Genomic DNA, 139939 nt, shown 5'->3' with positions numbered 1-139939 from the left:
ACATGGAAGGTGAATGGGGGGGGGGGGGTGTTGATCATATCCTCAAAGAAAGAATCCCTTTTTAGAATCCAACAAGCTAACAGCATCCTTCATAAACTGGACTTGTGCGGCGTTACGGTCCCGCTGTAATAGAACCCATTAAAGACACATTATCCAGTCCAGTGTGTGTATGTGGTCGCCCGGGCTGATGTGGGATGAAATGGGCCGTTCTAATCCTCATTAGCATAGCTAATTTCACATGAGAGAAGCTGATAGCGGGTGTCAAAATCATTTAAAGGTCACCCAAGCAAGCCGCCTCATTTAATACGCACGTGTGGCGGAGCGGAGTGGATGTACCTGTTACGCCGTTTGTTTAACGCCCCGAAAGTCTGCCGTCAGGCGGCGTGTGGCGGAATCAGCGCAGCCACAGGCGCCATCAGTCGACTTTAAACCGGATCAAAGCCACATTAAAGCGGCGGGCTGACGGCGACCTTTACGACCTATTCAACACTGAGCAGAACAATCTGTAGATATGGGGGAAACATTGAAGACACGTATAACGCAGCACAACATCACTCCGAAGCTAAGGCGTATGTGCCTATACATCCATCCATACATCCATCCATCCATACATCCATCCATCCATCCATACACCTGTTACCACCCTCACAGGAGCAGTAACGATGCCTTCAGGGTTCACATTTCTGCCCTGTGCCACATTTGAAAAATACTCCCGAAGAGTTCAGCACGGTTTGGACTTTCTACAACGGCGAGCGTGTCTCAGAGAGCTGGAAACTCACCTGCTCAGCCTCTTCCGGGCGGTGATGCTGGCCACGATGACGCTCTCGGGTCTCGGGGACGCCACCGCCTTGAAAGTCCCCTTCCAAAACTTCTCAAAGAGCAGCTTCTCCTCCAGCTGCGACCCCAGAGACAGAGAGGGGCGGCAGTGGGGAAGCTGAAGCGGACACGGGGGCTGCATCTCCGGACCCGAAACCTTGGGGTTCTCACGCGCTCATGGAGGAGCGCGCACGAGCTGGCTGCCGGCGTGGAGCTGTCCAGGTACTGAAGCGAGACTGCTGCTCCGTGTTCTCTGCTCGCAGCGGCGGGTGAGTGTGGCGGCGCGTCTGTCCACTCCGGAGTCTTGAGCGGGGGGGGGAGGGGGGCACCTCTCCAACTGGAGCTCCTGTATTGTTCTCCCAGATGAGGGCTGGGTGGGGGGTGGTTATTGAGGGGGTGAGGGATTGTGTTACTGCCCTTCTTTCTGCCTCTCCTCTTTTCTCACATCTGCTGCTGTATTGAGCCGGGGTCGGGGGTCGCTCCCTCCCATGCCGCGCCCCCTTCAGCTGCCCGAGACAGGAGGGAGCAGAGCGGGCTGCGGTCCTGATGGGGGGAGGTGGCGAGGATCGGCGCCGGACCTGACTGAACAGGTGTCAGAGGGAGCGAGGAGCGTGTGTGAGGAGCGCGCGAGGAGCCGAGTGGAGAGCTCGGCTGAGAGCCGCTCGTTTTGTGCCTCTGAGTCAGTGACGTCAAAGTGTGTGTGTGTGTGTGTGGGGGGGGGGGGGGGGGGGGGGGGGGGGGGGGTGAAGAGAGGGACACCTTCTCTCTCGCTCTCTCTCGCTCTCTCTCTCTCTCATAGGCTCCTTTCTCATCCTTCCAGTTTTTTACATCTTTTCACCATTTCAGTTCCAACTTTCCCTGTTTTCTGTCATTGTTGTTTAAGGTCGAAGTCGCCAAAAACACGTCAACTTGTTTTATTTCCTCTACCAAAGCTTAACCAGGTGCTGACGTGGCGCCTCCACTCGGCGAGTTATGTTAAACCGGTTAAACCCTTCCCATCGCACCTTGGTCGTTCTTCATCACCCCTCCACGAGGCGCAGCCCTGCTCCGTAGCTGCACCGTCGCCACGGCAGCGGTGACCAATGTGGACGGCTCAGATTTACACGCGCAATAAATGTCAGCGTGCGCCAGACCTGAAATCATCTCCTCCCGCGGCCGCACGTTTATTGACAAATGATGAGATAACGGCTGAAAGCGCCGGGCGAAAATAACGATAGTGCGATGATCGGACAGTAGCCAAGCAGCGGTAAATTACCCTGAAACATTCGGCCGCTTTTGGTGGATGGAAGAACCTTTTGCTTTATTGATTTAATAACACAACATTGCATCTCTCGCTTTGTTTGATTATTGACGTGTTCGTTCCTGAATGCGTCTTCATTTCAGCCGATACTCACATGAGACCATCAGGGTCTTGAAGGAAAGGAGGGAGGATTAGCATAACAACCGTCGGGGCTCGATGTGGAACAGCTCAACGCCCCCCACATCTTCTCTCAGGGTGTTTTTGGGAGCTGCTTCTGAAGCCCAACTTTACAGGATGGTTTGGGATACAATGCGACAAAGGAGAAACACACTGACTCATTTCTTCCGATCTGGAGATGCTTTTCATGTGTCTGTTGCTGTGTTCTCACCTTCTAAAACTGACACAAAAATTCCACTGTTCGAATGAGAACAAAAGAGGTGTGAAGTGTTTGTGATGGCTGCTGGAAAAACCTTACAAACACACCAACAAAGACAACTTGAGTTATCCTCCAATCCTGAAGGTGCTCCCACGATGTGTTTATAACTAGTGTATCAATAACAGGCCTGCATGAGTGAGCTGCATGTGTGAGCTGCATGAGTGAGCTGCATGTGTGAGCTGCATGTGTGAGCTGCATGAGTGAGCTGCATGTGTGAGCTGATGGATGGATGGATGATGGATGGATGATGGATGGATGATGGATGGATGGATGGATGGATGGATGGATGATGGATGGATGATGGATGGATGGATGATGGATGGATGGATGGATGGATGGATGGATGGATGATGGATGGATGATGATGGATGGATGGATGGATGATGGATGGATGATGGATGGATGATGGATGGATGATGGATGGATGGATGGATGGATGGATGGATGATGGATGGATGATGGATGGATGGATGATGGATGATGGATGGATGGATGGATGGATGGATGGATGGTGGATGGATGGATGGATGATGGATGGATGGATGATGGATGGATGGATGCATGGATGGATGGATGGATGGATGATAGATGGATGGATGGATGGATGGTTGATGGATGGATGATGGATGGATGGATGGATGAATGATGGATGGATGGATGATGGATGGATGGATAGATGGATGATGGATGGATGGATGGATGGATGGTTGATGGATGGATGATGGATGGATGATGGATGGATGATGGATGGATGGATGGATGATGGATGGATGAATGATGGATGGATGATGGATGATGGATGGATGGTTGATGGATGGATGATGGATGAATGATGGATGGATGGATGGATGGATGGATGATGGATGGATGAATGGATGATGGATGGATGGATGGATGGATGATGGATGGATGGATGGATGGATGGATGGATGGATGATGGATGGATGATGGATGGATGAATGATGGATGAATGATAGATGATGGATGGATGGATGGATGGATGGATGGATGGATGGATGGGTGGATGGATGGATGGATGGATGGATGGATGGATGGATGGATGGATGGATGGATGGATGGATGGATGCTTCTGCTGACTTCACAGAGGGAGGGAAAGAATTCCAACTACTTGATTAAAACTGGCCAAACATTCCCAAAATGGTGCCTTAAGGCTGCTGGTGAGGACGGAGCTGCACATCTCACGTAGGGAGACGGCGGTTCTTGCTGCCAGCACCGGGCTGGACTGGACTCACTGAAACATAAAGGTACAGAAAAAGACGAGGTAAAACAGACGTGTGGGGTGAATAATGTCCTCCCTGGGATAATAGGCAGACTAGCGCCACACCTGTGCCGGATTAATAACGATGAATAATGATTATTAATGATTATTAATGATGAATAATGATGAATAATGATGAATAATGATGAATAATGATGAATAATGATGAATAATGATGAATAATGCAGACGTTAGCAGATAACAACCCTCTGTCTACAACAACGGCTGCCATCTGACGATAAGTGGCGGCTTCATCACTGAGCTGAGAACAGTGGGGTGACATCAGAGGGCAGAGACGACCACGTGGAATCTGCTCCAGATGTGGTGGGAATATCAAACAGCCGTTTCTGCTGCGAGATGAAGCCGAGGTTCTGGAGGGCCGAGCCCAGGGCGGCCGGGTGGACTTCCTCCCGCCGGGCGTTTTCATAAAGAGCCTCTCTGCTCGCCGCGCGTTCACACAGGACGCTGAGATGGACAAAGATCTGAGCTCCAAATGCTGCCCCCCCCCCTCTCTGCTGCTCCATATTTATCCCTAGTTCCTCCAAAACTATGAGGAAAACAATCCCAGCTTCACTCTATAGGATCTTACAGGTGTCCTGGAGGCACTTATTCATATATTTAGCACAGATTGATGCTATTGCATTAAGGAAAAAGACAAATCTAATCTTTTTGTCCGCTCCGGGCTACTGTAGAAACATGGTGGAGCCACATTCACATTCCCTGGTGGGGGCTGCACGTCCATATTAGCGCAGATATCACACACAAACTATGTTATATGTGTTATTGAATCCACGCAGGACCTTCAGGGTGATCAGATGTGATCAGGTAAATAGACGGAGGACCTATATTCCAGGCTGAACTCTGCCTTTCGCACCTTTCAACAGCTGCGATCAATTCCTGCCCCCCCCCCCCCCCCCATTTACGCAGCAGGCACAAGTGTTATGAAAATACATCAATCACAAGTTTTTCTTCCTTTTCTTCGCAGCTCCTTTTCTTCGCAGCTATTTCGCAATCGTTCATTGGCCGAGTAGAAATGTTCTTTTGTACCAAGTTAAACACATATTGAATTTTGAGGCTTTTGTTCTGCAGTCAACGGCCACTAATGCTAGTCAGAGCGAAGCAGTGGGGAGGGACAACCTTGTGTATCTGCGGTTTTCTAACCCCCCCCCCCGAGGATGCAAACAAGCCGCTCTGTGTGAATCATTAAGCAGATCCCCAAAAGACAAAAGAGGGTCACCTCAGGAGCTGTCATCCTAGAGCGCCACGCTGACGCAAAGCTAATCCAACCATAGGAGTGAGGTTTACACACACACACACACACACACACACACAGACACACATACACACACAACCTCACTTTACTATCTCCCATAGACCCGGGTCCTGACTCTAACCTCGGCAAAATTGCCCAACTTTTTTGTAGAATGAAGCATGAGGACGCCCCCTCACCCACACACACACACACACACCCCACACACACCCACACACACACGCACACACACACACACACGGTCCATTCTATTTGTGTGTGCAGCCTATTTAGCCTGGACAAATATACAATGATGGTCTTCGTAACTTTGTAACCACAGAAGCTCTTCGATTAGAATATTTAGAAGATGGAGATGATTGACAGCCCCAGAAAGGCCTGTGAGCTCTGCTGCTGGTGGGCGCTCGCTCCCGAGGGAAGCGTCTTTGCTACATGACTCTTAATGAAGCTTAGCACGAAATGAAGACGGCATCTTCGGGGCGTCTGCCACTTTCTCTTATTTTCCCTCTGCTTCTATAATCAGCTGCAGCTTTTCCGCCCTTTCAATGAAACCAAGCAGATGTTGTCATTAGCAGAGCGATGTATCCTCGTGCTCCTCCTGAAACGTTAGCGTTTGTGGGCGGGACAGTTAAAAAAGGCCTGAACTCGTGCACAAGCGCTCCGAATTTACAGCCCTCCGAGGGGACGGAGGTCCCTCTTGTGCCATTTTTGTGCGCAGAGCGAGAAAACGATGATGACTTGAATGAACCCACTCAAAAGAATGGGTCCTTCGCCCTGAAGCAGGAGCACACGTGCACGCGTGCGCCCACTCCGACGCACGCTCACTCCGCTCAGTCCTCAACTCATCGCAATGGTGCTCAGAACACACTCGCAGAAGATAGCCCTGCAAATGACTTTGGATTGATTCTTCTTTTATTCCCCCGACTGGATTCATTCATTCATTCATTCATTCATTCATTCATTCATTCATCCGTGTGTTTAATTGGGATTTTCGAGGTTCTGAGAAGCAGGAGAACCCCCCCCCCCCCTTCAGCAGTTGTCCATCTGACTGTGTCCTGATCATCCCGTCACTTCCGGGCGTTAGCGAGGAGCTTCCTGTCACTCTCAGCCAGTTTAAACGCTGCCCACTTGTGATTTAATCCGCTTTCATCCCCAGCGAAGATCAATTAAGCTGTCTGACAGATGCCGATGTTGTGCTCACTAATCACTTCCTGTCTCCCTCCCTGAGGTGGCCGCGCTGCCTCAGTGATCCACTTCCCCCACCAGCATCTGCCATTTCCACTATTCTCCCTGCTCATTAAAACGCGATGGTCCTGCCTCTCATTTAACCGTAAATCTTCACTCCTTTCTTCACAATCGTCTTTTATGCTGTTTTGTTGGGGGGGGGGGGGGGTGATTTTAGACATAAACCTCTTACTTTTGCACTTTCGATGGGGGTTTCTTCAGTGTGGTTTTTGCAGCAGCTGTATAAGGAAGCAAAATATTCTCCATAAACTATTGTGTTCAGAAAAGTGAGGGAGAACCCCGCTGAGCCCCCAGGCAGCGGCGGTTGCCATGGGATAAATGATATGTTGCTGCCCTAAGAAACGCTAATGCCATTGTGACGTGCTGTTTCTTGTAATTAGCTATAAATTGCCTCTTTTTCTCCGAGGATGTGAAAGAATTCGAGTGGTTTTGCCTCTGATGGGTGACGTTGTTGTCGGCGACCTTTGAGATTTGAAGTCAAGACTCAACTTTAAACAGATTCATCCTAAACTACTGAAATATTGCGCTTTAGGAGCCGTTTCCGGCAACAAAAACGGACGCATCTTTTAGCGATTAGCATGCTCTTCTGTCGCTTGGATATTTTTAACAGTGCGAAATATTACTAACACCTCAACAGTACGTTGCACATGCAGGGTGTGGATGTGGATCAGCCGAAACCAGAACATCTCTGAAATGATCCTGGTTGTCAGACAGGGCTGCTCCCCCCCCCCCCCCCCCCCCCCCCCCATCCTGCCTCGCTCATGGTAATTTACATACATAATTGTTGTCTAAAAGCAGAGATGACAACCAGCATGGTGCCTGTTCCTCACTGCTTCCTGTTCCAGCACATCTGCACGTGTGACGTTGTGATGTTTTACTGTGAACTGATTAAATGATTGCGGAAGGTTTTTTCTAAACAGTGTAAAAAAAAGCTGCGTTATTCCAGTGTTCAAGCGTGTTGTTGTTTTATTTCCAGTGTTTCTCGCAGGTTTATTCCATCCGTCTGCTTTGATGTGAAGGAGTCATCCGCCTGAAAGGTGCATTTCTACCCGGCTCACGTGTAGAGGGGCCCGTATCCCGCGGTTTCATCATAAAAGACAGCGGCGCACACATCCAAGCCGGTAATTAGCCTTCGCGGGGAATCATTTTCAGCTATTCATCAAATACCTGTTTATGTTTGTGGTGTGTTTGCCGACTCCGTCTGGCCTGAGGCGGCAGCAGGCAGAGATGATGGAGTCCTTCCTTCAGTTTGCCGGCGTTTTACTGAAACTATGCACAAAACGGCTCCGCTCATTAATCACTGAGCTGAACGCCATCCACAGAAAGTTGAGACACCTTCAGCATCCTGCTGAGAGTCAGACGCTTCCGCCCAATCTGGCACAGCTGAGAATGGCTCAAAGCACATGGAAACATCCAGTTACAACAGCCCGATACCAGCGCGACTGCTGCTTCCCACCCGTTGATGAGAGCGGACCCACTTCCTGTCTGAATAATCCCTCCTCATCTGACTGCTCACATCCAGGCTGACCTGCTCTCTGCCCTTCCACCTCAACATAAATGAGCCCCACCTCCTCATTCGCCGCCTGTTAAGAACAAGCCAGGCGTTCACGGGTAACCTCGCAGCGCTGCTGACTGGATCTGTGAATCCGACTCCGAGGTCGGATCACTTCGCCGAACGCTCTGTAAACGCTGCTGCTGGATCGACTCCCCTCGCTTTAATGCCACCAGTGCCCGCCGGCTCCGCAGCCTTTGCGGTTGACAGCGTTCTCTTGGCGACCTGCCATGAAACTGCTCTAAATTCCGACCGCTTGTCGTTTCCTTTCATATTTACACGGCCACGTTGAGCACGTCTGCCTTCGCACACGCTGATAAAACGGCGATGACACACCCGTGAAAGGCTCGACTTTGAGCCTCTAATTGCGTCTCTGAGGAATCCTCAGGGGCTTCGGTTTCCATTTATCTCCCAGTACTTCCAGTCCAGCTTCTGTCTGTTGGGGAATGCACCTCGCAACCCACAAACTTAATATTCACGCGGACATCTTGCACTTGCTGCATGGAAATAATTGAAACCAGCCTTGGGTTGATGTTTAATTCTGGATCTCGGTGTGCAATTAACACCAGGGGCAGTGGTGCCGTTTCTTCCTGATTGAATAGCTGATACAGTGACTGGATACAGTATTCTGCATATGGGCGCTATATTTATAACACGAGTCTGTAATTGGGACTGCGGCGAGAGGGGAGCAGATAGGAATATTTTCCCATTCCAATCTGTGGAGGAGGATTCATCTTCCTGCCTGAAGGGTCAGGCGGTCGCACCTGAAGTGGAAATTATTGCCAAATTATCAGGAAACATTACTGCACCCTGATTTAATCCTGCAGCAACGCTGAGGAATGGTGATGAGAAGCATTATTGATTATATAAGCAGACAATTCCATTTTACAGCAACCTTTAAATGAAGGTAAACAGTTTGACTGCATTCATTTACTTTAGGGGGGGTGGCAACCAGTCGGTGGGGGTGTGACCTCATTTAGAAATCCCAACTTTTCCTGGTTAAGACCCAACTAATCAATCAATCAAGATTAGAGTGGATTCACAACATTCCTGAGATTCTTCAGCAAATAATTAGTGTTAATATTTACGTTACATGGTCTGAAATCACACACCCAAGTTTGAACTTCTATCTTTGTAAGGACGTCCACAGAAATAACACATTTACCCTCATCTCAACCCAGTTCTGACCTCGACTTCACCCTCAAACAGCCGTGCGAAGTTCTCAAGGGTGGCGGGAGACAGCAAACAGGCTAAAGTGACTCACGTGAGTGACATTAAGGTGCAGGATGGAGAGGCTACATGCTAGCAGAGCGATTACACACAGGAGTCGTACAACAGTATAAAAGTACACCAATGCTAGCAGCAACCATCACAAACTGGAAGAAACTGCAGGAGAGAAAGAAAAGTGCACAAAGTGAGATGTAACCTTTGCAAATGGTCAGTATCAAACTGTTCTACCTGGAAGGGGGTCAGAAACCTGCTCAAATCCAAGCACTTCTGCTGGGAGGGAAATAGTTCGCTCACAAAAGGAAGCCTTCACCTTTTGTGCAGCGGAACTAGACTGAAAAATCTCTCAGTAGCGTCTGAAGGCTGCCGACATGATGGTGGTGGACCACAGGTCATTTTGTAGAATAAGAATGAGCTTCAAATTCAGAAGGGGACAAATGAAGGTTGTTTAATGACCGTATGAGGACGAAAGACGCACGTGTCCTTTTGTGTCCATCTTCATTTGTGTCATTTTCCCTCGGTGTCACTGCTAAAGCTGCACGTTGACTGTCAAAATACGTCTTTTTAAAAAGTAAAAGTCTGCTTTCCCAAAGTTCCACTTACCTCCCTCAGACACGGATCAGCCTCGGCCCACCTCGGTGAGATCAATGAGGCAGAAGATGCTGTGAAGGAGGGAAAAAAGGGAAGATTTCACTTAGAATTTGACTGAGCTTTAAAGCAGTGAAATTGGCAAAGACAACTATTAAAGTGACTGTAGAGGAGTTCCTAAAGAGGAGATAAGCCCGAGACCTCTGCGCCGCGACAGTCAAACCTCAATCGACCCTGCTGGCTGTCTGAGCGACGTCAGGGGGAAACGGGGAGGGGTCGAATCCCTCTGTTATAGTGTTCCTTTGATCTCCGTCATCTCAAAAGCTAAGATTTTAAAGCTTTAATGCAACGGTGGCCACATCCCAGGTGCTGAAGCTTGATCTAGATGAACAAATGCTGTGGTCAAAAGGTCATTTCTGACATCGCCGCCGCGGTCACGTGGGTCCGCGACCACAACGATGAGCAGAAACTCGGTTTATCTTGGCGAAAAGACTAAAATGATCCACAATTGACAGATCTGTCTCAGAACAAAACAGGTTAAAAAAAAAACCAGAGCTTGAGTTACAGAAGGTGCTCTGGTGTGTGGGAGGCTAGTGGCTATATGTTAGCAATCCTGCCAGTTGGCCCCACGTGCATGCACTCACGTGCGCTCAAACGTCTCAGCAGACTCAGCAGACGCTTGAGTGTGTGCAGGATGAGTTCAGGGGTATCCGGGCTGGGCGCGACATCCCAGATTCACCAATCCCAGGTCAGCAGGCAGGAAACAGCTGATGTGAATCGCCTCATCGTCGGGGAGGAGATCTGTGACTCCTTTGATATTATAGGATATAGAAAAAACAGGTTGGCTCCAGAGCTCTCCATGGTTACTTCACTGGCTGATATCAGAGAGCCACAAATAGCTTTAAACCAAGATAATTCTTATTTTGAGCCCAAACCCAGAAAGTAATGATTGCGACATTGTCCCCGGTAACTGCAGCCTCAGGCAGAGAGAAATTTAAAGCCCTTTTAAAGAACCGAGCACCACACAAATGTCATTTATGCGTCTCTTTTCTTTTTCCCCTCCCAGGTAGGCTGCGATAAATCCAAACCTTCTAATCTGGTCTGACAATTTAAATGCTCTTTGCCACCAGTCGGGATAATTCCCTGCGGAGCCAGAAGAACAGTCAGATCGTACTGTTTATCTGTCGGGGCGCTTGGAAAGAATCACCTGGAAAAGCTGCTGCTTCGCATCTACGCGTGTTTGTGATGCGAACAGGCCTCAAACACACCGCAGATCAGACTGCGTGGAGAAGCTAATCCTGTTAGCATGTCTGGAAAGGTGTCTCTGCAGGACTGTAACCTTGTTACAGCCCCCCTGCCCTTTACAAAATTATTCGTTCTCCAGACTTTTGGTTGCCTTCTGGGTCCCATTACGCTCTTTACCAGCAGCACTATCACGTTCCCAGTCTGAGGTATCTAAATGATGCTGAGCAGTAACTGGTCCCACAGCTCACTGCAGCATCACAGGCGGGGGTCTGGGAGGGTCCAGTTCCTGTAAATCCATGACTGTCTTTTATTTTGAAAGTCAGGGACTCTCATGTAGGGCGCTAAAACCAGCCTGAGCAGCGTTCTGTTGCGTCCGAACATTAAATCCAGACTGATCAGACGAGATGAGTCTTCAAACGTCTCGTGACCCCTCTGACCTTCAGCCGCAGTCACGTTCCGGCCCAGTGCTCCTCTGTCCAGCCCAAACGGGGCTCTTTCCCCTCCTTTGATCATAAGTGCATGAATTCCTTCTCTTGTGACTGCCTGACTTGTACTCGTGTCGTCATTTGTTTGATTTTCTGAAGCGTTAAACGTCCAATCCCCGCCGTGCGGACACGTCTGCTCGCGTTACAGCGCGAGGGAGGGTGACGCGTGACAGTCCGGCCTGTCACTTCTGGCACGGACCTTTTGATTCAGCTCACCCAGCAGACCTTGGACTGACAGCTGCAGTCTGTGGCAAGAAAGAGGGAAAGAAGAATCTGGGGTGTGCTAACAGGAAGGCAGCACATTCACTGTGTTTATCTCCTGAATCTTTAAGAAAATGAGAGTTATGTTCAGGGTTTAGTGACGGATTTGGGCAGATATTTGGACAGTTGCATAACGTGGTCCAGGGGGTCTCAGCCTGCTGCTCCAGAGTGTCTTCAGGGCTCCAGGAAGTGACCTTTATGAAGACAAGCGCAGATGAAAAATAGCTGTGTCCTAAGTGGCCACATATTTTGTCACACTCATAAATCTTCATCCAGAACGATGGTGATTCATTTTCAGTACATGTGATGGCTGGATTATCGGCATCTGCCGTGTTCCAACAGGCTCTTTTCTGCCATATTTATAGTGTTTGTGTGCTATCTTACAGCTAAAGTCCCACCAAGGGACAGCTCCGGGGACAGGTGGCGGACGGGCCAACCCAGCACGACCTCCAGGCGCTGGAGGTACAGCCACGCCACTTCAGAGCAGAAACAAAAGATTAGGGTTAGGGTTAGGGTTAGGGTTAGGGTTAGGGTTAGGGTTAGGGTTAGGGTTAGGGTTAGGGTTAGGGTTAGGGTTAGCCCTAACCCTAACCCTAACCCTAGCCTGGAAGCAGCTCAACTAACCGTCTCCGTTTGGTTGCTGCTGCACGAACACACAGAAGCGAGGTGGTGATGCGTTCACTGACCGGGAGCCTCCCCGCCCAGGCTCAGTCTAATAGAGATGGCGTCCGTGCTTTGATCCATCTCTAAACTGGAGGAAACATCCGGAAGCCCGGCCAGGACAGGATGGAAGCTCGCAGCCTTTGATTCCGCGCAGCGATAATAAATTCCTCCCTCGGCCGTGTCACCCTGGACACATCTGGGCTTTTGCGAGGTCGAATTATGCTCGTGATGATTAAAGCCACCGACCACCGCAGAGGAAAGTCAACAGTTATCACTTTTCCCACTAGTGGCTGCTCCCATCGGGATCAATGAGGCTGATTACACATCCATTCATCAGCAGGGCGGGGGTGTCTCCGTCCCCGTGTTGGACGTGCTCGTGCGCTGGACTGGGATTAATCTGGCTGCGAGCGCTGGTGGCGAATGTTGATGACTGGCGGGAACGGTGGAGGACGGCCCGGCAGGAGGAAGCGCACCACGCTCTTCCCAAATGATGACGTTCCATGTTGTCCGCTGCTGGGACGGGCGATCTCTGGGCGTCCATCCGGGCTCGTATTATTTATTTACTGCCTCCTCTCGCTCCCTTGGGCCTCCCCCTGCTCATCTCCTCCTTCCTCCTTCCTCCTCCTCCCTCCTCGATGCTCGGCGGCACCTATCTGCGGATAACTAATGATAATGGACTTTGCTCCCTGATGTGGGAATTCGGCAATCAGCCACGCTGTGTGGCGCGGGCACTGATGGCCTTCATTTTTCCAGACTTGAATGCATCTCAGCGTCATCAACAGAGAAGCGAACGTACACAAATAAGACCAGAGCAGTCGTTAATCTGGAGGCTTCTTCGCCAAATAAACCAGCTTTATTCACTTAATGAATAAAGTCTGATGCAGCCAACCATCACCTCCTGACAGTGGGAGTCTGTCAGAGTCCCAGAGGGCTAAATGGGGGGGTGGGGTGGCAGCTCAGGGCCGCAGCACAAGCTGGTCAAGTTTCCATCTGTTTGAATCCATATTCATACATCCCTCATCTGAAAATACCTCCGAAAATACCTCCGCAGCGTCCTGTGTACTGAGCGCCGCCTCTCCCGACCTTTTCCTTATCCTAACCCTCCCAGGAGGCCGCGGCCGCGTCGCCTGGCTTTCGGGGGCAGTTTCTCCCCTCTTGTCTAATTTGCCAACCCGTTTGGAGAAATAGCACGTTTCAGGATTAGCTCGTGACGCGTTCAGTGGGAATTTTGCCTGGAAGCGCCAGTCTTCCATTACAGGATCTCTGCGTAGACAACTGGGGATGATTCACACGGTCCCACGGGGACGGACCATGGAGCCGCCAGGCTGATATAACTCGTGCAAACACGCGTCTTATGTTTATATGAACTAAAAAGCACCAGAGAGGAGTTCTTGTCACCTTGTTTCAGCATATAAATTACCAGAGTGGACCCAGAGTTCAAACCAAGTTTCCAACATGTTGGAAACTCATTATTTTAATGGTCTTAGAAATGTTTCATACGTTCCTGATTTGTGGTCCTTCGGGGACAATATGATAAAAAAAAAACATGATTAAAAGATCCTCTGGGGACTTCTTTCATAAATAAAGGTTCCATTTCTATTCAGAGCTTCTGTGAACACGAGCAAGAACACGAGCAAGAACATCACCGTTAGCTTTCTGAAACCTTCTCAGCCCTTGTAAATAAACACTTATGTAGCTTTAGCTCGCAGAGGCTACAATCATCTTATGAAGCCACAATAGTGCAGAAATGTGAGTTTGTTTCATCGAAACCAGGAAAATGCCGAGGAGATGCTGGCGTGCAGCATCGTTTGGGAATGTTGGTGTGATTCCACTTTTCCCTCTTGAATAACATCGTGTATTAAATGCAGCCTCCACATCTTTAACAAAAACATCCACCTCTTTCACTGCTTCGTGTGATTAAAACCGAGTTTTGCATATTTATGTCCTTGCTAGCAACGTCTGCTGAACCTTTATCGGGTCGTCTTATCTTCAAATCCCCCCAATGGGACGAATAAATCATCTCAGACTGATGATCAAGCTTTGCGTCAAATGAACGTTCCTGGCCATTAGAAATGAAGCTACGCCGCACATCTGCAATGCCAAACAGCTGCTAATGCTCATTTATCTTTGTTCCACAGACCTGCAGCACGTTCCACTTCCTTCATACAGTCCGTAAAACGTGTGCTTTGATGTCTCACATAAAGGAATTGGATTTTCCTCCTGCCCCCCCCCCCCGTCACGCCACCATGTCAGCGCCCGAGTGCTTGTTTAACAACTGTCTGAGGGAAGTGTTGTGTTTTCCTGCACCAGTAGCTAACTGGGGACAGCAGTTCCAGATGTGCTGCTCCTCTTGCTGCATCATCAAAGAGCTCCACAGCAACAAGCCAGCTGGCCAATCTTGTCTCTGGAGGAGAGAGAGCATCAAAGCCGTCTGTCTGGCTTTAATCTTTTGCTCCGGACGGCCTCGCGCTTGTTCGCACCCGTGTCACCCACCCTCTCCAGCAGGGGCGGGGGGGGGGGGGGGGGGGGGGGGGGGCACGGGTCGAGGTGCCCACTGAACCTTTTTCTTCGGTTGTTCTTTGGTGTTGTTGTGCTTTTGTCTCTTGCGATCAAAGCGGAGACGCGCGGAGCAGCAAAGTACGTCCTAATCCGCCGTCTTCCTGGAGGAGGCCACTGGTGCTTCAGTCATAATAACCGATCTGGCTTATTTCATCTTTTAATATCAGCGAGGGGAGAAGCAGCAGCGCCGCAGGTCCGTTTTTCATCAAACTCACCTTGGTAACAGCGTATTGATCATTTGGTTACACAGAGGCGATAAAAAGTGAACACAAAATAACACACACAGGCAGGCAGCAGCCAGGATGGCGGCGGGGTGGCAGCTGCCACGATGGCGGCAGGGTGGCAGCAGCCAGGATGGCGGCGTGGCAGGCAGCAGCTACGATGGCGGCGGGGTGGCAGCAGCCACGATGGCGGCGGGGTGGCAGCTGCCAGGATGGCGGCGTGGCAGGCAGCAGCTACGATGGCGGCGGGGTGGCAGCAGCCACGATGGCGGCGGGGTGGCAGCTGCCAGGATGGCGGCGTGGCAGGCAGCAGCTACGATGGCGGCGGGGTGGCAGCTGCCAGGATGGCGGCGTGGCAGGCAGCAGCTACGATGGCGGCGGGGTGGCAGCAGCCACGATGGCGGCGGGGTGGCAGCAGCCACGATGGCGGCGGGGTGGCAGCAGCCACGATGGCGGCGGGGTGGCAGCAGCGCAGCGTCTCCCCTGTTGTTTAATGCTTTTGTTTAGGAGGAAACCAATTATGGTCGACAGATTCAATATTTCCAAAAGTCCGAGGGAGCCACTGTAGAGCCGCTCGCTCGCGCCACCGCCGGCGTTCCCAGCGATCAGGATATCAAACGAAGATCATTAGCAACAACGGCGTTCCGGAAGGGAAAAGGAACAAAGCGCCGGGAGTCGTCGCCTGTTTCTCCAGCCCAGCTCACTCTTCATTGACCTGATGCAGCAGCGGCGCCGTGAGGTCGCCGCCATCGTGGCGACGGTGACCCGTCGAACCCTCGAATTAAACGAGCAGAAAAGGCTTAAAGAAGAAGAATCGCTTTTTAAGTTTTGACGTCGCTTTTAACGGGACTTTCTCTTAATTCTTTAGGCCCAGAGATCAAAACAGCATTTACAAGCAAATCAAAGCGCCCTGAACCAGCAAATGTGAGCGGAGCGTTTCCCTGAACATCCCATAGAAACGGCAGTTAAATCTAAAAGGCATCAGTTCTTTTCATAAATGTCGCGTTAACCTTCAGGTTTCTGCTAGCTAGCTGTTAACCCCAGCATCTGGTCCCCGTCCACCCAAGTTTTAGAGCTCAACGCTTGGTTTGGAATAAGGAGGCGGACTCTGGATGTGCATGCGGACACGGTTGTCAGGGCCGCGGGGTGGGGGGGGCCGATTCCTCCTCGGCTGGGGTTAGCTGAGTTTGATGGGGTGTTGAGAGCTTTGAAGAGAGGCAGATAAAACCGTCCTTCGGCATTTATTACATTTTGGCGCTTCTCCCCCACGGCGTCGACCTCAACGACGTTATCGGTCGGGGAAAAGTGGCGGTTCGCCGAGGACGGTCGGGCTCGTGCGGCTCCTCCCCCCGTCTGATCGGGCAAAGTTTGATGAGAACTGGAAGCCACAGGGGGGGCAGACATTTAAAACTGATGAAGCTCTGATGCTCTAACTACCCACCTACACGGGGCTGATATTTAGCGGGGGGGCGGATGGGGGGGGGGGGGGGGGGTTATCGTGGTTATCATTTCAGGCTGATTAAATTCTGGGTACCTGTGGCGCTGACACAATGATGGACGCAGGAACGACAGTGAATTTGTTGTTAAGCGTTTCGCATCTTTTACTCTTGAATCAAACCTCGTCCTTCCTGTCCACTTCTCTGTTGCCCCCCCCCCCCCCCCCCCCCCCCCATCAGCCGGGGTGGGGGGGGGGTCTCCCCGTTCCTCCTGCTTCTCCGCGGCCGTCGTTAGCTGGAGCACCCCCGACGCTCCCGCAGGCGGCTCCTGCCACGCCCGATTATTGCTGCAACGGTTAACACGCTGAGCAACGCGGCCCCCAGGTGCCGCCAGCCCCCACCTCCTCCATCACTGCCCCCCCAGGGAGAGAGGTGCCGCCAGGAAGTGGGTTGACTCCACAAGGTGAGCGCAACTGCCTGTTAGTCTTGCGCTCTTCCCTCTTTCTCTCCTTTATATCTGACCTCTGCCACATCTTCCTCCCTCCTCCCGCCCACGTTTGTCATGACTCAGCAGAAAACCTCCTCCATCCACGTTTGTCATGACTCAGCAGAAAACCTCCTCCCATCTTCCTCCCAGGCCGTGGGCGCCGTTTTTGGGCCCGCGGAATCATCCCAACGGATCTCCCGCTTCTTTTGTTGCTTCTCCGTCAGATAACGGGTCGGCGCCGAAGGCGCGGATGCTAATTTCACATCAATTAATGCAATTCGGGGGGAAAAGTGGATAATTGATGGCTGCGAGAGCAAGGCGGCCCCGATGCTTTCATTTTGGCTGCATCGATCTCGCCATTAATCTTCATCATTGTTGCAGTTCTACTCTGGGAACTTTGGTGTGCTTCTCTGATGTTTTGACTTTCATTCTTTGGGGGAGGAAAAGGAAAATAAATTAATCCCAAATGGGACTCTTGAAGCACAGTAATGCAGTTGGGCGGGAGAATAAATACATGTTTATCGCATCATATTACAAATAATTAAACCAGTTTTATGATGACTGAGAAAATCGGGACTAGAAAAGTCCCAGTTGCCCCACAGATGTGACTGACTTTGCCAACTGGACCTTTTCCATTAGATTTTATGACTTATTGACGGTTTTCAATTAGCTGCTGTCAATGTTTCCAGAGCCTCGGCTGCTTTTGTTCCCTCAGCTTTGATGTTTTGTTTTTCTCACCGTTTTATCTTTCACAATGTCATTGGGAATAAAATATACGAACCTCTGAGGTGGATTCATTTATGACAGTGAAAATTATGTCCCAAAGATTAATTAAATGATGACTGCTGCTGTCTAAAAAACATTGTGTTACAGCTGATTTAGAGAAGAAGAAATTACAGTCCAGCCAAACTTTTTAAATAAATATAGCCAACATCTGCTCTATAACCAGTTCAGTGGTTTACGTGTACCTCTCAGGGGTCACATATTTAGGATTAAAGTGCAGGTATACCAGAGACAAACCAGATGTTTGTTCATTCTTTCCATGAGTAAAGTCACTTCTAACTGTAAATAACATTAAATGTGACGTTCATTTCTCTCCACAGCTCTGCTAGCCACACATTAGCTCATAGCAATCTTTAGCTTAGCTGGTTTACAAGCTCACAGATGTGTGAAATGGGACATGAACAGCGTGCTGGAGCTCTGTGCACGTGTGACATCGCACGTGTGACATCACACAAGCTGCATGAGACACACTGCTTGGATTCCAGCGCGATGATGATCTTGTATATATGCTTATAATGCTTATAATATGCTTATATAATAGATATATATACTTATAATATGTGCTGTATATATGCTTATAACGTTCTAATCTTATTTGTATTATTTATTCTGTTTCTATACTTTGTAAATACAAAACCTAGCCTACAGTTATATTAATCCACGTTGCTGCTACTACAATTCAATTTCCCTCGGGGGAAGAATAAAATACATCTTGAATCTCGAATCTTGAATCTTTAAAAGGGAACGATTGTTGCTGCGTGCTCCTGCACCAGCCCATGAAAGCCTTCGTTAACTGGCCTTGGCTCATAACTGTGCACGACGTAAACTGATCGTTGAAGTCGGCAAACAGCAGCCTGGTCGAACCGCCTCCGCCGGTCTGCAGACAAGCCCCAGCGGAGTCGTCCGATGCTACATCTGCACGCGTTTCTAACGTTTGGATTCTTCCACACCTGTCCAGTGCCTGGTTAATATTCTCCTTTCCAGCTTTTCCCAACAGATAAAAGTTTAAATTGCTTCGGAGTTGTAGATTAGGTGGGAAAACGCTGCTCCGTCCTGGCCTTCAGCCTCCCCTCCGGCCGCTAGCCTCTCTGCTAGCTCGCTATATTGATGACGGACCTGTTGTTTTTAATTTAAAGCTGCTCTCGCTGTGTTTTCTACTGCGCGTCTGCTATTTATTAAGTGAGGGGTCAATGGAAAAGATCGTTAGCGTTGATTTTTTTCCTCACCCCACTGATGATTTACAACAGCAATACGCTCCGTCTGCTCCCGTTCCTGATCAATAGCCAGAACGACCCTGAACGCATCGCTCCCTCTTTGCTAACTGCCATCATAACACACAGGCGCCGCTGGTCCTCATCCTGCCGACATCAGGCACGACCTCTTGGTGTTCCCGTCTTCGACGTTCTCATTAGGACGTCCCAGAAGGGACGTAGAGACAGGAAGGGGGCGGGCCGACGCGTCCAGGCGATGTTGCTCAGCAGCTTGACTCAGAGTGGTGCGCGCGGACCCTGAAGGACAGACGGAACACCTTGGAAGACGAATGGGCCTCCCTGGTGCATTCACTAACTGGGTGATGAATGAATTACAGCTCCTAAATTTAGCCGGGCAGTCTACCTTGAAATCGGGCCGCACCTCCGTCTCCGGAGCGCCGACAGGCTGCATATTGCATCAGAAGCCGCGACCTCTTTGTCTGCATTAAGGGAAAAGAATGACTGATGTGGGGGGGGGGGCACGTCAGACGTAAAGCATTTGTGAGGTTCCACAAGTTCTCTTTGAGAATTGACATCCTGCAGCTTGAAATGTTCTATATCATTTTTCTTCCTGCGTGTCAAGTGCTCTTGTGATTATTGTTTCCATGGCAACCGCCATAGCGTGGACGACTGGTATTTAAATCTGGAGCCTGTTCCATTAAGTTTTATCATGTACTTTATCATACACATGACGCAAAAAAAAAAAAAGGAGCACATTTCCAAACCGTCCCTTTAAAAAGTACTGGATTTTCCCAGAATTCCTGTGTGCCACAGAAGGTTGATTACAGCTGTTGTTTAATCCCAAACCATTTTAGGAGAAGTGGACAGAGGAGAAGGTCCGGCCTCTCTGGAGCGCCTTTTTCACAAGGTTCTGTAACTTTAAAGTCAGATTAGCAGGATTTTTCCCCCCCAGGTAAACAAATTCCCCCTTATCAGGACCTGACAGCAGACACAGAGGCTCACAGAACTCAGAGTAGCTTTTCTCCACCTTTAAACATGTTTGGCTCTGAAACGGGACCAATGGACCCAAACAGCTTCTGTGCACGTCTACTTACCGTGAAAGTCTAAAGCTCAAAGTTTCTGCTTTTTACGAGGTCGTAAGGTATAAAAGGAAAACGGCGAGTTGGTTATGAATCAGCAATGCGTCCCATCATGCTCGGTTGGGTTCCCGCTGTCATCCTCGGACCGGCAGAAGGTTCTGCCGAGCAAGAATGCGATTGAGCACTGCTCGGCAAAGGTATTGGCTCTATTTTCTGTCTGAAAAAGTTGACGTTTCACGCTATGTAGCAGTCGGCTATGACAGACAATGTGGCAGAGGAATGCTAATCTTGGCTTCAGGCAGGCTGCGCATGCTAGCTCTCCTTCCTTTAGGTACTGTCGAAAGTGCCACACTCAATTAGGTCCAACATGTCGGCCCGGGTACTTAGGCTGACATTAAGAAAACAGTTTGTCATCGCTATCAACGCTTCCACGTGGCTCTGACTCACTAGCACCCCCACAGTGCATTGTTGGCGAGCCCAGACCCCCCCCCCCTCCCCCTTCCTCCTGTAGCCCAGAGCGACAGCACCAACAGAGAGGGGATTTATCCAGCTTGCAGCCTCACAGCTCCACTTATGGTGTCTAGAGGACGCACAGCCACAACTGAGGGTGAGTGTGTGTGTGGTGGGGTGGGGGGCACAGGTTCAGTGTGTGATTATATTCTGAAAAAACCCAGCCGATACAAAGGAGCCAGCGCCGCGGCTAATGCTAAAGTCCTGGATGATGGGAGGAGGACAGAGCTGATGCTAATGCTAAAGTCCTGGAGGGTGGGACGAGGACGGAGCTGATGCTAATGCTAAAGTCCTGGAGGGTGGGACGAGGACAGAGCTGATGCTAATGCTAAAGTCCTGGAGGATGGGATGAGGACAGAGCTGATATTACAGAACCTCCTGCTGCAACAAGAGCTGAAAGCATTGTCTCCTGGTTTGACCTCGTTGACCTCAGCGGGCTGGACAGAGAGACACTGTTTGAAGTGCACGGTCGGCAGTTTTCTGAGATCTTTATATGGCCTTCACGGCCGAGACGGGGGACGCCCGTCCAAACACCTCCGTCAACTAGAGCCTGAGTAATTAAATGGCAGCAATTGTGGCTCCATCCTGGACCTGCGGTTCTGGAGGTTCGCACATGATTACATCCTCGCCGGTGGTTTGCTGTCAAAAGTTCCGTCTTTGTTTTGACAAATGGGGGTTTTCAGAGAACCCTGAAAGCGTTTTGCTATTTGTCAGGAAATCAGCGACTGTGTGAAGACAGCGCATGCATCAGAGCCCCTTTAATGGATTTCTATCCTTTTACACCATTATCAGCTCCTCAAAGTTTCACTCATTATTTCCAGCAGCTTTTAAGCAGCAGACGCCCAGAAAGACATGACAGGAAAAGCGTTTCGTTTTGGGGGGGCTTTTCCCTCCCGCCGCCATCGACTTTCTGTCACTTTCAAGTGTTTACTCATCCGGCTGGATGGAGGTTTTACAGGAGGCAGGAAGTCGAGCGTGGGCGGACGGGCCTGAAGGATTCCCGCGATGCTCCGTGAGCGTGAAACCGCCGCAAAGGCGCCGCCTTTTCTGTTTAGTGGCGCTAAAGTCCCTTGTAGTGCGTCTGATAGCTCCTGCCGTCATGGAAACCCCCAAAATCCGTCACCTTTGGATCGTGGCGGTCATCCCAGGGAATGTCGCTCACTCTGCTCCGAGGAAAAGCTGATTTTTCCGGGTGATGAAGCGCTGCCTTCCGACACCAACACGAAGGATGAAGAGGAAATCAATCAATCAAAGCAAGAAGACGAGAATGTCCGAGCGATGTTTGAAGGACGTTGTTGTGCAGGCAGCACACGTCTGCTGCGGGGGGGGCAGCAGACGAGGGGGGGGGGGGGGGGGCAGACGTGTATTTCCTGTATTTTACGCCTTTATTTCCAGATAAATTCCACAGTTCCTCATCTGTGATGGAACAGTTCACGCTAGCAGTTGTTGTAGCAGCACGTTGGGCTAATGATGTGGAGCGGCTACTTGAAATGCATCCTGGGACATTCACCACCTCTGGGGGGGGGGGGGGGGGGGGGGGGGGGTTCTTAATCAATCCTAAAACAAGCAGGAAACCAGTGAAGCCTCTTGTGTCCCAGCTGTGAAAAGAACCCCGGTCCGTTTGTTTCGTGGCGCACTCCGAAGGCGTCGGGTTCCAGGTCCGTTCCTGGTCGGATGTGCACGTTCCCTCCGTGCACGCCGGCGCTTCTGCAGCAAATTGTGCTGACTAACGGTTGCCGGCTGGTCTCCTCTCCCACCTTCTCCAGTATTTTAAATATTTTACTGACTTGACGAGTCGTCATTTCCATCTAAAACACAGAACCCTGCTGCTGCTAGCTATTAGCGGGCTGTTGGCGCTCCTGTTCCACCACTGGCTCTAATTGAGCTGCATTCTCCACACGTATGACACCATGTTCTTCCCTCATTGTTCTTTCATTAGAATCCCCTGCCGTGCCCCCCCCCCGCCCGCCGTCCCTTGTGATCATCTTATCCTAACACAGAACACGCTGCGCTCCGCTGCCGACTGCTGATGATTAGCATCAACCTATGCAGATATTAGGAGTCTCAGGAACAGACGCTTCGACTGTTTTACTTCCTGTTCCATTACGATTACACAGAGCTGCATAACAAGTCGCGCCAGGACTTGATTGTCGCTCTGCAGAAAAGGTTTCCTTCATCTCGACAGGGGAAAAACGGCCTTCCAAACCTCCTCCCTTCTTTTCTGCCTGGCTATTTTCTTTAGAAAATAACAGTGCACGAAGGCTGGTCCAAGTACAGGAAAGGAGCAGTTGGCTTCTTCTTCTTCTTCTTGGTGAAATTATGGTCAGAGTCTCAGGACAATCGGTGCAAATCTCCATCTCAGAAGGGCAATAGGGCACTTCAGGAAGTCTGCTGCTTAGCCTAACCCTGTGTGAGGAGCATAACGTCCATCAGAACTCCCTCTGAGCTCATCTGGTTTAGATTTTTCTAAACCAAACTGCCATTTTCTCCTTCCTGACCTTGTTTAAGGTCGGTTTAAATGTCAAAGGTGGAGCTGAAGCGTTCCTGCGCCACCGGAGGGGCAAATGTGAGGTGTAATATTTTGCTCTGATTCTTAAATGGAACACTCAGTTGTTGGTTGATGGGTTACAATATTCTTAATAAATCATGTTTTGCAACTCATGTAAGACTGCAAAGGATGATGGGATATATTGCTTGGTTAGACAGCATTGCTTCTTTTCACGGTGCATTATGGGATACATTGGGTCCAGATCGGTGAATGAAAACGTAGCAGGACGCCAGGGGATGAACGATGACCCCTGCTGAACCTGCTCGTGATCCGAGGCTTCAGGTCTGAGTCGGCTCAGCTCCCCCAGGAATGAATCCCCGTTTGTTTTTGCATCATCAGCCAATTTAATCGCTTTAATTTCATTTATGGCCACAGTGGTGAGAAGTCTGATGTTCCACGTTCCGTCACGTTCACCCAACATGGCTACATCAGGCTTATCCCAGTCCAAGCGCCCCCTGCTGGTTAGATTTAAGGGGTTATCACACTTTGCATCAATATTTAAGTAAATAATACCTGACATAGATCAAGTTGAATTTCTGATGAATATTTGAGATCGAAAAGACCAAGTCAGCTGCCAAAGGCGAGTTTAATATGTCCCCTTTCATTATTCATTTAAAATCACCACGCACCTTTTGAAGATTTAGCGTTTAAATTAAGCGTTTAGCATAAATGGGGGGTAAACGAGAGCAAACGCTCAGAAATGGAAGTCGTAAATCGGACCTCAGGGCTCCATGGCCACAGCTGACGCTGTGAGGTTGGACCACTGTTCCGGAGGAGCCGCATCGATGAAGAAATGCAATAGAAGAACGCGCCGAGTCCGACGTGCACGTCAGGAGCTGCAGTTATTTTAGGCGAGCGGCTTTTTCCTGCCTGCAGTCGCAGCGCTGCTCAAATCCTGCAAATTCCCTGATTTTCAGGAGGGAAAACTAGGTGAGGCTTTTCTCTCAAGGCACCGCGGTGGACGTCCAGGAGGCCCATCCACGCTTACTCTCTGAATAAATAATCTGTACACAACCCCTGGAGGAGGATTAAAGCAGTCACAACGCTAATCTTTGATGTCGACGGAGCAGAAAGGAGCCCAGATTTTTCCTAAACGACGTGATCCGATCACGTTAGGTAGGAAAGGCGCCGCTGCTTGGGTTAGCCTGACCTGTGCGCCGTCTCTCTGAGGCCGTCGGCATTGGTAGAGACGGGACGATTGGAGTGTTTCCATGTGGGACGCATTGGAAGCAAAGGCAACAGAGGCAGCCGAGAAAGCTGCAGGGGCGTCGCCGTTATCGCTTTTTCTGATAACACAAACGCGCGCGGTGCACAATCCTCCAGCGCTGCTCTGTGATTTTCACTCCCCGCCTGTTTGATCTGCTGCTTTCAAATTGATCCAAGCTAAAATTACCCATGCAGGCCTCCTTAGACAAAAGCAGGCAGATTGATTGGTTCAAACAGAAGGAGCCATCATCACAGGCAGCTTCTGAGGATTTATGGTGATTTCTTCCAAACCATCTTCCCTTCTCTCCTAATTTTAGACTTGCATAGCAACAGATTTACACATTCATCCTAAAGTCCAAAAAGTTATTTGCGCCAAAAAAAAACACCTTTTCTTAGCATCCATGTGGCTAAGAAAAGAAGTGTGATATCACACAATTCACCTCGTGCTGCTTTTTTCCCCGTTCTCAAGCTCATCAAATTAAATGACACGTGAAATGGTCTTTAAAGTGGCATCCTACTCAAATGGCGTCCTATAAGAGGGAGCTGAGTGGATGCCCCTTTTTCTGCTTAATACAGTTCTAACTGTGTGTGTGTGTGTGTGTGTGTGTGTGTGTGTGTGTGTGTGTGTGTGTGTGTGTATTCTCACATTTACATCTATATAGTGCCAAAATTCTCATTCTGCTAGTAAAGTGGGGCCGTTTTACTGGTCCCACAACCTCAAATGACAGCAGGGAATCGTCTCCTTAATCAATACTGTACTTTCACGCGCTGTAACTGTACATCTGCACGGCAGCACGTGCACGAGCCCTCTTCTGTCGGCAGTGCGTGAAGCACAGGTGAGTGCAGGTGTTTGCGGAGAGCGTCGGAGCACTTCCTCCTCATTTTAAACAGGAGATACGACGGTTTGGAGAGCCTGAAGCTGCAGCGTGACCTGTCTCAGGGTCGTACATGGATACCTATGCATCATATCAGTGACTTAATAAGTGTTTTAGGCTCTGATATGATTCAGGATCTGGTGAGATGGTTGCGCAAGCTCGTGCTCAGAAAGATCCCACATCAAACTCAGCAGCTTGATGTGCTTCCACCGTGAGAGGTCTCCTGATTGTATTTCACTCTCCGATGAATCAGACATTCTTCCCTTCGCCATTACTCAAACGGCGGCAGATGGGAAGTGAAGTCATTAGCGGGCGACGCCTCTGAAGCCTGAACTGTACCCTGGCCTGTTTATGTATTCCGAGGCGGGATGTTTCTATAATCGGCCCTAATGGAAACAGATGTCGGGTTCCGCGGGACGTGACGTCTCGGGCGGCGCCGCGCTGCCTGCCAGGCAACTAGCTTCGCCGGAGATCACTTTTTTCATCCGCACGTTTGCTCCAGGAAATCATCTTGCAGGGACGGCGTCAGAAATCACAGTGTGGCGCTCGATGGCGACGGGAGACGTTTTCATTCGTGCGTTCACGTTCAAGAATTGCCTTTGTCGAGAGCTCGGACGCTGCCCCCCCCCAAATTACCCTGGAGCCCGGCGGGGATGCGGAACAATTTCCAGACAAGTGCAAAAACAGTGGGCAAATGTATGGGTGACAGGGAACATCGCCAGGCAGAGCCAGCGTGTTGCCAAGGAAACTGTAATTGGAAGTTGTTTTGTTCTCAGGTCTTATAACGTTAACAGGAGCCGAGGCGTCGCGGCCCCGCAGGTCTTGAGTGTCGTCTGTGGGGCGCGTCCCCGTTCTCCTGCAAATGGAAAAACAGGATCGGCGGCGATGGGAGTCAGAGCAAAGGAGTCACAACTGGCCCACAAGGGCGGCGCCAACGCGACGCCGTCCTTGCCCTGTCCGCGAGGCCTCATTAGCGCCTCCTCCCTGCTCCGAACGAGGCTCCGCCACACGGAAAGAAAGAAGGAAATCAGTGAGCTTTCATCACATCTGTAGTCCCTCCTTTTATAATGTCACCGTGTGTGTGTGTGTGGGGGGGGCTGGCGTGGGCAAACAGGCAGCATTTAGCTAAGCGAGAAAGGTCATAAGGTCACCAGTGTAATCCTCGTCTGTCTCCCTGCTCACTTCATAGTGAAGGAGTGAATGATGCGAGATCATGGCCGTGGGGAACGCCGCCGGCTCCTCGGCGCCACCTCAGCTTCAGGAACAAATCGATGAAAAACAAAGCCGAACGGCAGATCCACGCCGCCGACAACGCCGGCGCCGGCGTCTTTAATCTCCTCCGTTTGTTGGTTTTGATGGACAGATGTGAAATCTGACGGAACACATTCCCGCCGAGCGCAGCCGCGGCCTTGACAGATGTTTGGAGTCATCAGCATAATCGGCGGCGTCATCAAAGTCCGATCTGGGCTTGACAAATCAGATCCGATTGATCTGCGCTCATCAGAACTGCGCGGCCGCGATCGACATGGCAGCCAGAGCTCAGTTTCCAGGATTTGTCTGCCCGGTGTGTTTAAGTTCAGGAAGCCTTCAACGGACAAAGAGGATTTAGTGGAATTAGAGCCAACATCACTGCAAAATTCATAATTATTCTTTTCATTTTGATCCTAAAACTCTGATAACTGGGAGTGGTGGGAACGCTGGAATGATCTGAGCTGATGTGTTTGCGTTGATCTTAAAAACTCCAGAAATTGGATGTTAGTTTGACTTTGTGGTGGTGTAAACAGGTGCACCACTGTGTGGCATTTATGTCAGACAGGTAATCACAGGTAATCCCGGAGCCTCACTCGGCACCAAGCAGCACTGGACATCACCATAGAAACGCAGAGTTCGATGGAAATCCAGGATCGTGTTGGCGTCTGCTGGTCGGAGTTGAGGTAGTTTGGTGTCTTTCTAGTTAGTAAGTAGTTCTAGTAAGTTGGTCTCAATTACCCTCCTAATGAACCCACTTCCTCGTCCCTTCTGCACCAGAACATCTGGCTTCTGCTGACTCACCTCCAGCGGATTATAGACGCCGTTCAGACTGAAAAATGAACCTTTCCAGCGCTGCCTCGTTGCTCTGCTTTGGGTTCCAGCAGAAAAAAAAAAAAGGTCAAAAATAAAATTAAAGACACAAACATTTAATTCAATCAAAATTGTCTGAGAAAGAAACTCAGACAAGATTTCAGGAATAATTACAGATTCTTTAAGCCATTAATGTGCAATTTGGGGGTCGTTTTCTTTGCTAACATACGGAAAGCAAACAAGCAGATCTCTGGGTGTTTATTAGTGGAAACCATCCTTGCAGTCACATTGTTACTGGCACAGGGAGGAGAGAGGAGCACCTTCCATATGCTTCCCTGTCCCCCACTTGTTAAGATCTGTCTTTTCAAGGATAGGAGCTTCGGCCGCGGTGCTTGAGCTCCGCCGGTGCAGAAATTGCACCATAAACCCATTCTGAACAGGCATTTACCACAGACAGCTCTGTTCATCAAGGCGGCTCCTGCTAGCATTTCATTTTATCACATGGAAACGCACGAAAACACACAGGAAGCTGCGCTCGAAGGCAAGTTGTTCATTTGTCGTCTGATTTGAGTTGATCGGGCCGCTGAGGGAAGGCTGACGAGGACAGATTTATTTTGAAATACAGTGAATTGGTGCAGCGTTTGTGCAAATACAACACACATACAACAGTAAAAAGGATTTATTAATAAATGTAAAAAGGTCATATGGTGCTATGCTTATCAAAGCTAATTTGTTGATGCTAACAGACCTTGCACAATTTTAATGGAATTAGACTTTAATTAGGAGTCGAGCCGAGGTTAAAGGGACATAAAAGTGTGGAAACCGCGTCCCCATGAGTCAGGATTCTTCTGCTTGGCTGTTGGAGTCGAGCTATCTCAGCCCTGGAACCCAAAAAAAGAGCCGCGATAACGCTGCATCCTTTAAATCTGCCGGAAGAGCTGAGCATGCTAAACATAGCGACGCCTGTACGAGGGACCATCCGCTCTTACAAATTCTCTTTGAAACAGCGGAAGGGTTGAGAGAGTGAGACAAGAAAGAAAGAATTTAATTTAGAAGTTTACCCGACACTGATAAGTGGGACAGTGGCTTAAATACGGCATACGGGGGCTAATTCCCGACACAAAAACAGGACTTCACTTTTCTCGGGAACGTTATTTCAAACGGCTGCGTGTTCCTGGATGATGGTGGCAGAGATGCCAAAGCCTGTTCTGTGACCCGGGGTCAAATATCAGGAGTCAGACGGGGAGCTTTTACTGGAAATGAATTCCTCTCCCTGGGCAGATCTGGAGGAATGTGATAAGGAAGAGCCACACATGCTCGAACATCCACAAGAGCTGAAGAGCTGGCGGGGTCGGTGAGGAGAAAGACCCCCTGCACAGGCCACCAGGACCAGGGGCGCCTGGTCCCCTACACGATGACCACCTGACAGCGATGCAGGCGTGACCACGCGGTGGAGAAATGGTTCTGGTTCAGGAGGGAGAACCAGAGGAGCTCGGGGATTTGATGGTTCTGGTTCAGGAGGGAGAACCAGGGGAGCTCGGGGATTTGATGGTTCTGGTTCAGGAGGGAGAACCAGGGGAGCTCGGGGATTTGATGGTTCTGGTTCAGGAGGGAGAACCAGGGGAGCTCGGGGATTTGATGGTTCTGGTTCAGGAGGGAGAACCAGGGGAGCTCGAGGATTTGATGGTTCTGGTTCAGGAGGGAGAACCAGGGGAGCTCGGGGATTTGATGGTTCTGGTTCAGGAGGGAGAACCAGGGGAGCTCGGGGATTTGATGGTTCTGGTTCAGGAGGGAGAACCAGGGGAGCTCGGGGATTTGATGGTTCTGGTTCAGGAGGGAGAACCAGGGGAGCTCGGGGATTTGATGGTTCTGGTTCAGGAGGGAGAACCAGGGGAGCTCAGGGATTTGATGGTTCTGGTTCAGGAGGGAGAAACAGGGGAGCTCTGGGATTTGAAATCAAGCAACAACCGGCGAGGACGACAGCTCTCCAGAGACTCACCAGTCTTCCTGACCAACGGACGAAGCCATAATTTTGTGCTGCAGCTGGTCGGCAAAGTTTCCCGATCGGCGCTCCGGCTCCATCCCGGCGCTATTCGGCATTCATGTTAAACAGCTGCCTGCAGGGTGGGGGTTGAGAGGGATGGAACGGCCCCCAAGAGCCACCGATGAATCCAAGGATGAGGGCAGCTGCGTGGCTAAGACACTCAGATATTGTGGAAAAGGACGGGAACGACAAACGGGAATACTCTCAGGAGTTGAGTACTCCGGATGCTGCTGGCTCCTCCAGCTTCCCCTTCCCAAGATGCACTGAGGAATTGGATCAAGGTCCGGCTGTTCTAATAAATTCTGAAATAGTAAAGGAGTTTGTCACTTTCAAGATTCTCCAGACAACCATCAATCACAGCTGGCACTCGGGGGGGGGGGAGAGAGGAATCACCGCCGCCACTTGTCAGGCTGTGTCACTGAGGCGCACAAAAGGTGAATAAGCCATCCTCTTGGAATGACAGGACGCACCGAGGGGCGAGCAGGCTGCTCGGGAAGCGGAGCGTCTCCATGAATGCAGAAATCCCCGGTGGAGGGGGGCAGTTGGGGGCCTTTGAGGGGGAGACCTGGGCCAATCAGACTCGCACACACACGCACACGCACACGAGCACCTCACACGATTAGGTTCCTGTAATTGGAGGCAGATATGAGCCCGCCAGACACCCGTGTGCAGCACTCCGGTTCTCCCTTTTATTCCGCTGGAATGTTCATAAAGTCGGCTTCAGCGTGCGCTCCTCAGACACGTTCCAGAGCCAGTTGATAAAAAACAATTTAATAAAACAACACAGTACAAATTGTCTATTTGAGGCTCCACATGCAGGTCAGTCTGCTCACATATGGAACACACACACACACACACACACACACACACACAGCTCCAAGAAACACAAAACCCCAGATAAATTCCACGTACAGGGTGAATGGACACACACTCTTCTCTATTCTGGCGGTCAGGACAAGGGTGAAGGCAGGATATCGTGGTGGCCCCCTGGTGGTGGGCTGCAGCCTCAGCCTGCCGCATGCTCACCAGAGGGTTTGAGTCTGAAAGCGTGAGAGGAGCCAATTAGCTTCACGCCAGGGGAAAAGTGATGCTAGCGTCTGTGGAATCTCACCACCTGACAGTATTAACATAAAGATGCTGCAGAGACCAACATGGATGGAAATAAAGCCTGAATGAGGTGGGAAAGATTTGTTTTGTTATGCTGCCGTCGCCCTCCTGCCACACAGTGGCAAATAATGCTCCACCATCAGCTGTGCATATAATTACCACTGTATTTGTTTTGGAAAATGTAGAGCGTTTAGTCTGTTCCGGAGTCCGTAAAGAACCAGAGGCCGAGTCATGTCGACACGCGAAGAATAAAAATGAGCTAATCGGGTGGATCCAGTGAGGATGGACAGATGGGGCGGGGCAACGGGACAGAAGCAAGGTCAAGGTTCAAGCGGCCGACCGTCGACGGATGACGAACGCCCCCCTCTGCAGCTGCCCCAGGTAGATCCTCATCTTTGTGCTGTCGCTCGTCTTCCTCACCCAAATCTGGAACACAAAGAGGGGACGTCTGTTCCAAATGACACATGACAACACCTGGAAAATGTTCCAAACCTCCCTGGAGTTCAAATCAATATGGTTCATAAAACACCAAAGAAATATCACGTAAATATATCGGAATCCTCAGAATATAAAGATGTAGCTTTGTCATTTCCTGGGGGGGGGCTGGCATTGACATTGTTGATCTAAGAGGGTGAAAGTGACACCATTTAGTGTGGGAGGGGCCAATATTCTACCATTTACTTTAAAAGAGGGTCGGAACTGCATCATTTATCGTAAAAGTAGGTCAATACTTTACCATTTATTCCAAAGGGGGGGTTGTATTGTGCTGGGTTATGTTCTGGAATGACATGTTTTCCCACCTACACTGCGGATCTGTTTGTTTGGACTGAATAAATAATTCTTTAAATATGGGAGCTGCATCACAGCAGTAAACACCGTACTTACCATTTCTGAGCCAAGGCTGAATTATACATTTAACACTCTGCCGAGCATCTCCCCACTGCAAATACACACGCTGGTGTGTGTGTGTGTGTGTGTGTGTGTGTGTGTGTGTGGAGTCAGCATGTGACACAAAGGAATAAAGTGGGCCAGATGACAGCGTGATGACTGAATTAACGGTATTGCTGATCAGGTCCAACAGCAACATAAAGGTGCTTCTAAATGCTGAATGAGGGGAAAAGTCACCTCGTTGGTCCCCACTGAGCTGATGACACAACTGATCTTTGTGTTGTCCTTGGACTCCAGGTAGATCGCCTGGCTCTTGTGGTACCTGTGAGCACAAAAACAACAAAAATAGCCATCATCGAGATGAAGAGCGCCAGAGCTGACAGGGGAGCCGTTCATCCCCCAGAACCATTCTCGGCTGAATAGATAATTGGACCGGAGAGTCAAAACAAAGAATCTGTCATTGCCTCTAATGGCTCCTAACTGTCAGAGGACAGAAGCGAGCCAGCGGAGACCGACAGCCGAAACATTTGATCGGGAGGAATAATCACACACTGCGGCTCTCTGAGAAGGCCTGAGGGTGGGAAGATTCGCCGGCAAAGAATAAATTAGACACCACAGAGGATGCTGGTCTCAACGCTCTCTAGCGTCACAAAAGCAGGAAAAATGGAATCTCTGAATTACTGCCTCCAATATGACAGCAAAGATCCTCAAAGACTATAGATTTAGAGTCTCCATACCTTTATATTACACTGAACTTCAGCCAGCGTCACTTGGCTGATTGTTTCACGTGCCGGCAGTCAGAGAATTTAAGAAAATGTGCAATATTTCTTATGTTTCCATTAACAAAATAAATCATTTAATTCAACGCCGTCTCAGGACCAAACGGATGACAACGCTGCCACCAAGTGGGGAGTTTGTGGGGTAAAGTTCCGACCCACCATCTCTTGTCGTAGTAGAGTTTCCCCTCCTCGATGCGGGCCTCGTACCGCTGCGACGGGCTCTCCATGGGAGCGGATGGGACATGTTCTGGAGATGATGGAGACACTAAAAAGGGAGGAACAGCAGGTGAGCCCATTGTCACAACCATGTGCATCTACAGAGGTATCTGCAATAGCACCTCTGTCCCAGAAAATAGGAAGAAAAAGCTACATTTGACCAACTTGTGCTTTAAGATTATTGGTTTGTTCCCCATGTTGATAATACTTTTGCATAGCAAAACACACTTCAGGTTGTGGTAGCTTTATTATATTGAGAGTGCAGACACGGGGAGGGGGTGGCAGTTGTAAATTCCTGTCCATGAATTGTGGATTAAAAGAACCACGAAAGGCCAGTTCTGACTCACCGGGCCGTTTGGGTGACTTGAGCTGCCAAATATATAGAATGAAAGAAAATTAGCCAACGTAAAACTCTGCAAACTTTCCAGGCCACGAAAGGACGCTTACCTTGTTTAGCGTCCTCAGATCCTCCATTATCTGGTCATCTGTTAGCAAATAATTTAACTGAGGTGTGAAGAATTAAGGAAGAAGCTTGTTGGGTCACACATGAGACACAACATCATCTACAGAACAACAACATTCTGTCCCAGGAACCATGCGCTAAACTCGTTAGATCATCTCAATCAGCAGTAATTTGTGGGGAACAAAGGTCTTTTGTGAAGGGTATCTGGTGCAGGTTTTCTCCGCTTGTCTGGTATTGGGACTGGATCATTGGGTCGCCTCCTCAGCTTCCGGGTCATTATGGGTTTCACCTCCATTGAATCTGTGTTTGAGAGAAAAAACAGCCAAGATTAAAATGATTCCACACAGGCGACAAAGCCCAGATGTGAGATCCCACTCTGGCTCTCTCACCGCCCGTCAGCTCCATTGTTAATTTCTCATTTTCAATCATCTTCTTCTTCTCCTCCAGCTCTGCAATTAAGTTTTCCTTCAGTTCCACTTTTTTGTCATCAAATTCCTTCACTGCTGCTTTCTTCTCCTTCACGTAGTTCCTCTCCACCTGCTCAGTCTGCAGCCCAGGAAAAGACAGAGGAGGCAGGCTTTGCTTTTAAATCCAACACACATGGAAATGAATCCCATCCAAATAATAAAATCTACAGAAGTCAGACGAGACAAATCAAGCTGACCTCCAGCTGAAGAAAGAGATCTGAAAAAGAGGGAAAAAAACAAGATGGAGGATCAGAAACAGATTCATCACAAAAAGATTCAGAATTGAGAAGGAAAGAGTTGGATCCACTTTGCTGCAAATCTTTTGCTTTGCCCTGGGTATTAACGTTTTTTTCATTTGAATTTAAATATTTAAGAGAATGTTACAAGTGGAATTTGATGCCTCTCAAATGAGGCAGTTCGACTTTTGATCAGAAGAGTTTTCATCTTTACAGGTCTTAACGAGGGACTGCAAACGAGCTCAGCGCGGATGCATCAGTATGAAAGCGGAGGCATACCGGCATTTCGGAGTCTCTCTTTGTACTGCTGGTCCAGCTTTTTCATCCTCCTCTGGTATTCCTGCAGGGTGCCTGCAAAGCAAAAAGTAATTATATCAAAGAGACAATCCATCTGCGATAATATCGTTTCATATAAAAGCTGTGTTTGGATTAAAAAAAACAAACCACGGCTGCTCCAAAATGACCCACACCGAGACCTGATGATAAAACAGATCTAGGGGGACTATTGTTGCCGCAGGTGGAGGCGCAACAGGTGTGACACAAACCGTTACCTTCGTGCAGCTGCTGCAGCTGTCGCTTCAGGGACGCGAGTTTGTCCTGGTACATTCTGCAATAAAGAAGCAGAGGTTCATTTCTATTCACTTTTTTTTTTTTAAAAAAGGTCAAACACGTGAGTCATGCATCCCACAACTCTTACTGCTCTTTGATTTCCACATAGTCATCATCATCGTGTTTAGCCAGGTCTGTTTCACTGGCATCTTCAGTGTCTGCAAAAAGAAAGAAAGAAAGAATGCAGAAAAGTCGTTAAAAGCTATCTGAGAGGCCACTGCATGCAAATAAACATACCACAGGGAAAACAGCAGAAATGTGTGCGTGTGTGTGTCATTGGTGAGGTAATGGTGAGAAGCCCGCTTGGTAATGCCCTTCAGGCTCCCATCCCTGAGGATTACTGACCAGGCTGAGCCACGTCTACCAGATCTAATCTAACCTGAACTGTTGCGTAGCAATTTCTCTCGAAATCAGGGCCCAAAAAGACACTATGACGGAGACGAGGCTGGTTCGGCTACACAATAGAAGAACATTCCAACACTGCTCTTTGAGGATCTTGTCAGTTTGCCGCATGGTGGGATATGCAGGGAGAGCCAGCGGCTAACTATCTGCTGACAGGGCAGCAGCTCTCAACAGAAAGCTTTCGGCTTTAGGCTGGTGATCTTCGGAAACTTGGAAGCCAAGTTTCCAGTCACATACTCACAGCTTCGGCTCTATTTAAAAAAAAAATGACATGAGAAGGAAAAGGCCCAGGCAGGTTAAGCTGACACAGCAGCTTTCATTTTCGGTTAGCGTTAAAGTGTTAGCTACACTTAGCATTTAAACAACCACCCGATTCTCGATTTGTAGTCAGGAGGACCGTCAACGCATCCCGACGATACGAACAAATCGCCCAAGTGCGATTCTGCGTGTGGAAGTTAACGTCCGGAATCTAGCTAACCTTGCAGTGCTGTCATGGTTGCTTTCCTCTGGCGTCTCTTGCCCCGGCGGTCCGTTCCGTCTCAGTGGATAGTGTGGAAAAGGGCAATGCAGTGGACCCAGCACGCAGAGATTCGCCTGCTGTCTCTACTCGAAGCTAACGTCACGTAGCTACACGGCTAGCGTTAAATCACGCCATGCCACGCTGCCCAATGTGACCTTTATATGCTTAGCACAATGTCTAAAGTCACGTCAATATATTTAAAAGCTGGGTTGGGCTAGTTTTGACCCATTGATGCAGAATAACGTCAGCAAGACCGACAACTGCCACACCGCAGTTATACCTAACGCGAAATGCTAGCCAACCTAGCATCGTGTGAACTACACAAACGGCACATACACGATCGATAGTTGAGCCGCGTTTTATTCGTAATGGTGGTACTTTAAGAGTAGATTGGCGAGGGTACGGGGTGCTTTAAGAGACGTTTCTTTGCTTGGGAAATATCTTGGCGGTAACCGGATGGTTTACGCTGTATTTGAATGTGTGCAGTAGAAACTCGCGCTGCACATTTCAAGCGAGTTGACACCAACTCAAAATGCTAATGGGTGCAATCCGTACGGTATTAGAAAAGACACATTCATACAAATATTTTGAGTAGTGAATTTGGTTCCGGAATTATCCTAATTTTACGAATCAGTCGAGTCTTTCCCCAACAACTAGACCGAGCCGTCGCTTTTGGCCAAATCGTTGATAACGTTACCTTCTTCTGAGTCTCTCCCTCGGAAACTCCGATCGTCGTCGTCATCCACGCTATCAAGCTCTTCTTCATCATTATAGTAATCCACCATAGGCGACAGCAGAGTTGAAGCCATTTATTCGTTTGTAAAATGTAAACAAAACTGAAAATAAACAATCGATTTGTGTTTTGCAGCCTGCTTGGAACAGCGCCAACAACTGGTAGGACCTTGGGATACCATGCAGTCTGACGTTATGCCTGTACAAAAACGCATGTTAAAAATTATAAAATTTAAGAGAATGTATGGCATTAGATTTCAAAGTTCAAAGTAAAATTAAAAAGTCGCCAAAACGAATAAAACCAATCAGCTATAATACGCTATATACGCACATAATGCATTTTGATACAGGCATATATGTGGCCACCATTAGTAGTCCTCGGCTTGTTGAGTCAAACAGTACAACCACAGCTGGAAAGTGTTTTTCTACTACTCCGTTATTCTGTTTTTGATAACGTATTTTTCCTTCTACTACATACTTTACTTTCAATATACAAATATACAACATAAATACTGGTTTATACAAAGATGCGTTTTTTTCCTTTAGCTTGCAGAACACTCTTAACACTTCTGGTTACGACCCACATCCTCAGCTGATGGCGATTCCTTCAATTTAACACAAATAACGTAATTGCAGCGATGGCAGCGTGTATACCTTTGTTATATAATAAATATGGACATTGACATTGTGTAGAACAAGTACATGAAAAATCATTGTTGAGAAAAATGCACGTTATTCACAGCAATGATTGGCATTTTATCCATATGTACTGTAGGTGGTCGTAAAGAACCGCATTCTCAGATGTGCATCTTTTCAAATGCTACTATATGTTGGGTGGCTGAAAAAAGATACAACCACGGAGCTTATCAATAGTAAATAGAGAAGTTTTATACGTTTTACACATCGACATCATACGGTATATGTGGAACATGCACCAGCAGATGGCAGCATTGCACCGAGAAAGTTAAAGCAACGAAGACGATCGTCACCTCCGAAGATAAGCCAGAATCCGGTTGACTCTGTCCATGCATCTTTAATGATTTTCACGAGGAAAACGATATAGCACTGCGGTCGTAAAGTCTAGCTTCGCAAGGGCACGAGCCCCGCGTTGGCGTCTAACGTGGAGGTGATGGGGCCAACTGCGCGCACACTTTGTGCAGTCGGATGTTAGTTTATTTCCGCTGCTGACAGGCATGGGAAGCGAGTCTTCTGGCATGCCCTTCTACGCACGACGCAACTTTATTTCCGCTTGTCTGTCAAACTATCAAACGCGACCGGGGGGGGGGGTTGAGCCCCCGCTGTTCCGTCATCCAGGAAGTCCGGACCAACTGACAGCACTTCGCAAAGTCACGCCAACACCTCCCGGGACGGATTAAATGCCCCTGAAGTGAGAAGGACGGCGCGTTTCAGCAGGTGAGCACCCCCCGCTTCCTTTAATCGTTTCTTTATTTGTGTTGCTGTCACGGCAACCCCCCCCCCCCTCCTTCACCCCCCCCCCCCAGTCCGAGGCCAACCAGCTCGTGCCGACTCGCGCTCTCAAAGTGCAATGACACTTCCTCTCTCCTCCGCGGCTAAGCTACGGCGGCTAAAGCGGCAAAAGTGGAGGCGGCCAGGCTGCGCTGCTGGCGGATCGCACCTGAAGTTGTGAATCGCCATCGTCGAGTGCTTTTTCTTTTTTTTTTTTTTTCTTCTCCCATTCCCCCCCCCCCCCCCTCTCCCCACGTCGGTTGTTCGGTTTGTTGTTACAACGCCGCTCTACTACGAGGTGAGTCCGGACACCAGCACCAGCTCGCCGGGGTGAAGTGCGTAGGTCCACCTTTTTATTTTAACATTTAAATGCCATGAGCGCCAGCGGCTGTCGTAGGCGGACACGTTTCTGCACCTGTTTAAAATCGACGCCGAAATTGGAGAGTTTACGCTGACAGGAGTGGGGGGGGGGGGGGGACGCCGCGCCGCTTGCCTCGCTCCCCGGGGGTGAGTACGGAGAGCGAAGCGGATGACAGGTTGTGATGAAGGGGACGCTTGTTTTGTCAAAGCCGCACGGAGGCTGGGCGCCGTGTAAACTTGCACCAAGTGCTGTTTTACCCCCCCCCAGGATATATGGGCTCATCTGAGTCTGCAACAGCGGCTGTGGTACCTTCCATTGCACTGCGCGTAGCCGCGAGATTTTACTACGAACGCGCCGCCGCGGCGGTTTTAGGACGTTTAAACGTGGAAGTCGCGCATTGTCCTCCGTTTATTGCGCGTCGCCGCGCTCGTTGGCCAATCAAACATCGAAGCCGTGACAGGTGTCCGAGCCCGCTGCTCGTTTGATGACATCGGGAGACAATGGGCATCAATAACGCGCGTCATGTGCGTTAACCCGCCCGGGGCGCGAAGGCTGCGGCCGCTCCTCGCCACATCTCCGGGGTCACCAAATCCCCCCCCACGCTGTTGGAACACGCAAACGGCAGTTGCAGATAGAAAGCGGAGCAGCAAAGCCCGAGCTGACCCAACATGATGTCATCTCTGGCGTGCACGGCGCATGAGTGAGAGGCAGCAGACTTTGTGTGTCAGGCTGCTAAACTGTGTCATTTTCAGAGGGAATGCTGCTGATCGTTTCATTCCATCAACACGTTTCTTTTCTGGTGAACTGAATAAAAGCAGCGTTTCCTCTTCAGACAGCGGCGCGTCTCTGGTGCCTGATATTCTTGTTTCCGACGTCTTTGTTTGTGCTACTGTGGTCAAAACCCACTGGATTTTGCTCAAAGGTCACGGGATTATTGTGCAAGTCCTTGTTCACACCACCCTTATCTGGTAGGCTTATCTGTGGCCTGTTGACCATGTAGCCGCAGGCAGGGGCGGACACTTGCATAATATCTCATAAGCAGTGGTTTCTGGGGCATTTTGGCTTTTATTAGGACTTTGACTCAATAAAGTTCAGGCAAATGTTTCACTTGGATTATAAAGCTCTGCCCAAGTTAGGGTGTGATAAATACTGGTGGCTTGTAGTTTAGTGGGTCAGATAACCACCCTATCTCATAAGTGAGATAGGGTTGGTTGGATATGTGGTCTATTATTATTATTATTATTATTATTATTATTATTATTATTATTATTATGCTAACAGGATGCCCTTACAGTGACCAGAGGTCCAGTCCTTTAGGGCATCAGGTGTGTGACGTTTGTGAAGGGCTGCAGCAGGAGGAGCACTCATCAGCTGCTCTTGGCAGGCATGGCTTTCAGAGGTGTGTGTGTGTGTGTGTGTGTGTGTGTGTGTGGAGGGGGGGTGGGGTGCACACACCAGACTTATCCACAGTATCGGCAGGCTTCTCCTCTTTCTGCGTGTCTGTCTGGTTCCTCGAGCCAACCTTGGCAGGGCAAATCTTACCGTGCTTTTAGGACACGGCGGTCTCCCGCTGGGAGGAGTCGGCTAGGTTTGAGGTTTATGGGATCAAACTAGCAACTGGTGCAGGACTTGGAGCGGTTCCTCCTTCCGTCCACATATCTTGCTTCCGTGAGCTTGCTCAGGGAGCGTGCAGACATGCCCAGCAGAAGCACCTTAACTCTGATTGACCTGGATAGGCCCGGAACCTAATTGGCAGCGTTGGGAATGCCTGTGTTTATCCTACTGTTTCTTTTCTAAAAAGCTCCTTGTTGACATTCAGTACTGATTACACGGTTATCTTCCTGTCAACTTTCTCTGGTTTTGAAAAACCTCATGTCTCGGGTCTCACCGACCCCACTGTGAGGTCACCGGCCGCGTCCTCGGGGCGGCGCCACGGCGATTCAGCCGTCGCGGCGCATTTGTTGAAATCCTTGATGCCGGCGGAGAAAATCTTGGCAGGTTTTGGGTTTTAGCATCTCGAGCGACCTGTTGAAAAGACGTTCTTCCCCTCCCTGCTGACTAATCCACCTCAGCCTCTCGCAGCTCTCTGCTGAAGCCGCTGAACTTTTCTCCACTTCCACGTGACGGAAGGCTGACGTTTGAAAAATACATGAAAGAATTGCCAGTTTAGTCCATGCTGTTTGGTTTCTGCCACAGAAGCAGAGCACATCAAATATTCAAGCGCTGCTGTCAGGCTTAATGTTCTGCGCTGATCTTGTGTAGCTCATCTAATAGATGGATGCTGGCTCAGATTAGCTCATTCACGTCTCGCTATACGTAAAGGTGCGTATAAAAACGGCTAAAAATGCCGGGAAATCTCGAGTCGTCCCTTCATGCACCTCGCAAGTCCTGTTCCGGTGGAATAGTCGTGCTGCCCTGGTGCCATTGGGAAGCCAGCCTCGCTAGCGTGTGGGAGGTTAGCATTAGCAACTTGATTACAGCTTCATTATAAGCATGCTTCCAATCCCCCAGTGAGGTTGCAGCTGTGACCATGACTTTGCCTCCCTCCCTCCCCCTAGCCCCCATTATGTCTGGCTATATCTGTCTCCGGCTCTCATGTGAAATCTGCAAGCCTCTCCCCTCTCCTCCCATGACTAGGCCAAGTTAACGTGTTGGAGAGTTATGGCGGGGGCCATCAGCATCACCCGGGGAGACGTCACCATCCCTGACGGCTGACTCGTCTTATCACTTGCCCACCACTGTACCTCCTGGGCCCAGAGCTTATTTTAGCCTGGAAGAATGAAGGAATGGGGTATTTTTAGAAGCATGTTTCACTCTAATGGGGAGGGGGGGGGGTCTTTAAAAATTGAAAGTGTCATGTCTTGGTTTCCATACTGCTGAGTGCTTCCTACAACACGTGCAGCCGGCTGGGGGAAGTCCAGGGTGTGCAGCTAGCTTAGCGGTGCGCTACGTGTCAGCAGGGCTTAGGAAGCATGATGGGGAAGGACACGTTTGCTGATATGGGGCGGTGAGGCAATACGCCGCTGCAGCACCACGCTGGTGTATTTTGGGAGCTTCCTGCGCCCGCCCAAAGCGCTTTTGTGTCTCGTAAGTTTATAATTTCACTTTGCCCTTAATTACATAGCGTGTTTAGAGACCGCAGCCCCGCAGAAATATGTTAAACACTCTCCTGGCAGCCGGGTTGTGCACGCCGTAGCCAACGGCGATGTTATTTAATGGCACGGCCGCCACATAACCTGACATAAATACACGGTAAAAAGAATGCGAGCTAACCACCCCCACCTTCCCGATTCCCCAGAGAAAAGTAGGCCTCTGCCCCAGCTCTGTGTCGCCCTAATGCTGTGACTGGACTACCTCCATTGGGTCAAGTGGAGATTTTCCCTCTAATGAATCTGGGGGAGATTGTGTCATGCTTCTGCCAACCAGCAGTGAACCAGAGCCACCGTGGCTTTATTTTTATGTTTTAGTTAAGTCTGCGGCTCCGTTCACGCGTCGCTCGCAGGGTTCTCGGACGATCCTGGAATGTGGGCATCACCCTCAGAGCTGCGGCGGTTGTTTCAGCGGTTTTCTCACTGTCGTCTCTTCTGCCGTTGATGGCGTTCCTCGCTCCGCGCTGCAGCTGTGTCGGCGTCGGGAGCAGATGCCGGAGGAGCCGTTCCTGCCAGCGTGCTGTAGACGGCTCACGCTGGGGCAGCTCGACGTGCCTCCGTGAACTCGGAGGGCCTGAGGAGGATTTTGACAATCGTCCAATTAAACTGCGACTTGGAGGAAACTCCACCATTTCATAGTCCTCCCTGCTGCTTCCCCTCAATCATCCCCCCCCCCCCCCCCCCCCCCTCACATGTGCGCAAGGGAACAGATGTGCAGCGCTGGATGGTGAATCAGTCCTATAGAACCAACAGGGAAATGGCTAAATGATCACCTGACCGTGGCCTCACAGGAGCTGTTATATCCGTGGATTTATTTTAAATTTAAAGGAGCTGGAAGGAAGCCAGGATTCAGCCGATAAGATATGCACTAATAGTTTAGCAGCAATCGATTAATTTTCAATTAGTTTTAACTCCGGAGGGACGTTTCCACCAAACCTTTCCAATATTTCTAAGTGGCGAGTCGCGGTTGGACCCTGGCTGCCTCGGGAGTTGATTTGATTGCGGTTCACAGTGATGAGCCGCGCACATGGAACCATTTTTTAACTTGTAGCCACAAACGTGCCTTATCTAATTCAAAAATGGACACGTTGGATTTCTGTTAGCGGATATAATATCACGGGTAGATTTAATCAGATCTCAGGCGCCACCGTTTGGGCCTGCTGGGGGCTGCACACTCCCAACATTTGTGTTCTGCCTTTGTAACTCATCAACATTACATTAGAGCATTTTATTTGATCATTTGTGATTTAATTCATCCGAGTTGGCACCAAATTGGATCTAGGAAGGAACCCCCTCCCCCTCCCATGGAGAAGTACAGCTAACAATATCATATATTAGCCCTGTTAATCTACTTATTATTATTTTTGTGGTGAAAGTTCTGTAGCTCTGGCCTAAATCAATGTTTAAATGTCTCTTTTATCAAGAATTAATGAGGAAAACTTGTGATTAAAATCACGAGATATCTTTTACATTAACATTGCTTGATTAGCCGTCAACTTTGTACACTTGGTTCTTTAATTTACTGCACTTATCTTACTTTTCGGGGTTTGTTTTCAGGTTTAAATTTGAATGCTCTTCTTCTTCTTCTTCTTCTTCTTCTTCTCTTTGATGGATCCAAAGTAAAACAAGCAAACAGCCCCCCCCAGGGTCCTCTTCCATACGTGGTTGCTGTATAGTGCCATGTGTGCACATGCACGTGTGAAGAGGCTTGTAGAGATGAGTACAGATCAAAAAGAGGAAGGATGGAGAAGTTCTCCGCCTCAGTTCATTTCCATACTAGTAGCAGGCAGCCAAAATTCCAAAATCCTGACACCCACGGGCCCCCCGTTTCTTTATGTAAACCCCAGCATTGATGTACATAATTTATAACGTCAGTCTTTATTAAAGAGAGGAAAAGGGGGGAAAACCACAGGAAATGACTCAGTGGCCTAGATGCATGTTTGCTTTTTTGAGCGTGTCCTCTATTTTGTCTTTTTTTATTTGATTCAACGTTGCGTTCCTCCCATTTTGAAGCCGGTCGCAGGTCTCTGTGTTCACATCGTACCTCCGGGCCGGTTCGGTTCAGATGTGCACGGCGTCTGACGGACCGACGCTGATGTTGTCATAAACGGAGCCTGTGGTCATGGAGAGTATCCCGAATCCTGGAGCTCCAGCGCTCCCACTGCAGGTAGCAGCAGCTCGCCACATCTGATCATTCGAGTCTCGTTAATAATTAACTATGTAAGAAAGTCAAGCGACCACAGGCTGCATGTCCTCTCCCAGCAATAATTCATCTCTCGCTGCTGAGAGATGGCGCTCGGCGTCTCTTCATCTGCCCGTCTGCAGCTCTTGATTGGAAAATCCTGTTGGCTTTTTAGACGATTGCAACACACACACACTCACACACACACGTAGACACAGTTATAATTGGACGAGCTGATCCTGTGCTTCCATGACTTCGTCCGGCCGTGAACCCTTGATTAAATGATCGCAGCATTTTATGGAACGATTACATATGTGCTTTCTACAGGTTTTGACACATGACAGGCATTTATGTTTGCACACATTCTCCTCATGCACTTAAAATATCTGCTACATTCATACATTTTCCACGGCCATGACAGACCGGCGGGTTCAGAAGTTGCACGGCTACGTATTCTAAACGTTCCCGAACCAAAGGAAAACATGGCCGGAGATCTTTTGGATCTTAAGACCCAGAATAGTTGCTGAGAGGAGGAAAAGAAAGTTGTTTTCTCCATCCTTCTCTGCCGTCCTTTTCCTGTCCACATATAAAAACATTATAATTGAAGCACAGATAGGGGCGGATAAGTGGAATCCCAGAACCTTAGTATTTATTTTTGCCCGGTAGTTGGTTGCTGCTGTGTCTGTAACATGTACCATCAATCCAGAAGTGATAACCCAGTTATACCACCTTTATAACAGAGGTGTCTGGTAATACGGGTGTTATTTCTACCTGTAGCATCACTGTGGCCAGTGCTATCATGATAGGCTAGCTAATATTAAGTGTACATTTGAGGCATATTTACCTACATTTTGACTCCTTTAAAAAAAAAAAAAAAAAGGAAAATCTTATAATAGCTCCGTGCCAGTCATTTCAGTTATGCCGCTAATGCTCATCTGACAGTTTGTTAGCCTCTAATCCAGCTCTTCCAAGCTGCTGGTGACCTACGCTCTCTGTGTGCCTGAATGCACCTGAGTCGACGCAGACAAAAGGGTCGAAGCCAGAACCGATCCAGTCATCGGTTTTACTGTCATACTCGGAGATGCAAAGGCCCTGTAATTTGCTTACAATAAATGAATGGCTTTCTGGCTTGAATTAAGCCCAGCGCACGTGCACGTTGGCGTCTGTTGTGTGAGTCAGCTCAGAGGAGGTGGCACTGGTGTAGTCACTCTTTTAAAATAATGAACTGGGAGCGTGCGTCCGCCTACGAGGAATTTCAGAAATAGTTTTCCCGAACTGCTGGCCCGGAGGAAAACTCCCACATTTGGGACGGGTGAACCGTGAGGACCTAAAGGAGGACAACAACCACCGGGCAACGTGGAAAGTTGGCGTTTGAATGAAGCTGCAATCGGTTTGATGACAAAGATAGTCAGAAAGGGAGCTGTCATGTTTTGGTGATGGCTACTCGGGATTGCCTCGAAGGGCCTGGGGCTTAAGTTTGTATTCGCCTTCTTGGCAGTCTGAAAATGGTACATTCTGCACGCGTGAATACATACATAAATATATACACTTATGCGTGTCTCAATAGTGTCACTAAGCTCCAGAGATGAGAGCTGCCCTCAAGTCTTTAAAATCCTGCTTTAGAGAGTGTGTGTGTGTGTGTGTGTGTGTGTGTGTGTGTGTGTGTGTGCCTGTGTGTGTGTGCTCCTGTTAAATGAGTCACTTCTCTAAAATCCACACCATGCTTTCCTGGCAGAATAATCGGGACATAATATTTAGTCGGTTTTTTCTATCTCGGTGGATTAGTTTATTTTCATCTCGGGAGAATTTTCCATAATGTGGAAATTGCCGTCTATTTGGGGGCCTGGTGATGAGAGTGCACCTGCCTCCAGCTTGACTCACACGAACCCACCTCAGTCGTCATCGTGCACTCGAGGAACGACGACCTCTGGAGTTTCTGAGCGCCGAGACTTGTTATAAATTAAACGTGAGTCCGTCATCAGTGTTGGGAAGACAATCGTTCTCCACTGAGCTTTTCCACGTGTTGGTTGGCCAGGCCCTTTGAAAACTGCCCCCTTGAGGGGAACGTGGTAAAAGGACCCCTTCCATGGGACGGGAGCAAAGGAAATTGGGAGTTGGAGACTTGAACTAGTGACTAAAACCCACCTAGCGATGCTTATTTCCTCGATCCCTCTCCTTCTCCCACAAATGCTGAGCTTTGGGGACCGAGCAAGGAGAGGAAGTGCAGACCAACTTCCCTAGAGGCTCGCGCAGGCGTCAGTTTGTGTTATAAATCATTCAGATGCTCAGAAGGCACAATACATCCTATTCCCCCTCCTCTCATCCCCTCATCCTCTCTCCTTTTTATTATTGCAGTTTATCTGACCGCCCAGTCTGCCCGATGCCCGTCATTAGTTGAAGGGAAGAGCAAATAAGATAAGAGGGCAGGATGGGGTGGGACAGAGGTCCGGGAATGCTGACTTCAGCCTCGCCGTGACCGACTTTGAGTTCATGTTCACGAGTGTCCCGCAGGTGCTGGTTGAAAGACAAACCCTGTTCAGCAGCTGATGGCCCCGAATGACGCGTTGGTGCGCGTGTGTGTGTGTGTGTGTGTGTGCGTGTGTGTGTGTGTGTGTGTGTGTGTGTGTGTGTGTGTGTGTGTGTCAGCAGTGCTATTTTAAACACATCCTTTCATTATATATGAATTAAATATTTCAAAGATGAGTCTGTTGAGCCAGACGGGAATGGCATATATTTAGTTTGATTAGTCATAGTTATAGTTTGATGTGTTGACTCAGTTCAGCCTCTGAGGACGAGGTTACAATTATATAAACGACAGAAATCGGGCCTACGTTTCACAACAGCTACGCTTTGGTAGACTTTGGGCTTTCTGTGTATCGTTCCCCCTCGTTAGCGTTTGTAACTTGATTTTGTCAATTTAACCCTCTCACTTTTTTTTCTTTCTTTGCCCAGAAGCACAATAATTCCAGTCATGAGGAAAATGAGGAAGATCTCAACACTCGCCCTGCATTAACAAGTGCAAAAGAGAGAGACAGAATCTAAACTGACAACTGTGTACCTTATCTATAGGTAAGTCATGCAGACCCTAATGTCGTCTGATCATCTCGCTATCCTACTAGTTGTTTTTTTTCTTTAGAAAGTAGTAACAAAAGCATTTAAATATGCTCAGTAAATATGGCAGCAGCCCATGTTTATCACAATGAACTCACCCAGAAATCAGCTCAGTTTCTCATTTTACAGTGGAACACTGAGCATATATATATATATATATATATATTATGATAATATATGCTCAGTGATAATATGATAATATATTATCTGTGTATTTGTGCCAGAAACTTCCCCAGGTTTGCGTTTGGACAGCCACAGGTTCGCCTCCACTCTGCTCGTTCCTCCGCGTGCACAGCAGCTACCAACCCTCTGTCACTCCGAATCAGATCAGACGTGAACGGAGGCAAAGTTGCGCTGACCTATAACGGGCTCTTTCTCAAACCGTGTCTCTGTGAACACAAACATGGCTTCCTGCGTGTGGAGGCTGTGGAGCGGCAGCCATTTTGGGTCACTTGGCAGCATATTAACAGCAGACTGCTGATTTTATTGAGATTGATTTGTGTTGAAGCCTCCCGTGTACATACATCTACACATCAATCATAGCTTATAGGCAAAAGTAGATTTGCTGATTTCAATTCTAAAATGCTTCATGTCTGGTCCTGGCAAAACTGGACTAAGAGCTGTAGCAATGTGCACATCAGACATATGCCAGCGTGTACATCCATAAGACAGGTCAAAGGTCACGGAAAAGGAACAGTTTGACATGGATTAAAGCTACACAGCTGTTTTATTAAAGTGGTGCAAGGACATATGTCATTACGCTAAAGCTAATTGCTAAATTACTTAAAGCATGTGCGCACGTGCTAGTATGTTTGCATCTGATGGGGGGCTGTCTTGCTTTTGGGTCATCCATGAGAGAGAAGCGAGCTTGTTGGGATTGGGTGTGGTGAAAGGGAATAATCTGGGTTACAGAATGATCCCCTGCAGGACAAGAGATGATTACACATGCCTGAGATTCCTGCAAAGTTCACGTCAGTTTAATGCATTTGGCCAGATGTTTAGGCTAATGGAGGCTAATGCTAAAGTTCCATAACAACTAGAACTGACAGTTTCTTTTAGGTTCTAATACTATTAATACTGTTAAGTGTGTATTTATGGACACCTCTGTCCTGCTCAGGTATTGGATGATAGTTTGACCCATATTTGCTCACGCAGGAGGCGTGCACGTACACGTCACTCGCTTGCACTGCTTTTGAGGGAATCTGCCCTCTGCTGAAGTGGGTTGTGTGTTTTTTGTTGAGGCAGGACCTTATCCACCTACAGACAGTCGGAACTAAACCATCCGAAAGCCTCTTTGCTGTCGTAATGATACTTAAGGAAACTGAATTATTACGTAACTTTTCCGTCTCTGATTCTGCACACCTCACACTTGCACGGTTTGGCAGATTTGCCAGTTCTTTTTTTCCCCCCCCGTTTCTGATTAGAGCTGGTGATTTTAATCCCAGTAAGAATTCCCAGACTTTGCCTAATTCCTGTTCCTGCCTAAAGCCGGTAGGGAGGCGAGTAAGCCTCTAAAGCTCCCGGCGATACACACACATCAGCTGATACACACATATGGACCCTTGTGTACTCTCACTAGTGTGATTATAACTCCGTAAATGCATGTGTGAATATGACCACATGTGAACTTGCATACAAGGACTCAGAATCAGGCACTTCCTGAAGCACATATAGGATTTTGTGCAAATCTAATCCCCTGGAGCATTTGTCGTATTGTGTATTGTGTCTCATTTAAGTCCATAAATGGCCGAGCAGTTGCTCGGATCCTTTCAGACAGGTCCGTTCTGTCATGTAGTAGTCATAGCTCATGCTGATGGACCTGATTATTCAACAACATGTTGGCCCATTAATTAGTCAACACCCCCAGCAGAGGGCTTGGGGGTGGAGCGCCCAGCTATGTTAATGTGCTCCCTTTTTTGTTTCATGCATGCGCGTTGATCTTTGACCCACTTTTGCCAAATGTGCTCGATCACAGAATAAGATTAGGTCTCACGTCTTTAAGCAGTTAGCTCGAAATTGCTCTCCCTTTAAGAATATTTGACAGGAAACAGCTGCTGCTGTTGCGTTAATGCCCTCCACCTGTGGTGCAGATCAAACGCCGCCTGATATGATGTGAAACTCCATGCTCTTCACATTAGCGTTCAACGTTTAGTGTTCAACGTTTGGATCCTCTGAGCAGCGACGGCAGAATGACCAAACAAACATTCAGCTGATGTGTCTCTGTGACGTAGGTGTGCATTCCAATAATAACACCTGCCTTTGACTCAGTTACACACCATTATTTGCCTGCAAGACTTGTTGTTAACACATTTAGTGACTAAGCTGTATTAAATAGACTAGAAAAATTGTAAGATTCTTCGAAACATGCTGAGGCGTCACAGTTTTTCTATATACTGCTGTGATATTTGGGGAGAAATGTCCCAAAAAGTGTAAAAGTCAAGTAATTATTCTACCATTTTATGACCTAATGTGTTGTTTACAGTATAAGCTACACATCAAACACTGGGTTTAAGCCGTTTGGCTGATCGGCGTTCTGTCTCCACGATAAGAGCGGCCCAAAGAGGCGCTTGGCTGTACTAGTAACAGCTTCACCAGGCCGCCCATGTTGCAACCTGTTGTTGGCACATTGCATCACTTTACACATCTTAGGGTAGAGGAGGAGGAGGAGGAGGAGGAGACACAGGAGGGTAAGATGAAGGTGTGCAAAGGCTAAACCGTTTCAGTTTGATCTGTTTTAGTGTTTCCCAACTTGAAATTATGGTTTAGATACTCTTTGGAATGGAATTGATTTTTACAGAAAGCTTTATCAGGTCTTTTCTATTTTACCCATTAATTTGTAATTTTGTTCCTCGTGTCTGTCTGTAAATTTGATGGTTAAAGGGTTCAGTTCATGGACCTATTTTAGACTTATTCAGGGATAACCTAACAGATGCTGAAAGGTGGAAAGAACTGATGCAACCAGCAAATACACAAAGGCCTCAGTCTTGTGCTTTAAAAGAAATGCACACAAAGGAAAAGATGTTGGTGTTCAGTGCTATAAATCGATCCTGTGGTTATTTGTTCCAGCCCAAGGACTGCAGCATAACTGGCATCTTTGTGTGGTCGCTCAGGACAACGTTGCGCACGTGTTGCCGTCACTTACTGTAATTGCTGCTGATGGCCTGATGTGGGACCTGCGTGTCACAGTCCTCCGACAGCACTCACCGGCCGTCTCACCTCACAATGGAAGCTCTGGCTGCCAGTCAGACCCTGAACTAAAGCAGCACCGCCCGTTCTGTGGAGCCTGGTGGCAGCTTTCACTTCCTGTAGAAGCTGTGGTTTCAGCAAGTTCAATGGAATATAGATAAAGAAAGACCATATTGGAACCTGGGACTAACTGTGCTTATAGTAAAATGCAAGTTGCACGGAGTTTATTGGGGGCTCATTGTCATGATGGAGAGAAAAACACCAATATTTTGTAGAGGATGTGATGAGTGAGATCCCTTTAGTAGCGAGGGATTAAGATGATGCTGATGCTTGGTGTCTTGGCCTGTGTGCCTGCGCGTCTTCCTGCCTCTGCTTGTATGTCAGCTCACCCTGTGCAGGGCTGGCCTTTGGAGCCAGATTTGCTTGCATCTGGCTGATGTACACACAGATTTCATGGTAGAGGGAGAGAGAGCGTGTGTGTGTGTGTCTGTGTGAGATGTGCAGTGAAGCTAACTGGAGCAGGGTGTCCGGAATTCATTCACGTTTCACAGCCTAGCCGCAGCCTGGCTCTCCAAATATGTGTGTATTTGTGTGCATGTTGCGCGGCTACACTGGACATTTTGCACTAGTGACTCAGTCTCAGCTGTTAAGTGTGTGTTTATGTGAGCAAGCGTGACTGCAGATGAACAGCAGGACTCCACAGTCAGCCATCTTCCTCTGACTACTTCTTCCTGCCTAGTCACCTCTTCCTTGTCCACAAATACACTCACACCACAGACACAAAAGTGGGAAAATTGGTGTATGTTGCAGGAGATTGCTGGATTCGATGGACCTGACTTTCCTAATGACTCTGTTTTGCAGGACAGGGTGGTCAATGCCGGGCCCGTCGGGGATATCTGGTGGTGGCAGTAGCTGTAGCAGTGTGTACGGAAGTGCCGTCCCTGGTGCTTAGCCCATGTCCAGCCCATAATGCCGTCATCCACACGGAAAGGGGTTCCCAAGGACCCCGAACTGGCTGACCTTTTCTTCAAAGATGACCCAGAGGATGTCTTCTGTGACCTGCATGAGATCGGACATGGCAGCTTTGGGGCCGTCTACTTTGTAAGCTGAAAACTGTTTTGTTTTTGCTTTTTGTTCAGACAATTGTCATTGTTAGTTCAGTACGTTTAAGGATTCTCACGCAATGATTTCATTTCTCTCTCTAAACATTTAAGTACATAAACAGTTATAATTTTATTTATACTATGATGTTTACTGAATAAAAAACACTTGCATGTTATGAAACTGAATGCAATTAGGAGAGCGGCAGATTCCCCCTCAACACTCTCTCTAGCCTTCTTTTACACACTTCATCACTAATTACTCATCAAGCCTTTGATGCTAAAGCTTTCCCCTCCCCCCCTCTCCTCTCCTCTCCTCTCCTCTCCTCCTCCCTCCTCCTCTCCACTCCTCTCCTCATCTCCTCTCCTCTCCTCTCCTCCTCCCTCCTCCTCTCCACTCCTCTCCTCCTCTCCACTCCTCTCCTCCTCTCCTCTCCTCTCCTCTCCTCTCCTCTCCTCTCCTCTCCTCTCCTCTCCTCTCCTCTCCTCCCCTCACACACACACACACACACACACACACACACACACACACACACACACACACACACCTACACACACACAGATCTCCGGTACATCACCAGTAGGCTTGGTGACCTTGTCCGTCTGGTTAACAGCCTTGAATGTGCGTCTAAATCCTGCTGTGATGTCAGAGCTGTGCTCACTGACACACTTATTACAGGCAGCCTTCAGTGTTTAAACACTGTTCACATCTGCTAAGACATACAGTATAAGAACAAAGCACTTTGAAACAAGAATACCCTGCACATTTCTATATGTATACTGTAATATAAACCGTAGGGAGTTACACTGATGTCATGATTGTCTGATAATGAATTAATAGGTGTGTGAATGAGGACAGTACAGTTACAATTATAGTAAATTACAATGTGTGCCTAATGAAAGGCCTTTATGGAATTCTAGGTTCCTTTATTGTCAATGCATTTAAGGATTAAACTCAATTACAGAGGAGAACAAGAGGGATTCCTGTTACTGAGCGTGCGAATGGTTACCTCAATAGTACGTGTTGAGTGAATTAGCATGATGTCATTGTTCATATACCATTTTATTCAAACTGAATGCATTTCAGTAACCAAGTATTGGTTATTCACTACCACCCATCTACAAATCACACCAGACTCAATTCAGATTGCCTTTCATGCAGCGCCTGACAAGCAATCATCAGGATCAAATTAATCTAGGGGAAAAGGTCAAATGGGAATACTGTGTTGCCTGCTGTTACTAGAATTCCATTTGAATCTGGGCATGGAATCCTCATTCAGTTGTGAGTGGGATAAAGCAGAAATAAGGGCTTAGGTTGAACTGTGTCAATAGATGACCATAAGGCTACATGTGTTGTAAGGTTAGCTCACTGGGTTTAGCACAGTCTTCTCAGGCTCTTGCAGCTCGTGTGGGGGGAAAAACGCTTCCCTGGCTAATTGAGTAGTACTATGCTGTCACAACTCTGCTTGTTTTTATGTAAAATTGTGAAAAAGTTTGAGGGGATTTAGCTAAATGAACAATTAAAGCTTTAAAAAGAAAACAAGACAGGCCAGACTGTTGGGTCTTCATGCCTTTTCTGGTGCTACAGAATTAAAATAACGAGTTTCAATGGTAGCTATCGTTTAAATAATTAAAGCTGTGTGCTGCAGATTTTCTTCTTAGGCTCTCAGGACGGTTTTACATCTCATTTATAACCCAGCGATTCCTTCTACAGGCACGGAACTCCTATTCCAATGAGGTGGTGGCCATCAAAAAGATGTCCTATAATGGCAAACAGACTACTGAAGTAAGGATACCACACACTGAACAACATTCATGCCAATCTTTGCATTCAGGACCAAGAATTCCCCATAAAATCCCAATCCTAACGTCACAGAGGAGTGGGATGCTTCATGCTTCGTTAAGCGGTGTAAAGACCTGGTGATTACTACCCCAAATAAACAGGAACAATAAGAGAGGGGCAAAAATAATTACTCGCCGTCACATGAAAAGATGTGAACGAACATGTTTCCCCCTCAAGCAAACGCAGGAATAAGTTTAGGCGTGAGCTTATCTGAATCTGTCTTGTCTGATCACCTCATAAACTTTAGTAGGTCACATGTCACTTTTGTGAACATTTCCCATCAAAGGTTTGTTCAAGCAGGAAGCTTTTGCATGTTTTTAATGAAGCCAGGCTTTAATAACTACTTTTATGAATTCCGTTTAGTCAAAAGTTACGATATGACCGTTATCAGTCTGCTGGCTGTTGACCACCCGTGTGTCTGCATTTGTTTTGGTCAGAAGTGGCAGGACATCATTAAGGAGGTCAAGTTTTTGGGACAGCTGCGACACCCCAACACCATTGAGTATAAAGGCTGCTACTTGAAAGACAACACTGCCTGGGTTAGTGTTTTTGTACTTTTCCTTGTTACTGTCTGTAGTTTTTCCACCTCAGCTGCAGCCGTTGTTCTGTTTTAATGTCAAACAAAAAGGACACTTCCTCTGTTTGGTTTTTTTTACGTTGGAGTATGTGATGAACCTGCATTCTGTTTCAGCTGGTGATGGAGTATTGTCTCGGCTCTGCATCAGATTTACTAGAGGGTAAGCGTGCGTAGGAACGTGCATCCACGTGCAATCAGTATGGTCCCAAACCTTTGTCTGGGCTGTATTGCTAGAGCCTGTTCTTTTAGAATTACGGCCTCACCTGTAATTATTTGCAGGTTTTTAATCATTTCACTTCACTCTGCTCCACCTTTTTGGTCTCTGCTATGTTTGAGACACAATATGATTTGATTTGTACCACGATCAGTTTCTTTCTTCAGACTTTTCCATTATTCTATTTAATAAAATGAGTTTCTAAAGTTTTAAAGGGAGGATTTTTCTGATTGCTCATTTCTCCTCAAGTTCATAAGAAACCACTCCAAGAAATGGAAATTGCTGCCATTACCCATGGTGCCTTGCTAGGACTGGCTTACCTACATTCCCATAATATGATTCACAGGTGAGTCTGTGTAATCCCTGGTTGCAAACACAGCCAACCTTCTAAATAGCACATGTAGACTTCCTTAAACATACCAACAGAGTGCTGAGAGCTTTGTGCTGGACTTTGTGTTTCTTCCTGTTACTGACTTTGACCTTCTGCCCCCTTCAGAGACGTGAAAGCTGGTAACATCCTTCTGACTGAGCTGGGTCAGGTCAAACTGGCCGACTTCGGTTCTGCCTCCATTGCCTCACCTGCCAACTCCTTCGTAGGAACACCTTACTGGTCAGCACACAGAAACCACTGTTTTTCCTCACATCCTTTGCATCTTTTTCTTTCATTTTCTGTCGTTGTTGACACCCTTTAATGGGCTCTTCTGCTGTCACGCCGGAGGTGTCGTCAGTGGTGTGACCAGACATTTCTCCATCATTGTCATGCTTTCCACTCAGCCTCTGTCCTTCCTCTTAAGCATCCTTTAAAATGCCATCATGGCTTTTCCTGGAATTGCTGCATCAACATTTGCTTAATAGTTTTTTTGTTATTATAAAAAGAAGCCACTCATGCTGAGGTCTTTCCCCAGCAGCAACTTTAAAAGCTTGGGGAGGGATTATAGATTTTCTTCTTTTATGATATCCATGTTGTGTGTTTGTATTTTATGTGTATTTCTCTGCACTCAGGATGGCTCCAGAAGTGATCCTAGCCATGGACGAGGGTCAGTATGAAGGGAAAGTGGACATCTGGTCCCTGGGGATTACCTGTATTGAACTAGGTGAGCATTCATTGCGTACTTCTGAAAGAAGTCCTGACCTCCATTATTCCTGATTGATTTAAAGTACATCAAGGAATAAGAGGCTATATCTGTCTGATCCAGGTTGCTGGTTAACTGGTGACTGAGACATAATCTCTGCTTCATTTATGCATAACTGTCCCATTTGTTTTGTCATTTTAGCGGAGCGTAAACCCCCATTATTCAACATGAATGCCATGAGTGCCTTATATCACATTGCACAGAACGACTCCCCGACGCTACAGTCCAATGAGTGGTAAGTTGCAATCGCATCCAAGTTTTTAATATTTTGCTTGGTTTAACGGGAAAAAATAAGGGAGAGTGGTGTCCAAAATTGACCAAACTATGTGGTTAATAAAAAAAAACAACACAAAACTTTAAAATTGAGAGCTCAAAGCCCGACTGTATCCGAGCTGGCTCAAAGGAAGACATCTGTGTGTAATCCTGCATCACCTTTGACCCCTGGAATAGGCCCCGTGCAAGGTCACACACTTAAGGCTCTTATGTAATTACCTTTAAAAGCTCAGCAGGAGAGTTACCGCGTAAATATCCACATCACTGCTATACATTAGTGAATAGACTCACAACATGGAAACGAAGCAATGCCATTGTTCCCCCATCATTCTAGCATAGAGTTCTGTTGTGCTATGCTGGGATGTGTCTATGTGCACAGCTTTACAGCTGATTAATGAAGATTTTCATAGAGTCAGTGGAGATCAAACACACTGAATTAATTTTCAGGACAGCAGGATTTAAACAGCACATCCAGTGTGTTCATAGACCTTTGCTTTATCCACACACTCGAAATCACATGTTTTTATAGGGATGTATTGATGTAAAGAGATGAACCATCTTTTTGCTTTTGCAGCAGTAGTTTAGCTTTAGCAGCAAATATTCCGCCCAAGTCTGCAAGTCACCATTTCTTAAAATTAAGATTTTCCCTGCAGTAGACATATTTTTACTCCGATCTGCTAATGAAGACAGATGAATGCAGCCATGTCAGTGCTATGATAGTGCTTCCTATCATATGTTCCAGGAATCTGCATCCTCAGCACAGCCACGCCATAAATCGAATCTTGGTCTGTGTTTACTTCACGGCAATGTCTTTCCCATGTCTCCCACTCAAAACCTTACTTTAAAATGACTTTTATAGTTTAAACATGAAATCTTCGGTTCAAATTCACATCCTGTATGAGCTTGCATGCAGAGGCGAGTGATTATTCAGGGCAGCACATCATTCTTGTATTTTTGGAGGAGGCCCAGTGGCCTGAGGTGCTAACAGCATCTTGCCAGATGAGACTAGTCGAAACACGAGTACCATAGTGTAACTTCAGAACGCGTTCACACAGCCACACTGTGCTGACGGTAAACATGGGGAGAACAGATGAGGACCTTTAATAGGAGCTCTATGGTGCTGCTGTTATTACTTTCTACACAGAGACCCCCCTAAATGGAACAGTATTGTAATCTTAAACAGGGACTACAGATGATGGAATTAGAGCTGCTATCGCAAGACCAACACAGTTACACACATTTATGAGTGTATTTTTAGACCAGAGTCAGTGAGGTGGTCTTGCACAGCTTCGCTGGCCTATATTGTGATTGCTCTACATACATGATCTGTACAGTTGAGAGTCTCGGCCCAGCAGATTACAGGGGGTTATTCTGATTGAGCGTATAGATGAGAGAACACACTATTTATTTCAACAGTAACCTTTCATAGACAGTAACGGTTTGACTGTAGATAGCTCTGCTTCATTATAAGTGAAATGTGTTTGGAAAGGGCGGCCGCTGACCTCATCTCTTTACCTAGGTCTGACCTCTTCCGGAGCTTTGTTGACTACTGCCTACTGAAAATTCCTCAGGAGAGACCCTCGTCAGGGGAGCTGCTACGAGTGAGTGGACTCTCTCTGTAATCCCTCCAGCAGTGACCTCACTTCCTGTGGATGAGTCATCGCCACCCACCCACGGCTTCCAAATACGCACATTCATACGGAGTGTGTCTTCTCCAGGCACCCCGCAGAGAGCAGCTTTTCTTCTATTGTTATCAACGTTCTTCCTTGGCTTTCGCAGCCGTTTAAGTGCGCGCACTCTAAACTCTATTTTCCATTTTCTCAGCATCAAAAACAAAGTGGTTTTAAAATGCTGATGGTGGTCATCATATGGAATGGGCTGTTCATTTTATTTATTTCTGGGAAGAGGCGATTCTTTTGGTGGCAAGTTGTCAAATCAGGAGAAACCGTAACAACGTTCTGTAGTTTCGTTTACGTTGGCAGGAGCCCATTGTCAGTGCAGTTAAAACCATCATAAATATGCGGATGTTCATCATGTTTCTCAGGAAATAAGAGGTTGATCTTTTTGTTTGTGTGACCAGCAGGTAATCCTATTGCCTCACTAAGAGTTTTATGTTCTTGGTAATTATGCTCAACAGTGCGGAAGCTTGACGAGGAGTTTTCATTCCTGACTCACCTCGGGGACTATAAAGAAAAAGATGTGAAGTCAGTTCACACCGCAGTGACCGACTGTGGACTCTGAGAAACATTTAGGCTTGAATTCACTCCTCGCAACACCCCTGACCCAAATCCTGGCCTAAAAACCATTAAAGAGGGATAAGTACCAAACAGACTTTGGATCAGTGTTGAAGGGGCTGTTTTACAGTGCAGGGGTGGGGGAGGCGGGGAGGGGCTGTTAGCTTATGATTAATATCCTACTTTCTCTTCTCAGACATATGCACACACGCACACAGGGTCACAGTAGTTTTTAGTGTGCACACACTTCACACTTGCATGTACGCGCACACCCGCAGACACCCCTCCGAGCTCTTTAGAGCCAAAATCAGGTCACTAATCTGGGGGCCTTGAGCTATCAGTGTTCTGGCCTCAGGTTAAACATACTACCTCCCTGTATACCTCATTTAAAGTAGCAGCAATTATCTACCTAATGAAATAATATGCTCAGTAACCCCTTCGCCTTCAAACAGTAAGGCAAACATTACCATCGAGTTGTTAGTTTGTTGTTTGCCTCTCGGGTGTCTCTTTTTTTTTTAATCCAACCAATTAGCTAGCTAACCCAGACATTTTCAGAGCAATGGCTTCTCTTTGGTTACAAAGTTGGTGCACAAGATTCCCAGTTTGATTCAGTTGATTGACCTCTGCCTGAAAGAAGGTAGTGATGCAGCTATGGAGACTGTTGTTTCTCTCAAGCACTAGCAAATCACTCCTCGCAGGTCGATGGTGTTTTTCTGTCAGAAAACCCAGCCCAAACATTAGCATTTCTATTTCAGTGATATGATTCCACCTGTGTAACCTTTTACACCAGTTGCCTGTCACATGGAGAGGAGGGAATGCAAAAAAGTAGAGCTAAAATTATTTTATTTTTTAGATTTTAGCTCTATTCTCTCACAGGTCTGCCTTTTCAAACATACGGTAATTCATACATGAATGAAAACTGGCCAAGCTTTTTCAATTTGTTCAGTTTTGTAAAACAATCATACTCAAATAAAAGACATCCAGTGATTTCTCTTATAAATGAAGGGTTTTCTCAGGTGCACATTTACATTTCCTTCATTCTTGCTGTACTTCAAAAATGTGTACGAGACTGGCAACCTACTGGCGCCCCCTAGTGTCAGCCACAGCTTAGGTGCTTCTTGAAAAAGCGAATTTCAAGTTTTAGAGAAAATAAAAATGTATGGTTTGAATAGTATTGTTTAGTAAGAGGATGCTTAAAGACAACCCTCAAACAGAAGAGTAAAATACTTCTTTAAAACTCTCTTTTATCTCTATCTATATCACTTCTCACCACTTTCTCCTCTCTCCCTGTTTAGCATGATTTTGTGCGCCGAGAACGTTCGCCACGCATTCTCATCGACCTCATCCAGAGGACCAAGGATGCGGTGCGTGAGCTGGACAATCTGCAGTACCGCAAGATGAAGAAGATCCTCTACCAGGAGAAACACAACGGGCCCATGGGTGAAAGCCAAGAGGAGGAAGAGGTGGGAGGAGGAGGCAGGGGTTAATGCAGAGGATCAGGAGGACCTGGTCCTACAGTCCTCAAAGACAATCTGGAGATAACGGTTATAGAATTTAGAATTTAGGCTTTTTCTGCATTTATATAGCTTTAAATGACATTATCAGTTAGACATTAAAGGAACCCTCTGTGGCCACAGGATGACCTTCCTCCTGTGGCTGTAATAGCCTGACATAGAGAAAAGAAGACCCTTAATTGACCCAGCTTAAGGCACAAACACAAGAGGCTGCCAGCTTCTGCGGCTGGGCCATCCTACACCTCACGAAGCCATTCAGAACAACCAGCAGACGTTGCTGCAACCAGACACCACTGAAGGCTTTACTGAGAAAACACGAAGGCCCAGAGCACATTTTACTAACGAGGCTGAATATAAGCTCCCAACAAAGCCAATTCCTGCAGCCTTAATGAATCTGAAACTTTGTTATGTTGAGCTGCTCTAGAAACTGGAGAAACACATTACCAGATACTATGTGCACATCTGTGTGTTTATTTTATTTATTTTTAACTCTACATATTCATTTGTTGCAGGACAGCGAGGCAGCCAGTTGTAAGATGAACAGCCTGGGAAGCAACCACTCAATCCCCAGTACCTCAGTCAGCACAGGCAGCCAGAGCAGCAGCGTGAACAGCATGCAGGAGATGCTGGACGACGGCTGCTCTGACATGACCATGATGCACCCCCAGGACTATGGCAGCACCCTGGAATCGTCCCCGCACACCAAGAAGGTAAATCACAAGGATGAGCTTTGGACGTATAAGCTGAGGTGGATGACAGCTCATACATTGGATGGAAGCTGCCCTTTTGTTTGGAACCAGGATCTCGGCCTTTAAACAAACCACGGGTCCCCTTACCTGAAAAATGACAGACGGGAACGCAACAGCTAGAATTGTGCGTGACAGAGTCACACCTTTGGATGTGCTGCAGACTCAAACGGCATCAAATCTCCTCTCAGATCAGTTTGCACTTCCTGTAGTGTTGATGGCTGTTCACGACGGAGCAAGATCCAGGATCGGCGCCGTCGCCAACAACACCGAACAGGACTGCGTTATCAAGTCGTTTACTCACCGTTTTGAAAACTGAACTAGAGCTGATCCGAGAATTGTGCATTCGAATACACAAACAAGCACCTTGCTCCCTTTTTTACACACGTATCCATGGAAACGATTGACACCATCCCATTTGGCAAATCTTTTTCAAGTTCATCCCCGGCACTGTTCTTCCTCTGAGAACAAAGCCTCTGAACACATGTTGCCTTCCCACTGTTTATACACACACACACACACACACTCGTGCACACACACACACACACACACACACTCGTGCACACACACACACACACACACACACTGCACAGGGGTCAATACAAAGCAAGTCTCACTCATTAAATGTCTCATAAATGACAAAACTGTGGAGAGAAAGGCCTGTCTTTGCTTTCTTGTCCTTTCTTTTGCTTTTTGTGTTGTGACAGCGCATGAATAATGAAACAGGCAGGGTTTTTGTTGGGGGGGTTGACACATTTTCTCATGTTTTCCATGATGACAGTTATTACTATAGATTCAGGAGAGTATGGATTGGATGCGATTTTAATTTTTGCTGTTCAACACCAAGAGAAACCTGAATGTTACAGTATTTTCTGCATTTCACACTAGGACCATCATTACAACTGGGACGATGGGATCCACCGGGACCACCGGCCCGGGCTGAGGCCGTCCTCCTCTGACAGGAGCAGCCAGGCTCAAAACTACAAGAACCAGGGCCGCTTCGCCACCATAAAGTCCGCCTCACTTGTAAGTTTGCAAACACCCCTCCTCCCTTTTCTTCTATTTCCTCTTCTGTCTGTCTGTCTCTCTGGTCTGTCTGTGCCTAATAGACCTTCCTTTTATTCTATTTTATTTTATCCTTTGCAACACAAACATCTGGGATGTTTACTTTGAGCCTGTCTGTCTGTTCATTACCTCATCCTGGGTCTTTGTGTCTGCTCTCCAGTTTCTGCAGCAGATTTCTCCCTCTGCTGTCTTTGAGTTACCTCACTTATTCCAGATCATCCGCCTCTACTCTTCCTTCCAGCAACACTCCCCTACCTCCACGAGCTCCTTTATTTCTTTGTCTCCTGAATTTGATAATACATCATTCTCACACGTGACTTCATGTTCTGAGAAACAGGGGCTGGATTTTGCTCCCTCTTTCTTTTTCCTCTCTCACTCAGCCTGTCTGTTGTCATGGAAACCAGCTCTAGTAACTCGTAAGTTGTGTGTAAGTGTATAGGAGTGTGTGCACGTGTTTACTCATCCGTGACCCCACTGTTTGAAACTGTGACTGCTGTCGGGTCTTGAACCAGACGGGCCGAGCTCGACCTCCTGTCCTTGGCCACACGGCGAACCGCTGCCGTTCCAGCTCTTTCACTCCCGACCGAGGACGTCTTTGCTATTATGTTCATTTGGCGTCGTCGTCGTTTGTGGTTTCTCATCTTCAGGAGTTGGAACATTCAGTCCAAGAAATAAAATCGATGGAGAATATCCAAATGGAACCTCAGTTAAGCAATGAAAGAACTGAGCTGACCTTTATGGCAGTTTTTGGTCGCTACCTTATTCGTTTAAATTTCCATTCCACCAGAACTGATCCTGCATCGTGTGCCGTCAGTTTCCAGTCAAACACACCACTGTAAATAACAGACGAGATCAGATGTGATGTGGAGGGTTTCAGTCTGTTAAAGGAAATGGAAGCTGGAACACTTCAGATAACAGGAGTCACATGACAACCTCGCGTGAGATGTTTTTGCCTGTTTGAAAAATGCACAAGCAACTCTGAAAGTAATGTCTCAAAATCTGTTTTCCTGTCGTAATCTGCGCCCTGTGTTAAGCTTGAAACTGTGTATTGGTATCCCAGGTAACCAGGCATTGCTGGGGACCACAAGCCTTATATTTCCATTTTCCTGTGGCCCCACTCCCTCTTTTCCTTTTATTTGGTTGCTGTGGTAAAGAGAGGTTTGTTCTTAAATATTTACCTGGTTGTATGAAGGTGTAAATAAATAGAAATGAAATTAATACACTGCATTTGTATGGCAGGATAAGCTATATTTTAAATTTTAGATTGTATGTTAACAGCCCTCTGTCTAAAAGGCAAACACCCCCCAAAAAAGCTGTATTTAAATGGGGTAAAAGACCTGATGAGCTGAGGAGGGGAGACAATGTGCTACTTTATTTCAGAGGACTTACACCTTTGTCTGGATGTGATAAAAGACTTGGTGACAGCCGTTGGTGTTGTTCCTCACAGACGGTCTGTAAACAAAGATATTACTCCGCATTCCACAATCAATCCTTTCTGTATTCGCCACTAAATTCACCTGTTCCGAGTGCTCGGAACAGAAAAACGCTGCTGTCACCTGATTTAAAAACAGCGTTCACTGATAAACGATGTCCAGTCAGAACACATACAAATGGACGCGTCTCGGCGTCCGAGGCGGCGCCGAGTAAACCAGGACAACTCCGCGGTGCGTCGGTGCCAGTCTTGCCCGGCGGTACAGAAAAGAATGACATCATCTTTTTGTGACGAACGCAGACGCTCTCGGATTGGCCTCGACTCGGTGAGGCTGGGATCCGCAGGTAGACAAAGAGCAGCGGAGAGAGGGAGAAACGGGGGGTCCAGATGGTGAAGGGTGATTTATGGACGGAGAAAACGCAGCAGAAATTTAGCTAAGGAGAGAAGAGAAATTAATAAACAGGCCGCCAGACTCCTCAAAGACCGAGATTGTTCTTAAGAGAGGTACAAAGAGAAGTGAAATGAAGCCATGGCGGTAGAAGACTTTAACATCAGGAGGGTGTCATAAACAGAGCTGTGCAGACAGAAATTGGGACTGACAAAGGAGGACAAGTGGGGACCAGAGGAAAAAGAAAAGAGAGTGTGCCAGCCTCAGCTGATGTAGCTGTGAAAAAAGAAAATGAGCGGGTGATTGTAGCTGAAGTGACGGACGGCTGAGACAGGATGTGGATTAAACAAGGGCAAATGAGACCGAATTATTAATAGCAAAAAACCAGGAGAGAGGGAAATGCTGCAGAGAGGTAGAGGACATAAAGAGAGGAGAGGGACAGATCTAATGCATGACTGTTGTGTGAGCGGGAGGCCAGGGGTTACTATAGGTCAGAGGAGATGAGCCACTACAAGAGGCAGCATCGCCTTAGAGATCAATATCATTTAGAACCTGGCAAATATCATTGATAATGCAGTAATTACCTGTATGGAGAAGATTATTTTTTTAATATCTGGTCATGGAATGCTGTTCATATTTTGTGGCTCATCCTCTCTTTGTGCTGTTGCCAGTATGAGTCTTGGAAGCGCAGCGATAGAGTTTGTGTGTTTTATTTGTGATGAATCAGCTTGATCAGCTAATAATAATACATTTCCTCTGTTTAGAAGAATCCCGTTCATGAAGCTGCGCTGCGCTGTGCTAATAGCTAAGCTGCTCTCGCCACCTCTTGAGTCTGAATATGATCTCCCCTCCAGCCCCCGAGCTTTGGGTGAAAGAGGTAGTCACATGACGTGAGTTGGGCCTTTGTGGCAGCATGTCGGGTGGCAGCGCAGCAAGTGACTGGGATTGGGAGCTGCTGTTACAGTGGGGTATTGATTCAGCACAGATTAAGGATGGAGGGGGGCTTAGCGTTTCTGCCAACACCAACTCCCCCTCCTTAACACCTTTTAATTCTCTTATATAATGTCTTCATCATATTTTTTTCAATTCCCTCCAAACTTTTCTCCTGTCATCTGCCATTTCTTTGTTTCTACATTTACCCTCCGCCCCCCTTCATCTTCCCACCCCCCAGCTTCTCTCAGTCCGTCAATGAGGTATTCATGTGACCCACCTGCTGTCCACTGCTTAGCTTTAGCTCAACTAAAGAGCGGCTCTGTGCTCTTGTTGGCCCGTGTGGTCGGCCTGGCTCATTCACAGTTCACACGCTTGCCTCAGCCACTGTGTGCCCGGGAGCGGGAGGAGAGAGGGGGGTGGGGGGGGTCGTTGTCCAACACGGGTGGGGTCTCAGGGCGGCATTGGAGCTCAGACAGTTTTCTGTCAAGCATAGGATGCTGCACAAGGTTCCTGGATGTTGCTGCACTTGGCTAAATTCGCCAGCATGTTTGGCCTGAAGAGTTCTGCTGGAAGTTATGAGAAGATGCAGAACGAGTGCTCCCTGGATGCGGAGAACCCTTTCTGTCCACAGGTTGGTGTGTCGGCCGCAGGCAGCAGGGCGTAGCGTAGACGGCAGGGGTTTTACCGTACAACATTTAGATCAGTCGGGGTTTGTTTTCAGGTCCGCCGTGAGGTTTTTATCAGGCTCCGGTGAAAACAGATTCTACATTTTTCACCTTCTTTCTAATTTCTGAGCTTCTTAAAATCTTGTTTTGCCTCTGTAAAGTTCAAAAGTGTTGCCAGCCGAGGGCAGCAACGATCACAGTTTGAACGAATTCTACTGGGAACGTAAAACCAAGACGAGTCAGCATATTTGTGGCCAGGCGACACGTTCGGCATTGCTGTTTTGGAGTGACTCTTTCACACGATCACACGTCCAAACTTCTCCTCTGCCACAGGTGACCAAGCAGATCCACGAGCATGAGCAGGAGAGCGAGCTGCGGGAGCAGATGTCGGGCTACAAGCGCATGCGGCGGCAGCACCAGAAGCAGCTGATCGCCCTGGAGAACAAGCTGAAGGCCGAGATGGACGAGCACCGGCTCAAGCTGCAGAAGGAGGTGGAGACGCAGGCCAACAATGCATACATCGAGCTGGAGAAGCTGGCGAAGCGCCACGCCGTGCACACAGACAAGGAGGTAGGACGTGATGGACACGCGGGATGTTCCTCTGCACCTGCGAGGCAGCAGGTGGTGACCCGGACGGGACCGTAAAGTTAGTCCAGGAGCGGCTCCTGAGAAACAAGGTCTGAGAAACTGGCCGCTGCCCAGTGATGAATGAGCTGAAATACAGCTTCAGAAGCGGGACGCAGAAATTTGGACCGTGGAGAAAAAAAAACAAGCCTCGTCTACGATTATCGTGCAGCCAGACCCTGCAGGAAGATAGTGTATCGGTGCACGGACGTGATAACAGCTGCAGCGTGGCTCGCATGAAGGGCGCACATCTGCAGCTGACACCAGGAACATTAAGCATTTACACACGATTGGCTAGAAAATGACCGCCCTGCTATTTTATGATATCATATAATGTAACTTTTTACCAGATCATAATTAGTTTAAACCTCTGTTTGGTGAGGTTAGCATGTACCGGATAGATAAATAGGTCTGAACTGAGATATGAGTCCCTGCTTTTCTGTTAAATTCATTCTTTGGGGTGTCTGTGAGTGGAGGCGGTTTAATCTAGAAACTCCAAAATTTGTTAATATCTATAGAGCTCAGTCTGATTAGCCAGGCTCTCACCTTAAACACCAGAGAGCCGCCGTGCTAAGCTAGCACCACCTCTCTTTCACTCTTATGCTCCATGTGTCTCCTAGATGAAGACACTGCTCACAGATGAGAAGAAATTCCAGCAGCAGATTGCGGCCCAGCAAAAGAAGGAGCTGACCACCTTCCTGGATAACCAGAAGAAACAGTACAAACTCTGCAAGGAGAAGATTAAGGAGGTGCGCCTCGTTGGTTGGCTTTCGGTTTCTTCCCCTGGGCGAGCTCATTCGTACGCCTCCCTCGCGTGTGACACATGTTCCCGTGTGCTGCCTGTTATATCAGCACTCCTCCACACCAAACCGTGCACGCAAAGTCACGTTGAGTCACCTGACCTACCCGCAGTGTAGGAGGAGAGCCTCGGTTCCATACACACGACATACATTTGTGTGCTCGTGCTCCGAGGCCAGAGAACTCTCAGCCTAACTGTGGGTGCCATCCACGCTTTCCAGTGACAAGATAAGTGACCAAAATTAGGTCAGCGTGGTTAAAAGAAAGCAGCACTGGCAGGGAGAGATATTTCCCACCAACAGAGAGATCGGCTGCGAGCTGCCACGGAATTAGACACCTCGGAGAGCGAGGATCAGGCTGCTGTGTGGAGTGTATTAGCTGGAGTTGGAGATTTCCTTCTAACCCATGAAAAAGGCAGAAAAGATGAGGGGCCGATGTGGCAGCAGCACGTTTGTCTGTTCTCATGATGGAAGGCCAGAGTTTGCTCTTATTCATAAACAGCATTTTAACCCCTTCAGACCTTTATGCTCATGGTTAAAGTGTAAAGAGTCTTTTAAAAACATTTTCACGTTAAAGTGTCATAACTAATGAGCTGCACGCTCGGCAGGAGATGAACGAGGACCACAGCACACCGAAGAAGGAGAAGCAGGAGCGTTTGTCCAAGCACAAGGAGAACATGCAACATTCCCAGGCCGAGGAAGAGGCCCACCTCCTGACCCAGCAGAGGGTCTACTTTGACAGGAACTGTCGTGCTTTTAAGCGTAAAGTTATGATCAAGAGACACGACCTTGAACAGGAACAGATCCGAGAGGTGAGGCTCTGCTCAGCTGTTTGTTCAATCATACAGGCGGTTTATATGCCGGTAATAAAAAAAAAAAAAAAACCTAAACAAATTAAAATTCTTTTCTCAGAATACACTAATTTGTTCTTAATAATTACTCCCATTGTTCTTTAGATCCTCGAACTCTTTCCTGCTAAGATGATTAGCAACACAAAGCAATTCGCTAATCTGCAAAGCGTTTAAACCCGGGGAAACGTGCACAAGCGTTTTGTGGGAAAACGTGCAAGAGTGCTTTAGAAAGCGTGTTGTAGTCACCCTTCAGCCCAGAGGTCACCGGGTGTGACCTCTGTCTAATGACCTTTCATCCACACCAGGAGCTGAACAAGAAGAAGACCCAGAAAGAGATGGAACACGCCATGCTGATCCGCCACGACGAGTCCATGCAGGAGCTGGAGCACAGGCAGCTGAAGACGCTGCAGAAGCTGCGCATGGACCTGATCCGTCAGCAGCACCAGACGGAGCTGGAGAACCAGATCGAGTACAACAACCGGCGCGAGCGGGAGCTCCACCGCAAGCACGTGCTGGAGCTCCGGCAGCAGCCCAAGAACCTGAAGGTGAGTTCGGCTGTGATCCAGGTGTGACCAGATGCTTTTGTCTCTGCCTTCCTCCCGTGAGTCCATCGTTGAGATGGCGCAAGCTAGGAGCAACAGGGCGATGCCCGATGCTGCATGACAGGAGACGTGATTGTCAGCTCTTTCACGTCTCTGCCCCCCCACCCTCAGGCTTTGGAGCTACAGATTAAGAAGCAGTTCCAGGACACCTGCAAGGTGCAGACCAAACAGTACAAGGCCCTGCGCCACCACCAGATGGAGGTCACGCCCAAGGCGGAGCACAAGACGGTGCTCAAGGCACTGAAGGACGAGCAGACGCGCAAGCTGGCCATCTTGGCGGAGCAGTACGAGCAGAGCATCAACGAGATGATGGCGTCTCAGGCGGTGAGCGGAGACACCTCGCACCTTCCTGCGACCGCTGTTCTTCACACCCCTCGCTCATTTTGGTTTAAAATACTTTCTCTCCCTCCTTCCGTCCACCCTCTCCACCCGTCTCTGCCCCCCCCCCCCAACCCCCCCTCCATCTTGCGGCCCATGGTCGGCTGTGTCAGCTGCGGCTGGACGAGGCCCAGGAAGCCGAGTGCCAGGCCCTGAGGCAGCAGCTGCAGCAGGAGATGGAGCTGCTCAATGCCTACCAGAGCAAGATCAAGATGCAGACCGAGGCGCAGCACGAGCGCGAGCTGCAGAAGCTGGAGCAGAAGGTGTCGCTGCGCCGGGCTCATCTGGAACAAAAGGTTGTGGGCTGAAACACACACACACACACACACACACACACGCCTCACCACAGGTGGGGGTGATGGTGTCATGGCTTCTGCACACAACGATTTCTTTTTTACGTTTAATGGCAGCAGAGTTCGTTCAGAGCGTTTGATCTCTGCTCGATGACCCTGGAAACTGCCACAGTGTTTCATGTCACTGACCTTGATCAAGTTTCATTTCAAATCTGAAAGAACCACAAGGATTCCGGTGCGAACGTACCTTTATTTCCCTTCGATCTCGACAAGCTCCCCTTCCGACGTGTCCGACATCCCCGCCACACACTCGACAGCTCTCCAACAACAAAGAACTGGACCCCTGAGACGACGCAGCGCCTCGGCTCTGCTGCCTCTCAGCGGCGGCCTGTCGCCACCTTGTGGCCGAGCACCGACGCGCAGTCTGGGACTGGGATGATGTCATAGTATTAGAAGCACTATTGTCCTCCGGCAACGTTCATGGTCAAAGTCTGGAGAGTTCTGTGCATGCTCAGTGGTTGGCCAGATTGCCGTATTGCGCCAGGCGCTTCTTTGTCTCCACCTGCGGTCGGTAAACGTTCGCCTGGCGGAGAAAGTAGATCCTGCTCTCGCCCGACTGATGCAGTGCAGCTCGATATACCCGCACCTTTCTACCCCGCGGGAGAGCGCGGGCATTAGTGGTTTCATGATACGAACGACCGTGTTCAACATGTGTGAATATCCGAGATGTTGGGAACGTGGATCGGGGTTTTAAAGCGGCGACGTTGCGGAGTCTGTGGGGAACGGTGACGGTTCCAGGTGTTGACGGCGGATGTGTGTCGCCCCCAGATTGAAGAGGAGCTGGTTTCCCTTCAGAAGGAGAGAACCGACCGCATCAAACACCTCCTGGAGCGCCAGGAGCGGGAGACCGACAGCTTCGACATGGAGAGCCTGCGCCTGGGCTTCGGCAACCTCGGCACCCTGGACCTTCCCAAGGACGACTACAGATGAAGCCGCCGCTGCTGCTGACTGCGTGTTTGGGTGGTCCCCAGGCTCAGTCCGCCCCTCCTCCTCCCTGACCCGGCGGTGCAGGGTTCAGTGCCGCTGACGCCCTCACTTTCGCAAAGAACACACACACACACACACACACTCACACACACACACACTCACACACAGAATCAGCTGTGTTTAAGGCCACTCAGAGGGAGAAGACTGCAGGTGTTTCGGGCTCCTTCCCACCCCAAACCTCCCCCCTTTTTGCCTCTGTGGGCGACACAGGATGACAAAGAAAACACGCTGGAGAACTTCCTGCGGTCGTCATGTGTTTGTAAAAGTGATAACATGTTAAATGTTTCTTGTGTCTTGTGCGAGAATTTCACTTTCGCCGCCACAGAAAGTGGAAGTTGAGGGAAAACCCAGGGCGGGCGGACCGGTGGGACCAGGGGACGAGCCTTTTTAGATGGATCTCATTCTTCCCAATTTGGTTTCGGTCTCAAATTCTGCAGAAAACCAATAAAAGTCCGCGCGTGATAAATCAGACGATCGCCGCGCTGCTGCCGCCTTTTTGGTATTTATTCACAACCTTTTGATGAAAAATTTCAATAACTTGATACTTTTGAGACCGGTGCGATGTACATACAGGTACTCCTCAGATAAGGCCCGGGGGACCCTGACCCGGGAGGGCGGCTGACGGTACTCTTGTGCGTGCGGTACCGGTACCGGTTCCGCTGCGCTGGCAGCCAATGTGAATAAAACAAGCGAACCTGTGACGCGTGAACGTCACCTCCCAGCTAGCACAAAGGGCTTCATGATGTCAGGTGGGGCCGGGGGCTTGAACTTTGTGTATAGAAGGATTTATGGAGAGTTTTACTTATTTTCTTATTGTATTTTAATCGTCACTCAAATTAAAGAGTTTTTAAAGAAGCCTTCTTTTGCCCCTTCATCTGAAAGTATTGGTCTGTTTTGGGATTTCCGTCTGATTTTTTTCTTTGCTGCATTACACAACTCTCAAGCTGTGTACGTCTTATAAACCAGAGCAGTATGATGCTTTATTCAATGCATGCACTTTAATTTTTGTTTTTTTTCTGGGTAAAAGAAAGCATGAATCTGTCAAAGCTTTTAATTATATTTGTAAATAAAGTGTTCATCACAAACTCTGGCGGTTGGAGGGTCTCTTCTCGAGCGTCCGACCGGTTCTGGGTTTTATTGGTTTTATTCTAAGAGTATGTATCCTAAAACACAGAAAAATGCATTAAGAGAAGGAAACAGGTGTTTTGTGTTCTACTTTATTGTAGAATAGTGCAGATCATTCTGGGGGTTCTGAAACGGGCGACATGCCCCACAAAAACAACCACCGTGGGGGTGTTGACGGGTTCCATCCAGACCAAAAACCTCAGTGGGAATTTATAGTGCTAAATGACAGAGAGCTTTTGCGTCTTCCTGTTTATTTTCCAGCCAGCTGCTGGTACAGTTTGGGCACGTAGTCGTCCCACTCCGCCTGGTAGCAGGTTCCTGCCACAGGCGCTCCCAACTTGTACTTCTTCCTAAAGCTCTGGATCGTGAACTTGCCACGGCCGTCCCCGGAGCGGTTGGTCAGCACGGCCTCGGAGCACGACAGGGTTCCCGGCTGCTCGTAGACCAGCCACACATACCTGTGAAGGCCTGCAGGGAGAGGAAGGTTTATGAAGCGCGCTTGGACGTCCACCAACTCGACGCGCCGATAGAATCTCTATCATCAGAACGAAAAAATATCCCTCAAAATTCTTTTACCTGTTCCGTTGGGAGGACCAGAACCCACATAATCGGACATGACGCAGCCAGATGACACGTCGTTCCCTTTCATGTTGACCACCAGGAAGTGGTGCCACTCCCTTTATTAGAGATCGGAAACAAAAGATTATTTTTTTTAAAATGATTTTTCACAGGTCCAATAAAATACCAACAGCTGTTCTTCTCACCGAAATTTGGGGTCTTTCCTGCTGGGAGCATCGGGGTCGGTCAGGGCCAGCGTGTACAGTTTACTGGAGTCACATGCTTCCCACTCAATGGTCGTGGGTCGGTTCTGGACCTGCAGACAGGTGGAGCGTTAACGTGGCGTTATCTCGGACGGCCACACGGGGGCGCCATCGCCACAAACGCTGGGGTTTATATAATTCCACTCACGTTGCCAATCCGCTGCAAGTGAATTCAATTAATGCACAACCAAGTTGCAAAACACTTCTCTTCTATGACAAAAAATATATGTTTTGACGCTAACGCGCAGAAGCAGCGCCTTTATTCGGTTTGTTAGCTTGGCTGGTAGACGCAGCAGTAAGCTAGCTCACTAACCTGCGTTGGCGTGAGTACTTTCCCCAACTCGTCTATCTCCACTGAGCCGTATTTCACAGTGAGAGGCTGCGCTGGCTTTTCTTCGACCTCTTGCAGTTCAAGAGTCCCGGTCCACTGGCTCAGATCTACAGGCATTGTTTCACTTTGTTGGTGTCTAGTCACGGTGGTCGTCACAAGCGCCCCAAAACTGCGAAATGTGCTGCGTTTAGGTACCACAGGAACTTCCACTGACGTCACGAAAAAAATGCAGGTGTCTCTTTTAGTGTGGTTACGTTAACAAACAAATACAAGTGAGCATGGAATTAATATTTAAGTGAACTACATATAACGTAGCAATAACACAAACAATAATAATGTCATTTTAAAAATGCCTTTGTTTGTTTGATGACAGTTAACATCCACAGCTGATTTTAGACCTCCATTGGTGCCAAGAAATATTAGCATTAAATATTATTATAAATATTGTATTGTAGTATCGAGTTTTACCATGGTTAGATTTCACTTTTTAGGGTTGATGTGATGCTGTTTTCACTTTCTAACGACACATGAACACAACAAACATTGGCAGTGGGTGGCCACCAGAGGGCACTAGCGCCTCACTAAATCTCGTTCCATGATTCGCTGTGATTTCTGTCAATCAAATCAAAAATCTCGCCCATGTCCCGCCCTCATCACATGGTCTCTGACAGTTATGCTTGCAGACGTAAAAAGATAAAGATTTATACATATTTATAGAGAGAGGGGAAGGATCCCATGCAGCCATTTGTAAAAAAAAAAAAAAAAAGTATTTGCTGTGGCTAGAATTTGAGATCAGTGATAAATATTATAACACTTGAATGATTTGCAGACTGTCATAACACCGGGAAAGTGACGTCATTATTGACGCCCATTTGGGGTACATAAACGTAGCATTAAATAATCCTCCTGCATTTTTTCTTGTCCTTGCCAGAACACTTAATCTCACAGAAAACAGTTCAACGCACACAATTCTAGCCTCGTATTAGTGTGAGTTTTGTAATATAATATATATAGATCGATATTTATACACCAATGGGGCATTTTACTTCACAACTATTACATGTGTTTAAGAAAAAGAGTGTGACTGCGCCTTTAAAAAGGTGAGGGCAGGGTGTGGCCTATTAGTGATAAGGTTTCTGGATCAATATGATCTTACCTTCCAAACAGCAAAGGGGGATCGGGGAACCTTTATGTGTAACTGGTCCCTGCTGCGTCCTGGGTGCTGGGGGGTAATGGGCGCACTGGTATCGAGCATGTTTGTCAGAGTTGCAGAGCGGCTCACACAGGTGGACTAGTCGGACAGGTTTGGACTGGAAGCCATTTGTTCTGCCCTTCCGAGGGCGATGTAACCTGTCGCAAAGTCGACCACGATGATCCTCGCAGCACTATCGTTTCTACACGCGTGTTTGTGGACGACAGGTGAGTTTTCTACAGACGTATCGGGTGGGACAGGTGAGCGCGGGAGCCGCCTCACGGTGCGTGTTCTTCCCTCTCTGGGGTGGTTGCAGCCGCACTTTCGGGCGAAGGTTCCAGCGATGCGACACTGACGGTCTCACCCGGCGACATCGTGCTACTTCCGTGTTCCTCCGCCGGCGGTCTGGCTCCGAGGTCGACGACGTGGGCCAGAAACGGGCTGGAACTCATCCGCGGTGGCGGTGCGGAGCAGGGCGCCTTGCCCGGCGGTGAAAGGCTGAGCCTCCTTCCTGACGGCACCCTAAACATCGCGGAGGTGACTCCCGGAGATGAGGGCAGCTACCTGTGCAACTCCACCCTGCAGGATAACAGCACCTTCCTGGCACAAGTCCGACTGCGCGTTACCAGTGAGGTCCATCAAAACTAGTACCCAAGATGACTCTACCTCCTGGAAAGATTACTTATTAAAGCAAAACGTAGTCCAGAATCTGAGTTTGAAAGTAACCTTTTAGTTAATCATCCACTGGTATCAGGTTGAGAACAATAATTAGATCTTTTATTGTATTCAAGGGCCGCTTGTTTGCCAACCAAAGCTCGTCCTGGCGTGACAATATCGCTCCGTTTCCCCTCAGGCGATCCAGGGAATCTGACCACATCCATCAGTCCGGCCTCCGCCCTCTCCAACGGCACTCTCTTTGTGTCCCGGGGTTCCGACGTCTCCTTTAACTGCTCCACTTCCTCGGGCTCGTCCCGGGAACTCGCGTGGGCCTTCCGCGGGGCTGCGGCCAGCAACGGGTCGCTGGTTTCCACCTCTGGACCCTGGTTAGTCTTCAGGATCGCAGCCATCCAGCCGGGCGATCAGGGACTCTACGTCTGCAGCTCCCTCGACAACATCACTCAGCAGGAGGTCGAGGCCAGCTCGGAGCTGCTGGTGTACTGTGAGTATCGCACGTTTGAGGGTGACAGAAACAGGAGCGGGCTGATAATTGGCGCACGTCTTCTGGGCAGACGTCTCAGACAGACACCCGGAGTGTATGTGGACCCCAGTGCAGGACCCATCTCATGCTCTCTTTAATTGCACCTGGCCCGGAACGTATCCCACCCCCAGGCTGAGCTGGGTGGAACATCGGGAAGACCGCACCTACGCGTCGGAGATGACCGACAACCTGTCGCTGCTGCTGAACCGCTCCTCGCTGTCAGACGGGCAGAAGCTGACCTGCGTGGCCCGACACGTGGCGCTGGCTCCTGAGACGGGGAAGTCGTGTACGCTCACCATCAGTAAGTAGCCTACAGATGTCGGTGTCCAGATTAGAAGAGGGGAAACTCAATTCTTGCAGCGCTACAAATGGAAACGTTCCTAAACGTCCCAATTGAAAGGATATGAAAGCTCCTCATCAGCCTGCTAACAGGCCCCACGCCATGAGTTTGAGAGGTGTAGCTAGCGCGGGCGTGTTTTGACAGTGTTGCAAAAGACAAACGTCAACAGCCTGTGAGTCAGCTGTGTCACATGACGGCACATCTGTCAACAGTGACGGTGCAGAAGCACGTTGACACGTTTGCTAATGTCCGAGGTGGATCGTTATCGTGTCCACAAACTAGCGTCCTCTCTGCTAGGGCCTCCCTTCCCCGACGGGGAGCCGCTGGCGATGGCGCAGGAGGGCGCCAGCATAACCCTGACGTGCACGGAGGCCACGTCCGCCCCCCCTGCTAACACAACGTGGCGAAAGGGGCTCCAGCAGGAGGACGTGACGCCGGGGCTCAAGTACACGCTGTCCGAGGACGGCCCCGTCCTCCGGCTCACCATACGCAACGTCAGCAAGGGCGACGAGGGCGTCTACTTCTGCCGCAGCGAGAATCTGCTCGGCGTCCGCGAGCTGGAAGTCTACCTCACAGTGCGGAGTGAGTCTGGCGGCGGCGTTCGTTCACAGTCAGTCAGTGCAGACTTGTCACTGCGGGCGTCCGGATGTGCCGGAATGCTGATAAACCCGCTCCCCCTCCCTTGGTTTCCCTCCTGACCTCCTGTTTTGCCTCCACAGCCTCGTCTGCCTACACGGGAGTGATCATCGGGATCTTCGTGGCGGCAGTCATCGTGGCTTCGCCGATCGTGCTCGCCAAGTCACTTTACTCCAACCGGCACCGAGTCTGTCTCGGTAATATGAGCAGAAAAGTTCCCCCAGTGGCACCAAGTGGACTGTACATATTAAACCGGGTTGTATGACTAATTTCTGTTTTGTCTGTTTTCCAGGACGTGGTGTCAGGTCAGTAATGTTGCGTTCAAGTGTCTAATAAAGCATTTTCAACAGTGGTAACGCAGTCTACATCAGGGGTGTCGAGGGCCCTGACCCAGCCGGGTTCTACCATGAGGGCCAATCTTTCACCTGGGCTCCCGCTTGTCTTGGTGGACCATTTTCTGCCTGGCAGGACAGGAAACCTGGTCCAAATGCAGCCCCGGGGGGTGGTGGAGGTGGGGGGGTTGCTTATTTATGTACAAGTTGCATTTCCTCTTTATTTGTCCATGGTTTTACAGATTGGTTGGTGTGTTGTGTTTATGGTCTGTGGGAATTTTGAGCCCTGCAGATCTTCAGCTTGATGCAGCTCCCTCATGCTGCAGGTAGAAGCTCAGCGTTGCCAGTTAAAGCAAATGGAACAACTACAGAATGTGTCTGTTTCACCGTGCGCTCTTTTACCGGGTTATTTCAGAGGATTTAATATTCTATAGTCATATAGATGTATAATAATATAATAATATATCTATATCTATATATAATAGTCATATTCTAAATCTCTGGACGCGACCGCGCCTCTGCTCTGCAGGCAGGAGGACAGAGGAGACGTCATGAACCTGGTGGAGTCTGACGAGGAGCCGGTTTTCCAGGACGCCGTTCCCCGCCTGCCACCGCTGACCAACGGGCACCAAACGACGCTCGTCCAGATACACAGGATCCCATCAAGTACGCTCTCGCCTCGCCGATGCTGCGTGGAATTTGTCCATTTTTAAAAAAAAATTCATTGTTGGTTTTGTTAAGGCGACCAGGAGGACCCGGAAGGTCCCGACCCCAGCCCCGTCCAGCAGGAGGACACGGTAGAGACAGAAGAGCCAGAAAGTCTTGTTACATTTTAGGTTTGGGGTGTTTTTATACTTACATTAGAAATGTACTCCCAGAAAGAATGTGAACAGAATCACTGTAAAAAAAAAAAGCATTTAAATTATTTTTAAAATGGGATTTAAACTTGTTTTTATTATCTATGGAGCATTTTAAATGGGACACTGAAGGCACACATGAAGCTGGTGAGAGAAGCGTGGTTTAAACTCCTCCACTAATGCTGTTGAACCTGCGACTGTGAACTCGACTATTGTAAAAATGTGGTGGAGTCAGTTAGTCATTCAGCAGCGGGCGGAAACCGTGACACGGGGCCACAGTTACAGGACAATGTCCACGTTTTCTCCTTAATCGTGTAAAATATGTCCCTTGTATTGGGTTTGTATTGAAATGAGAAATCAGCGATAGGATTAATGATTCAGATTGTAAATAAATCTTTTTAAAAAAACAGCTTTTATCATTGGTTTCTTTCGTCACTGACTGGTTTGATAATAAATGTCTCATTTTCCTCATTAGAGCCTCTTTTGTATGTTTTTAAAACGCAACTTTATCTTGTCAATGTAGTTAAGAGTAAAAGTATATGTCCAGGGTGATGGCGGTGATTTTCTAGTCGGGTTTTATTGTGTTATTCCATTAATTATTGACAGTTTAGCCAATAATTAACAGTGTGTAACCCGACATGTGAAACCAGGGTGTAGCTCTGAACTCGCGTATCCTTTTTCTTTATGAAACTTTAGGAAATATGATATAAAAATCCGAAGAAAATCTGGTTAAAACGCAATTTCTCGCGTTTCTAAGGGGCGTGGCCTGTTGCAATGTGTTTACGTAATGAGAGAAACGTGACGACAGCGGGCAACCGGGCCGAGGATCCAATGGTCCAGGGTGCGTCGGGCTCCAGGAAGCGCACGTTCAACACCCCAGCGAACCCGACCGTCTCCGCTCATGAACGGCCACCGAACCGGCACCGGACCGTGAGGACGAGCATGTGAAGGCGACGATGTGCTCCACGGAAAAGAACGCGGAGCCACCGGCGACGTGTGAGTGTGGGTCCGGGTATCCAGGCGGCGGCGGAGCCTGGAGAAACATCCGGGGGGGGGGAAGAAAGGGGCACTGGATGCATTTTAATGAATGTTGCTTTTCTTTCCCGTCCTGCTCTCAGCGTCCAACCCGACTCTCCTCTTGGAGCTGAAGACCAGGCGCCCGCCGTCCTTGGAGGGGCGAGCAGGATGCGAGACGTGGAGGGTGGATTTCTCCCCGAAGGGGGACTGGTTCGCCTGGTCCATGGGACACGGGATCGTGTGGGTGGTCGCTTGGCCCCTCGACTCCGTGTAGGTCTATCTTTTAATCCAGCCACGCACGGTGCGTTCAGGAGCATCGTACACTTTAGCATCGGTGGGCGAATCGGTTCAGACGTCAAGATTAATTTCTAAAACGTTTTGGGTTATCGGCACTCGATTATTGTTTGTCTTTGTATTCATGTAAAAACATATTTTAACATCTACCCAACAACATTCGTTATTCATTTAAATTTTGATTATTAAATGTCCAATTTGCAACTACCGGTATGTCAAATAGACAACATAAAGATTAACAATACATCAACAGACTTGAAGGAAATAAGATGTTTGATACACTATTTTATTCTTTAGCATCTGATCCTTCCGTGTAAATTATATATTTTTATCTAATATGGTAAATAAATAAGGTAAGCTTTATGATGAAGGTGTAGATGTGTTCACATATAACCTGGTTAGATGTAATTTTCTGTAAATACATTTCTATTTCCCACTGCACTTAAAGGCAGCATCATAAATTAGCTCAACTTCACACCTCCTACATGTTTAAAATGTCTCCACGCTCCCTCTCAGAGACAGTCAGAACGCCGATACCGACCGCGGAGACAAAAGCTTCAGCTGCGGTCATCCCGTCTGGGGTCTGGCCTTCGGACCAAGGCCTCCAAAATCCTCCGGAGGGACCCCTCCGTCCAGAGCACCAACCAAAGGGAGCAGCAGCCTACTCCTGGCCACGGGCCTGGAGAACGGCATCATCAAAATCTGGAATGTGTTAACAGGTGAGGCCTCTGCCGGCCGGATGCCTTTTCCAGCTTTTCAACATCGGCTGAAGTTTTAATCTGTCTTCAGGCGAGGCTGTGTTCGATCTCCACGGCCATGAAGGCGTGGTGAGAGACCTGGTCTTCCCTCAGAACGGGACGCTCACGCTCATATCATCTTCTCGAGACAAGACGCTGAGGATCTGGGACCTGGCTCACAAAGGTGCGTGCAAACTTAATCCAGGATGAGTATTGTTTTCACTCATTTGATCACAACCTTTAATGAGTGTTTAGCTTCCTCTAAAATGACGCCACCGTGCTCTAAAGAAAGAGAGGGTGTTTATATTCGGGTGGAGGAGAGAAGGGCGGCTGGCTGGTTCCTCAGACTCTGACATGACTGTCTAGGAGATGAAGGTCCAACAGCCTTGTAAATGCAGCGTCTCTGGAACGTTTTTAGGATTTTTTGCGTTGTTTTTAGCCACGAGCATCAACTTGGTCTCCGGGATGAAGTCCTGAGGTGTTGAAAGTCAAAACCATCAACAGAGTCTAATCTTTCACTCGACGCTAAAATCCCTTCCAGCCCTCCTCCTCCTCCTCCTCCTGCTAATTATAATCGTTAGACAGTAATTCAAGTGTTTGTCGTCTCACCTCCACAAAGCATCGCGTGTTTGCTGCAACGTTTCCCAAAGTTCCAGGCTGCTTTTAAAGCCAGTTATTCACACGTTCGGGATTAAAACCTTCCCCGGATTAATAATCCATCCACTTCATGGCCTCCAGGCTGATCTGACATAGTTCTAGTGATTAAAAAAAACCTTTTAGAAACACAATTTGCCTCGTAACGGTAGCTAATTATATTAGGAGACGCACATCTCTGATGTTCCTCCCTGCATCATTCACTGGGTTGTAATCATGTGTTGTAATCATGTAAACGCTTGCATTTCCAATCGGAGCGACATCAGCGGCGTGTTTAGATCCAGAGACAACGCTCGCTGGCGTCAGATGATCCGGCGCTCTGCCTAATCTGTTGGTAGAAATACAGCTTTTTTTTCCCCTTCCGTGCGTTGTAGGTAAACGGGTGCAGGTGCTCTCCGGCCACAAAGACTGGATCAGCTGCTGCAGCGTGTCGCCCGACTGCAGCATGATCGCCTCGGTCGGCAGATTTGACCGGGTGAGGCCTCCGTTGAAGGCGTCTCCTGAAGGACGCCGCCAACACGCCGCAGTCACACCCGGCGTGACACCCCGGGACCCAGCGGCACTAATGAAGCCTCCTCTGTCTTCAGATGGTGTGTCTCTGGAGCCTGCGCTCGTACACATTCATCAGGAACCTGACAGGAGGAACCCGTAAGACCCTGTACCTCCTGTCCTCCTGCGACTTCTCTCCTGACGGGGCGCTGCTCGCCACCGCGGCCTTCAGCGGCTCCAGCTGGTGGATCGACCTCTGGGACCCGTATACCGCCGAGAAGCTGGCCACGCTGATGTAGGTTCGGTCTCAGATGCTCGGATTACGCCCGTCCTGTCGCGAAAGAGCCTCCGAGTGTGTATTTTCTTGTCCTTTTTTGATGACGGGCTAGTACGAGGCGTCCCGTGCTCGCTATCCCTGTTTACATCTGACGCGCTGTCAGACAGCATGGCCCGGTGTCCCGCACCACCTCCTCAACCTGTTATTGCCATTTTTACTGCTAACACCTTCCAACTGAAATCACAACAGAGGTGCAGACGTCTTCTTCCCTGTATCCGCAGCGACTACTTTGAGGACTATGGGCAGAACCAGATCTCCTCCATCCAGTTTTCTCCAGACGGGCTGTACTTGGCGATCGTGACGGACGACAGGTGAGTATTTCAGCAATAACGTCCTCGTCGCAAAACCAGAGCGATAGAAAAGGAGCGACTCCGCACTGAGACGTTTGTCTGCAGGGCTCTCCGGATCTGGGAGCCCGGAACTAAAGGGATGGCGATGCAGACGAGAGCAGACCGGCAATCTAACGGACTGTGCTGCAACTACCATCCACAAGGCGGAGTCGTCGCCACGGGGTAAGTAGCCTCCACACCGGGGTCTCGAGGCCACTTCGGACGATGCTCAGAACTATTCGATCCTTGTCGGCACACATGGAAACACCGACCCTGAACCCTCTTTCCAGAACCAGAGACGGTCACGTCAGGTTCTGGAAGACTCCGGTGACGCTACCCAGCCTGCGCCACCTGTGCCGATCCAGCCTGCGCCACTCCGTCTCCACGCACCAGATCCAGCCGCTGCCCCTCCCCAAGAGGATCATCGAGTACCTGACCTACAGGAACATCCCCGAGCACCTGAAGACCTGCTGCTTCTCCTCCGAGGAGGAAGACTGGGACGGCTGAATCGCCACGCTAACGATGCAACAACGTACTTTAACAAATGATTCTTAATCATTCCTAAAAACAAAAAAACAAAACAAAAAAACATCCTTTTATTGCTTGATTTATTACAAGAATCTTTTAGATGCAAGATTCCTAAAGATTTATTTAATCTATTGCACTACTACTGGAGGACGATGCATAAACTTAATGTTCACATGCTTGATTCACTATTTTATACTTCTAATTTATTGTGTAAATACCAGATGTATATGCATTTCTAATTCTTCTGTTTATCACATGCACTACTACTTTATGGTTGAGTATTCAAACTGGATTTTGGGGGAAATACTTTTAATAAACAAACTTAAACACGTGTTCACGCCCGTTTAATGAATATCAGTAAATGACATGAAGTAACGCCGTGCGCCCTGGTATCAGACAGACCTGCTGGGAGGGGTAAAACGATGTTACGAGGCCTCGCTCGCCACGAAGTCTCTCACCGCCTGGAAGGCTGCGACCATGGAGCTGAGCTGGATCTTCTCATCGGTCCCTGAGGCCAGTCTGTGCCTAAAGAACCACATGACAAGTCCAGTAAAAACATTTCCGATAAATGGTGGCTTAGTTGGCTTGCGAGTGGTCCTACTTACTCCACGTCAGCCAGTTTGATGAGCAGGCCAATTCGGATATCCGGAGGAAAGTCAACTGATGGGGGGCAAAACATAATTATCTTCAATACTGTGAGATTCTGAGAGCAAGGCACACATTTAATTGACACTTGTGTTGGTTAAGATATTAACTAGATCTTAGGTGTTCATGGAAAACTGCTTTATTCCATTTTATTCAACCTAAGATTGTAAAAATAGAACAGCGCTTTGACTGCCCCCTGGTGGCGGATGAACGCCACAAAACTCTTCAGTAATAATTTTGCAACTTGGGTTTTAATGCTACTATAACTGTTTTATCACAATAATGGTTTATAAGATTTAAAAATAGCTGGGCTTGCTCATGAGCAGGTGAGTCTGCATGAAGCTAAAGATCAATAACATAGTTGTTCCCTGTGGACAGACTGGCTGCACCAGTTTAGCAACTGTATGCTGCAAGCTTCAGCTATCTCACCTCTGTGTATCAGCAGGTGAACCTCAGTTAGAATGTCCTGCAGGGCCAAACCTTTCAGAGTCTTGAGTTCCAGGATTTCTATGGAGCAGGTGTTAAGGAGAAACGCACAGGCAAAAAGAAAACAGCTAAAGCAAGAAGATAATTAAACTAGGAAACCGTGACAGGTGATTTTCAGTGAAGCCAGATGGGATCTCAAATGGACCCAGCAAAGTGACGGATACGCTTGTACGCGGTGGTGAAATCTTTGTTGAGGGCCCAGTCCAGGATGTTGGCTATATCTGAACGGAGGGGGTGACCTGTGCAGTTGTACGCCGTTTCCTCTGTGACCTTCTCGTAAGCCATGCTGGTGCTCTGTAACCACAGTGGTCACGTATAAATAACCCAATTTAACTTGTCAGTACATCAGGATGACTGTGTAACATTTAATAAACACTAAAAAAAAAAAGGATGGCAGATTTAAAATTCCCAGCTTTAGCCTGTGAAGCCATTTAGCTGATGATGTGATAGTTCAGAGGCTTTCAGCACACCTGCAATATGTTGAGAGACCTTCTCATGTCGCCCGATGATAAAGTCACAATGGCCTTCATTCCGTCTGGAGTTATGTCAATGCTGCAAGAGAGAATTAACAGATTATAGCAAAGAGAAACGGTGCAGCTTGTAAAATACTAACTTTCTTCTAACTTCCCAAACACACACACACACACACACCTTTCCTGCTGGATTACATGCTCCAGCCGGGGGATCATCTGATCTGGGGACAGCGGGCCGAAGCGGAACCTGGTGCACCGGGACTGCAGAGCTGGGATGATCTTGGACAGGTAGTTGCAGATGAGACAGAAGCGAGTGTTTTCTGTAAACTTCTCGATCACTGAAATGCAACGAGCGAGGGCGCAAATGAATGTTACAGAACATCAGAGAGACGATTGGAATATTCTACAACCCATTTCCAAGAATATACTGTATTCTTAAAGGGTACATGCTTATTTAGATCCAGAGGTAAAGAACTTCTTTTATGGAATAACAGAGGTAAAATTCAGCTACGTATTAGTGCAAAAGGAGCCGCTCCGTGCACAAGCTGACAGTCAGTAAACTGTCTGGCTGCTCACTGAGCCATGTGGCTCTCAGTGGGCAACGCCCGGACAAACAGATGGCCTCACCTCGCCGCAGTGCATTCTGGGCATCCTGGGTCATAGCATCAGCCTCGTCCAGAATCACCAACTTGAAGCCCTTCCTGGCAGAGAAGAACACAGCAGTTGGGGGGGGGGGGGGGGGTTCTCTTGTTGATGTGGGTTACAAAGTGTTGAGGTCCACCTTACTTGAAAATGGTCCTGGTGCTGGCAAAACTCAAAATTGGACCACGTACGACGTCGATACCTCGGTCGTCTGATGCATTTAACTGCATTTGCGAAACGCCAAATTTAGTGTGAAATAGCGAAGAAAAGAGGCCTCACAAAGTGCTAACACAGAACTGCGGTGCACCTCTAAAACCATGGAGTTGAACTCTTTGTCCTTGTACAGCTGTCTGGCACAGGCCAGAATGGTGGAGGTTTTCCCTGTTCCGGGGGGGCCGTAGAACAAGAGATGTGGGAGCTTGTCCTCGTTGATAAACTTCTGAACTGAAGACAAAAGAAATCTGCCTTTCTCTACACACTCAAATGTGTCGTGGTTGTCTTGTGTAATGTGTGAATTCTAACCACTGTTTTCACATGAACAAAGCTACATTTAAACTTAGATAACAGTCAGCAACATTCAGAGACATTCTGTCTAATGAAATGTTTAATTGTGTTTGCTGATTGTGGAACCTGAATGGTGAAACTTTAACTTACTGGTGCTGAGAATGTCTCTGTGGGAGATCAGATCGTCGAGTTTCTGCGGTCTGTATTTCTCTACCCTGGAAGGAGAACAGACATAAATGAATGTCGTCGACATGGTTTTGCAAAATAAATGTTTCGGGAAGTATATTTTTTGATCACAATTCCCTTATTAGTAGTTTTCGCTTTGTCCTGGTGTAAACAAACGTCAACGTCATATTCTTAAGACCTTCTGACATTTTAAGTGCACCATCTTTGAGTGACAATAATGAATAAATAAAAAGTAGCATCAATGTTCTGAAAATAAAGGTTATTTTACAGCTGGATTGGCAGAGATGCTAGTATAGATTTAGCATATCGAGGCTAGGTACTAGCTTGTATCCAGAGTGGCTTACCTAGCACTAACGAGTTACTATACGTCTTTACTTACCAGGGTAAGTTTCGCTTCTGTAAGGGTGTTTTACTGTTGGAAGACATGTTAAATTTCTAAAAATATATGCCTAATTTTTTAGAGGGTTAACTGCAAGACGAGAGGATGTTCTCAAAACACTTGCACGGAGGCGTGTTTGGCGCGTTCCACTACAAAGTCTGCGTCAACGTCACCACGTACGACCAATGGGATCGCTGTGTGAGGTCACGTGGACGTCTGACCGGAAACATGCCCATCATGGGAACTGTCGGACCGAAACATTAAATAACGACATGATTTTGTAGAAAAAGTTTTTTTTTTAAATTACATCTATATTTTCTAAACTTATAATGAGCAAAAATACAAAAGTATGCTAATTTAATATTTCACCTTGTAGCTATTAGACAAGCTAGTATCAAGCGTTACAAATTAACACTATTGCATTTAAATACTTAATAGTGTGTGTTTTGGTTAAAATTTGACTCGCTTTAACTGATATTATATTGCACAGGATATTTCTAGTTTACTGTTTACTACTTTTGACACGAAAAGGCACTTCGGTGCTCTCTTTACACTGTAAAACCTGGTGTGCGGTGATTAAATTCTATCAAACCAAATAAAACAATAATCCCACTTAAATCAAGTTAATTTCACGCGTCCTCTGACTCATTGTATTTGTCGTAAAACTGGTGTAAATGTAAATATTTGATTCCCCTCTCGGGCCTCTGATTGAAGCCCACTGCGCTGGGCGGAAATCTCGCGAGAGCGGCCCCTCGCGGAGGCGCTTCGGCGATGCGACGCTCTCGCTGTTGCTGTGGGTTTGATTGACAGGAAACATGTCGGTGTGGTGGGAGCGAACCGGGATGCAGCTGCTGCCAAGGGAGTACCTGCATCCAGGCCACATATGAGCACCTTTAAATACACAAGGCTTTTTGTGTCTGCCGCCGCCGCCGCCGCCGCTGATGACGATGATGCGCTGAGCGTCTTTTCATTTAAAGACCCGTTCGAAACGAAAGGGGAACCGGTGGATGCTGTGGCCAACCGTGCAGTCCCGCTCGGCGCCTCCGTATTGTGTTTGATTTAGCCAAAGACACCTTGATGAAACAGCAGGAACTACGAGGAGTGTTGTTGCGATGGAGCCGACGGTGTCACGGCTCAAACCTCTCCTGTAAACCCACAGCATCTCCTTTCATGGCGCTCTGCAGGTTCATCTGTTCCGTAGGCTCCTCCACGTTTCTTTATTGAATTATTACCTTGGGTATTTTGGTTTCTTTTTTTCCCCGTTTTTTTTTTTGTCTTTATTTTTTTCCTGTGAAAGAGCAAGAGGGGGAATAACGCCGACTGCTCGCCAAACTATGAACGAGGAGATGACAAAAAGCGAGGAGCAGCATCTTAGTTTGCAGAAAGCCTTGCAACAGTGCGAGTTGGTGCAAAATATGATAGACATCAGCATTTCTAGTTTGGAGGGTTTACGGACCAAATGTGCCACATCCAACGACTTGACTCAGAAAGAGATACGGACGCTGGAGGTAAGCGCCGCGAATCTTCGCCGTGCATCCTCATCTGAATCGATACGGAGGGCTGTCACCGTGTGCTGCTTTCTTTCTAGGCCACGGTGCATATTTCCCACATCCTACTCGTCCACGACAAAGCTGCGTTTCTCTCGCCGTTGCACGAACGTGCTGAGGTTTCTGCAAAAGCCCGCCGCGATCGGTGTTGTGTAGGGCCATAAATCGGGGGCTACGGGGCTGCAGTGGTCTGTTATAGACTGGCGCATTCTGCAGGTGGCGATGTGAGAAGGTGGCTCTTCTCCATCAGAGTAAAATGTGAGGCCTATACGGTCAGTCCGTGTTTACAGTCCATTACCGAGCCCGCAGCCTGCGCATCTGTCCCCGCATCGCTGTTACGCAAGGAGAGCAGATTACTCCGAAACCGTGTCAAAAAAACCCCCCAAAAACGTTTAATTGGCCCGCGGGGGATTCCGTAAATTGCGTTACGTAATGGTCACAATCTCGTGTTTGAGAATATCAAACTGTCCGTCGTGAAATCGGGGCCGTGATGGGACATAAAAACACGCAATAAAGTGCGATAAAACTCAGCATCGGGCGCCGCAGGCGAAACGCAGCGTCCGGGGCCCGCAAGAATGTTATGATGATGCCTCGGGACGTTTAAACAAACACCATTAAGTGCGATAAAAGTGGCCATAAAGTCGCCCGCGAGTGTGCACTTCAACACGGTTAAAGCAGCGCAGGTGAACACTCAAGGCCTCCAAAGCCCAGATACGTGTGCGCCAACTTTACGCATGTCGTCTGATTCTGGAGAACAAAGTGTGGGTTCTCCAGTATTATACAGCATCAGAGTCCTCCCAAATCATCTGGATAAGTTTAAAAGTGGACAGATGCAGTCACAGCAGCCACTGCAGCCTGTTAGCAGTCACTTGAACGCATCATTGTGGCGCGGTGGTGAGTTCAGGTTCGCTACTCACAACTGCTTCTCCCTGTTTTCGGTCTTCACCATCTTTGATGATGAATATCCAGCTCTTAATAGATCTGATGGTGCGTGTTTGAGGCTTTATCATAGGACAGATGCCTATTGGGTAAAACAAAGGTAAGTTATTTTACCGCCTAGGTCAAATTAGGGCGATGAGTCCCCAAAGAGTGTTTGTGTCCCAAACACACTGTCTGGCTCTAATGAATTAACTGTGAGTGATGTTGCAACATTCATCACTTCATCTTCTTAGGTTGCACATTTAAGATGCTTAGTATTGACCTGCGTGTGTGATAATGACCCAGGCTCCCAGTCGCCATAACAGCAGCAAGGCTGATGCGAATCCAGGACAGAGGGAGGTATTTTGGTCTGGACATGGACTGTTGTGGGTTGCAGTTCTCCTGTTGTTATATTTAGGCTGCAGACGCTGATGAGACCGCTTCAGGAGAAGCCAAACGGACCCTCGCATCGGCTTGTGCGGCTCCTTTTACTGATCAAACGAGGACATAAGAATAAGCCACGCAGCGGAAACGCACCTGTCATGAACGCAACACGGGGGGAGATCCCCGAAAATCTCAGGTCGTGACAGTTGCACGAGACCCCCCCCCCCTCCTGTGTGATATCTGTTTTCAATCAGCACTTTTGTCAAAAGATTTACCAAAATTAGTGGCCTCTATGATTACACGGACTGAGTGTTGGCACTGGTTCCCATTAGCATAATTACGCATTGTTGGCGCCCGTGTGACGCAGGAATGGTCAACTCAGACAATGAAGGATGGATCTTCTCTCACGTGTCCTTCATGCAAATGGGCAAAGGCTTTCTAATGTTAAACAGCATCAGAGTTGGAGAATGGAATTATGGGTAACGATGACTGAATGTTAAACTAAAACGTCAAAGGGTTTATTGTGCTGGAGGCACCTTAGCGCCGCCCGACGCCTTCAGGAGACCAGTTTTTTTGGTCACCTGTGCTGGTGTGTTTGGGGTTTGCGGATGTCAGAGGCAGCGTTTAAAGTTCCTGTAAAGCTGCGTGAAGCTGCGCGTTCAGTGTTTCACTGGTGATGAGCTTCTTTCCTCCAACAAGTCCAGGAATTCATTTACCTGGATCCAAAACAATCTGGTTTGTGTTTCCGCTGCATCTCAAAGTTCTGTAAAATGTATTAAAAGCAGGAAAGGGTCTTATAAAGTTTCCTTTTGATTACTATTTGATTCTTTGATCTCTCTGCACCCCCACACATCTTATATTGTAAATCTAAGAGCTCATATTCTAAATGTGTCGCCTGGTGAAAGGACGGTGCCTTTAAGTGAGCTGAGGCCAAAATCTGCCGTCATGTGAGTAAATCAGCGTGTCACATGACCCCGGCGTGTCACATGACCCCGGCGTGTGGCTCCTGTCAGGAGGGATGTCCTCAACGTGAAGGTTGATGTCATGAGCATAACAAAGTGCATGTACGTTCACCTCCTTAAGATGTGCACACCTGTTAGCCCGTCTCAGTCACACCTGACCCACCACCGTCACACGCCAGCCAGAGAGAACCGGTTAACTTGGCCAAAAGTGCAGCTATGAAACTTACAGGAGCTATTCAGGCCATTAAGTTATTTTCAGCCTGCTGTAGTTATAACTGCTGTTCTGTGTGGCGAGACCAGAACATAACACTTTAGCTTATAGCATCAGTCTTTACTTTTCCTTCCCCGAGTGCAGGTTTTCAGATGCTCACCTCTCGAATATTTGCAGTCGATTAAATAGCAAAAGCAGCATATTTGAGAGGCTTTGACAGAAGGTAGAGTGTGGACAATAAGGCGTGAAAACCCCCAGAGTTTGTTTTTCTGCTTATTGTTAGCCTCGCTAGCGTATGTTCGTGCAGCTGCCCACCGTGCTGCACGCTGCCTTTATGTACCCGCACACCACCCGGAGTGAACTCAGCTCTGACTGAAGTCTCAGGACCACAGCACCACACTGGACTCAGGCCCGAGACGGTGGCACGTGGCGGTTCTTGCTGAGTCAGCAGAAAACTTGATGAACCCCGTGAAGGTCTTAAAACGTGGCCATTTAATACTCAAGAGAAGGCCGCCAGTTTGAGGCTGAAGGGAAGGTTATTATTAATTCTTTTTGTTCAGATTCGAGGCTCCGCAGCTATAAATAAAATGGGATTATTGTAGTTGCGGCTGCAGCCGTTAGCGGGCCGCCGCTGCAGGCTCCGGAGTCCCTCCTCTCTACTCTTCTCGGGTCAGCACTCACGCAGGTGCAGCACCGTCCCGGGTTCTCCGTCCTGAATCCTCTGCGCCCGTAGATCGGACCTGATCGAACAGGAAACCAAAAGCACCAGCTGTCCCAGCAAGGACGCCGCGGGTTCATTTATGTCCGCAGATCAATTAAAGGCAGCGGTGACACAATTCGAAACGACTTCATCACAAGTGAAATCTCCCAGATGTGCAGCCGCGCCGGGATCCCAGAGGGGGTCACGGGGGTCACGGGGGCCCTTTCACAGGACACACCCTCGCACCATTTCCTCCCACTGAGGGGTAATTGAGAGCCTTTGGTCTGTGGTAACTGGAAAAGCCCCAGACAAACATGGGGAGAACATGCAACGACCCAGTGCCTCCAGGCTGAGCGCGTTTGATCAGCAACGTTGGATTCCCACGGAAAATATCCCCAATTAGTTGTTGGCGCCTTTGTGTGATGCTGCGTTGTGATGTCAGGGGTCGTTGTCAGGGGTCGTTGTCAGGGGTCGTTGTCAGGGGTCGATGCGGGTCAGACTTAATTCAGCACCTTTTCGGGCGTGTTCAGCTCCGGCGTGTTTGGCGCCGCTCCGCCTCAGCTCCTCCGTTTGCCTCCGTTCTCAGGGGAAGTTGGTGAAGTACTTCAGCCGCCAGCTGTCCTGCAAGCGCAAAGTGGCCTTAGAGGAGCGGAGCGGCGAGCTGGAGGACTTCCCTCGCCTCGGCCACTGGTTCCGCATCGTCAACCTGAGGAAAGAGGTCACGCAGGTAACGGATGGTTTCAGAGCCCAAAGTTCTTTTCGCGTGGCTGTTTAAAGCAACTAAAGCGCTTCACTAATCCCTCTGCTGTGACCTGTTGCTGCAGGAGATGAGCCCCGGCGAGGTGACCCTGGAGGGGCTGCTGGACATGAGTGAGGAGCAGGTGTGCGAGCTGCTGCAGAAGTTCGGTGCCAGCGAGGAGGAGTGCGCTCGTCTCAACGCCTCCCTGTCCTGCCTCAGGAAGGCTCACCAGCTCGGTGAGGACGCAGAAAGACCTCATAAACAAACAAACAAGTTCTCAGGACCGCCAGCATTATTACTGCGTGGATTCCTTCGTTTAATACCAAAAGAACGGGCTTAAAGAGTCACGCGCGGCGTCTCATCAGACGCACCAAAGGGTCGAGCGCGTCCCCGGCCGGTCGTGCACGTTCGCTGTCCCGTAAATGTAAATGCAACTTTCCCCCCGTGGCCCATCGGGCTTCGGTGTTTTTCTTCCAAACGCCCACTCGCTCCCATGGGTCGGTCCAACCGATCGAATCTGCAGGCGTGAGCGTACGCAGGCGTGCCGAGGAAGACGGGCTCACGGCGGCACGTGGTGCGTGCCTGGTGTGTGAACGCATCCCACAGACGCTGGAGGTGCGTTTGAGGGGGTTTCAGGGGATTTTTGGCACTGAGACGAAGGCCGCAGCTGTCTGAGTACTCCACAAACACACCGTCGGTCCTGTGACTGGAACTAAAGGCTCTGGTTTAGAAAATACAGAGCAAACAGGTGCTGGACACTTTTAAACGTGTGTATATAAAAATTAAAATTCTTTACTAAAGAGGAAGAAAAAAAACCCAATCACACTAATACTGGGGGTGCCCAGTGATTGGCTCTCAGATCACCCAGGATGATGCTTCTGAACGTAAATACAAACAACAACAGTGCAAATTATTTTCCTTTTTATTATTTAATTCCCCTTTGAGACGGTTGTTGAGATAAGGTAGAACAGTTCTCTGCACTTCACTTCACAAATTATACTAACGTTTCATTTTATATGTTGAGAGAAGACAACAGGCGGCATAATTAGTCCTGTACAAAAAACATATTTGCATAAACTTGGTGCCATTTGTGTGTCTGAGCTTGTGATGCAGGGGAGTTTTATTTAGAGGAGGCATCCCTGCATCCGCCTGCTGAATTAGAACCTTATTTGTGAAAGCAGGGCTTTCATGTGAAGCTGTTGTGGTTTTTAGCTGCTCTTTCTATCAGGAGAAAAGAGCAAACTGTGAATATGACTCGACATCATTCACCCTGATGAAATGATCTATTTCACTCTCACCGGAAGGCTTTAGGTGGCGCTGTTGCCTACAATTTAAGACTTTAAGTTTTTCTTTTCCGTCGCAAAAAACTAAATTCAGTAACTAGATAAGCTAGTAGATAATTAAAATGATCTACAATACTGTACAAGTACACAGTCCAGCAATACTGCTGTTGTTTAGACAGCAGCAGAATATTTAATTCAATTTCAAGATGTGCCAATGATTTCCAGCAAAGCGCATTAGAATAAAGACTTGAACTGAGTTTTGCTCTATTGCACATCCTCATACGTGAATGAATATAAAGTATTAGGGTTTTTTTCTATCACGTTTTTTTTTTCAAGTAATACTTTCTTAAACTTATTAATTGTAGTTTTGGAGGTGCAGGTAGGAACACCAAAGACAATTATAGTGGTATCCACACTGATGAAGTAAAATACTTATCATTAAATATACTCTAATTTAGTAGACATTTCTTTCATGACACACCCCTGATTATTCCCTTCTTCCGAAGTATTAATTTTTTTCTCATCCAGTTAGTAGGATGTAGTTAATAAGGGTAGTTAATATTCGGGGAGTTTCGACGTTTCTCTGGTTCCATAGTTGTACACTAGGTGGCGGTAACGACCACGTCTGAAAGCCAGTCTATCAGATCAGCGCTTTTGCAATACCGCTTATTTACCAGATGGTGGCAGTATAACACCATCAGCATTTAGCTGTAGGTTTAATAAGCTACCTGCTTCTTGAAACACACACACACACACACACACACACACACACACACACACACACAGACACACACACACTGTTCTATGGCATGTCTTCTGAGATGCAAGGCTCTGATAAACAATTAAGTAAATTAACAAAACAGATACTCGCTTTTTTTCATCAGTCCCTTAATTCTGATTTATTTTGGCCATCCCCCACAGCTTTAAGGGTTTCATTTCGTTCCTCTGACTGGAAAATCAGGCTCTTTCTTATTCGGCAGGTGTGCAGCTGCGCTCTCCAAATTATTAACACCCCCCTGTTGGTGGCTGTACTGGAATTTGAGACAGGCGTTAATTCATCATCGTTCCCGTCAGCGGCTGTGATTCTGGCTACGTTGGGCGAAGAGAACCTGGAGAGATTTAATCATCTACAGCTGCATCATACATGAATTAGTGGATTATGTCGAGAAGTGACAGGAGAACGGCTGCATTGCCTCACTGCGTGTTGACCCATCTCAAGGCTCCCCCACCTCAAACTGTTGTACACTGTTTTATCTGCCAGTAAGCTAAACCTTAGCAAGTGTGTTTACACCTTGCAAGAGAACACAGGTGACTTACAGGGGTGGCGAAGCGTCTCTCAGTGCTTTTGAAGAGCGACAAAGTACCAGAAAAACCTCCTAAAAACAGCATGGGTGAACTGTATCAGCTTCTAGTGAAACACCCTTTTTTCCCTTCCCTGTTTGTTCTGTACCACTTATATTCCCAGTTTTGTCACCTGTCTCCTTGGCTCCTTCCTCGGTTGGCCTCACCCAGCAACTAATGTCCACTTCAGCCCATTTAAGCCCGGACTGGATGGTGTTCCAGCCTCCCGCACAGATTTATATTTAAGCCTTTAAAATCTGGAGGTTATGGCGAGATTACAGCGACATTCAGTCGGCATGAATGAAAGAAGGGGTTTTTTTTAGACGTGACTCATTAGATGTTGCATTAAATGCGGCTCACATACACTTCAGTGCCTGTTACAGTCTTGCGGTATTTATATCCTTTTTTTTTTATTACGTGCAGGCAAATAAATGTGAGTCCTTTATGTTTATCTGACTCTAATGGAAGAGGAAAGAAACTAATGGTAGTTAATAGAATATTTCACGATGGGCTCCTGGGATTGCGGTCCTACAGTCGCAACGAGGGTGACTCATACAATTTGGAGGCAGCCGGTCGGTCTTTTGTGCCGCGATATACACACATTAACCAGCCCACCCCTTTTCAACAAGCACACACACACACGCGTTTCTTGACTATGAGTTGCTCTGTGGATCGGGCTAATAGTGTTGATCCCTGTTTTGCACGACAGTCCTCTGCCTTTCCTCTGTAATCTCCGAGAGCTTCGGAGGAACGTCCCCCCGCTGCCCCGAGCCGGCTGCACATTAAACACCTAATTGGCTCCGATGCCATCAGTGTGTGGGGTGTGTGTGCGTGTGTGTGTGTGTGTGAGGGAGGACGTTTGGCGGAACGGAGAGCGAAGGAGGTAGAAGGACAGGGAATCAGACGAGGGGAATTTGGTGTGACGGCGTCGGGGGAGGAAGACGTGCACGATGAGAGGAAGAGCAGAGGGAGGTGAAGGGCCCAGAAGACGCATCCTGTCTAACTTTGAGTCTCCTTATTGCACCACGACAGCACCCGGCACCCCCCCAGCCCACAGAGGGCAGATATTGGATGGCCTTTCCACAGAGCCCTGTTCACCGTTGAAGAGGGACCGGCCCCTGTCACCGTGGCATTTGGCTGCCATTTTGCCAAAAGAAAGAACACATCTGTTGTTAATTAGTCCAATCAGGAGGCTTTTATCCGCCTTCCACGAAGCCTCGTCTGCACGTTAAGATCGCCCTGTTGATGGAGCGAGGCCCCCCTGTTTGCATCAATCACCACGGGAGCGAAGCAGCTGCCTGGGGGGGGGGGGGGGGGCAGGACCTGGGCAGAAGGACAGAGCCGTAGTTTTGACAGCAGGTGTAGTTTTACGGACCAACAACACTCATCACAACACACATCCGGGTGTGAGAGAAGCAGCAATTCCCCCCAACGCTGTCGCGTCTTGAGCAGCACGCAGCAGCGACAGTGAGGCAGCGGCGCACAATGGCGGCGGCGGCGTCGCACGATGGCGGCGGCGGCGCCATGAGCACCGGCTCCTGAACTTGAGGGGATTGTTCTCTGCTCAGGTTAGATTGCCAGACACAAGAGCTTTGCCGTTAGCGCGCCGCTGGTTGCTAAGATACTCGCTCGCTCATTACCAAAGCGGCACTTCCGCGTTCAGCGCTCCACCTGTGGAGAATCGTCACCTGCGTATCTGCTCGGTGAGCCTGTCATTGATTTTCGAAGAGGGTTTCGGGTTATGTAACCGGCGGACATCTTGTTTGGTCCAGAAGCCATCAGCTCTCCTGTTGCCTTGGTAGCAAAAACCATTCAGTGGCCATTGATTAGCTGTACTCCATCACATGAAGAAAAGCTGCACTTCTACTTCGGAATGACCTGTTGCAATTTTAGCCTCCATAATTACTTGGCCATGATTAAATCCCCCCTGTGCATCTTTCCCTCCCACTTCGGGGCTCCGGAGCGCTCGATCGTCCTCTCTGCATCTCAACGACCTTCTGGAGAGGTGGAGACGGGGCCCCCGTGACGGAGGTTCAGGCGGAGGCAGCACTCGGGACAGAGGAGCCGCATCCCGACTGACCCCATTGACCAGCATCCATCAGCTCTTGACATGTTCTTGAGACTAATGAATCCTGGAAAATTGGGATCAATATTCCCAGAGCCGCATGCCGAGTGACAAAAACACCACTCGGGAAGTTGAACTGATGTTGTTTTCTGTCCTATTTTGGACTTGGCTGGATAAACATACTCCGCTACGGCAGCATTTTCACTCCCATCACTTCACTTTTCAGGTATTTGTCAGGGTTCTTTAAAGGTCCAGCGTGAAAGACGGTCGTCAGAAACTGAGGCAACGGGAACAAATTCACGTTTTGTAGCATAAACGTTGATATGATTCCTCCTTTGTGGTTACTAGAATGTTTCTACAGAAGCAAAATAATTTAATAAAACCATTACTATCAAAAATAACTGAACAGCTAAAACCAAAAATATGCAGCCAAAATTGAATTAATCCTCCACCAAAACGCTAAAATGACTCTGCAAATAAAGAGTTCCAGGACTTTATTCATCGCCGTTATTAAATTGCAACTCCATGAGCAGTTGCCAGTCTTCAGCTTCTATTTGTTGTCTTTATTAACAATAAACATAGTAAACAGAAAAAAGGAAAAGCTTCCTCTGCCGTCCCGTGTGTGTTTGCATCTGTTTTGGCACAAACAGGGAAAACTCTCGAATGTTTACAGCCTTTTGTACACGACATGAGAGAATTAAAAAGGCCGCCGGCGTTGTCTCTAACTAAGTTCTGCGGTGAGTCTCCCGGGACCTTTTATCCCAGATACATTCTGTGCTTCATTTGATGTTGCTTGTGTTAATATTGTGTTTGAAGTTTGTCTTTTTTGATGCTGCCGTCTCTTCGGGGTTGGGCGGGACGTAAATGAAATGTAAAATAATGCCAGGAAGCAACATGGGGTGTGATTCGGAGTTCAAAAATAGATCCCCAACAGCTCCAAGTCAAACTTATCCGAGCTGCGACACCTGCTGGGGGTCACGTCCGCCCGTGTCGCGCTTTTTCAGGCAGTTTTGGGACTTTGCGGCGAGAAGTCAACTAATGCCGGCAGTCTCACCCGTAATAAACCCGTTCTTTTTGTGTCTCTCTGAAGAGCAACTTGAGGAGGATAAATTGCACAGCAACGGAGGTAAAGTATCACCCGTCCTGGCCGCTCACCTTCAGAGTTCGGTCGCCATGTTTCTCATTCAAAGTTTATTTTCGCTCCCGCTTGGCTCGTGGCTCGTGGCCATGACTCAGGCCTGGGTTTCCTCATCCCCGCCTTCTTCACACGTTCATCCATTCATGTTTGGTCTTTCCCACATCAGCATATTTGCACCGCGCCGCTAACGCCTTCCTGCCAGATATCGGCGGGCGCCAATTCCTCATCACCTGTTAACTGTTTGCCTGCTGCTGTTGTTTGAGACGTGATGTGTTCTCATGAAACGGATGACCGGACGCCTCAGTTTTAATTTGCTCCACGTCTACATTAAAACGGCACGAGGTTTCGGTAGGACCAGTTCCAACAGTTCACGGGGGTCTTTACGTAAAAGTGCAGATTATTGAGGTCGGTTTTTCAAAACAGTGCCGTGAACGTGGAAAACAAAGCAGTGACAACTAAAAACGGCTCCGCTGTGTCGGCTACGAGGTGGACGGAGCAAATTAAAGTCGTTTGTTTCGCCTGCGTCTCAGTTTTGTCTCACATTTGAGCCGTGAGTCGTCCACGTTCTGTCTTCTCTCTGCCAGGGAACCAGGTGAAGCAGGACTGGTCCATCCAGTGGCCCACCTCTGAATCAGGCAAGGAAAACACGCCGGTGTGCCAGCCAGAGGCCAGCCAGTGGATCGGGTTCCAGCTTTCCCAAAGCCCCAAAGTCCAGTCCAAGTACAACCAGCACATGTGCCACAGCCCCCAGGCCCTGGCCCCCCCTTTATACGCCGATCGGCTGAGCGTCGACAGCCCCGCCGCAGGGTTCTTCCAAGCCTTGGACTCTGGGCACCGTTCCCTGCCCCCGTCACCGCGTCAGAGGCATTTTGGCCACGCAGCACCTCGGACTCACTTGGTGGTCAACACCATGACCCCGCCTGGGACCCCACCCACACGGCGGCGGAACAAAATGAAGGCCCCCGGGACGCCCCCGCCGCCCAGCCGCAAGCTGATCCACCTGCTGCCGGGCGTCACGGCGCTGCACCGCAGCAAGTCCCACGAGTTCCAGCTGGGGAACCGCGTGGACGACACGCAGACGCCAAAGTAAGTGGAGAAATATGCAGCGTGAATATTCGTACATTTGTGTCGTGATTTCAGCCGCCCAAGGGTGCCAGCTAAAGGTGCACGAAGCCCTTAGCAGCAGCACTCAGCACTAATAAACTTACTTAGCAAAGTAAAACACCTTCCTCTTGCTGTAATTGTGCTCTTTAATCATATTTGTGCCAGCACCAGTCGGTAAATGAACCCTTGATTATTTATGCAGTAGCAGAGCCCGGTCTGGCGAACGCCCCTCAGCGTTTGGCGTGCAGGCTTAAATTATAACCGGATGGCAAAAATCAAGTGGAAGCGATGGTGAAAACTGTGACTTTTAATTCAGAAAGCAGCGGGTTCCTTATTGCGGAAATCCCTCAGGCTGTCGAAGCGGCCTGGCTGATAAAGTTTCGACCCAATAATCCAAGTTAAAATGGCGGACAGTAACTTTGACTTGCCGGCCCGCCCGAAGTGAACATGTATTGAGATTGAGTTCTCTGTCTCCATGGTCCGCGTGAGATAATTACATCCGATCCAACCAGCTCGGGGAGGAAGTAGGCGCTCCACCTTCCCTTCCCGCTGCCCCTCTAGAACCTGGCGTAATCGCGTATTGTAGTCGCATCATCTTAACTCCTGGGAGGACATCACTGCCCATAAAAAGCCAAGTGGCTGCCTGGAGATAACGGACCTGGAAGTCGAGTTCCCGACCAGCCGTGTTTGTGTCTGGTACGGCGCTGATCAGATTTTGCCGCTAACAGGATCCAACGATGGTCGGTAATCAGGAACCAGAGTCTGCCTCAGGAGAGCTGAGCTCATTTTGATAATGCCATTAAATGCCAGTGTTCTATCAATGCTTCACTGGGTAGATTAATATTTGGGGGCCGTCCTCTGCTTTTGTGTCGGCCATCTGGCTCGGTATTTGGCCCACGCCAGCTTTGTAGACGGGGGCCACTTCTACACGTGTCCGCGCACGTGGGGAACCTTTCCCTCCATGTCCCCGCGACGTGGAGTGGATCATGGCCGCAGCGAGAAGGCTGAAACGGCATTAGAGAATTGATTACCGGTCCCTGAGCGCTGATAGACTGCAGACTGAGAGCTGAGTCCCTCTAATCAATGGCCTTTCTGTGCCTGGAAATGTCGCAGCTCATCGAGACGGGGCAGGTCCTCTGCTCTCTCGGATAGCCAAGTATCTCCCATAATGCCTGGTAATTGGCTGGAGGATGCTGCTGGCGAGCATCAAACGGGGTGATTCAGTCCTGGCACTCGTCTTGGGTTTGTTGCATATTTTTACATGCGAGGGAATTGACAATTACACAAAAAATATGTGAAAGTGCAAAGGAGAAAAAATTAAAAAAAAACCTCCTATCACTCTATCGACTAGCTAAAATATCCTGAAAAAGGCTATTTCACACTTTAATGGCTGCTATTCTGTGATACTGCGCCTCTTCCGTCCTGTCCACATTTCCCTTTATTACCAACCTCGAGAATTTAATAAGCTCGTAGCGCTCCTCGGGTCCTCATCTTCTCCTGCTTAATTGCCCGCTTCCTCGGCCACGACACAGCGGCCAGGGATTATCCTCTGACCCCGAGACACACTCGCTCCATCACATAATGAGATATAGTTTAATATCTCATTATCGCCGCATGATACAGCTCCAACTAAATGCAGCTGAATGTGCAAGAATGCTCGCCTGAAAGGAGAATTTGGCTTCCACGCACGTGTCTTTTCCTCTGCTCTCCTCGTCCTGTTTCCAGCTGCCCACCAGCAGGTGGGTCCCCCCCCCCGGTCCTGCTCCGTGATAATTATTAGCTACGTCTCCAAATTAATGTAGCGTTTGTGCATCACAACAGAAATGGGCGATGGACCGAGAGAGGTGTCGCCAGAACTCTGCGTTTAGGTTATTTAGCTACAGAATTTTAGCTTTTTCCAGCCCTTCAGAAGATCCAGTTGGTGGAACTAAAGGTGTTTCTGGGACCTAACGAGGGTTTATTTCATTTTCCTTCATGTCCAAAAAGCAAATCTATGTATTAAATGAAGGAGTCGGAGGGCTTTAATCTCACTCATTACTGTACCAACCCAGCGAGGGGGAAGTGCTCGCAATTATTTTGTCGTTGGTAATTATGTTGTTGCACAAAAACTCTGGTACCCATCTGGTTTGTCTGGATTTGGACCGTCAGCTTTCGGCTTCATAGCCGTGTGCGGTCCTGCTTGATGTGTTCCCCGCTTCCTGTCAGCTCGCAGCAAAGCGGCCGGAGAAACGATAATCAGCAAATTGTCTGGCGAGTGTTTGGTAATATCACACAGCCAGGGTGGCCTCACTCCGAGCAACGTATTGATTCTTTCCTCAAGGCTCTTCAAACTTAATCCAAACGACTGTTATCCCCTTAATTAATGACAAATTCTGTTTTTAATATTGTGTGACTGAGCCCTGAGGGGCCTCAGAGCTGGAGAACATTCACCGTTCGATGGTTGAGGAACCTCCTGCAGGTCCAGGATCTACTCTTGGACCTGTTTGTTGGAAATTTTAAATTCTTAGCATACCACGGGAACCATGGGAACCTTCATCGCTACAACGTCTAAGGGCAGTGTCACAATAACGGAGCCTTGGGGAACGCCACAACAGAAAATGTCCTGTTAGGTAAATTATGGGCTGTTTCTACAACCACAGTACGGTCGGTGTTGAACCCCACCTCATTCACGGGTTCCTTCCAATTCTCTGACAACTCACTGCTCCCTTGTTAATATTTCTTTTTCCGACTGTCATCTTTAACTATCAGCAAGCTGGAGGAATTAACAGTGCCATCATTTGACTTTGAAATGATGGAAAACAATTTCCACAGCCAATCAGCGCCTCCCCACCCCACTGAGCACCTGTGCACGGTGAATCACACCAACGCCGTTCTGTGACACACCACGCAGTTTTGCTAATTGCTCTCTTTAGTCTCTCTTTCCACTCGTGCTGTTGCCTCATCAAACCCACCAAGGCAGGGTGGGATGAGGCAGACTTTGCGGAGAGTTTGCCGAGTTTGTTCCAAAGTAAAAACTCCATTCCACGTTGCATTAAGAGGATTCCCCAACAAACGTCTGGCCCCAACAACCAGGCCATGTTCAACATCCCTTGAATCGCCTTTCTTCCTCATTCTGATGCTGCTTTGGACTTCAGCGAGTCTTGATCACGTCTTCATGCCTAAGTGTGATTGGCTGATTAGCTATTGGTGTTAACAAGCAATCGAAGCGGTCTACCCAGTAGAGCGTATATACTGTGGTACAGGTCACAGTCATAATGGGTGGGGAAATTACCTGCTTGGCTGAGGTCTGCTCTCTCCTTCAGGGCTTTATTTCTAGTAATTGGGTGAGTGACTAAATAAAAAAGTTGTTAAAAAGCTGAATTTTCCCTTCAGACTAAAGTCCATGTGCATCAGATTTTGCCGCCAATAAAACCTCGTTAGCATAGATCAGGTTCCACTGAGCACGTCGGATCCCTCGGAAGGCGCTAACAGGGAGGATGAAGTTCAATTTTAATTTTTCCTCTCGATCCCGACTTTATTTCCCAGCATCCTCCTCGCTCTTTCACTCTCTCGGTGCCCTTTTCAGAGAGGAGAGACTCTTTGGGACAAATAGCCAATTAATGAGCCTGGTTGTGTATGTTAATGAGTGATAACGTGTGTACGAATGTGGAAAAGGCCAAGTGAGTTTCCAGTCTGTCAGCGTCGCACTCGATCCTTCTGCAAAGCGTGAATGTTTGTTTTTCCGCCGTCTCTTGTCTTGCCTTCCCCCGCTGGTGGAAATGGGAATATCATATAGTTAATGCCACCTTATGAGACTTTCACAGCTTTTTGAATGTTAAGCACTTTCTTATTGAATTGGATGTTTGCTAATAAATCACACAGCGCCGAGGGTTGGCGTGATTCACCCTCCGCTTCTCTCGGGGTAATTCTACCCTGCGATGCTCAGGGGAAGCAAATTTGCATCTCTTCCATGACTAAATTAGCTGTTTGCTTCACGGAGATGGCGCACACATCATATATTTCTCTCCCCATTTTCCTCTTCCCTTTCTCTCTCTCCGCATCCTTTTCTCTTCCCTCTTCGCCCCTCTCATTGCATCGCCTTTGACAGCCTGTCGATGCGTTATTCCACAGTCATCCGTAACATTGAGCCATTCAGAGGGAAAATACATTTTGCATTGGATTTAGTTTTCTCCGCGCTGAGCGCAGCGAGCTTTGAACATTGCAGGAGGGAATCGACTCAATGGGGGTGCTGCGGGATAAGTTGGATACATGAACGCGTTTGATGGTATCGGGGGTCGCGGTGTGTCAACCGGAGCGTTCCCTAATGGTGATGTGGCGTGCCCCCTCAACAAAAGCCACACTGTCTAAGAACAGACGCACTAATGCCACGGTTACACGGCTCATCGGGGAGTTGCTATGTTCTGAAAACGTCCGTGTTCTGCACCGACTTGGTGGGTGGGGGCCTTTCTACCCTCGATAAGGAGCAGCTAAGAGTGTAGAGGTGTGTGTTTAACCGATGACGTGCCTGCCTGGGCTGTAAAACACGATCAAAAGGGACACAAAGGACGTCATCTCATCAGATTTTCTATAAATTCTTCACAGCCGGAGCCGTCTCATTTCCACTGGCCGTGCTTTTCCATCAGACACTATGGAAGATGTTGTTTACCTGTCTGAGGTGAATTGTTGGCAGGGTAAACACAGTCAGCCACGCTCCCCCCCCCCCCAGGTGAGACGGCGTCAACTTAGATGCGGGTTTTTCTTCTTTTTTTATACACTTGATGCATAAACTGGTGATGAAAATTGTGTTTTCAGCCCCCCAGGGGTCAGAAATAGGGATGACAGCTTCCCTTATGAGCCGAATCTATGTGACAAATAAGAGCTCGAATAAAATGACTTCGACTGATTTTAAACAAGGATAAAAGTTGCTAAGAAAATGAAGTTGCACATATTGTTTCTTCTAGTGGAACTTTGCAGTTTTTCTGGCTGCATTTACATAAAAGTGGCAGAAGCCGCCCAGACAGTGACCTCTCCACAGAAAAATCGATATTCTGCCCGGTCATAAAATCAAATCATATAAGATCCTCGCTGCCGAGTGTGCCACGGCGCTAACTTTCAGCTCTGGAAAATAGCCCTTTCTGTTGCCTTAACCCATGTTATCTGCTGAGACGCATGATACAGCATTCTCTTAGTGTCAGGTCCCGACATGGATGGTAAGAATTAATTTTAATTCTTCTGGAATGCCTTTTTTTTTGCTGTGGCGGTTAAATCTACCCTCGTTTAAGAGTCCCTCTGACATCTTCATGCTGTCTGGTGCTCGCTTCAGGCCTAATCTGATGCCGTGTTTCACTTTTTATGATGCGGCTGACACCACATCCTCACCATCGCTCCCCCGATGATCTGCCAAGATGCAGATCCGCCACACACGTCGCCACTTTAGCGAGCGACCCCTGACCCTGGAGGATTAATAGTCCCACGTGCCCTGGGGTGTGGAGCGTGGGGCACACCGCGCCTCTGACTATTTATTACGTATGTGGGGTGGGGGAGAGGCGGCGTTGGCTGCGGGGATTATTGGCGTATGTCTTCCTTTCCCTGTGGACTGAACTCATCCATGTTAATCAGAGCTTCGAGCTCGACGCCCATTAATGACGAGTCAGGTGAGACGTCAACACCGGGGAGCTTAATGGCCAGATGCTGCCGGCCCGTTTCTCCATCCAGCCGCCGCTGTAATGGTCGTCCCACCAAGCCTTGACCGGCCGCCGAGAGATTGGAATCATGATTATGAATTTATATGAGTGTTTAGGAGTGTCGCCTTTGCCCAAACGTTCACCGTTTCTGGTGGAGATCAGATTTATGAGGCTGTGTTTTTTTTCCCCCGGTGATTTCTGAACAAGTAGCCAGGGTGGGAAAACAGGCCGAAAGTGGGAAATGAGAAGTCACTTTTTATTCTTTCTGATTGTAATTTCATGAATCTGTCATCAGCTTGAGCTGAAGCTGGACACACAGAGAAGTTAGCGTTGGATTTATTGAGCAATAGGAGCTAGTTTACTGGTTATTACCACCATTCATCAATCGGGCCATCAGGGCCGACCTTCATCTCATTGTTTGTGATGTTGAGGGCAGCACAGACAACATCTGCTGCAGGTTCCATATTGTCCCTGTCCTCCCCCTTTTCTTTCTTAACTCAATGTCATTTATTGCCCTGCGCGCGCGCAAAAGCAACTTAACCCACGCCGTCGTGGGCCGCGCTGGCGTCCTCGTCCGGGCCGCCGCCATGTAGGTCAGATTAGAGATCGTACGGCTGGAGCTACGGGTGAAACGAGAAAATGAAATTTGTCAATGATCTGCTTGGAAAACACACACACACACACACACACACACACACACACACACACAGACTCACTCGTACATGAATGACCAAAATAAAATGGAGAATAGAAGATGATTCATCCCACATTTAATTAATTACTGCCTGGCTGCACGTGCCTGGAGTTTAACCATTTACAGTCCAGATATCCAGCAAATCAGAGCTGGAATAAAACCGATGTGACAGAAGTGTAGCCCCTGAAAATGGATCCACTCTGCTTGAAATGGCTCTAATTGCTAAAGGATAAAGGCTATAATTCTGACACACCCCCACAGTAGTCGGGAATAGACCGTTATAATAATAAATTTGGATTATTATCCAAATGATTACATACCTAGTTGTTCATTTATCAATATAATAGAGCGGCAATTTACTGGTGATATCATTAAACAGCTTTTTCCTGCAGCTCTGAGTGTGTGTGTGAGTGTGTGTTGGGAGGCTGATGTGAAGGTATGTTTAGGAAGCAGATGGTTCTATGGGATGACGCTGTTTAGGAAGAAATAAGCAGCCCAGCGTTGAGACAGGGTTAGCATGTCTGCATCACCGTCGGATGTAACCCAACAACGGAAAAACACGGGTCAGATTCCAAACAGGGTTAAACCCAGCGACCCGTGAGCGAATGGCCGCTGCGGGTGGACGTTTGTAAACTCTAACACGTCTGGTCCAACGACAACCATGAATTAATGAAGAGTTTTGTGCCGCAGCTCCGAGGGCGCCGGGGGTGTCGCGGAGGATAGTTGGACGCCGGGCGAATATGAGATGAACCGTTGCGCTTTCTAAACTTTCGCCTCTGAAAATATTTAGACTCTCGCCACTGAAAAACCAGAGGATGCTTTGCCACACGTCCAGTGCATTATGGGCCTTCGGAGCATGTCGGAAGAGCGTGTGCACGTGCAACCATTCCACAACAGACTCTTTCAATATTCCCTGACGTGTTTCCCATTAACAGGAGGAATCGGTGCATCTTGCCATTGAAAGTGCCTCGCCAGCCCGTGACAGGTCCACGCCCACGTGTTCAGGTGCTGCTGTTGCACGTGTCCGCCGAGCACGCCGATAAATCCATACTGACCACTTACAGTGTGGCAGTTCGGTCTCGTTAATGGGAAAACCCGCGGGTCAAAGATTTAGGGCAAAAGCAACAGAACAACATCGTCGCTGGGGGACCTAATTTTCAATTCACGGCGGGTACTTTAGCGAACGGATCGCGCTCTTTTCTTCAGAACGCTGCTTATTCACGGAGGGGATGTTAAAACTGACCTTTTTCTGAACCCCCGGTGGATGTTAACCCCTCCGTCAACCGTAAGCACTTGACTGGCTGTAACACTGTGTCAGTTAAAGTCTCCCGGCAGTTATTGTCCATTCAAACAAAATCACCAACTACAACAAAAAAGTTATATATACATTTATATAGAGAGAGATCTTTACACTTTACAACTTTACAGGTGTCTAAAGTTAGCATTCAGCGGCGTTTAGGGGGCTAAATGTATGCGCTTATTCACAGATTAATGTAAAATCATCGTTTTTACTCAGTGACGTTCGCTGGCATAGTGACATGTGGAGGTTCCACAGCTTCAACACAAGAGACAACTGTAAGGAATGTTCCTGTTAATATCCAGAGATCATTAAATAGATCCTAATAAAGCCAAAATCTGAGACTCCCCTCACAGCGTCGGTGGGAAAGTGAAAATTCTAATTAAAAAAGTTGATAAAGAACAGCTCCCTTAACACAATTAAAAGTTGGGACTATATACCAAAGCTGTCGGAAAGCCGTTAGTTACTTCGCAAATTCGGTCGGCTGCGAGAAACTCTTAGCGTCGACTCCTGCGCGTAGCGTGAAAATACGACCTTGCAGCGTGATTAAAAATGCAGCATGGAAGCTAACAGCAGTTCCTGTTAAAGCGAAGACGACGTTCCTTTCACGTTACAACTGTAGCCGCTGCTGCACTGAACTCCATTAACTCCTCCTAATGTTATCATCACAACACTTCAGTTCATTATTTGGGAGTAAATTGGACGCGATTATCATTGTTAAAACTATATTACTAAGGATCCGCGGCGTCGCTACAGCCTGCGCGCCGAGGATGGTGATATATTTATCTTTGAGATGGATTGTTACAACCGTCTTTCCTCCTGCTGGCGCCGGCGCCATGGCGACAGCGCTGTTCGCTCTTGTAATTCACACAAGGCGCGGATCTTCAACACGTCAAAAGTCTGGATTCATGGAGCCTCCAGCTTGAGCTTGATGAACAGGAGGTGATGAGGAAGTGGAGGCACTCAAAGAGACTGAGGAAAAGGTCAACGGCTGCACGAGAGGCGTGACCCAGAATGAATGAGAGCAGTTACTGGGAGGGGGCGGCGACGTCCACGGACGACCTGGGGGGGAGGACGGCCGGACAGAGGACGAAATCTCTGAGGAGTGACGGAATTTCACACCTTTGGGACTTAAAATCAGTTATTTTTGTCTCCATTCTTGTAGCCAAATTCCTGTTTTCCACCTTCCCCTCAGCCCCTCTGTCATCTGGTGGTGCTCCGTGCCCCCCCCCCACCCTTTCTATCTCTCCCGTGAGCTTTTCAATCTGTGGTTTCGCTCCTCGCTCCTCACCTCGGGCGTCTCTGTCTTAATTCACATCACACGTACGACCCCCACCCCCGCTGTGACTCGTGTCTCCCCTGGCCTCCGTTGACACCCGCCCTTATCGCAGTTGGAGACGCTGACAGTTAAAGAGGAGCTAATGAGCGAGAGGGGGGGGGGGGGGGGGGGGGGGGGGGTAATGACCACCTCGCGCTATTATCATACTGTCATCTCAACAGGTTATCGGCAAATATGGTCACGGTGACGCGTTAAGTGACGTCCAGAACAGCTGGGTCCGACGCCCCCGTCATTTCAACGGGCTCCTACAAACAAGCGTTTATTTTTGGTGGTGACATCTGGGAGGTGGCGAGGAGGAGTTTACAGTTGCTTGTTGCTTAATAGAAAAAGTTGTCTTAGTGTCACGAGGGTCATTAGGTCCATGATCCGAGGACGCAGCTGTCCTTGAGAAGCATCTTGGACTCTCTTGTTCACCACCATCACAGCCAGTGCGTGGTGGACGATGGCCGCCATTTATGGTTTTAAAGCACTCTGCTGGATGTTTGGATGTAATTTAAACATCAGCTGGTGTTTGCTGATTGCTGAGATGATTGTGCGGCGCGAATCTTAATGGCGGAGCTCAGAAGTCCCCAGATTAGCCTCTCGAAGGTTTTCCAGGGAGTAATCAAGTTAATGGACATTGCACCAGCACAACAGGTGTTTTAACATATCATTGCTTGCTTTTGCTGTCACGCCACGCGATAGCAGAGCGTCCCACTCAATGCTCAGTGTTTGCTTTCATTCATGCACAAACTCTGTGTCCGTATATTCAGAACCTAATTAGCAACAGGATGCTAACACTTAAAGTATAGGTTTGTTCTTTTACCTGCAATTTCTGCGTGGTACATGACCCCTTGATCCAAAAACTGAAAGAAAAACTTATCTACAGTATCTAGTTGTGTGCAAATGCTCTCATTTTGCTTTGAAACGTAAATGAAGCGACGTCTCAAGCGTTTATGCATCGCTTTAGCTGCCGGGAAGCAACAGAACCTGCTCAGAACTGCTGAAGACTTAACAGTAATTCTTCCTTGCGATCATTATTCAAGCCACCCTTGACATGTCCGTGTTTTCCTTTTTAAATGATGGCTATCAGGAATTTTGCTCCGCAGGTTTATTTGCATAAAAAGCCTCTCAGAAGAGTTCTCTATATGTTCAAAGTATCGGTAGAAAGATCACCACAGGTGTTAATTAGGTCCCATTTCGATATTTTTTCACCAGTAACGTTTCTGGTTTTGCCGAAGGGGTCTTTGATATTCGCTCCCTTTTTAAAGTCACCAGGAGGCATCATGACAGGAAAAAAATCATTTGAATTAAAGCACCTTTCCTGTAGCCTCCACACGTCTGATCAAATGGAATATTTAGATTTCAGATTCAGATTCAGGTCCTTTATTGTCCCACAGGGGGAAATTTACAGCGCAACAACAGCAAGAGCACACAGAGACAATTAAGATAAGAATAGAATAGAATAGAATTCGGAATATATATTTATAATATATATAAAATAATATTTATTTGAAGGTTTTACTGTGATCAGTGTCTACGGAGAGCTGTGTGTGTGTGTGTGTGTGTGTGTGTGTGTGTTTATTTTCTTTACTTAAGGACCACTAACCAAGTGAGGACATTTATCCAAGTGAGGACATTTATCCAAGTGAGGACATTTTGGCTGGTTATCACAGATTCAAAGGGCGATTTTAGGGTTAAAACTTGTTTTAAGGTTATGGTCAGACGGATTTAGGGTAAGGATTTAAGGGCTGGGGGGGGGATACCTGATTCGAATGACCGTCCTCACAAAGATATGAATACCAATGCATGTGTTTGGTGAAAAAATTGTGATATTTGGGTTTATAAATGGAATATTTATGGTTTGGTAATAAGGAAGATTCTTTTTATTTTCAGGCCAACAAAATAATGTTTGCTCGTGAAGCGAGTCAGGTAACCGTAAAGATTCAATAAAGATTCCAGCTGGGTTCTTGCAACCTGTTGTTGCTGTTAGTTCCTTCATCCATTTTGAAAAACCAGTTCATGCTTTCATCAGAAAATCTAATCGGCGCCTGGCCTCTCTGCAGTCTGACTCTGACCTGATTTTTAAATTGTGGATTTTTTATTAATTTGTGCGGAGCTTTGGACCCTCTGGCACCCACTTGTTGCCGCCAGAGGTGCAAAGAGTCAAGTTCAACCGATGGGGTCACCGCGTGTGCAGCACAGACCGTGGAAGACTTTTCTCTCAGCTCCAGTTTCTCTCGCTAAGTAATCCTCACTCGGCAGTTACTTACTTTGCTGCGGTAGTTTGTCCAACACTGATAAACTCAACTGAAGAACTGCGTTCTTTGTATTATTATATGCAAATAGTTGCACTTTATTTGCAAGATCTTGGGGCATAAATACATTTTATTTGCTTTGCATTTAAATTCAGATGATAAAACTGGGGAAAATGTACTTAATTAGGTCCTTTTTGACCGTTTCATTTTATGTAATACAAAATGTCGATTGTAAAAGCCTGAAAGAAGCTCTGAAATAAGTGTAATGAGGTGAATGAAGCGTGTTGTGTGGAAGTCCCAAAGGGATTAAAGCCTTGGATCCCTAAGGTGACAATCATGCAGTAGTTTTCATCATGTTTAGAGGAAAAGCTGTGAGACGTCACTCGCCTCCCCCACTTTCTCGCCCCCGCGTCGTGAATTTTCCCTCTTTGAACTTTTCATATGCAGAGCAGAAAAAGGGGGTCTGAAAAGGCATCCCGGCGAACGCGTAGATGTCAGTCACTCGCTGTGCCTGGGCGGCTTCAATGGCATCGTTTTCAAAACCCAAAACTGGGAATCCTCTCTTTTCTTCGCCTGCTCGGTTCCGCTTTCCCTCACCTGACATCTACGGAAGACTCGGGGAGGATAAACGTCTGCACGCAGAGCAATGAATGGCTTAATTTAGATTTAGGTGGCACAGAGTGGGATAATCGGAAAAGCTTACAAAAAGCCCTGTGATGGAAACGCGATAACCTGCAGGCTAGTTCCTCGCTGGTTTACAGGTCTAATTGCATGAGGGGGGGGGGGGGCTACGGACTGATGCTAGGAAGAATTCTAGCGGGATTTAACACTTTGTGAGTTGCAGCTCACTGCAGTTATCTTAAAAAGTCTGGGCTGGAGGCTTAAACTGTTGTTTTTCTACACTTTTGTGTGCACAGAAGATGCACATTAAGTGAAAAAAGATTTCATCCAGCATGATCCGGTTTATCAGATCGCGTTCCAACATCCCCTCAGGAATTAGCGTAAGCAAGCGCAAGACTCAGACAACTTAAACAGGTATTTAATTATCCGGGGGCAATTTCTGATGCTGATGATGCCTTCAGTGAGGGCGTAGTCGTTGGACCCATAACACGAGCAAGCTCATCTGTGAAGGAAGGAATGCATGATGGGAACTTATGGTGTCAGTGCACCTGAGCAAGCCTCTGAGATGAGTGAGGAACGATGGCGGTGCGTACCGGCAGGCTGGCAGGTCCCGCTAAACATCCCATCAATCTTGTCAGTCCTCGGCCTAATCAGGGCAGCCGAAGGAACAAAACCAGGCTGTTGCAACAGGATCACTTTCAGGCAAACGCTCTGTTTCTGGTTGGCTGTATTTCTCTGTTCAACATCATCTTCACCTGTTACAACATCAGTTGGGGACAAATGCTCCGCTCAACGGTCGGACTGTTAAAAACGCAGCGATTTTAAAAGCAAAACTTTTCTTGTTGGTGATTCTCATAATAATTGGGACAATATTCAGCATCTGACAACAACTAGCAGATGACCACGGCCTTATTGAAGTTATTCAAGTGCCAAAACATCTAAAACAACTGATTTATTTCACAAATAAATTTGACAGGATCACGAAAATGTATGATCTTTGCTCAGTGAGGAGTTGACAATGAATTTTAGATCTCAAGACACCTCCCATTTCCCTCTAGATAACAGTAAGTCAGTTTTTAGTTTAAGGCATGTAATTGTTCCTGGAACAAGTTCCCATCACATCTCAGAGACTCTTGACAACTAATTTTGACGAAACGCTGAAACACGGGTTTCAAAATAAATCTGAGAGAAATACAGAAGAGAAACACTATTCTGAAGCATGTTCCTGAGGATCTCGCTCCCTCCAGCTTTTAATTTGTAACAGTGGGTCAAAATGTTGCAATATTGATTGTTTTGATGACATCTGTCTGTTGTTGTTGTTGTTGTTGCTACCCTGCCTTTGTGCTATGGCTGAACCATAGCATTTGTGCTAAATCTGTCTTTACACAGTGCACCAGTGTTTACATGTGTGTTTAAGATCACACACACACACACACACACACACACATGCAAAGAAACTCCTTGGTTTGGTGGATTCATTAACATTTGATTGAAACTTAAACTTCTTGAAAGAATAACTCAAATTGATGTTGGACATGTTGCCAGTCACACAGAAACCTCCATAATCTCTATTTACTCGGCTGGTTGTGTTTCAACTGTTAAAGAAATGTGTGATTCTCATTTCCTCCCTCTGCTTTTCCTCCTGTTCGTAGAGCCCTCAAGAAGAAAACGAAGCCCTTGAACCTTAAGATCCACAGCAGCGTGGGCAGCTGTGAGAATCTGCCCACGCAGCGCTCCCCCCTCCACACCGAACGATCGCTTCGATCCTTTTTCTTCCCGTCCTTCATCCCCTCCACGCCTCCTGTCCACGCCGAAACGCCATCTGCAAGTAAGGAACTTATTCCTTAAAACAGCCGCGTGTTTTCATGCTTTCGTGGGATCTTGCTCCTGTCTCTTAGCAGGTGACAACACAAAGAAATAGACGGAACACCCGTTGAAAATGGGTCTTTTCACATTAATAAGGACCGCAGAAACCATATTTAAGCGCCGCTCCGTGGCAAAGTGCAACAAACAAGCAGTCAGGCGGCGCAGTAATGCCGGAGGTGGCAGGGCGGCGTGCACCGGCAGCCTTATCGGCCGATCCATTATGGAATGTGGAAGACATCAAACTGGGAGAGAGATGCGAGTAATTGCGGATGTGTCAGGCAAAGGAGTGATGAATGCGTGCTGCTTGTGAGGAATTTAAGGATTGCGGGACGCCTCAGCGCATATATGTTTTTTTTTTTTACGGACATTACGTGGAATAATCAGACAGCTGTAGCGGCCGCTTGCCTTCCTTTTGTTGTGAATTTCAAATATTAGCCGTTAAAGCTTTACAGGCACACTTTAGTATTTAAGCTACGGAAACGAGAAAAATGGGCGGACGGATACACGCATGATTCAGAGTTTTCGAGCTCTAACCACTAACGGGAATCGAATTACCTGAGAACGACAGTATGAAAACACAATCTCTTTACATATCTGTAATTAATGATCATGGGCCTCCAGTCATGCATAATAAAGTCATCGCCTGCATCCCAACCACTCACTTACTTGGAATAACCAATCTGAAGCTGCTCACTGCTTCTAGAAGAGATTCTAGAAGAGGTTCCACCCTCATCGAGTCTGTGAAGGCAGGTTAGAAAAGGCACGTGTTTTATTCTCTCCAAGGTGGCCTAATCATCAATACCTGAAATCTAATATGAGGTATCTGTTGCACAACCTTTGAATGTCAGGTTTTTTTTATTAACCCCGTTTATCATTCAGGCTGCCTACGGTTGTTTCCATCTTTCAGGAAGAAACATAGCGCACATGGCTCAGAGCAGAGTTCATGTCTGCATACGTGCAAGTCGTGACGTGAAGATTGCTCAACACCTGCGAGAATGACACGTCTAATCTCGATTTGTCGCCCCAAAAATGTTTTTGATGAGGTATCTTACTGCCTGCTGCTTGTAGGGTGCCATCACCATTCAATGACTCAGGCAGAGCACTGGACACCGAGGCGAAAACTTTCCCAAATGATTTGGATTTTATTATTTATTTTAAACAGGAGTCTCGACATTTCGGTGACATGAGACAGGAACTACAGTGTCAGCGCCGTGTCACCTGTCCCGGCCCTGCAGCCCAAAATGTTATTATTCTTCTTAAGCTGAGGCCAGATGATGTGACCACACTCCGTCTGCTCAGGCTGAATCAGTGCAAAGGTCCCAACAGTCCCAAAGTCTGAGCCCCTCTTTAGTGATGGATTCTTACATTCCAGGCTTGTAGAATCCTGCCGTGGCTCCTGAGGCCCAGTTTGCTGTTTGGGTTCCCATAGTTTGAATGGTAACGCGCTTCCACACCAGCTCCTTTATGACACCTGGAACAAATCTTACATATCTGGCTTTTATGATAATGCAGAGTAAAATAAGATAAATGGTAGGATAAAGAATCTGACTCAGGGAGGATGTTGATACTTGCTGGTAACACCAGACAAGGCCCGTGTGCCATTTGTTGCCTGATTCACATGGACGTTTCAGTTCTAACAATTTCCCCCCATGTGCCCACTGTGACAACTCAGGGGTTTGTCCTCTGGCCTCCAGCCATCACACCTGATGTGCCAGCAGCCCCGACGGGCACGGAGGTGCAAGGGCCCATCAGTGCTGCTGGCAGCTTTAATTCATCACTGAATGTGTACTTCCAAAAGCCTTTTTGATGACACTTATTAGTCATTAAGTTTGCTTTTTCATTCTGAAACAGCACCATGGACAGAAAGGTTAGTCATGCAGAAGTCATTCATAAAAATATGCAAAGGATAATATGATTTCAGGCCGGCTAAATTGTCGAGTGTTTTAATTTCAGACTTCAGTTGCGGATATACTCGTATGGGTTCGTTGTTGCTTCTGAAGCAGCTGGTTATTGTTGCTTTCCTAAGGGAAATGGAGCTGATATACTTCCATGCTGCAACTTTCCTGGACTTGCTTTTTACAACCTTCATTTTTTCCTTTTTCCTACGGGAGCACCAGAAGGTCAGGGACAGCACAGTCCCAACCCCGCCGGCACCCGGGGACAGGCAGAACTCGGAACATCCATGGTTGAGGAAGGGTTACAGCGCATTCCACCATCATGAAAAGTGTATCATTTGTTTTGCTCCTTCTCGTAAACGAGCAAACAGGTGAATCTGTATTTCCTCTTTGAGGGAGTTGTGTCTTGCAAGTGGGAACATGCCGCATGTCATCATCTGTCATCGTATGTCTTGACCAGAGGTCTTACACACCCTTCAGCTCCAAGGGGATCTGGAGTTAGAATGCGGCGTCCCAGAAGCGATGACCCCTTTGCTAGTTTTGCATCAATCTAGAGCAGGCATGTCCAAACCCAGTCCTCGAGGGCCACAATCCAGCTGGGTTTTCTGTCCTACCAGGCTGAAAATGCATTCAGTGGGATAGAAAACCCAGCTGGATTGTGGCCCCCGAGGACTGGGTTTGGACATGCCTGATCTAGAGTAAACAGTGATGTACAGACCGAATCCATGTCAAGGGTGATCCAGCTCCTGTTGCCCTACAAAGGCAGTGTGGAACCATCCATCCTGCCTTTACCAAGCTCTTAGTAGGTGTTCTGAAGTTGAGGGTGTCCCCGGGGTCAGTCCATCGCACTGGATCAATGGAAACAGTTAAGTACTGTATTTGTCCTGTTGTCAACTGTACCAACCAAAAGGATGTGTATCTGTTTGTTAGTGGGTTTACCCGCCTGCCTGCTCCAAGCTGTTTGTGTTCTCCAAGTGAAGAATTGGCTAGTGAGCCATGCAACCTCCGGGTCACATCTGTTCTGCCATCCCCCCTCCCACTGTCCCAACGGCGCTCTCCAGGCCATGAGACTGGCACTTTCTTTGAAGAGCCACATGGTGACACCAATTTCTTTCGAGATAATTGCTGTTTTTCAAGCAACCTGGTCGCCGTTGTCAAATTATCATAGGAATTTTCCTGGCAGGATGCAAGATATTTGCAAAAGTGTGCCCCCTGATCGCTCGTCAAAGATGACAGAGCAGCCTCCTACAAAAAAGACTGTTTGGCGTGCGGTTGTTGCCATAGCAACTGAGCAACCTGTCTTTGTCTCTCATTCATCGGGGGAAACAAACAATGGTCTTCCTCTTCCCGCACATTTTATCTTCAGTTGTTGTTTTGTTTTTTTCATTTTCTTGTCCTGCCTCCCTAAACTACAACCCGTTGAGCCGCGCTCACACATGTTCAGGGAAGCTCTCGCTGAAGTCCGCGAATGAGAGGCGGGGAGGAACGTCGCGAGGAGCAGCCTGTGACATATTGTTCACGTAACCCTGGCGTGCTGTAATGCAGCACATCGTGCAGCAGACGCCCACACACTTTTACAGTCCTGTTCACTTCATCTGCACTGCAGGAGCAGCTGCCATACCATAAACATCTGATTCATCGACTTCAACTCTCAACATCTCACCGTCCCTTTATCCATGTCCTATCATTATTTATGAATAATGCTATGCAAAGCACGCTGCATGCTGATGATTATAGCTTTTGAAAAAAAACATCCCCTTTACCCCTGAGAAGTGATCTTGATTGTCAGTTTCGGTGCAACCGGAATAGTGGGATATTTAAAAAAAAAAAAATTCCTCTCCTCATATTGTCTGTACCACATTTTGTTTCAGTTGCGCTGCTCGTTTATCCATGTTAAACATGCTCTCGCCACAGGGAACAGGAGTGTGCTCAGTCAATCACATGGAGAAGCATCTCAGTCTAAAGGACATATAAACTAGATTTGGCGCGAGTTTGGCTCTTAGACTCAAGTAGTCGCACAGTCACACACCCTCACCACACTCTTTGGCCCACACACACATATTAATGTTCCTTCTGCTGCGGCTCGCCATGTAAATATGACTGTGTTAAACCTGCTATAATCACAATTGAGAAATGAATCAAGATGGAATTCTGCTGAATTTATGAGACCATTTTAGTCATTGTTAGTTTAGCAAGCACTGACGGGGTCCTCAGTGATGTATGCTCGATGCCATTTGAGAGTTTTATGTGATCTGCAGATGCCCTGCCCCCCCCCCCCCCCCCACACACACACACACGGATGTGTCATGTGACCAATGAACATGGGTAAAAGGAAGACTTCAGGTTGATTAGGCCAAGAGAATCAGTAAAGATTGAAGAGGATATTGTTGTCTGGCGCCTTGAGGTTCCAGCTTCCCTCTCTCTTTCCCTCTCCTCTCTCTCTCTCTCTCTCTCTCTCCCTCTCTCTCTCTCTCTCTCTCTCACACACACACACACACACACACACAGGATTACATAGAAAGGAACAACATTCATGAAATTGTTTGAGCGCCAGGGCAAAAAGTGGCACCAAATGACAGTTTGATGCAAAATATGACCAAAAAAAAAAAATTATATGATCAAAGAGAACTCTACGGTTCCCTTGAGTGCTATTAAAGTTCATTAATTCAACACGGTGGGTTCTCTCCATTGAACGATTGGCCGACATGAATACCTGGCGGTGCTGGATGGCCGTCCGTGCGTCTCCAGCAGACTTGCACCGGGATGAGAAATTGCCCCGACCACACAGCTGACAGCTCCAATCATCTGCCAGTCGCCAGCAAGGCCGACAAGAAGCAGATGATGTCAGTTCCCCCTCTGTATTGAGTTATCAGCCTGATTGAGTGTAATTGAGAGATGCATCGGAGTGTGGAAAGACGACACCGGTCCACTAGAGAGGCTGTAGGAAGAGATGGGGGCAGCACGGGAACCGCTGTCAAAGAAGTCATGCGTGGCTTCATTACTTACAAGATCTATCTCGCATCACAAACTGCCGGTGTATAAAGTATAGATTGTTATTTCGATACCACAAGATAAAGATAATGCATTTTCGGTTTAATCTCATAAGCATTGTAGTGGCAGGTACCTTTCCCTTTGTCTTCACTGTTCCCCCAGTTTATTGGTTCAACTCACCACCCACATACTGAAGTTCCATCTTTTCCTCTTCCAGGCCTTGATATCACACATGAATAACTAGCGCAGAGGTCCTGGGCATATTACTTATTTGTTGCACATTTGACTCCATCTGTCTTGCCTTTCCTCGCCTCTTCAGTTCCCGTTTGTGGGGTGGAAGCTGTGCGTGCTTTGGCTGAACCGCTTGCATAAAACAATGCCAGGAATTCAAAGTTGGACTGACGAAAGATGAAAACAATGAGCCGGAGGCCAGAGTGTCTTAGTACTTGCGTGCTTCATCTTTTATTGGTTAGCTTGACCCTCTGTTCTGGAATTAATCAAAATATGATTGGTAGTAGGAAAGCAAATGCATGTACAAAGAATCCAAATGAGGAGAATTAGCATGAGCAGCATGGCCTCAGCCAGTTAGCATACTGTAGCATGAGTACCATTTGACCCTGAACACACATCTGCAACCTATCCTGAAAGTATGGCCTCCACATTAGCACAATATATCCTGAGCAGGAAGAAGCAGCAATGAACAGGAAATGAAAGGATGGAAGGAAAATAAAAGCGATTCTTCTCCGGCGGCACACTGCTTGAAATAACAGTGTACGCATGGAGTTTGTGTTACATTTTTGGGGAAACCAGAACAACAGGTTTCCCAACAGCACCGCGTAGGCTGCAATTGTCCCCTAATGCTCAGAAGTGGCAGGTAAATGTACCGACTCGCACGCTCGATCCGATTGCTCCATTAGCGACCGGAAGGTTTTTGTTGTGGGAACCTTTTGAAGCACCAGGGCAGTACAATGGAAGATACTGATCAGAGTAGTTGCAGAGTGCCTCATTAACAGAGATATTTGAATTTAAACATGCAAACACTTGAAATAAGCCTTTCAAAAAAGACCTTGACCTTTGGATGATGTTTCCATCCCACATGAGAATGCATTAGAAAGGCCCTCACACCCGCACTTCCTGTTGTTGATTTCAGAGGAATGTTGTATTCTAAAAGGATGAACAGCATATGCCTGTACTCTGTTTCTCTCTCCAGACACTCTATCAGTGCCTCGCTGGTCCCCACAGATTCCCCGAAGAGATTTGGGAAACTCCATAAAACACAGGTAGGAGGAAGAAGGCTGCTTGGGAAAGGAGGGCCTGTCCCATTCCAAAAAAGGACTCCTTCTTGCCCCCTGTCTCTCTGTCCAGTCCTCTCCTGCCCTGGTAAACTTGGAGATCTAAGAAGTTGAATCAGTGTGACATCAGCCTGCCAAAGCCAGCGACCGCTAGAATGTGGGCGTTTTCCCATTCGGCATTCGTCAAGGCGAATAAAAGCAGTGAGCCTTATTGTGAGCAGCCAAACTGATTCATTATTCAGGGCTGTTATTCAAAAATTAAGGCTATTAAAAACATATCTAATCCATCCAGAATGCTCTGTGATGCGGCGTTTCTCCATTCAACGCTGCGGATGGCTTTGTTGCCATATTAAAATGCAAAAATTCCTTTAATGTCACATCACCATCCTCTTATGTCAGCGGTAGATTTATCTAGTGAGGGACTGCCTTTATTCCGGCAACTAAAACATTTATTATTGCTCCAAACAACATCCCCTTCCCACATACGTCAGCTAATACCAGCCTGTGCAGGGAGTCGGTGGTGCAGATTGCTGCTACTTGTGATCAGAGGAGCATCTCCACTGGGGTTTGTGAAGCGCCCGGCCCCTGACCTGCCGGGCCGAGCTGATGAAAGCTGGAGACGAGGCGCCCGTGTATAAAATAAGCAATTGAAGGAGCTTAGGAAGGTAAACACTGGCAGAGCGTTGGCTTTTTCAGGCATCTATTATCTTTAGCAGCGAGCGAGAGGCCTTCTGAGGCAAAGGCTGTCAGAGCGCGGGAACGTCCTGAAAAAGTAAAGGTCAGGAACGCTGTTCTCATGGTAATCTACAGCTCCCGCTTAACGTTCATACAAGCGCGACAAACTGACAGAGATGTCGAAGCACTTTATGACTAACAGTCCTTTTTTTTGTGTGTCTGCAGGTTTTCTACAAAATATTGGATGTCCCAGACGTGCATCGTTTGTGGGAAGGGGATGTTGTTTGGGCTGAAATGTAAAAACTGCAAGTGGGTGGCTTCACAATTCGCAGAGATTTGTTTTTGTTTTTGTTTTTTTGTAATTTTAATGTTGATGTGCTATGCTAATCCCTAATCTCTTTCATTACAAAGGCTAAAGTGCCACAACAAATGCACCAAAGAAGCCCCACCTTGCCATTTACTGATAATACAGCGAGGAGGCAGAGATTCCTTCAAAGGTGTTCTTTTATTTATTTTCAAACCTCGTGCATGCTTTGTTGTTCCTTGCTGTTTTTAAGTGCTGATCTCCACCTCTGTAAGGAGATTATTTCGTACCATTCTATTAATTTAGTTCTACAATTACAGCAGATTTTCAATGTTTCCATTGAAGGACAAAACTAAACTACAGGCAAGTTGGAACAAACCCATCAAAGACAAGTTACCAACCCAAACTGGCTCGTCACATGGTGTTACAGATGTATGCTATGTTACTGTTGCAGGGAAACCCTCCCTAATTTGTGCTACAGCCACTTTATGGCTGCAGAACTGGAAGGCTGAAAGCCTCGGGGTCTAGAGCACCAGATTTGTGCATTTTTGGTTTCATTCTGGTCGTCCGTCGGTCTCGTCTGGCTGTCCACCTGCACCATTGCCTCCCTGTCCTAATGTCTCACACCTGCGTCTTATGGCTTCCCTCTTCCTCTCCGCGTGCAAGCGTGGGCGTGTCTTCTCCCTTCCATCGTGCCTGATTTTCCAGTATGAGCGGTCACCTCTCGGTCCTTGCTCGGCCCTTTCTCCACCACTGACTCTCCGATGCCTCCGTCCCGGAACGACCCCGTACCAGACGCTTCTGTTCGGGTCACTTGTGCCTGATTGAGAACAGTTTGTGTCGCTCAAATGAAAATGGTGCCGGTGTATAAAGTATAGATTATAATTTGATTAATGAAGTTGCTCACATTGACAAGCAGAAATAGTAAAAAATATCTATTATCTTCTCTAAGAATTAAAACTCTTTTGTCTTTCCTCGCCTCCCTCCACCCCCCTTCCCTCCTAAACAAGACCACCAAGGAACGACTCAAGGTAAAGAACACTAATTAGGCTTTTTTCCTTCTGGCCTTTAATGAGACAAAGTGACAGATTTCCCAATGACATGGTTTCTTCTTCTGCTTGTGTGTGAGTGCGATAACAGCCGGCAGCGTGCATGAAAGAAGAGTTTGCTCATTTTTCTCATTAAAAACCAGCTCTGACAATGAAGTCCTCTTCTTTATATTCCTCTTTTTCTCTTTTATTCCAGTGTCCCGCAGCGCCTCATTGTTTCTCTTCCCACAAGCTCGACTGGTCCGGACTGAGTCGGTGCCGTGCGACATCAACAACCCGCTCAGGTACGCGGACCTGAACATCAGCCAGACGCTCCCCAAAACCAACAAAATCAACAAGGTAAGCTCACACCTCACCCTCTGAGGCTCAGTTTGTATCGAAACTGTTTAATTTAAACTGGAAGTAGAATTTCTCAAGTTCAATCTTGCAGCCAACAAATCTGTCTTTAAAATATAACGTTAATATTTTATTTCTGTCTCTGTTTTTGGTCAGGATCCCTATCTGGGAGCCTGGTTTATGAAATAAGAGCAAAAAGGAAACCAAAAGATTCAGTTAACATTCTTCATACTGCTGATCACAAATGATCATATTCCAATTATGTTTTGGTCAATTGCAGATAAGGTTGAAGTATTATGAAAGAAGTGTGCAACCAGCCTAAAACCTCCTTCTGTGCACTCTGGATGGAAGTTTTAAAATTACCGGTTTGCCCTCCGGCAGTGTAACATAACTTTGTCCATAAAGTGAATTGAGAATCATTCTCATTGTGAGGGATCATATTTCTTTCCGTTCCGACTCTCTGCTGGGTTCATTTTCATATCAGAATGAATGAAAACCCGAGCGCTGCCCAGAAGCTAGAAGAATCAATCAGGAGAACCTGCAGGAGGAGGCCAATAATCAAGGAGAGTGCAGGAGTTCCGTGATTAACGCACATTTAAGCGCAGCTTTTGTCCCCCCTCAGGATCACATCCCGGTGCCGTACCAGCCGGACTCCAGCAGCAATCCCTCGTCCACCACCTCCTCCACGCCCTCCTCCCCGGCGCCTCCCCTGCCCAGCAGCGCCACGCCCCCCTCGCCCCTGCACCCCTCCCCCCAATCGGCGCGGCAGCAGAAGCAGTTCAATCTTACAGGTAACGGAAGACGGTACAGGAATATCCAAGCCGACCTTGTTTTCCTGCACCTTTGCTGCGGAATGAAACGTTTAATCGCCTCCATGAACAGAAAAGATTGTACATTAGCAACACTGGGAGTATTTTAGGCCCTCCAATCACCAGAAAGGCCCTCCTGTTGTTTTCCTCCAGTTTCCCATCTCCTCCCTGCAGCCCCGCATTTGCTGTTGTGTACTCGCAGCTCCCGCCGTTACGGCAGACTTTACCTTTGCGCTGCACTAATAGATGGGCAAGTTCTCCAGAACTCACCCCCCCTTTTCCCCTTCTCTTTTGACAGCTTCCAGTTATTTCAAGTATAAACAGCAGTTCATCTTCCCTGGTAAGTACAGCACCGCCTCGCCCGTATAAACGTGTTGCAACGTGGGTCACAGCTCCTCACCTTGGCCAGTGTCACGACTCATGCTTGTGTTATCCGGGCTTCCTAACGGTTTGTCCACGGTCAGACAGTCGGTCTGCCCACAGAGCCAAGAAGTGGCCACACTGGGATCTGTGCAGGAAGAGCTGATCTGTAATCTTCTTCACTGAGTGATCGTCCTTAGCCACATAATATTAGCTACTTCCTGTGCTAACAGGCTGAAGTGTATATTACTAATCACATAATAAGCATAAAATAACAGTTCAAATCATGTGAGTCAAAATAATAATAGGATATTTATGTTAATGTCTGGCACAGGAACTATTACATATTACTTTAGCACTGGCCTGAAAGTTTAGCACCTCTGATGATGATGATGATGATGATGATGATGATGATGATGATGATGATGATGATGATGATGATGATGCACGCTGAGTTATTGACAATTATCACTCAGGCCGTTACGTTGCAGCTTCATTTAAATGCTCCGCCTTTACACAAGTGGTTCAAACCCGTTGTCATGGAGCGCATGGCACCGATTCAGGCCGTGAGTCAGTAAAATCTCCCGGGTCGCTGAACTTCCGAGTAAACACCGACGCTGCATCCACACGGACAACAAAAAGCCGTGCTTCTTGACGCAGGGGCACGATGCCAGTGTCTAATGCACTGCTGCCTGCAGCTGGAACGGCTCGGTGCCAACGCAGGTGTGTGAAGGCAGGGCCTCTCCTGCTGGTGGTGGCAGTCTATCTCGGACAGTTTTAGATAACGCTCTGCACACACAGCGAATGTACAAACATTATGAGAGATTTTAATTTTGTTCTCTTTGTGAAAGACTAGACAGCCAGGGCAAATAGCACATGGCTGTGTGCAGGAGCTTATTTATCTTGTCTCTCCGTGGCAAAATTGTTCCCTTCATTCGGTGCACATTGTTCACATATTTACATACAGTCATGCTGAGAGAGAGATTCTGTGCAACCTGGTGAGAAAAATGTGGGGTTTGCATGGAAGGACCGACATTTTCTCTGCTTTGACCGAGGACAAACAGTTCTCGAATGCAAATCGCCAAGACAAGTGAAACAAAAGTTACACGTGTACAAACATGCAACAATTTCGTTGCTTTTGTGGGTTATTAAGGCATGTGTTTATTCCTGCGTGTGTGAATGTTGGAATATTTGCAAGTCTTAAGGCTCGTATCAACACGCGGACAAAATTCCTGTGCAACTGTCTAGTGCTGAAGTCATCACCAGCAACGACATGTTCCACGAAGCCACCCTGGAAGGATTTTTGAGTCTGTCTGCTCACATCTGTCTGGGCCAAAATACTTAAAGAAGAATGTTTAATATATGTCTGGTGATGTTAAGTGAGGATCGAGGACCAAGTACAGCCTTGCAAACTCAAGACAGCGTCAGGAGCCAATCTTGAACCATTCTCGCACTGTCAGGGTGAAATTTTAGTGTTTTTAAAGGTGAAAGCAGCTGTAAAAAGCGTTCTCAACCCTTACCAGTGCAGCATATTGGACACCAAGAGAGGAGGTAACACTTCTAATACAGGCAGAGGGCAGACAGGGAACATCACTACAAAACTCCTCACATTGGAAAGAACAGCTTACAATTATATAATCAGCCATTTAGAGGCCATGCCGGGATTTTTACCCCATTATGCAAAAAAAAAAGAAAAAGGCAACTGAGCTCTTAAAGGTCTAATGATATTTTATGGCTCTATAATGTCTGCAGATGTTGCTCCAGAAGCTCCGCCCAGTAGAGCACCACAGGTCATCCTGCATCCCGTCCTGTCTGAGCCAGGGTGAGTACGTTTACTTTACATTACATTTTAGTCCTTAGCATTTACTGTAGACCAAAGGGACTTACAGTGAGAGACACATTCAAGCCACTATGCAACTGAGATTTTGGACTTTAGGGTAGTATTTTGTTGACTAAACTGCCTAATACAAATGCAGCTACCAACGAACAGTGCAGAGCTGTGGAGCAAGAGTGAATAGGGATATAAACAGGACAGGAGAGTGGAGGTGAGTATATATTGGAGAGAAAGATAAGTGCTGTTTAAAGAGTAGGTGCTCTCAGAAGAGCTGCGTCTTCAAGAGCTTCAAGAGAGAGTCGCCCCTGAACGTTGTTCCACGATTGGGGAATAAGGCATTAATTAGTTTTGGATTGATGTGCCTGTACGGACGGCGTTGCCAGACAATGCTCATGCACAGTGGGTGAAAGCAGACATGATTGTTCAAGTAAGAGGGGGCAGGTCCATCTGGTACTCTGTGGGGCAGCTACAGGTAGCCAGGAGCTGTATCAGCACCCATTAGAAGGACGTTGCAGTAGTCAATAATATGGACTTGCACCAGCAGCTGGGTGGCAGGCTGGGTTAGGAATGGCCCAATGTTTTTCAGTGTTGAATGAGGCAGAGCAACACGACAGGGAGGCTGCACGATCAAAACCTGTCAGGTGATCATCAATCATGAGTCCAAGGTTTCAAACAGCCTTGCCAGAAGCAAGACACAAGGTGCCAATTTTGATGTCAATGTTGAGATGAATGAATTGGTTGGCCAGCAATACCAGGAGCTCAGTTTTATCAAGGTTAACTTGGAGGTCCTGGTCCTGCATCCATGTCTGAGAGGGCTTGAGACATTGTCTTAGGGTTCTTCCCATTCTGATGTCAATGTTGAGATGAATGAATTGCACATGGGTGATTGGCTCCAGCGAGGTTTTGTAAATGTCAAAGAGCAGAGGCACCAAACCCTGGACACCCTGGTGGAGAGCTGGGTGAGGAACCAAAAGGTGACCTGAATGGACACCCAGATAAGGATGCAGTGGTTGCCTGAATCAAATACAGCTGGTAAGTCAAGCAAATGAGAAGCAAAGACTGGGCAGCTGCTTGGGCCATTTCTGTGCAGTGGCCACTCTTGAAACCAGATGGGTTTGGGTCAAGGAGGAGTTTCTTTTTACAGGAACCCAGTAATCTGCTTCTCTCAATGATCTTTGGGAGAATGGAGACGAGAAGATATTTTCCCACTAGAGTCAGATTTAGGGAGGATTTCTTTGGCAGAGGCGTCACCTGAGCCTCTTTGAACGTGGATGGAAAGGTGCCGGTGGAGGAAGAGTTGGAAATGTGAGTGATTGCTGGGCTGATGGTGAGAGCTATCGTTCGTAGGAGGGTCCAGGGGGCGTCAAGAGTTTAGGGTAAATGGGGGAAGAAGGCTAACAGCATGCAGGGGGATGGCTGCATATTGGACTTGTAGGCTTCTCAGAGAACTGGCAGCTGATAGCTACAACGTACTCCCTGAAGAGTCTGAATGTCAGCTGAGAGGATAGCAGCAGGAAGAGGAAGGGGAGATGGTTACAAGATTTGGCTTGCTCATACCGTTTCTGTTGTCCTGTTGATATTTAGCCACGACCTTTACAACAAGAAAGATGAGGTGATAGTTTACCTTTGAAGAAATGAAGGAAGCTCTATCTATCTCGTCTTGGCTGTCTCCTTGTCACCTACAAGCTTCCTTGTCCTGCCATCTTCCGTCCTGTCTCCGCCAGGGCTGGTCAGAGGCCAGCTCAGGCTCAGTGGAGCGCAGATATCTGGGTGACAATTAGAATGCGAAGCCCAACATGACGGATGCTCGCGGAATAATGTTCGATTGGCCTTTAGTTTATGCTACACTTGGAATGCCAACTGGATTTCCAACGGTTCTTTGAGTAACCCGGCGGTTGTGGCTGCTGAGGGGGAGTAGCGAGGAGCCTGTTTTTGACCCGGATCTTAATTCGATTAGGCTCTCAATCTATCACAAGAAATAGGGCAAGAGTCCCCCCATTTGCAGACAATTGGTCAATTGGGATGAAATATAGGCTGACCTGAGAGATTCTAATGGTTTAATCAATCGCAAATAATGCCACAGCTAATTTCATTTCTGAAATATCAACACAGGAGAGTAGCTCGCTTGTTATTTGGATTTCTGAGGAAAAGAAACCTGGTGGTTACATTTGTTTTACAGCAGAAGCTGACATCTGGGGAGCTAATTGTGGCAGGATTCCATCCACTCCAGCCTCAGCATGGATGTAAAAAAGAAATGTTCCTCTAATTTCATTTCCCTCTTTTCACATCTTTGTGTGCTTCTGCAGTAGCAGATTTCCTTTGCCTTAATGGTCTCACATGCCAGGGTTAATGACGGCCTGTCTCAAACCCCAGCACCCGGCAGGCGCCCCTCATTAGAGGAGAATTCCCACCCCTGGAGCCTTCCTCGGCGCCACAGGAGTCACGTATTATTTGATATGGTACCTCTCCTGTGGTCTCTGCCCACGATAGCGAATGTTTCTTTCTGAACAAACCTCAGAGAGGTTTGGAAGGGATTCCGCGTTGCCGGTTACGTGGACCTGGAAGCGTCCGTGTGTTCATTTGTGTTGCTTTCTTGGACGCTGCAGTGGGTGACAGGATAAAGTCCGGGATGAGAAATAATAGGACTTCAGGGTGGGAACGCTGAACAAAATGTGGTAAATAAAAAAAAAGAATTGTCGGAATATGTCGCCGGCAATTATGGGTGGCCTTTATTGCATTTACTCGGGTCTCCATTTGTTCATTTATCTGTCAAACGGGGAGTGCGCTCTTCAGTGACCCAGCAGTCAAACTTTAAAAGCTTTGAGTGCACTTGTTCTACCAGCGTGTGATTTCAGAGTGGAAAAACACAAACTGATCATGCAGAACTCACCACAGAAGGGGAACAAATGTTCAAATCTCTGCTTAATCCACACATTATTTTACAGTCTTTTCCTGTGGGGATGACTGAGGACATGATTGTAAAGATAAGAAAGCACAGTTTGCCTTGTTCTCTCTCTACCAGGAATGAGGAGAATCCTCTTCTTCAAATTGAAGTTGAACCCACATCAGATGTGAGTTTTCAGCTCATCCCATCTTTTCCATTTCTGTTTGTCCATAACGGAGCGTCCAGACCTGGTCCAGACACCTGAACTAGGATTTCTATATAACATTTCTGTTGCTCCAATATCAAAACAGGTCTGCCATATTTGTCAGGAAATATAATCTATCCATCCATCCTAAAATATGAACTCGCCCTCAGAACGAAGAGGGCAATGACGAGGACTCTGGTGATGAATTTGAGGAAATGAACCTGTCGCTCCTGTCGGCCCGCAACTTCCCCCGCAAAGCCAGCCAGACCAGCATCTTCCTGCAGGAGTGGGACATCCCGTTGGAACAGCTGGTGATTGGGGAGATGATCGGGAAGGGGCGCTTCGGCAAAGTTTTCCACGGTCGCTGGCACGGCGAGGTGGCCATTCGCCTGATTGACATCGAGCGGGACAACGAGGACCAGCTGAAGGCCTTCAAGCGTGAGGTGATGGCCTACCGGAACACGCGCCATGAGAATGTAGTGCTGTTCATGGGGGCGTGCATGAGCCCGCCACATCTGGCCATTATCACCAGGTAGGTGTTTTAAGTCTCTCCCGCCTCTCTCTCCTCCCCCTCTCTCTTTTGGGCGCTATATTCTCTATTTCTTTCATTCTGGTAAAATCATCCTTTGACCTTCAGAGCACCAACGTCCTTCCAGACTGGTTTCTAGGCAGCCACACAGCTGCTTCCCCCTCCACGATGAGTTTAGCCTGTCTCATAATCTGGAGAGGCTCTGACAAAAGCAATTAGTTACCCACTGAATTACCAACCATGCTTGGCTGACTACAACAATATTCACTGTCGTTATGTCCTTACTTGTGGAGGACTTTTATTTTCACCGGATAAATGTATTAAATTATTGTTAAATTTGGGCAATCAATGAAACACGCATCATATCAATAATTAAGGCTTTTTGCTATGTCAATGGTTTTCACTGGATGTATGGATATACTGTCCAGATATACAGAATATGCAGGAGTAACCAGTGGTCTGATTGACTGAGCTGCATGATTGCAGCTGAGTGGTAGTTGCTTGTTGTTTCCTGATTGCAGAAGCTAATGGCAAATGTCGGCACAACAAGTAGTGTTATTACCAGGAATTATCCCGTTTTGCCTTTTACTCAGTTGAAAGAAACAAGACAAAACCAGAGAAACGCAGAGCGGCCTTTATCTTGTTGCAGCCGTTGCAAATGATTTTATTTAATTAAGGGCAGCATTGTTAAATTGCACTGGGGGAAATATGAATAGATAGAATTATTCTGTTTGATTTCTTTATAATAAATGTTTTTTTTACAGGGAGTCTTTAAACAAACATCAATAAATCTTTGTTAAATCTAAAGTTCTACCAAGAAATGCATCTGTTTCTGGTTTGGCACGTGTCCAGTTTACTCCCATCGTCTCCATAATAATTCCTGTTGCTGCACAAAAAAGCGCCATTAAAATGCATTTTTAGTGTCTTTAAACGAGCCCTGGGGATTTGAGCTATTAAAAAAATGCAGCTGCTCTCAGGTCATCTCCTTGGTATGAATATGCATGAAACGTTGGCTGGTCACCTGCGTGGCACAGTCGGGGTTGAGGGCTCGGGGAGGGATGTGGGGGTGCTGGTTGGAGAGCTGTCTGTTAGCAACAAACACTGGAACCTCACTGTGACACTCTGTGGATTGAGAATTAGAAAGATTAACTGGTGTTTAACTATTATTAGTGCCCACAGTGCCTTTGAAAAACTTGCTTTTCGTGAAGAACTGCTTAACTAATTAAGTGCCCTCCACTATTTATCAATTTCTTTGCTCCAACCGTTCAAATTTAACATTTATGCACAGCTGCTATTACTGGATTTGTGACTATTTATTAGCAAAACTATTTGGAAATGTTTTTAAATAAAGCACCATCAACAAGTACACGTGAATCCTTCTGAAAGCAGGGAACGGGTTTTATACCCATTAGTAACCCTTGTTCCTGTGTTTCTCTCCTCCTCGCAGCTTGTGTAAAGGCAGAACACTTTATTCTGTGGTGCGGGATGCCAAGGTGGTCCTGGATGTTAACAAAACCCGGCAGATTGCACAGGAGATGGTCAAGGTAAGACAGCTCAGCGCTGATCAGCCTGAACATTCCTGCCTCGCACCAGGGGAACAAAAATCCCATCTCCTCGCTCTCTGTCCTCAGGGGATGGGCTACCTTCACGCCAAGGGGATTATACACAAAGACATGAAGTCCAAGAATGTGTTCTATGACAACGGCAAAGTTGTCATCACCGACTTTGGGCTCTTCACCATATCTGGGGTGTTGCAGGCTGGCAGGTAATTACGCACACATGAGACGGGAACATTTTTTTTCCTTTCCTCCAGTGCAGGGATTTGACAGAGCGACGTCGCCGGAGCGGCATTAACGCGTTCCGTATGGTGCAGGGACAACAAAACATCCAATCGTGTGAAAAGTAATTACGCAAAGACAATGACTCAGTAATTACACATTATTTGACAACAGCTTTTACTTTACAGACGGAGCATGTGTCGTAGAGCCTGCCTGTGTACTCTGCATGTAGTGTGTACTTTATTGGAAAAAGAACATGATAAAATCCCATCGTGCCACACGCACAGACATCCATATATTTTCTCTCTATGTGGACTTCCATAGACATAATAGATGACCCAGTCTTTTACCGTAACCCTAAGTGTCCAAACTAACCCCTTAACCCAATTCTACCCTCCACCTTTAACATGTCTGAACCCTCAAGATGTCCTTCAAAGATGTGAGGACTAGTCAAAATGCCCCTAATCTGCTAGTAGAATGAGTACGTAGTATGTAGTATGTAAAAAGGACACACATGGGGGCCGCAGCAGTTCAAAGAAGCCTGATAAATAACAAATGCAGGTAGGAGGTGTGAGGGTGATGTTTGGTCACCCGCGCTGTTCGTTTACTAGACTCAGATCAACCACACAGACAACAGGAGGCCTTGCAAGGGAGAGCTGACGAGCAGTTCAAGCTTCCTCTCTCAACTCCGTCAGTCTGCTGCTCGCTCTCCTCTTTTATTTGGTTCACACAAGATTTGTATCAAAACAACTTCATGATTCCTTCTCCTCCTATCTCTACGACTTCCTCGTGTCCTTGAACATGATACCTCCCAGTGCTGGGTACATAACAGCTACAATACTTGAGTCAAACACTCATACATTCTTTTTGATTAAACATTCTAAATCTACTTACTATACTTACTATAGCATTGAAACGATAATAGTAATAACAACAATAATTCTTCTCACAGAGGATAGAAGGAAACTGGCCGTTCCTTTAGTGTCAGCGATGTTGTGGGATTGCCTCTTTTCCTGTGAGGGGCTACCCTGTCTGCAAGAATTACTCCAGTGTTGCACGCTGACCTTCTCTGGTGCATTGTGGAGCAGGTAAACTACAGCTGCAGGCAGGGAGAGGATACGCAGGCAGCATAATCGTGTCTCGCTGAGGCAAAACAACATCTGAGTTGCTTTCTTTTTTTGCAACAAAAAGCCAAGATTCAGGAGACAGAAAACTGGGCTTGTCTTTGGAGAGGACGATGTAGAGGACGAGTGAGGCTATTTGAGATCCAGCGGGTGGATAAAACCGATGCGCTAAATAATTAAACAGAGCAGCGCAGGCACACGCGTGGTTTCTGTCACATGTGACGGGTAAACAAACCGCTGATGACATTAAATCTGAGATGAACCTCATGAGACATTTGTGAGACAGTTATGAACCCTCCGGAAACAGCTGCCACACTGACTCACGTAATAATACCTACAGTAAATCTGCGACGTATTAGCCGTGATGGGTCTTCATGCATAGCACAGACCCACACCCATTTCCCCTGGAAGGAAAATGTTGGGAGTTATAGCCTTGTGGACCACATTCAACACGTTTCTGTTTTAGTTTTAAATAATTGTAAAAACTGGTTAAATGTCACTTAAGCCCCTTTCACACTGCACAAAAATCCCGTTTTCCTGGATCGACGGGGTCTTTTTGGCTAAAAGGGTTGTCCCGGCGATTCATCCCGGGTGGCGAGACCCTGCAGAGCGACCTGGGAAATTTGAGGCTTGACTCGCCCGCAATTAAAAGGTTTCCCACTTCGTCGTGGCAAATTTACCCAATGAAGAGAGCTCCTCAATCAGATCTGAAAACGGAGCAAAAGTTGTGGTCCACTTCAATAAAATCAGTCTTCCTGTTGAACTTAACATCAACTAACAACTACGCGTTCTTTGAAGGACGTCACGCTCGGGAAATCCCACCGATCAGAGGAGGATTATAGACCTCCAGCTTGTGTAGCGTAGTGGTGCACCTTTTTATCGATAATGGCAGCACACTGGCAACATCGTGAGACCCACGAGCTTCAGAAACTGCAGCGATGACGAGATTGGGCGGCAGGTATCGGGTGCTGTGCGGGACACGGTTATTTATGGCCATGTTGCCAGCTTGTTGAGAGAGTCGGGGTCTTTCCTGATGCCGAAACAGGTGATGAACAAGCTGAAGCGGTTGAAAAACAAAATATTTGCTGAAACGTGACAGGATGAGCAGGAGCAGCAGGACACACCGAGTGGCCTTATTATGAACTTTGCAAATGACAATGCTGAATGAGTCACGGCAAAATGATGTTGCATTGAGTAAACAAACCTGTAAATGTGACACGATGAGCTGCCTGATGTCAACATAGTCTCAGGTTATTTAGGCTCTGGGAAAACGTGGAGCTTTTGGGATGAACACAAGGCCGACATGTCAGCAGGGATTTAAGACACACGCACATTATTTGCAACAAATATTTTCCAAAAAGATTTTTAGACCACTTCTTCAGGAGCTGCTCTGCCTGATAGTTGCTGGAACAATAAACTCCCAAAAATAGTCAATGTCCATGCGTGACATTGGAAAATGAGTCCACTGCTGTTCGTCATGGCCAAAAACTGATTCCAGTCAGGGCAACGCTGCCCATAATAAACTACCATGGAGGCAATACGGGCTCCAAAACTCTGCCAGTAGCTTCTAGAAATCCCTCTCCAGATTAGCCGAATAAAAAAACAAAGCTGACCATCGACTCAATGAGATCCAGGCTGTCCATTGTTCCCCTCACATAAGCATGTAACAGTGACGCTGGCTACAGTATGACGTACGAGAGGGAGAAAAGAATCAGCCGGAGGTCAGACGAGCAACTTCTGGCAATGAGAAAACGCCCAAATGCTCAACAAAAGCGAGCTGATCCACAATCCAACGCGTTAATTTCATTATGAAAGCAGTGTTAGGGATGGAATGAGCTCAGGTCAGACACAACATAACTGGGAGGTACTAGTTTGTCATGTATAGACTTTTAATGACGAACAAACGTTTTCATTTACAGATACATGATTATTGGTGGCATAAACACATCATCGCCTCAGAATTCTAAAGATTGCTGGGTCATAATGCACAGCCATCGTGGCGTTGTAACCCTACGTGAGCTTCCACAATGACTCTGCAGAATGAGGCAGCAAGGTGTTGTCGTTCTTTCAGCCGGCGAGAAGACAAACTGCGGATCCCCAACGGCTGGCTGTGTCACCTGGCCCCCGAGCTCATCCAGCAACTCTCCTCGGACACAGAAGAGGACAAGCTCCCCTTCTCCAAACAGTCCGACGTCTTTGCTTTTGGGTGAGTCATTCTCTTTGGAATAAAGAGAAAAAGTCTCAGGAGCATGTCATTGTAGACTTCAAGCATTTTGAGTGCAGGATTCACATCTAAGAACACATTTTGCGCCCCGCTCGAGTGCGTTGTGGCCTCGTTATACGTGCAGGCGTCAACAAAACCTCCCAGAGTCATCGCCAAGTGAACAGGCCCCCGCAGTCTGATTTTCAATGAAGCTGATTAAACCTTCCTGGCTCCTGCTCCTCCTCTGCAGCTTCATTTGTGGGGGTGTTGACTTTTGGGACAATTACATTTTCAGATGGTCCGTTCTAAAGGGAGGACGAGAGACCTGGCACAGTGTCCAGATGCTCCGTCAGCCCTCCTGTTACCTTGAGGTGACCCTCGCGGCTGTTTTACATATTCATCAACAATCAGCTGTCGGTTTTTACCCTCCACGCCTCTCCAGAGCTATTTTTACCCCTCTCAAACATGATACACAAGAGCCGTAGGAACTCTAGCGAGGAGACACGGCGGTTTCGCCCTTTTGCTTCTTGAGGGTCAAGTGGAGACTCCGCCCATTGCTTTTTAAAGTTTAAAACATGTGGGTGATTAATGAGCCACGTTCATTCCCTCTTCTCAGCACCATTTGGTACGAGTTGCACGCACGTGAGTGGCCTTACAAGAGTCAGCCGGCGGAGGCCATCATATGGCAGATTGGCAGCGGGATGAAACCAAACCTCACCCAAACCGGCATGGGGAAGGAGATATCGGTGAGTTTCCCCTGGTCTTTCTCTGACCTCCATCAGTCAGCTGGGTAGCTTAAGGGCTGTGTACCAGGAAATAAAGGGCAGCACTAAGAAAAATGTAGTAAGACAGTAAAGGACAACAAGGAAGAGGACAATGGAAAACACCGGTGACAATTATTAGGAAGCCACCAGGAAGTCACCACAAGGAGGGAGAAAATAAAAAAAATAACTCCGGTTTTAGCACAATAGTGTTTGTTAAAGGTCAGGCGGCACTTTTAGGGAATTTCAAGTCCAGGTTTAAGTGAGAAGTATTCTAAGTTGTGTTACTGTAGTCCTCTGTGAGCACATGCTGGACCACTAGTCCAGGCTGCAACGTCAAATGGGAATTTATTCCAGCGATTTCATGTCAGCCTTTGCTGTCTGAAAGTGTTCAGGCTGGAAACTGAAGAGAAAAACAGGAAATATTTGCTCTGTTTGTCAAACTGTGTTTAATAATTGCTTTAATTCTCACTCCCGTGGCCTCCATCACAGCCTCTAACTGTGTTTGTTGATTCACTTTAATGGGCCAAATTCCTGTCACACTCCTTCAGGATGAATGTATTTATTTTGATTTCCTTTTTTTTAAGGACATTCTACTCCTTTGCTGGGCCTACAAACCAGAGGAGCGGCCCAGCTTCTCCAAACTGGTAGATTTACTGGAAAAGTTACCCAAGCGGAATCGCCGCCTTTCCCACCCAGGACACTTCTGGAAGTCAGCTGAGTATGTCAAATGAGTTAGGGACACAAAACGGCAAACAGTCAGCCATTATTAGAAGATCACTTTGATAACGATCACAAATTTGGCCGCTAATAACAATAATAATAACCCACCGAGTCCATTTGCCAGCCCAGTGGTGAAAACTGTGTTTTCATGGAATGTTGGCATGTTTGTACAGACTGACTGTATCTGCCCCTGGAAGCAGTTGGGACTCCTTCTCCTTTGATTTGGTATCATTCAGAATCATTTCTTTTTTTTGCTTTGCTTTGATCACTCTTCAAAATTCGACCTCTTTCTTTGATGTTATCTTGCCTGTAACTCCTCACTGATCACGAACGTGTCCGAACACAAATGTGGATTTTTAAAAAAAATAATTGTTTTCACGTTTTGTACCTTTTCTTTGCTGAATGAATGTAACTGTTGCGCATCAAGCATTGTACATTTTCACTGTCTTGCCATTTCTTATGTCTGTCAAACATGTGGACCATTTTGTCAGCGTTACCTCACGACCGTTCATTTGTGTCTCTTCTGTTTGTGTTGGAGAAGCTGTGTTTATTTAAAAAAACGTTTTTTTTGTAGACTATCATTTGAATGTGTACATAATGGTTTTGCAGTTTGCACAAGGAGGTGCTTTGACTAAAACTTTGAAAAAGGCCCTGAGCAACCCCGGTTTCCTCCATTAACTTGTATTTACCTTTATTTTCAGCAGCTACTGATAAAATCCTAAGTCTTATGACTGCTTGGCCAGTGCAGTTGTCGACTATTCTGCACCCGTTGCTGATTAGTTACGGGCTTAAAGTTAGCTGGGGTCGTTACGATTGGATGATCAGAGTCTGATAACTGGAGGACGACTTTCAGATGTGTGGAAGGAGAGAAGCATTAAAAACAGGGGGAAAGCCGAAACACTGCATTTATTCAAGAGTTGCAGTGTTGACGTCAACATTACATTAAAGTAACGTTCTTCATGTTGAACATGCAGCATGATTTAACGTTTGTGTTCCTCTATTTAAAAAAAAAATGTAACAGTTGATTCCAAACTAAGTTTTGGAGATTGACTTCAATGAATGGGATGTTAAGAGAACAGATAAGAGAAGGAAAACTGCTGATGTAAAAGTACTGCCGCTACTATTATTTGCAAAGTTTGACATTTAGCTTGAATGCCAGATTACTTCAAGAGACGAGTTTAGCAAATGTCACCCACGAAAATATAGATATTGTGCTATTTTTCATAAAACAGCAGCGGCCAGAGTCTGTGGCAAGTTTGAGCAATGATACATTTTGATTGAGAAGAATGTTTAATTAATCCCATCCAAGGACAATCAATCACTCACGACATTATTCGGAATCACAGTGGAGTTTTGGATGGCACACATGGTTTTTTCCTTCGTTTTTATTTGTTAAACTTGAAAGATTGGGACATTATTGTTGTGACAATGTCTTTTTTTTCATCCTATCTGACTTCTCATAATACTCAGTCTTTAGGGGACTTCAGTCACTCAACACTGACTCACGTCCTCCAACCCAGCCCGACTTGTTTCCACTCCCTGACGTTTCGGTTGCAGGTTCGTGTGAAGCTGCTTTCTGTTTAAGCTTGGTTTGTTAATTTATCCATCGTGTCCCATTAAGTCATCAAAAAGCTTTAAAGTCATCAACTGAACATCAAAGATGCTAAAAGGGTCATTTCCACCGCGGGCGTTTCTGGTAAATGCGTTTAAATGTTGCGCAACAGGTTAGACCTTTCTGACCCCGGGCAAACTGCCAAAAGCAAAGATCGTAGCAAAGAAACGAGGCGGCGTAACGTTCTAGGTAAACACAACTTGGAGAAGCGGCGTCCGCTAGGCTAACACCACTGTTTTGCTGGGTTCCACGTCACATTCCGCTCGGTTTAGACAATTGGCACAGAGGAAACCTCAACCAGAGGTTTTTGTAAATGGCCGTTTGGGGGAGGTTCCTGCAGTGGAAAGGTCACTATTGTTCGCGACGTGATAAAACAACTCTGTTGGGCCTCCACCTCGCTCTGTTGCATGTTTAATTTTATTGACAAGACCCGTTCTTCATCCGAACAAAGTCCAGCCTAGTAAATTCTGTTGGTCTGAGCCCCCGTTGATGCTCCGCGCTGAACAGACATGACGTAAACTTGACTACCACACTGCTAAAAAGGTCAAAGGGAGCTCTGCATCTTGTCTGTAACAAGATATTGAATCAGAACTCTGGCTAAACACTCCTTTTAACATATGAAGTACATATCAGGAGAACTTCCCAGGCCGGGTTTCTACTCCATGACCTATATCCTGATATATTTTAATGTAAATTTCATGTAACAGACAGCTACTGTGAGTCACTTTGTGAGGAATTGGGAGCTGTTTCCACCTCATCACACGTGTGTTGCTACCTGCTTTCATACGATCTGCTGCTGTTTTTGGAGTCTGTCTATTTTGAAAATTGCTGGAATTCAAATATTGTAACTGGATCATTTATATTTGTACTGTTTACAACTTTCAAGTGCATGAGATGGACTATTAAAGATTAATTCTTGTAATGAAAAAATATCTACTCTCTATAAATATTAAAAAAAACCAATGTGAGCATTTTTCTCTTGAAGCTGTCGTCCTCTGAGCGCTTTGATCAGTGGAACTCTGCAGAAGCTTTCAGCAGCTGCGTCTGAGGGAAGGATCGTTTCGGAATTTTTGGAGATGGTGTAAATGATAAGCAGAGAAAGAATTTGTGCACGTGCCGGAGGCGGCAGGACAACGCTCGCCTCTGGCCCGATGTTAGTGCCCGGCGTTCAGGAGAGACTCTGCCGTGTTATCGATAATCCGTGTGACCTCTTTATTTCGAATGTACAAATTGTGTTTTGGGGTTTTTCTTTTTGTCATTCCTGCTCATTTCAATTTCCTTTCCGCCATTTTCCTCCTGATTGCATTTGCCGTTGATGCTGTGTTGTTTCTTTTCCTGGATTTCGTCCCTGTATTGTAGATGATAGCTTTAAAAAGCTTGTATTTAACGATGCCTTATGCTCCATGGCTTAGTGATGAGTAGAGTTTGATCACGGGCGATTTGATTTGCACTCATCCTTTAACGTGTATGACAATAAAAAGATGTTTTCATTTTGGATGCTTTCTGTTTCCTTTATGTTATTCTTTCTCTTTATCCATATTTGCCTTTGGTTGACTTTTATCTTTAAAGGTTGAATCTCCCATTGGGGGGTCCATGTTTCCGCCATTGTGAGTGGATCATATTTGGTGTAGTCGTGCCGTGTTTGCCGTTCAGGAGTCACCTTAATCACCCGTGGGAGCAATTTTTATCCCCTAGAATAAAACTGGTATTCTGGGCAGGAGTCTTATTAACACGATTCCAATTTTAGCTCATCGCTACATGTAAATTTCTCACCATCTACACCAGCGAATATCTAATGGGCGTTTAGTTCATTAAGGGAAATGTTTAGGCCGTCATAGTCTTGTCTTCACAGCAGGAATGTTTCTGGTTCCTGACAAAACCTTTGGTGGTGCCTTAACAAACGGAGGCAAGAAAAAATTTGTAGTCATGTGACCCGAGGGTGAGAGAGGCCAGTAAATCGCTTGTTGTCCATTAGAATGCTGAACATACGTCGGCTGCTGCGACTTTGTTCCTTTGTTTAGAAGCTCCAGCTCTTCTCTCACTTGGGGAATGTTCTCATCAGAAACACAGAGACGACCACGGGCGACGCCATTCTACTGGCCGCCTCGCAGTTTGACAGTTTAATACCAGGCGTTATTGTCTCACCAGCAGTATTTGCATTTATTGGTGTGTTTAACGAATCAAATAATTATTCCAGGCGCATTTATCGACTGCATCTGCGTTAGCCCACGAGTAAAATTCGACCATCCTCATTATCGTGCGATGATTTATCCAATGCGCTTATGAGAGAGCAAGCAAAAGAAGTGGAAAGCACCCGAAAGTCATTTTTAAAAAAAATATATAGCCACTTTAAGTCCAGACTGAAGCACTGAAGCACGGAATAGCCACATAACCCAATCTCAGGGAGCGTGACGACACTCCAGGCGTGAATGTTCGGTGCTTTTTCACATCTGGGAGAGTTAAACTCCGAGCAGCCCGGGGCTTACCTGGGCTTGACTTACAGCACGCACACACACACACACACACACACACATGTAGGTATTTATATTATTATATGGAATGAAGCTAATCCTGAGATTCTAGATATTTTTAATGATTTTGCTTTTTTTTAAAAAAAACTTCTGTTTTTATGTTTTAAACAACATAATATAGTTTTGCTTGAATAATATTGGTAAAATACTCTGGACCAGATGCAGGTGACCTCTTACGTCCCTGTTTAAGATGAGGTAACGACTCCACAGAGAGACCAGGGGTGTTATTGCACAGGTATCTGCTCTATGTTAGCATCACGGGGGAAGCAGCTTTGCTCGGTGACAGTGTGATGGACAACAGAATGACCAGTTTGTGGGGCGTCACAGGTGTACAACAGAAGCCTTTACAAACCGCCTGGCACCTGCCCAGTTTAGTCAGCCACTGCTAACTGATTGAATCCCCGCAGGAGTTAAAAGAAGGGGCAATGCCGTGAAAACGGTTTGCAGAGCGGGTACTTCTCCTTTCGTTCCTCGCATGTGAGGATACATTTATCCTGTGATGTTGAAATCATCAATGAAATCATGTTTTTTCCAACTATTTCTGAAAAGTAACCACTGTTGAATGACCCACCCAGCGGAACTGAGCGTGACTGACGGTCTTACAGGAACTTGGAAAAACCCACAATAGCCAAATGTGTGAAAATGAAACTGAATCTTACATAATAAATCTTACATAATGCCTTAACAACACATCCTTTCCACTCGCATTTCCTGTGATGATTTGAAGGAAACGGAATGATCTCATTGGGGCCCAGGATTGATAAAAAAACTGACCGTTTGCAACTCTTATCAAGGCCATTATTTTAATTCTTTACGCGCCGCAGCTCAGATCAAACGTGCACTGAAGGATTTTGTCTGCGTGTGCCTGTTAGCGGGCAGCTGCATGGCTCTGTGCTGACCCGGCTTGCAGTTTAATCTTGTCTCTGTTTTCTCCCCCCCCCCTTCCCGCTCCAGGCTGTAACAGCGGCATCGATGGGACAGCATCTTTGCGTGAAGCTCGTCCGTCCTCAGCTCTGCTCACATCTGCTCCGCTGCCTCCCTGGCCTCCCACCCACCTGCTCTCACCCCACCTTGCTTTCACAACATGCACTTTTCCTGTCTCTCCTGCTACGACGCACACACTTCATCTTTGCCCCAAATGCCCGGTCGGACCCTTTCGGTGGCAGCTATCATCCCCCGCCCTGCCAGAAAGGGAGAGGCGCAAGCCGCAGACTTTCAAACAGAGGCCTTTTTCTCCGCGAATTGCCTGAAGCCTTTCTCCAAACCGGCACCTGTTGTCTCTCAACAGGTCTGCAACATTATTCATGTCATGCTGCAGCTCATCTTGTGCTTCAAATAGCTTTTTATTTGTTATCACGATGGTAGATTGCGTTGCTTTAGTTTGTCATATTTTCTTGCCCAAAACTGAAATGAATAATCACCGATTTATTTTGGACCCAATGTGTAGATCAATAGATCTAAATGCCCCTTGAAGAATAGACATTCTTATCCCTCTTAAATCTTAATGGGGTCTCCATGACGCTTTTTGCATGCCTGCCTTTTATTCATTTTACGGATGCAGGAAGTGAACGAGCTTTCTTGTCAAGGTTGGCCACGGTGGCGGTTTAGGCAATGGGAGGACTTGGTTAAAACTCAGTAAATGCCCGGATCATCTTTCCCCACTGTTTCACCCTGACTTTGCTCTCCAGACCTGCAGAAAGCTGCCTGAATCAAATTTTAGAGAAAAAGTGTGATCACATTGTCTTTTCAACCAAAAAACAGGCACTGACACAGTTCTCACAGCCAGCCTGTCAAAGAAGGACTCAGGCGGCCCTTAAGCATCACCTGTAGGGTTCTTTTTGTTTTTTGGGGAGCATGTGATTACACCAACATTTAACGACAATTGCCTTAACTTCACAAGTGCCATAGTACTTTGTAGCTCTGTAAGTTTCGTCAGGACAATTTGGATGCTTGCACAGAAACCTGTAACATAATTTCGCAAGGGAACTATCAAACAGCCTCCCCCAGATGGAAAACTGATGCTGCCCGGATCATTATTGCATCATCCTGTAGAAGTCGACCATTGCTCGGGTTATAAGAAACGTGATGTGAAAATGTGAAGCCCTGACCACTTCACTTTTCCAAACATCGCATTGTCATTTAACCCCAATAAAATCGAAGTGCAGCCCAGGAGATGAGTCTAAACAGAATGGTGGCAACAGCAGCCTGTGCAGCAAACAGTGGCTATGGAAACACCAAAATCTGTTTCAAAACAGCCTTTAAAATATCATTTTAATTGGGAGTAAAAACCCCTTTTGGGTGCATTATTGCCTTTTGCAACAACGTAAATCTTACAAATTGTTTGGGAAATGTTTAAGGTGAGCTTTTGGCATGGTGTTTCCTGTGCGTGCGTGCGTGTGTGTGTGTGTGTGTGTGTGTGTGTGGCTTGAACTTGAGAATTTCCCATGCCAAAGCAAGCAAGTAAATCAAAATCACCTGATGTGTCATCACCTAACTGCTGGGACACATCAGTCAACATCCAGTTCCAGGACACATCTATCAAATGAATGTGGAGAACGGGCACAAAACTGCACAAAACTGCTGACTGCTGGCACGAAACCGTGGAATATGTGAGGCAACAGCTGAATGTTGACGTTTGGGAAGCAGGAAGAACTAACGATCGACGGGGTGGCTTCAGGTTCTAAAGAAACTGATGCTGGTTCTAATGGAAGCTTGTCAGAACAGGCAGCAGGTTGTCGTATTTGTTTGGTGGCGAGCACATGACGCCAGGACGCAACGTTCTGCTGGGTCCTGCCATCCAGGCGGATGCAGCTCCACCCGAGCATGGCTGCAGACCAAGCTCCCCTTCGCTTGGCAACGCTTTTGTTTAAAAGCTTTCACGTGATTAAAATAGAGGCAAATGAAAAGTTCACAGCTTATTATTTGGTTAAACGCTTAATTATTTTTTAAGATTGGCACCCACACCGGTACGTGACACAGAAATACCTTTTTTTTTTTTGCTTTTTAACCAGGTCCAGCTTGTTTGAAAGAGCACTTTGTCAACAATGAAGATCGCTGTGTGCAAAGTTGATAGAAGTCAAACCTGTTTTGAAGCATTTCTTTGAAATATTTCATCAACCTTCCACCCTACACTTGACTAATAAGACCCTGTTGAGAAAGATGAGAAAAAAGTTGTTTCTCAAAGGAAGAAAGACGCTGTAAATTGAGCAACATTTTCAATTCTTCTGCTCCCGTGTCGATCGATGCCACCCCCGGTCGTGAATAACACACCTCGAACCACCTCGTGTGTTACTGGTCTGTGAGTTTGAACACACAATTAGTGTTTAAATGGTTCCTCTGCCATTTGGTGCGCAGAAAAGCCCAGAAAATCCCCACAAGTTCCGTAAACACTGAAGGGCTTGTCATAAAATTCTGTTGGTTCTGTCCAATCCGACTGCTTAAGGACTTGAGAATGTAAAGGATAATGGCAGATGCAAGCAGCTGTTTGAATGGGGAAGTTTCACATTAGCAGAGGATGAAACCCTACACCCTGCCTTGTGTTCCTGCTTTGTTTTCAAACTGTATCACCTCTGGAAACACATCTTCCTCCATTTTCCTTCTTTGTTAGGGAACTGCTTCAATGCTACAGTCATGATGCAAATATGTGTACTTGTTGGTGTAGGTCCTCCATCACCCAGGTGACAGTAGCTAAGTGCTTTGGTCTGGGGCATCCTTATCTTTGCTCTCCCCTTAGTTGTTTTACCAGACTTGAGCTGCAGGAATTTGGACGAGCTGGAGACTTTTCCATGCAATTTCAATTCCAAAAATAGTGTTCCGGAGTCGCAGCTTTTTGGACCCCGTGGAATACATTTTGTTAAAAAATTCCCATCCGCATAATCAAAACCTCATTTAGACTTCACCCTGGTTGCAACGATGAGCAGGTGGGACGTCCCAAAGAGAGGCCACGCCCAGCTGTGTTGATCTAACCTCTCAGGTGGTCGGGGTTTGGTGTTCCAGCGTAAGGGTTTGAAATGCTTTAGCAGAAGGAGCCTTTTGGATGAGGGTTGAAATTCCTTCCAACAGGAGGGCATCCAGCTGCCCTGGATCAAAGCACAGCATTCTTCCCAAACAGCTTTAAGATTCTGTCTGCTTGACGTTGTCCACATTTTAATTGGGGGGATTATGTCGCTCCAGCTTGAAATGGCATTTGTAAATTTTTGTACAGCAAAGTTTATAAAGACTTTTCTACCCTTCCAGAAAATGTTTACTTTCTGCTGTTGAACTGAATGTCAGTTGACTACAATTTGCAGGCCTTGTTATAGGATTTGTGCTTTTTTTTGTGAAACTCTTGGGTTTGTTCTATTGTCCAGAATAGAAAACAACTTGTCAATAAAACTTTGAGTGAGTCATTTGACATGGTTTGTCTGGTGGGATCTGCTCTAATCTGATCGTACAGGTGCAGGTACTGACTACAGTAAACATCCATTCACCTTCCAACTCGACCACTAACTCAAACCTTCATCACAAATGACAGCGTGAGTCTCCACGTCAAAACAAATGAACTTTTTTAACTAATACAAAACTTTGGCCCCCACAAAATAAGCGAAAATGTACGTATTTGTCACCAGTCATCTAACACAAAAAGATATCAGACCCTGTGATTGAAATCCCAAAGATGGAGCCCCTTCGCCTAAAGACAAAACCACAAGTGAGAACCAAATGATTGCATTTTCTGAGGAGCGTTTTGAGTCTCGTCAGCTGGGAATTGGGTAAAATAAAATTCTCACAACACCCAGTTTGGTTGCCACAATCGTCTGTCTTGCATTAACAGCTACACTTGGGCCATTCTGCCTGCGAACATGAGAAGAAAGTACATTTCAACATATCGACTGTTGACAGATCACCAGGATTTTAAAGAAACTATTTGTGGCGAGCCTTCTGTGAAATGAGAAGTTAATCTGGTTAAAATGTCGTGATTTTAACCACGGAGTAAAAAAGTCTAAATATTGATCATCTATTCTGACCAAATGATGTCTTTTTTATTTCTGTCTGAGGCATTTTGCAACACTGGTTATAATTCTAATACTTCCTTTTTTTTGTTTTGAAATTACTGACAAATGTCTCCTGAGGTCATTGGTCACGCAGAAAACGTAAAGAGATGCTACTGACAGGTGCATCCCGGTATTGTCACAAATGTGAGTGTGTTTCATCTGGGTTTTTCTGTTTTAAACTTTGTTGCCAAACTTGATCTCCTGAAAAGAAGAACTTTGAAAACTGAAGACTTGAGACAACAATTAGTTGCGAGACAAACAGCAAACCGGTTTTGGGGGTTCTGGATGTGTCTATATTCATTATCTACATTATTTACACCATTTGTCTAGTTATTGACACCCAGATACCAAATTCCTACTTTGACTGAGTTTCTATAACCTATTAAAGTGGAGGACACTCGTACGGGGTATCACCGTTGGTCCCAAACAACTTTGGTTTGGATTCCTTTTTCCTTTTATCACAAA

General features: G+C 47.4%; 8 protein-coding genes and 2 long non-coding RNA genes across 19 annotated transcripts in view; 4 read left to right on the top strand and 6 right to left on the bottom strand.

Moving 5' to 3' along the window:
• srrm4 (serine/arginine repetitive matrix 4) overlaps positions 1-1459 on the bottom strand; it is a 27944-nt gene extending 26485 nt beyond the window's left edge. The window contains exon 1 of the mRNA XM_029829538.1: positions 780-1459. Coding sequence (XP_029685398.1) covers positions 780-958 — 179 coding nt within the window. The 5' untranslated portion in view covers positions 959-1459. The remainder of the gene's footprint in view (positions 1-779) is intronic.
• Positions 1460-9505: 8046 nt separating this feature from the next.
• Positions 9506-9894, bottom strand: LOC115247528 (uncharacterized). The gene is made up of 3 exons (XR_003886597.1): positions 9852-9894; positions 9666-9724; positions 9506-9597 (listed from the first exon to the last, which is right to left on the bottom strand). It is a non-coding gene; the product is annotated as an uncharacterized lncRNA (long non-coding RNA).
• Positions 9895-27871: 17977 nt separating this feature from the next.
• Positions 27872-50848, bottom strand: LOC115247526 (uncharacterized). 2 transcript variants are annotated; one of them, XR_003886595.1, is made up of 2 exons: positions 50808-50848; positions 27872-30198 (listed from the first exon to the last, which is right to left on the bottom strand). It is a non-coding gene; the product is annotated as an uncharacterized lncRNA (long non-coding RNA). The 2 variants fall into 2 exon arrangements; XR_003886594.1 differs by having other exon boundaries at positions 50812-50848.
• suds3 (SDS3 homolog, SIN3A corepressor complex component) lies at positions 30080-35929 on the bottom strand. 2 transcript variants are annotated; one of them, XM_003975096.3, is made up of 12 exons: positions 35709-35929; positions 34178-34247; positions 34032-34087; positions 33760-33831; positions 33442-33461; positions 33167-33323; positions 32982-33077; positions 32762-32823; positions 32662-32683; positions 32258-32363; positions 31557-31641; positions 30080-30857 (listed from the first exon to the last, which is right to left on the bottom strand). In XM_003975096.3, the coding sequence occupies exons 1-12, from the start codon at positions 35818-35820 to the stop codon at positions 30759-30761; spliced, it is 957 nt and encodes a 318-aa protein (XP_003975145.1). In that variant the 5' UTR covers positions 35821-35929; the 3' UTR covers positions 30080-30758. The 2 variants fall into 2 exon arrangements, with proteins under 2 accessions (XP_003975145.1, XP_011614261.1); XM_011615959.2 differs by lacking the exon at positions 35709-35929 and adding an exon at positions 34970-35339.
• taok3a (TAO kinase 3a) lies at positions 36755-68993 on the top strand. Of its 4 annotated transcripts, none has more exons than XM_029829536.1 (21): positions 36755-37156; positions 45858-45971; positions 50061-50300; positions 52014-52085; positions 52580-52681; positions 52834-52879; positions 53183-53279; positions 53430-53543; positions 53936-54027; positions 54208-54301; positions 55859-55940; positions 57869-58036; positions 58600-58797; positions 59722-59859; positions 63650-63886; positions 64561-64689; positions 65346-65549; positions 65894-66133; positions 66302-66514; positions 66682-66864; positions 67690-68993. In XM_029829536.1, the coding sequence occupies exons 3-21, from the start codon at positions 50169-50171 to the stop codon at positions 67849-67851; spliced, it is 2703 nt and encodes a 900-aa protein (XP_029685396.1). In that variant the 5' UTR covers positions 36755-37156; positions 45858-45971; positions 50061-50168; the 3' UTR covers positions 67852-68993. The 4 variants fall into 4 exon arrangements, with proteins under 4 accessions (XP_029685396.1, XP_003975147.1, XP_011614262.1 ...); XM_003975098.3 differs by having other exon boundaries at positions 45855-45971; XM_011615960.2 differs by lacking the exon at positions 36755-37156 and adding an exon at positions 37322-37508 and having other exon boundaries at positions 45855-45971.
• A 116-nt stretch (positions 68994-69109) lies between these two features.
• Positions 69110-70394, bottom strand: pebp1 (phosphatidylethanolamine binding protein 1). The gene is made up of 4 exons (XM_003975099.3): positions 70168-70394; positions 69798-69907; positions 69610-69710; positions 69110-69501 (listed from the first exon to the last, which is right to left on the bottom strand). Exons 1-4 carry the CDS (start codon positions 70300-70302, stop codon positions 69284-69286), a joined length of 564 nt encoding a protein of 187 aa, XP_003975148.1. The 5' UTR covers positions 70303-70394; the 3' UTR covers positions 69110-69283.
• Positions 70395-71330: 936 nt separating this feature from the next.
• On the top strand, positions 71331-75149 carry vsig10 (V-set and immunoglobulin domain containing 10). 2 transcript variants are annotated; one of them, XM_011615961.2, is made up of 9 exons: positions 71331-71604; positions 71694-72005; positions 72231-72536; positions 72607-72876; positions 73213-73497; positions 73635-73748; positions 73844-73856; positions 74413-74549; positions 74625-75149. In XM_011615961.2, the coding sequence occupies exons 1-9, from the start codon at positions 71556-71558 to the stop codon at positions 74717-74719; spliced, it is 1581 nt and encodes a 526-aa protein (XP_011614263.1). In that variant the 5' UTR covers positions 71331-71555; the 3' UTR covers positions 74720-75149. The 2 variants fall into 2 exon arrangements, with proteins under 2 accessions (XP_011614263.1, XP_029685399.1); XM_029829539.1 differs by lacking the exon at positions 71694-72005.
• A 272-nt stretch (positions 75150-75421) lies between these two features.
• Positions 75422-79456, top strand: wsb2 (WD repeat and SOCS box containing 2). The gene is made up of 9 exons (XM_003975188.3): positions 75422-75736; positions 75859-76027; positions 76568-76770; positions 76841-76972; positions 77817-77917; positions 78030-78226; positions 78490-78579; positions 78664-78780; positions 78888-79456. The coding sequence occupies exons 1-9, from the start codon at positions 75697-75699 to the stop codon at positions 79102-79104; spliced, it is 1266 nt and encodes a 421-aa protein (XP_003975237.1). The 5' UTR covers positions 75422-75696; the 3' UTR covers positions 79105-79456.
• Positions 79454-82619, bottom strand: rfc5 (replication factor C (activator 1) 5). Its single transcript, XM_003975100.3, has 11 exons — positions 82441-82619; positions 82026-82090; positions 81679-81815; positions 81516-81595; positions 81357-81430; positions 80908-81067; positions 80727-80808; positions 80421-80550; positions 80200-80277; positions 79731-79785; positions 79454-79650 (listed from the first exon to the last, which is right to left on the bottom strand). Exons 1-11 carry the CDS (start codon positions 82485-82487, stop codon positions 79551-79553), a joined length of 1008 nt encoding a protein of 335 aa, XP_003975149.1. The 5' UTR covers positions 82488-82619; the 3' UTR covers positions 79454-79550.
• Positions 82620-83223: 604 nt separating this feature from the next.
• ksr2 (kinase suppressor of ras 2) lies at positions 83224-138848 on the top strand. 4 transcript variants are annotated; one of them, XM_029829932.1, is made up of 22 exons: positions 83225-83948; positions 87749-87889; positions 87987-88137; positions 93681-93716; positions 94313-94814; positions 108336-108511; positions 114646-114715; positions 115628-115711; positions 115814-115899; positions 116717-116737; positions 116952-117094; positions 117714-117882; positions 118199-118240; positions 120013-120082; positions 123117-123165; positions 123354-123715; positions 125160-125256; positions 125344-125477; positions 128686-128820; positions 129434-129563; positions 130166-130299; positions 135399-138848. In XM_029829932.1, exons 1-22 carry the CDS (start codon positions 83775-83777, stop codon positions 135403-135405), a joined length of 2913 nt encoding a protein of 970 aa, XP_029685792.1. In that variant the 5' UTR covers positions 83225-83774; the 3' UTR covers positions 135406-138848. The 4 variants fall into 4 exon arrangements, with proteins under 4 accessions (XP_029685794.1, XP_029685792.1, XP_029685793.1 ...); XM_029829933.1 differs by lacking the exon at positions 135399-138848 and adding an exon at positions 131772-133397; XM_029829931.1 differs by lacking the exon at positions 135399-138848 and having other exon boundaries at positions 130166-133397.
• Positions 138849-139939: the final 1091 nt, after the last annotated feature.

Source organism: Takifugu rubripes, chromosome 21, assembly GCF_901000725.2.
Source record: "Takifugu rubripes chromosome 21, fTakRub1.2, whole genome shotgun sequence".
In the NCBI taxonomy this organism is placed as follows: Eukaryota; Metazoa; Chordata; class Actinopteri; order Tetraodontiformes; family Tetraodontidae; genus Takifugu; species Takifugu rubripes.
This window is presented reverse-complemented; position numbering and strand designations above follow the sequence as displayed.

What these genes read in the sequence shown, in the direction of transcription:
- rfc5 (XM_003975100.3), bottom strand. Translation starts at nt 82,487, where the DNA reads ATGTCTTCCAACAGTAAAACACCCTTACAGAAGCGAAACTTACCCTG. An exon ending in CAGAAGCGAAACTTACCCTG is followed by an intron (nt 82,091 to 82,440) that starts GTAAGTAAAGAC and finishes TTCTCCTTCCAG; the next exon opens with GGTAGAGAAATACAGACCGC. An exon ending in ATCAAACTGGCTGACGTGGA is followed by an intron (nt 79,651 to 79,730) that starts GTAAGTAGGACC and finishes GTGGTTCTTTAG; the next exon opens with GCACAGACTGGCCTCAGGGA.
- suds3 (XM_003975096.3), bottom strand. Translation starts at nt 35,820, where the DNA reads ATGGCTTCAACTCTGCTGTCGCCTATGGTGGATTACTATAATGATGAA. An exon ending in TATGTGGAAATCAAAGAGCA is followed by an intron (nt 34,088 to 34,177) that starts GTAAGAGTTGTG and finishes TCTTTATTGCAG; the next exon opens with AATGTACCAGGACAAACTCG. An exon ending in GCTGCAGCAGCTGCACGAAG is followed by an intron (nt 33,832 to 34,031) that starts GTAACGGTTTGT and finishes TTTGCTTTGCAG; the next exon opens with GCACCCTGCAGGAATACCAG.
- vsig10 (XM_011615961.2), top strand. Translation starts at nt 71,556, where the DNA reads ATGATCCTCGCAGCACTATCGTTTCTACACGCGTGTTTGTGGACGACA. An exon ending in AGTCCGACTGCGCGTTACCA is followed by an intron (nt 72,006 to 72,230) that starts GTGAGGTCCATC and finishes GTTTCCCCTCAG; the next exon opens with GCGATCCAGGGAATCTGACC. An exon ending in AGTCTACCTCACAGTGCGGA is followed by an intron (nt 73,498 to 73,634) that starts GTGAGTCTGGCG and finishes TTGCCTCCACAG; the next exon opens with CCTCGTCTGCCTACACGGGA.
- wsb2 (XM_003975188.3), top strand. Translation starts at nt 75,697, where the DNA reads ATGTGCTCCACGGAAAAGAACGCGGAGCCACCGGCGACGT. An exon ending in CGCGGAGCCACCGGCGACGT is followed by an intron (nt 75,737 to 75,858) that starts GTGAGTGTGGGT and finishes TCCTGCTCTCAG; the next exon opens with CGTCCAACCCGACTCTCCTC. An exon ending in GCTTGGCCCCTCGACTCCGT is followed by an intron (nt 76,028 to 76,567) that starts GTAGGTCTATCT and finishes GCTCCCTCTCAG; the next exon opens with AGACAGTCAGAACGCCGATA.
- ksr2 (XM_029829931.1), top strand. Translation starts at nt 83,775, where the DNA reads ATGAACGAGGAGATGACAAAAAGCGAGGAGCAGCATCTTAGTTTGCAG. An exon ending in CAGGAAGGCTCACCAGCTCG is followed by an intron (nt 88,138 to 93,680) that starts GTGAGGACGCAG and finishes GTCTCTCTGAAG; the next exon opens with AGCAACTTGAGGAGGATAAA. An exon ending in CCCGTCCTGTCTGAGCCAGG is followed by an intron (nt 120,083 to 123,116) that starts GTGAGTACGTTT and finishes TCTCTCTACCAG; the next exon opens with GAATGAGGAGAATCCTCTTC.
- pebp1 (XM_003975099.3), bottom strand. Translation starts at nt 70,302, where the DNA reads ATGCCTGTAGATCTGAGCCAGTGGACCGGGACTCTTGAACTGCAAGAG. An exon ending in AAGTACTCACGCCAACGCAG is followed by an intron (nt 69,908 to 70,167) that starts GTTAGTGAGCTA and finishes ACCTGTCTGCAG; the next exon opens with GTCCAGAACCGACCCACGAC. An exon ending in AGGAAAGACCCCAAATTTCG is followed by an intron (nt 69,711 to 69,797) that starts GTGAGAAGAACA and finishes TCTCTAATAAAG; the next exon opens with GGAGTGGCACCACTTCCTGG.
- taok3a (XM_029829536.1), top strand. Translation starts at nt 50,169, where the DNA reads ATGCCGTCATCCACACGGAAAGGGGTTCCCAAGGACCCCGAACTGGCT. An exon ending in ATGGCAAACAGACTACTGAA is followed by an intron (nt 52,086 to 52,579) that starts GTAAGGATACCA and finishes TGTTTTGGTCAG; the next exon opens with AAGTGGCAGGACATCATTAA. An exon ending in TCCCATAATATGATTCACAG is followed by an intron (nt 53,280 to 53,429) that starts GTGAGTCTGTGT and finishes TGCCCCCTTCAG; the next exon opens with AGACGTGAAAGCTGGTAACA.